We start from the raw sequence: 144,179 nt of genomic DNA, 5'->3' as shown, positions 1-144,179 counted from the left end.
CCCACACCTCCATCATGTTGTTATCTTGCAGCTTCTGTTCCATCTTCCTTCTGTAGTCCTCCTTAGCCTCTTTCAGCTTATTCTTGAGTTCCCCCTGTACTCGCCTCAGCTCTGCCATGTCCCCCTCCTTAAACGCCATCTTTTTCCATACATGAGCTCTATTGTCCTGTTTTTCCTAGTTGGGCAGTCAACAAACTGGTAAAAGTTTGTGAGGGTGGAATCCAGTGTAAAGTGGTTCAAGTCACCAGAGATCGCAAAGAAGGCATCACTGTGCTAAGTTTGGAGCCTAGCGACTGTAGAGTGAATGACGTCACACGCTGGATCCGGGAGGGCTTGAGGCGGAACGTAGACACAGACAACAATGGCGTGCGAGAACTCCCTCGGCATGTAGTATGGTCGTAGACTGACCACTAGTAACTCCACATCCTTACAGCATAGTCTGTCACATGTCCGGGATTGCACCATCTATTGTTTATGTATAGCACCAGTCCGCCTCCCTTCTTTTTGCCAGAAAGTTTATTGTCTCTGTCCAAACGAGCTACACTGAAGCCGGGCAGCTCAACGTTAGCTGGGGGGATATGGCTTGTTAGCCACATCTCCATAAAGCATAGCAAACTACAATCCTTGTACAGCTTCTGATTTCTTACCAGGGCAGCCAGTTCGTCAGTCTTGTTGGCCAGTGAGTTAACGTTTCCCATAACCATCGAACCACTTCTCCCGACGCCTAGTCCTCACTTTAACTCCCGCTCTGCACCCCCGAAAGCACCACAGCTCCTCCGGGATGTTTACGTGAACCCTACCAGCATTCCGTCGTATTGCAAGCAGCTTATTCCTTGTGTACACAAGTTTGTTGCCGCTGGAGCATTGTAATAGATCCATATCCATAGGATAGAATAAAAACACTCCTCACAGTGCGTAATCCAAAAAAGTTGCGAAGTAAAAAGTAAACAAAAGACGGTAAGAAAAACACAAAGACACGGAGCTACCTCAACAGGCTGCCTCTCTTGTCGGCGCCGGAACCGGAAAAAGCGATATACTGTATATATAGCATTATACTGTCATCAGATTCCTAGAACCACACGCATGTCAAGTTTAAATCACTTAATTTTCAGAAATTCTTTGGAGCTAGTGAATGTGTAAAAATTCATGCTTGGTGACACTTTCAGAAAAAAACATTTCTACTTCTATTTTTAGTCAATAGAATAGCAATGCAGACCTATGTAATCATTTGTATTTCAAATCTCTGCTGGGAGGTAGGAAGGTATAAATACATTGATTAATGAGGTAGTGGGCATTTCAATTAGTGCTGCAACACATTGTGTCTCTGAAAACGTAGATTTGCTCGTTATTACACATAAATCTTGAATTTTATCAACCAAAATGAAGGGCAAAATCACATAATGATTCAAAATATGTATGTCAACAAACACCACATATGCATCAGTAATAATGAGGTTTGGATGATTTTCTGGGCTCTTATGAGTGGTTTAACAAAAAAAAGCCACTAGGCGGAATTTACTTTTTTCAAATCAGAGGTCAACTTTGAAGGCCTGTACAGCCACAAAGCTACAAGATCCAACTTGCTATTATACCATTTTATACTCCAGAGACATGTAGCATTCAGAAAAATATAGGGAGAATTTGCCCCCCAAGTGGTAGTGACACGCCCCTTTTTGGGCCTGTGGCTCATGGACTATTATTAGCTTTTTCCATTACTAGGCCTTGCTTGAGTGGTTGTAGTTAGCCCTACCAGGTTTTTTTCCTTCTCTTTCCTGATTGGTCTTGGCAATTCAGGATTAACCCTTTCTGGAAAGAGATCGTATGCATCCATGTCCATTGTCCTCTGCTCGCCTTCATTCCTTTTGCTTGCAGTAATGTGAATAATGAACATTTAGTATGTTTAGGCCTACTTTGTAGAAAACAAAAATGGGTAGTCTTAGCTTATGAAGGAAAGACCGCTAGGCCTATATAATCCTGTGCGTTATGGTACAGTAGGCTACTGTATGTTTCCAATATGACCCAGGGTAATATGCTGATTTAGCCTACATAACAGAGGACTAAATTATAAGCGTGATATGTCATGTAGGCTTAACTTTCGCCGGTCATTATTCATTCATTCTGCATATCTTTGCTATCATGTTTTCAGCCTTAATTGGTTAAATGACAATTTTTATTCCGAAAATATTTCTAAAACTTCAAAAACTCAGTGTCTAAAACTCAGTGTCGTTCAGACTCAGCCCTCCTGTTGCTTGCAGTTTGTTAAATAAAGCGCTGCAGATTACATTATTTATTTCTGATTAGTTGCGTCTTTCGAAGTCTTTTGCAACATGCTTGTTAGGCTGGGCTACTGTCAATGTCCTTGTAGAGGTAAATGTTCAACAATTGCTGGTGTACAGGCTATAATCAATTAGCTAAATCATTTGACCAGCTGTTTAAAAAAAATTTCATGCTACATTTTTTGCTACAGCAAAAAGTGCTTGGGCAGTAGCCTGGGCAGGGGCGGACCTGCCATTAGGCATGGTCAGGCAATTGCCTGGGGCCTCGGCCACCAGGGGGCCTAGTCATCCCCATATCGTTTTTTTTTTTTTTTAAATAAATGATCACCGCATCCAAACAATATATTCTAATCCATAATAAAAATTGAAAAATATATTTGTCATAGCAGCAACTAGCTAGTCTGAACGAGGTCTTGGTAAGGTGTGGAATAGAGCGATTGACAGCAGCCATGAAACGTTTCCAGAGTGGAAGTGATAAACGAAAAATAAAAAGGGAGGAGGAAGAATTTAGAAAGAAATTGCCTAAATTAACCAACTTCTTCCAGTCGAAGAATTCTTCAACGGAAGAAAGTAATTTGGACAGTGATGCAACAACATCTGCAACATCGGCTGAGCTGGGTGGTGTAACTAATGCTAGCTGCAGCAGCTGTGGCACCGATGCACCACCACCGGCAACTTGCACTACATATTCTTCTACTGATGATGATTATGATGTTGATCTAAGTGAAACAGTCGTGAGGAACAAGATCACCATCACTGCACACTCACACGCACATTCACTCACTCTCTCCCTCTCTTCTACACATAGCCTACATGGACAGACTCTCATACAGTGGCCTACATAGCTACATAGAGTATATTCACACACAGAGACCCCCTAGCACTCCCTCACACACACATACATATATATATATATATATATATATATATATATATATATATATATATATATATATATAAATAAAATTGTAATACTTTCAAAGGTTTTTACAACTGTTTCTGTTAGGCGGTGGTTTTGAGCACAGACGCAGAGGCAGAGAGTCATCATTAATAGTCTCTTTAATTCCACAGAGGTGCAAGACAAAAGGCTAAATCACACCAAAATAAATCACCAGAGCACACAGTTCCCAAGAGGCAAGTCCAAGCTTCAGGATACAGTTCAGTTCACAGGTAAGTATCCAAAACAAAGCAAAGTCCACTTACAAAAGTAATCCAAATGTCCACAGAGAAGTTCAGAGAAGAAAGTCACAAGAAAACTGTCCAAATCCAGAGAATAATCCAATGTAATATCCAGTAAGAAGTTCAGCTACGCAGAGTCCACCTTGTGAGCTTGCTCAGGCACAAGATCATGTCGCAGCACTGCAGTCATTTTCAGCTCAGCTTATATACTCTGTCAATTAGTCATGTGACCACCAGGTGAATCCACTCATTAATTCACAGGTAGCTGAGAAGGCCAGGTAACATGTTCTTGCAAATAATGTCTCCACCTGGTGGTGGCTATGAGGAACTGTGTGCGGTCTGACAGTACCCCCCCTCTGACGGCCAGCTCCTGCCGGCTCAGGTCGATCAGGGTGAGCGGTGTGGAAGTCCCGTATGAGACCAGGGTCCATGATGTGTCTGGAGAGGGAACCCAGGAGCGCCCCTCTGGTCCATAGCCCTTCCAATCCACCAGATATTGCCAACCACGTCCAGCCCGGCGGGAGTCCAGCAGCCTTTGCACTGTGTATACAAGTCCACCTGCAAGCATACGAGGGGGAGGGGGACGAGACACCGGAGGAGACAAAGGTGAAGTATGCACTTTCTTCAACAAAGAGACATGAAAAACCGGACTCACCCGAAGAGCCCTGGGAATGGCCAGTTGATATGCAACTGCATTGATCCTCCGCATAATGCGAAATGGACCAACATACCGTGGAGTGAATTTCTTGGATTTCTGCCCGACTTTGAAAGATGGTCCCCGCTGCCGCCTTCTATTGGCCTGCTTCTGATGACGAGCAGACATCTTTAACAGAGTCTGACGAGCCCTCCTCAAAGTACGTCTGCATTGTGCAACTGCTGCTTCTGCCGATGGCACTGCCACTGCTCTCTGTTGGTCAGGAAAGAGGGGAGGCTGAAACCCATTCTGGACCTTGAATGGAGACATCCCTGTAGAAGAGGACACCAGTTGATTATGTGCCATCTCTGCCCACATCAAGTTCTGGCTCCACGTAGAAGGATTCTCAGCCGTGATGCATCTCAGGTACTTCTCCAATTCTTGATTGATCCTCTCGGTCTGGCCATTGGATTCTGGGTGATAGCCTGAGGAGAGACTCACAGAAGTGTTAACCCTTTAGAGGTTTTTTTCCGAAACGATCAATTTTGACATCTTCATTTCAAAAGGCTATATCTTAAAAGTGATAAGAGATAGAGACTTTCTGTAAATTAAAGAAATATTAAGGATGACCCAAAGTTTATGTAGAGATTAAATGTTTATATCTAATTTGCATATTATGACGTCATATGGTGGCGGCCATCTTGGATTATGGAATTTTCATGAAAAGTCACATGTTTGAATGATAAAATGCACCACTTCTTTCCCCCCAAAATGTCCCTCACCTTCTGTATGCTATATTGCACAATACTGAATGCTCAGGTAAATAGTAAGTAGTGAACAAACTGTGTAAATCATTACTAATAAATGGCAGAAACAAACCAAATGCATGTAGCGGTAGACTGGCCTTTTGCTGTAGAGATTTTCCATTTACTACATACAGTAGGCACTCTGATTCCATGTATGGGGCACATATATATTATTCAGATGACACACAAACGTAGACAAAACCTGTTTAGTTCAAAAGCTCATTTGCCACGGCAAGGCACAGATCAGGAGTGAGATGACGAGACAAGACAAGAGACAATGTTAGTATTTTTTTTCTTTTTGTTGATGTTTTTTTGTTTTTTTTTCTTAGCTGACAAAGACACACACATCACAAGGACATGAACACACAAAAAGGAACACATAGTGTATGTCCTAAATGATCAGGGAAATAGATAGCAAATCAACAGTGTAAATCATTACTAATAAATGGCTGACATTTTTTTTTTTTTTATGTAGCAGGCCTTTTGCTATAGAGATAATGACTCCCTATCCCTATCCATAGAGGGCCGGCATTCCCATCATCTTGTGATAGACTATGCATGACCTAATGTGTGTGTGTATGTGTGTGTGTGAGGGAGAGGGCGTGTCACCACCTCCACCATGCGAGCAGCATGGCCAGATCTGCCTCACGCGCGCCGAGTGGAGACAATTTGCGCAGCTCGGACTAGGCCTACTGTCATTCTCATTGCGACTCCCCACACTGCCACTACGTTCCCCCCTAACTGTCCTATGAGCACTTCGACCTCGTCTAACATACCCAGTGGCATTAGACAAAGGCTCCACCACGTCACTGTCGCCGCGATTGTGGAGAGGCACAAGACAGAAGCTAGCGCTATGGACATTAGGCTACCTCCAGCCTCGTTCGCTACACCACTAACACCCTGCTAACTTCCCTATGAACACTCCGAACCCGTGAAACATTATTCCCACCAGTGACATTGGGCAAACGATTCAACGTTTGTGATTGGTGTAAACTAAACTATGGAGTAAACTCTCACTTTGTCCAGCTGCATCATTGCAAGGCAGGGACGCATCTGAAGCCTCACTAAACGAATCACCGTCATCTTCTGAAGGCAGATATTCCCCTTCAGAATCAGGGTCTGCGAATAGAAGACCCAACATTTAATTTCAGGTAAACTTTTTTGATGGCATTAGACGATAATCTAATGCAAATACTCGCTGACGTTGACAATATCGCTCTGACAAAGTGGCTCACACGCACACTAGCTCTGGTATTGCACGCACTGATTCAATGCGCTGTAGCTCAAAAGTTTTGTTTAAACCATGACCTTTTTCGGACTCGGGGATGACGTATGACATGTCTGCCATCTAGTGGAGTGGAGGTTGAACGAAATATGACACCCTATTTGACTAAATCGGCCGTTTTATTCAGTACCGCATCTTGTCGAGTAAACTCGACAGTGGCGCCTAGAGGGTTAAACAAAGTCCAGAATGCCTTCCAAAAAGGTCCCCGATCCGACACAACATCTGCGGGCACGCAGTGATAACGTACCACTTCTTGTACCACAATATCAGCAGTCTCCTTGGCCGACGGGAGTTTCTGTAGAGGAACGAAGTGAGCAGCCTTTGAAAAACGATCCACAATGACAAAGATGACTGTATTACCTCTGGATTAGGGAAGTCCTGTGATGAAATCCATCGAAATGTGAGACCAGGGACGGTGAGGGATGGGGAGTGGATGCAGTAGTCCAGCTGGACGTTGTGTGGAGGATTTCTGACTGGAACAGGTCTGACAGGCTGCCACAAACACCTTGACGTCAGTAGTGACACTGGGCCACCAGAAACGTCTCCTGACAAACTCTAGGGTTCGTCCTGCTCCTGGATGACCTGCCAATTGGGAGCTGTGACCCCACTGTAAAACATCAGACCGCACAGACTGGGGAACGAACAGGCAACCTGTGGGAGTATCCTCTGGCGGAGGTGCTGGACCTTGGGCTTGCCGAACCTTCTCTTCTATGGCGATTCTCACTGGAGCCACAATGCAAAGGGAGGGAAGGATAGGTTCAGGATTACGGTCCTCCTCAGAGGGGTCAAACTGCCGAGAGAGTGCATCCGCCTTTGTATTCTTGGAATCTGGACGATATGACAAAGTAAAATTAAATCTTCTAGTGACCATCTAGCTTGGCGGGGATTCAAGCGCTTAGCCTCCTTGATGTACTCTAAGTTCTTATGATCCGTCCAGACCATGAACGGATGTGTGGCCCCTTCTAACCACCGTCTCCATTCCTCCAGTGCCAGTTTTACCGCTAGTAATTCCCGATTGCCCACATCATAATTCTGCTCCGCTCTAGAGAAGCGGCGAGAGAAAAAGGCACAAGGGTGTACTTTGCAGTCACTCTCTAACCTCTGGGAGAGAATAGCTCCTGCTCCAATATCAGAGGCATCCACCTCCACAATGAACGGTAAGTCAGGGTTGGGATGAGTCAAAATGGGGGCAGTGGTGAACCTGTGCTTCAGTTCCTCAAAGGCTTTCTGTGCTTCAGGGGTCCAGGTAATTCTGGACTGCGCCCCTTTCATAAGTGCAATGATAGGGGCCGCCACAGTGCTAAAGTTGCGAATGAACCTTCTATAGAAGTTAGCGAACCCTATAAACCGTTGCACCCGCTTCAGATTGTTTGGGACAGGGCACTCAGTGATAGCGATCACCTTCTTGGAATCCATAGAAACACCATCATGACCAATACAGTACCCCAGGAAGGTAGTCTGGGTAGTGTGAAACTCACATTTCTCCAACTTCACATACAGGTTACTCTGAAGAAGTCGCAGTAGCACCTCTCTGACATGTAGAATGTGGTCCTGGAAGGATTCAGAAAAGATTAAGATGATTAAGTGTTAAAGATTAAAGATTAAGTGTTATTGATCTTATATTAAGATTAAAAAATCTATTTGGTATTGTTTTTAGTATGAAAAGACTTACCTAGCGCCCTCTCAAAAGATCATTTTGACTTAATTTAAGAAGACTTTAACTTATTTTAAGGAGTCTTATCAAGACAAATTTGCTCAACGCACTGGCAGACAAATTTGCTTGTTTTTAGGACAAATTTGCTTAACGCACTGGCAGACAAATTTGCTTGTTTTCAAGATGAGATGTCTTAAAATAAGTCAAATTTCTTTTAAATTAAGTCAAATGATTTCACAAAAAGCGCTAGGTAAGTCTCTTTATACTGAAAACAATACCAACTAGTTTTTTTTATCTTGATATAAGATTAATAACACTTGGTTAGATTTTGTTAGATAAGCAGTTTTTGCAGTGCACTAGGAGTATTGAATGCTGTCTTCCATTCGTCTCCCTCCCGAATACGAACCAAGTTGTAAGCATTTCTCAAATCCAACTTAGACTCAGAGGAGCCAAGATATTCTCTATCAAAAGCTGTGGACATCAAGGGCAGTGGATACTTGTTCTTCCTTGTGATCTTGTTGAGACCTCTGTAGTCAATACAAGGCCTCAACCCCCCGTCTTTCTTACCAACAAAGAAGAACCCAGCTCCTGCAGGGGACGTGCTAGGTCGGATGAATCTATTGCTCAGGGCCTCTTGGATATATTCCTCCATAGCTTTGGTTTCAGGTAATGATAGGGAGTACAACCTCCCTCTTGGGGGGCATAGTGCCAGGCAGAAGCTCAATTGTCATATGAGCGATGAGGAGGCAAGGTAGAGGCCTTAGTCTTGCTGAATACCTCTGCCAGGTCATGATACCTTAATGGGAGCTTGGAAAGATCAGGAAGAATGCATCAAGTGATAGAAGGTGAGGACACAGGAGGAGTAATCTTAGGTCCTTAACCTTCGTGAACAGCTTTAATGGTAACCGGGTCCAGGAAGCAGGAAGTCTCACAAGCAGGACCCCAGCTGAGCAGTTCACCACTTCCCCATGAGAACTGTGGTTCATGGACTTGCAGCCAAGGATATCCTAAAATGACAGGATCATTAGGGGTCTCGATCAGAAAAAATTGTATCATCTCCGTATGGGAATCTGCCATAATCATCTTTAAAGGATTAGTACGATACTTCAACCTCCCTGACCCAATGGGGCGGCCGTCTATGGCTCGAACTTCGAGAGCAGGTTCACACTCTTCGTATGGAATATCAAGCTGTTGGGCTAAAGTAACATAAAGGAAGTTTTCTGCTGCTCCTGAATCAACAAAGGCAAGCAGTCTTACCTTAAGCTCCTGAGTCCGTTGCCAGCTCAGGGAAAGGGGCAGCACCAATCGGGATGAGTGAGTAGGGGAAGTAACTGCTCCACTCACCAGAGCTCCCCCCTGCTCTAGAGAGTGTTGGCTTTTCCCAGAAGCTCAGGACACTGAGCACGGAGATGTCCAGTAGCTCCACAGTAAAGACACCTCCCCTCACGGATTCTCCGCTGTCTCTCATCACGGGACAGGCGGGAGGGTCCCAGCTGCATGGGTTCCTCCTCGTCCGTTGTTGTATGGCTAACTGGTCGGCCAGAAGGATGCTCAAAGCCAGCAGACGTTGAAGAGAAGGGTCCCCCTCGACTCCGCTCCCTACGGCGCTCTTGCATGCGTCGATTCAGACAGATGGCTGTGGAAATTGATTCCTCCAATGAATTTCCCCAGTCACGGCTGGCCAACTCATCCTTGACTTCATCTGCTAAGCCGTGGTAGAAAGTGGTGAGAAGAGCTTCACCTTGCCATTGACTCTGTTGCCAAGGTCCGAAACTCGATCGCATAATCCGCCACCGATCGCCTTCCTTGCTTGAGAGTGATGAGACGTCGCGCAGCCTCTCTCCCGCTTACTGGATGGTCAAACACACTCTCCAGCCTTTATATGAAAAACCTGCTGTCTGAGCAGATTGCGGTTTGTTGACGCCAAATGGGAGTAGCCCATTCCAGGGCTCTTCCCACCAGAAGAGAGATAATGTATGCCACCTTAGCCCGCTCTGAAGGAAACCGATTAGCCTGGATTTCAAAGACCAGGGTACACTGAGTCACAAAACCCTGGCATGCCTCTGGCGTTCCATCAAACTTAGGCGGAGCAGGTAGACAGATCTCCCTTCCCAACGGCTGAACGGGACCTGGCTGGTTTACCCCCCCTGATGGGGAAGGGGCTGCTGGGGTTGGATGAGTCTGAGCCTGAGCACGTAGCTCCTGAAGGGCCTCCCCCATGCGGGTCATATTCTCGCTTAAGTGTTGGAGGAAAGACTGTTGTTCGCCAAGTAAAGTTCCATGATTAACTAAAATCTGATTGAGTCTCTCGCCATCTACTGTGCTCGCTTATGGCTGCGACATGCTGTCAGGCGGTGGTTTTGAGCACAGACGCAGAGGCAGAGAGTTATCAGAAATAGTCCCTTTAATTCCACAGAGGTGCAAGACAAAAGGCTAAATCACACCAAAGTAATCACCAGAGCACACAGTTCCCAAGAGGCAAGTCCAAGCTTCAGGATACAGTTCAGTTCACAGGTAAGTATCCACAACAAAGCAAAGTCCACTTACAAAAGTAATCCAAATGTCCACAGAGAAGTTCAGAGAAGAAAGTCACAAGAAAACTGTCCATGAGAGTTACATCCACAAGCCGAGAAAGAAGTCCAAATCCAGAGAATAATCCAACGTAATATCCAGTAAGAAGTTCAGCTACGCCGAGTCCACCATATACACTCAAGCAGACATACATGCAGTAATTTACATGAAGGCAGTGATACACTGCCTCCACGTCACAACAACATAGAACATTATTGTGTGGCGGCTAGTGTGGATCTTATGGCGGCCCACCACAGATTAGTCAATGTATGTGAAACACTGTAGGTGGTGGTAGCATCATGCTATGGGAATAATTTTCGACAGCAGGCCCTGGAAAGATTGAAAAGGTAAAAGTAAAATGAATTCAGCAAAATATATGGAAATCCTGGAGGAGAATCTGATTCAGTCTGCAAGAGAACTACGACTTGAGAGAAGATTTACTTTCCAGCAAGAAAATGAGCCAATACAATGCATACCACGAAAACTACACAGAAATGCTTTAGAGGTGAATGTTTTGGAGAGGCCGAGTCAAAACCCAGACCTCAATCCTCATTTAACATTTTTTATTGATTTTCTTGAGGAATCAATACAATTATACATTACAGGTAGATAGATAGATAGATAAATAGATTTATTGATCCCGGGGGAAATTCAAGTATAATAATCACCTCACCCACCCATAAATCCATCCCTCATACCCACCCTCATTCGCCGACCTATCCCATAAATTTACCAGAAAATAATAAGTCATAATACAAGTATAAAACAACAACCAATAACAAACAAAACAAAAAGCAAATACATATACAAAGACACATACGCCATCTAATCTTTTTGTTGTAGTGGGCTTTGTATGCACTCATAGTAAGTCAAAAAAGTGGACCAGGTTCTCTCAAAACTTTGTATGTAGCCTTTCAGAGTGTATCTGATTTTCTCCTCTTTTAGAAATGACATGGTGTCTCTAATCCATCTGCTAAATGTGGGTGGTGTTTGTTCCTTCCACATGAGAAGTATCTGCCGTCTAGCCAGCAGAGAGGTGAAAGCTATGACAACATAAAATTTGCCTTTTAGAGAGCGAGTTTCATAAGTAAAGACAAAAAATGCACAAATTGAATTGGGGGGAATGCTCACACCACACATTGAAAAATGTCTGTCCAATATGTTCTAAGATGCGGACAGGACCAGAACATCTGTATGTGATCATCTGATTGACTTTTACAACGGGGACAAGAGGGGTCAACATCAGGAAAAGTCTTGGCCAATTTGGCCTTAGTCCGAGTCATGCCACATGCAGAAGTTTTCTGATGATACTGCAATTGTGGGATGTATCAGGGACGAGCAAGAGGAGGAGTACAGGAGCCTGGTGGAGGACTGTGTGCAGTGGTGCAAACTCAATCACCTTCAACTAAACACTTCAAAGACCAAGGAGATGGTGGTGGATTTCCGGAGGTCTAAGCCCGCTCTGCTACCAGTCTCCATTGATGGGGTCAATGTGGAGGTGGTAAGCACCTACAAGTATCTGGGTCTCCACCTGGACAATAAACTGGACTGGTCAGCCAACACTGATGCACTCTACAAGAAAGGACAGAGCAGGCTGTACTTCCTGAGGAGGCTGCGGTCCTTCAATGTGTGCAGCAAGCTCCTCAGGATGTTCTATCAGTCTGTTGTGGCCAGCGTCCTCTTCTATGCAGTGGTATGCTGGGGAGGAAGCACAAAGAAGAAGGATGCTGGGCGACTTGACAGGCTGGTAAGGAAGGCTGGCTCTGTAGTGGGAGCTGAACTGGAGTGCATCACTTTAATATCTGACAAAAGGACCCTAAACAAACTGATTAACATCTTGGACAATGATTGTCATCCGCTCTACAGCACTATCAAAAACCAAAAGAGCTTGATCAGCTGGAGACTTCGCTCACTGCCATGCACAACTGAAAGGCTGAGGAAGTAATTTGTTTCTAGGGCCATTGAACTGTTCAATGCCTCACTAAAGGGAAGAGGAGAGATAGACTTCTCTGCTTAGTCTGTCTGCCTCTCCACCCTCTCCATGTCCATGTTTTGAATACTGACTACCCACTACTGTTTACTACTGTTTTACTACTGTTTTACTAATGTACACAACCTTATGTTTTCACTACTGTTTCACTGCTACACTGTTTTTTCATGCTATATTAGCACACATGATCAATGGCTGCGGTCAGGCTTCTGATACAATACTGAATGAATTAATGGCTATAACCCCATTACCTCAACCTGTTCTTGCACTGAAATAGTTTTTTTATTCTACCTTGTCTACATTATACTTTTCTCTACTATTTGTCTATATTATTTATGCTGGTCTCTAGACCTTACTCTTGCACTGTTGCACTGTTGGACTAATGTTGGACTACTTTTTGCACCTTCACCATGACACTCACTCTCTTGAGCACCTTGCCTGGCACACAGTCACTACAAGCGTCTTATGCTTGATTACCCTCAAGCATATTGGACTTTTCTTAATTTAACTTATATAGTGTATTTAGTATTTAGTTTTGTTAGTTTTCTTATCTTGTCTTATCTTATTGTACAGTGGAGTTTAGTTATATGTTTACACTTATACTTATGTTTACCATTTCTGCTGTAAGTGCATGTTGTGTGTTATGTCTGTATGCTACTGAGACCCTTGAATTTCCCCTGGAGGATCAATAAAGTATCTATCTATCTATCTATCTATCTATCTATGTCTAGCACAGGGGAAAGAGGTGTGTACTAAGTCCAGCGCAGCCTCCCACTGATCCTCTCTCATTACTTCTCCAAAGTCATCCTCCCAAAGCTTTCTAAAGATTTTCCTTGTAGTGATTGGGGGGAGATGTTGCAAATATAATTATAAAGGAAAGAAATCAAGCCTCTTCGATGTGGAGACAAAGAGAGAAGATTGTCAATATCATTATCTAAAAGCAGATTTGGAAAGGAGGCAAAGTTTTTCTGCACAAAATGTCTTATTTGGAGATATCTATACAAGTGGGATTTAGGCAGGTCAAACATCTCAGAGAGTTGTGAAAAATGATCCAAATTTGCCTTGAAGAAAGAGATTTGAGACAGAAGTAATGCCTTTTGTCATCCAAGTTTTAAAGGCCGAGTCCAAAGTAGAGGGTAGAAAATTGTAGTTATTGACAATAGGCCTTTATCACGGCAGCCGAAGTAGGAAGTGAACAGCCCTGTTCCTGTGTGAGCACAGGTGTTTCTAATTAAGTGTCAGATTCGGCCACAGTTACTTCAACCAGAGGCCTCGTTAATGTTTTTAGGAACACCTGTGGTTTGCCTGCCAACAGGAAATTGAACAGCCCTGCTTCAGCTGCCCGTGGGCTGCCGTGATAAAGGCCTATTGGGGAATGAATTGACATTATTGACAGAACCAAGGTGGACTGGACAGCCTGCACACTCAAGGTGTACACAGGCCTCACTCCTGTCAGGGTGATAGTCCTCTGCCCAGAATAGCATTTTCTGGATATTACAGGCCCAATAATAGTAAATAAAATTGGGCAAGGCCAGACCATCTAGTCTCTTAGGTCTTTCAAGAGATTGCCTTTTAATCCTGTGCGATTTACCATTCCAAATGAAGGAAGCTATGCAATGGTCCAAAGTTTATAAAAAACTTTTTCCTAATCAGGATGGGTATGTTTTAGAAAAGGTAAATAAATTTTGGTAACACAATCATTTTAATTTGACGCGACCAACCAGGGAGAGAGGTAAGCTTGACCATCTTGCCATATCTTGAGCACACAAAAGTTCTTAATAAATAGCAAAGAAAATGTGGGAGGGATTTCTACTCCTAGATATTTAAACGCTTTCTTAACAACAATGAATGGAAAGTGTGATGGGGCCATTTTTGAGGCAGCTTGGCTGAGAGGAAATATTTCACTCTTTTGGAGATTAATTTTGTAGCCAGATATTTTACCAAAATGATTTAGAGTGTGGACAATTGAAGATACTGAAGTAATTGGGTTAGAAGTATACAAGTCATCAGCATAGAGGGATAATTTGTGAGTTTGTCTACCTCGCACTATCCCAGTGTCAGACACCAAACAGGACGAGGACCACAAAAGCGTCACGTTCAAAAGTTTATTTAAGGGTTGGGGGTTAAGGGGGTTTCAGGGGTTCCGGGGGTACAGGAGTTCAAGGTCTGCGTGTGTGTGTTCCCCAGTAGCCGAACAGCGATGGCAGGAGCTGGATGATCCGGGGGAAGTCCTGGGGAAACACACACACACAACAACAATTGAAACGAAGCAGCAGTACAGTCAAGGACTAGGCGGTATTCGTAGAAGAAGGGACGGAAGGCAGGCCAAGATTACCGGGCTGGAGAACACAGAAGTAGTCGAGCGGTCCGGGATCACAGGCAAAGAGTCAGAGGCGTTTTCCAAAACAGGCAGGTAACTGGTGCTGGTTGCAGACGATCTGATAAGTGTGGACTGAGAAGCAAGGCTTTATATACAGGGCATGATGAGTGGTGAATGCAGTGCAGCTGGTAGGTAACGAGGGTGAGGCAGAGCAGAGCAGAGCAGGAACAGGTGGAGGTCAGACTTCAATCAGTGTGTGTTACCAGGCAGAGAGAGAGCTCATGACACCCAGAGAAATCATCAGATTGCCTAAGTGCAATGGCTAGGGGCTCTATCGCAATGGCAAAGAGGAGGGACAACAGCGGGCAGCCTTGATGGGTGCCTCTACCTAAGGAGAAATATTCAGACTGCTGGCCATTGGTAATTACACCAGCCAAGGGTTGATCATATAGGAGCTTTATCCAGGATATAAAGGCTAAGATTAACCCTTAGAACCCTAAGCTGTTTTCAGGGCATTTTCACTGCCTTTATTCACAAGTATTCATTCTGGTCATTGTAAGTGCCATACACTCAAATTATGTATTGTTTTTTTTCCAGCAGAGTCTAGGCTATCCAGATCATTGCATGTATTAGTACTTGCATTGATTTTATTTTTAAAGAATTAAAATATAATTAAATAAAATATATTGCGTGTTAGCCTGTCTGTGCCTATGGTGTATGCACTCAAATGATTCTCAACTTTTTACTGCATTGCCATGAACAAAGTAAAGGCAAAAAAGGTGTTTCTTTGTTGAACGGGATGCAATGTGAGCCTTGAATTGGATGCCATGCAGGAATTTGCTAGGATCTCAAAACCGGATTATGAACATGCTTTGCCATAGAGAAACACACAATAGCGTTGGATTATAAACATGCTTTGCCACAAAAACAGACAAAAACGTGGGGTAAGTCCAGCTATATGAAGTAGAGACCGACCGATTTGGGTTTTTCTAAAGCCGATGCCGATACCGATTTTTAGCGGTCGGAGTGAGCCGATGGCCGATGTGACCTGCCGATTTTTAGAATTAGATATGCTATCAGATTATCCTTAATTGGCATGCTAAAAATCATACTAGTAAGAGGAGGCACTTGTAAACTTCACACAATTTATTGAAAATTGAACATTAAAAAATCAACATATGAATTTATATATTATATATATGATAAATGATTGTGTTACCAAAATTATAATATATAAATTCATATGTTGATTTTTAATGTTCAATTTTCAATAAATCGTGGTGAAGTTTACAAATATTGTGCCTCCTCTTACTAGTATGATTTTAAGCATGCCAATTAGAATAATAATGATAGCATATCGATTCTAAAAATCGACCAAAAAATCGGCAGGTCACATCGCCATCGGCTGACTATCGACCCTAAAAATCGGCCGCTAAAAATCGGTATCGGCATCGGCTTTAGAAAAACCCAAATCGGTCGGTTTCTACTATATATATATATATATATATATATATATATATATATATAGTAGAAATATTATGTAGGCTATAAAAATGATTGTAGGGTCCTACTCATCGATTCATAACAACAAGAATTAACAAATGTATGACTTCTTGCAGTCTGTTAGTCTATTAATTATTCATTTTAATATGTTTAACAGAGTGTAAGAAGACTTCCATGATGTGACAACTTCAGATAGTTACTTCAAAACGGCAAAATACATGTTCAGAGGGGTATTTCACAAAACCTAGATAAGGGATTAAGTTGGGATTTTTAGGTTATCCTGGATGAATTTAGCCTTGACTTGGTTTCACAAAAGAGGTGGGACATAAGTTACCATGGGGATTTATTATCTGCACCTAGCCTGGTCCCGACCAGGCTAACGGCCAAGCTAAGTTAATTCTAATGGTAATTATGTTGTTTTATTGGTTCAGCTAGCTGTCATTCACATCAGACCTCCGTGCTCATTTTTAAGGAGCTTTATTCTATTTATAAACTATTTGCTAAATGTATTTGCTCGCAAAACAAAACAGATTGTCTGCCTACTACCATATAGTTATTATTTTAATTGTGATAACCTTATAATTATTAACATAGGCCTAGGTACTTATTGTTTGCTTATTTTGATAGACGTTTGATGAATAGCCTTGGAAGTGGAGGGGCAAGTTCTCGAAGGTATTTTCAACTATAATATTAGGTAGCCTATATCATACTATGTGCATCTTTGCAGTGGCAAGCGCTTTCTTAATGACGTTGCGTGCCGAGACAAGGAAGCACTCGTGGGTGTATACGTAAATTTGCATTCAGTCGGTCTACCACGCCTACTCTTGCTGTTTTACAGAAGTAGCCATGATTCCCCATTCCAAAAAGGACAACTTTACTTCATTGTTAGTCTATATCAAAAGCGGTGGTTCACTTTGTGTGAATGACGCTATTTTCCGCGTCTTTTTTATTCCAACCGTGGGCACTTTGGAGCAGAAACGAGAACGCGCACACATCCTGAATTACTTACACCTGGCTTGACATAGTTGCTCCTACTCATCCTGGATTGGCATTAGTGAAACGAGTTGAGCTAGGATGACCAGATAACGCTATGTCAAACCTCGCTTTATCACTTATCTTGGATGTCTTAATTCTGCCTTTGTGAAATACCCCTCAGGTTATACAGTTTCACTGTGGAACTTTCATGCCTTACCACAGACCTAGGTTTCAACAATATAAAACTCCGTCTCCCAGCATGCTGTGCAGGAAACCGGAAATAGGAACTAGAGAACATCCGTTTGATACTTCTCAAATAGACCTCTCCAGAATAAGTCCCGCCTCCTAACTTCCGTATCCATCCAACCTTCGGTCGTCAAATGTCTATGGGAAATAACATGGCGTTTTGAAAGATCGTACCTGTCAAACTCTGGGCAGATTGGCCTACACCAGTGGTTCTCAAACTTTTTCTTTCATTCCCCACTTTGATCAAGGGGGCATTCTCGAGCCCCACCTGTCCCTCATCGCTCTAAGAACGTGGTAGGTCAAGCTTAAAATTGTCAAATTTATTGAAACAATGACAAGTTCTAAATATATCCTCTTCAACAGAGTTAAAATCAGCTGGTGCTGCAGATATAATAATAAATGAATACATAACACACATATTTCTGTTTTCCAGCAACATATTAGGAAGCATAGGCCATTTTACAGCATTGTACAATATATTCAATGAAATACCAACATGCTGCATTAAATGGATCCATAATCCAGTCATACTGAGCACTGCTGGTTGGGAAATATTTTTGAAATAAACTTTGCAGGGATGTGATGTAGGCCTACTGTTTAATACATGGGATCACAAGAGTGCCTCCCAATCAGACGTTTCAGCGATTTCGCTCAGAAATCTCAAAGGCATAATAGGCTACTGTCGCGATCGAGGCACCTGTCCCATACTCAAGTTTTTTTGGTGAATGCAGTAATCTTATTTGCTAGGTGAGGTAGGTGCTTGTCTTTGCCTTGTAACTGGACCTTTAACTCAAATGTATCGCTAAGATATATCAAATATATCGCTAAGATAGGCCAGCTTAGTCAAGAAATGTTCATTAGTGAGCGTGCTTGCAGATTCAAACATGCGCTCTTCCTCCAAGAAGAGGCTGACTTCGAGCTCAAACATCGCGACAGCACTTTACCTCGGGAAAGCCACCTTGCCTCGGCTGTGAAACAGTACAGCCTTTTGGTCAGCTACCATCTCTTAAAAAGTCGCGGAGAATAGGCGCTTTTAAGTGCGGAGTTTGATGAAATTCACCACTCTCACAACAACGTTCAAAATCTCATGTAGGTCGGGACTAACTAAGCTGCCTTGACACGGCTTCCTTGTGAATAACACAGTCGTCCATTAGCGCGACGGCGGGTGCTACCTGGGCCCAGGCTACAGATAAAAATAAATAAAAAAACTCACTTCTGCCATCTAGTTTCCACTGGATTTTTTGATTTTTCGGTGCCGTTTAAGTAGTATAGTCTATAGTATACTACTTAAAAGGCACGATAATCAAAATCCAGTGGAAACTCAATGGCAAAGTGTGTAATAATCTGCCCACCAGCTTTTTCTACTTAAGCTACCTACAGATGTTTTACCGTTATGATATTTCGAAACGGCATGTTATTTCCCATAGACAATCGACGCCCGGAAGTTGGATGGATACGGAAGTTACGGAGGCGGTCTTATTCTAGAGAGGTCTATTCGCAATCAAATCAAACATGTATACATCGCGAAAACAAATTGACACGGGATGACAATGTTTTAAAATCGTTCACTTGTTATTTGTGCGTCCTCTTTTTGTTAACATTTCACTTAGATTGTCCGTTACTTAAGTTTAGATCGTAACATAGCAGTCACCAGCGTTGAGGGCGGGCTTGCATAGTCGGCGCGATTCCCAACGCCTTTCGTAGCCCTAACGCTAAGCAACTTTCATTTCTTCTTCAACTCCGATGCAGTTGAAAACGAACGGACTTGGGATGAAAGGGTTATAAAGCGTTCACATGTGAGATTTGCGTCCTCTTTTTGTTAAATTTTCACTTAGATTGTCCGTTACTATAGTTTAGATCGAAACATCACGCTGGTCACCAGGGGTGTGTTTCTCGACAGTGTCGTTGCTAACTAAGTTAGCAACTTACTTGGTTGCAATGCAATTTCCCATAGGCAACCTACTAAGTTGCTAAGTGGTTAGCAACAATGCTTTCTAAAACGGGGTCCAGCATTGAGGGGCTTGCGGTAGCATTCCCAACGACTTTTCGTAAATGAAGCAACATCACAGATTACAACCATAAGAGAAATCATAAGAGAAAATATACGACTTTGGGACACTGGAATGTAAAAATTGATGCCTTACCTGTAGACAGTCTTGCTCCTTCTTGAAACCAAAGATTTTCTTAGTTCTAAATAGACCGCCTCTTTTAAAACCTTGCGCTGTGTTCCAAGTAGCTGCCCGCAGATGTGCCTGACTTAACCCTTTAGGCGCCAGAGGTTTTTTTCCGAAACGATCAATTTTGACATCTTCATTTCAAAAGGCTATATCTTAAAAGTGATAAGAGATAGAGACTTTTTGTAAATTAGAGAAATATTAAGGATGACCCAAAGTTTATGTAGAGATTAAATGTTTATATCTAATTTGCATATTATGACGTCATATGGTGGCGGCCATCTTGGATTATAGAATTTTCATGAAAAGTCGCATGTTTGAATGATAAAATGCACCACTTCTTCCCCCCCCAAAATGTCCCTCACCTTCTGTATGCTATATTGCACAATACTGAATGCTCAGGTAAATAGTAAGTAGTGAACAAACTGTGTAAATCATTACTAATAAATGGCAGAAACAAACCAAATGCATGTAGCGGTAGACTGGCCTTTTGCTGTAGAGATTTTCCATTTACTACATACAGTAGGCACTCTGATTCCATGTATGGGGCACATATATATTATTCAGATGACACACATACACAAGTAGACAAGACCTGTTTAGTTCAAAGCTCATTTGCCACGGCAAGGCACAGATCAGGAGTGAGATGACAGAGACAAGACAAGAGACAATGTTAGTATTTTTTTTTCTTTTTGTTGTTTTTGTTGATGTTTTTTGTTTTTCTCTTAGCTGACAAAGACACACACATCACAAGGACATGAACACACAAAAGGAACACATAGTGTATGTCCTAAATGATCAGGGAAATAGATAGCAAATCAACAGTGTAAATCATTACTAATAAATGGCTGACATTTTTTTTTTTTATGCAGCAGGCCTTTTGCTGTAGAGATAATGACTCCCCATCCCTATCCATACAGGGCCCGGCATTCCCATCATCTTGTGATAGACTATGCATGACCTAATGTGTGTGTGGGGGAGAGGGAGAGGGAGAGACCACACTCCACCATGCGAGCAGCAGCATGGCCAGATCTGCCTCAGCAGCGCCAGTGGAAGAATTTGCGCCCAGCCCTGACTAGGCCTACTGTCATTCTCATTCTGACTCCCCACACTGCCACTAACGTTCCCCCTAACTGTCCTATGAGCGCCGACCTCGTCCTAACATACCCAGTGGCATTAGACAAAGGCTCCACCACGTTACCGTCGCCCCGCGATTGTGGAGAGGAACACGCTCAGAAGACAGAAGCTAGCGCTATGGATATTAGGCTACCTCCAGCCTCGTTAAGCCACACCACTAACACCCTGCTAACTTCCCTATGAACACTCAACCCGCGAAACATTATTCCCACCAGTGACATTGGGCAAACGATTCAACGTTTGTGCTTGGTGTAAGCTAAACTATGGAGTAAACTCTCACTTTGTCCAGCTGCATCATTGCAAGGCAGGGACGCATCTGAAGCCTCACTAAACGAATCACCGTTATTTTCTGAAGGCAGATATTCCCTTCAGAATCAGGGTCCGCTGAATAGAAGACCCAACACTTCATTTCAGGTAAACTTTTTTGATGCCATTAAACGATAATCTAATGCAAATACTACGCTGACGCTTGACAATATCGCCTGATAAAGTAGCTCACCGCACACTAGCTCCGGTATTGCACGACTGATTCACTGCAGCTGTAGCGTGAAAGTTTTGTTTAAAGCATGACTTTTTCGACTCAGGGATGACGTTATGACATGTCTGCCATCTAGTGGAGTGGAAGTCGAACGAAATATGACACCCTATTTGACTAAATCGGCCGTTTTATTCAGTACCGCATCTTGTCGACTAAAGTCGACTGTGGCGCCTAGAGGGTTAAAATCGGCGCGGCCAAAGAAGAAAATCGGCCGATGCCGATTTATTTAAAAAATAGCAAAAATCGGCCGATTAAATCGGCTGGCCGATCGATCGGTCTGTCTCTAATATGAAGTTATTATTTTGCTGTCTCTTCGTTTGTTTTATAACCCAGAAGGATGTACTTAGTATCAAATGATAGCTCTGTGTCTCCTCTTTCATCTGACATGCGTGGCATATCTATCTGATCACGGGTCCGCGAGTAATTCAGACGAGAGTAATGTGTGTGCAGCGTTGGTTTGTGTACATGACGTTATTATTTTGCAGTCACATCGTCTGTTTTCATAAGCCAGAAGGATCGATATACATACTACCAATGGATAGCCCTGTGTCTCCTCTTTCATCTGATAATCTATGCGATCACAGGTTTGCGAGTAATTCAAACAAGAGTAATGGGTGCGCAGGTGAACGCAGAGAAGTAGATAGACTGTAAATATGATGCAATTTGATTTAATTTCATGATTTATTTTAATTTTCATACTTGATCGTACAGACGAGTGCGTAGTCTCTTTGGATTGCTCCACTTCTGCTCTGTCATGCAATAAAGGTTTCATCTCGCCGAGATGAACAGTTCCGGAGCAATGTAACAGAGAAGAAAGCACTTTGCGTCAATCGGGTTCTAAGGGTTAAACAAAATAATGTTCTTTACCATTTAAAATACACTAACAACAAAGTACACTTTTTAAAAGTACATTACAAAAACACTTTGAATATTGCAGAATTAGTATATTTAATTTTAGTACACTGAAGTTGAACTTAATAACATCTACTTTGAAGTATACTTTCTAAAAGTACACATTAAACATACTTTACATAAAGTACAAAAAGTGTAAGCATACTTGTTTTATACTTCATATACTTCATAATCATATTTCTAACACACTAAAGTATATTACTTTTTTACCTGGGTGTGCATCCCAAAATCCTCTCGTGAATGATCCACAGTTTAACCTTAGCAGAGCGGAGCTCAGCCCTATCTAGAGCCGTCTTGTGCTGGTGTGTTTGCACTTTACCGCGCCAGTCGGGGAAACAAATAACCAAACTCTTCGGTGAGACGAGTACATAAGTAGGCCTAGTTCTAAGTTGCATTTTAGTAATATATTTGCATTTCGTTAGCTTGGGTTTTGTAATATTACCAAGAAAATATGCTAGCCATTCCTGCTTCAGTTCCAGACAGGTCATCTATCTATAAAGCAAGAAGCGTCTGTGTGTCCTAATGTCTGTGACACGCATATCTCGCTGACCATTTGTCAGACTGACCTAAGCTTTCGTGTGTGGCTCGTGGCACAAAGGTGTGCAATCTCAATTTTGAAGATTTTTTAATGTATATTTTTAAAATATGCTTATTTACGTAGGACGTTTATCGCTGCACTGCACTGTTTCCAAGGGGACCAGTTTCAGGGGAGCTCCACCCCATGTCTATTGTATGGCTTGGTCTCACTTTGATGATAGTCAGTCACCGAGAAAAACACGCTTTGGATTTCAGCAGCTGAGTAATCTCACCTCATCTGCGAATTTCCGAATATATTTTTGAGGAACACGTCCTACGTAAATAAGCATATTTCGAAATATGCATTCAAAAGTCTTCAAAATCGAGATTGCATACCTTTGTGCCATGCACGAGCACGTACGAAATCTTAGGTCAGTCCGACAAACGGTTAGCGAGATACAGTATGCGTGCTACAGACATTAGGACACACAGACACACAGAGATAGATAGATAGATAGATAGATCAGAGGGCTTTGGAGCTAGACCGTAGTCTGCATTAGCAACAAAATGGCTTATATGCAGCAGCGGGCACTGAGACATGTCAAAATAAATCACTATTTTTAAACCACTGCCTAGGCTCAAAATATCCTTACACTTTGAATGCTTAGCTGGAATGATGATTTTTCCTATCATCATTTTTTTAAAGCAGGCATACCTGAATAGCATATTTGAACGGGCACTGCACTAGTCATTAAAACCATCGGGACTAATCCCTTTCATTTCACCTGCAGCAGGTTGTGCGCCACAGAGCAGACGGACATAAGAGACAGTCTGAGGAGTTGCAGCTTTACATAGGTTTCCCTCACAAACTCTGATTTGGTCGCTATAGCTTTTTCCCAGCTTAGCAGTTTATGAGTGTTTACTCCTAAATGAAAACGATTCGAATACACTAGCCACACACTCGCAATTCACTGACGTCAGGTTCACTTATCGGTGCATCTCTATATAGAACGGCATTTATTATCGGGAAAATACGTCCCGACAGGACAAACTGGATCCAGACACGCCAACAGAATAAAAAAAATATCAATAATAATAATAATAAATAATAATAATAGTAATAATTAAAAATAATTAACAATTCAATTACTTAAATAGCCTTAAAAGCCTATTTAAAAGCTTGCGAGAGTAAATATGTTTTTAGTCTGATTTTGAAAGAATATAGGAGCATTCTAGTTCAGGGGGCAGGGGATTCCAGAGAGTGGGGGCATAGGCTGCTATCTTAGGGATCTGACTGGTGTATGCAATGAGCATATCAGAAATGTAGGAGGGAAATGTCCATCAATGATTTGAAAATAGTCAGAAGTATTTTAAAATTAATTATTTGCTTTACTGGGAGCCAATTTAGTGATTCAAAAACTGGAGTGATGTGTTGAGATCGTTGTGTTCTGGTACTCTGGCTGCGCATTTTGGACAAGCTGGAGTTTGTTTAGGTGTCTGTTTTGTCAGTCCATCAAAAAGTGTGTTACAATAATCGACTAGAGCAAAGCATGAACCAACTTTTCAGAGTCTGCTACTGACACATTTCACTTTGAGATGTTCTGTTAAAACACATGGCCATACTGACAAGCAGTGATTTGCCTTTGCTTCTGCTGATATCATGGATCGAAGACTGTGTGGTTGAACATAGCCAGGCCTACTGAGAGAGAATGGCTTATTGCAACAGGTAGTCCACGTAAACAGATCTACTTTGATAACTTCACAGTGCAAAGAGGTAACAGTTGCTCAAGTCTTGAGATTAGGCTATTTTTACAAACGTAAGCAAATCATTGTGGTTAAGGTACAGAAAATGTGTATGTATAGATATTTTAGCGGTTAGGTTTAACCATTTCCCCCGTAGGTTCAGGAGGGCGTCATGACGCAGTAGGACTGCCCGATAAACGCACTATGCGCAACAATCGACCTGACCTGCTCAGTGGAAGATTCACGCCGGCCAGGGGTGCACGAAAAACTTATTAAGGTAACATTAACGTTAATGGTAACTTGTATTAACTTATAATGATTGACACGTTTAACAGGTAACTTTAACATAAGCAGAATTTAAACAGATTGGCCATGCGATGCTAACATGATAGTGTTTTGGTGTCAATGAAGTAGCCTAAAGTTAACGTCATTTGATGGTTAACGTTAACGTTAGCCTTTAGCGTTTGCGTTTATTTCAAAATGATTACCGTTACAGCTGCATGGTACAAGTGTAGCTTTGTGTTGCTTTAGTCAGAAATCTAGCGGTGACTTTAATCACAATGTTACTTTAACTTGACATCGCTCATGTTAGCATGTTAGCTAAAAGGGACATGCGGACCTACGTTAGCTGACCAAAGATCCTTGATTACTAGCTCCGCTTGAACCCTCTCTGAGCTGACGTTGTGTTAGGATAACACGCACAGTAACGTTAGTTACCAAGTATAAAATGATTCACCACTGAAACGAAATGGCACTAGTTCCGGACTCATAGGCGTAGCTTTATCAACCGTCTCCGGTGCAACGGTAAATGCATGTAACCAGCCATTCAACAAGTCACGTTAGTTAGCTAGCTGCTAGCTAGTCCCAGTAGAGACAGATAGGGAACACCATAGCTCTAGACGGTAAAAGAGCCTCGACGCTGCTGTTCTGTCAAACTAGGCTACCTGTCGAGTTATGCTATCACGAAAGCTCAATGGAAAAAGAAAACTCACAATCCACTGTTAGAAGTACATTTACTGTAATTTTGTGTTACCTCGTTGTACAATATTTAATAGTTAACGTCTGTTAATCGAAATCGCTAATGTCAGAACACCAAAAAAAGACCGTTTTGAAATATGCGTTCCGTAGTGCTGTCATGTAGCACCTAGACTTTTTCTATCAAACATTTAACTGTGTGATGATTGTAGCATTTTAAAAAATCCTACCTATGTGCACAACCCAGGGACAACCTCTAACCACAAGCCATCAGGATTAGCACATCCACATACATCACAATACAGTTAAGCACAAATATTCCAAGTGATTGGAACACAGACAACTCATCATACACACCTGTTATTGTTTTACATTAGTTCGTTTTTTGCATGTTTAATTAATATTTGATCATTACTATTGGATTTATTTGGTTCAATTTGACATCTTTATTGAGTAAATAAAAACACACATTCAATTCAATATAAGCTTAGCCTTCCAAAAAGAACTGCAGGTGTTCATATACCATTCTTTGTACTGGATTCTCATGTGGATTATCAAATGTAGTTAGGCATATTATTTTCCACTGTTGTGTTCCACTGTAGTGGCCTGACTTTGACTGTATTCCTTTATACAACTAGATGGAAAGAGTATATAGCCACTCTGAACTTGTCTTAAACTGTGAAGTTGTCTTAATATAGCTTTTAGATGTCCCAAGGGGGGCGTGTAAGGGTGGGACTCTGTTTGGCCTATTGCAATCCAGTGTCAGTTTGAACAGCTGAGAGAACGCGTTATGTGCCATGTTAATGTTTGCCTATGTTGTCAGAATTTTCATTAATATGTAGAAATGGGTAGAAATTGCTTGGTGTGAAATTGCAGTCCTGACAGAGGCGTATCAAGCTTTTTAAAAGTGTGGGGGTTGTGGGATAGGGAAGTGAAACAATCCGGCCAAATTATAAATAACTCCCTACAGAGACGTTGCAAGTATTTTCTGAGACTATATTGCCAGGAGTCCGAGAGTTTTCCCCCAAATCTTTTTCGAAATTCTGATTGCTAAATACACCATTTTAATGCAGTTTGGGAGGGACGGAACAAGCAGCGCTTCTCATCTGTGTGGCTCATGTGACACGTAGGCCTACATTATCTACCTGCTATCTCTTCACTATTTGACACTACCCTACATGGAGACACATTTCATGTTATAAATGAAGAAATCATTTCAGAAATTATGTTTTGTGCATATGGGTTAGCAGGCTACAATAAAATTGCCTAACAGACAACAGCCTAATTTCGAGGTATCAACTATTAATATGCCTAACTATAATACCTATTAAATAAATGTAAAGGACACAGAATAATGAAAGAACTGTAAGCTCAAATTCAAAAACGTTTGAAGTCTACCCAAACATAAGGTAATATAAATAAATTGTGTTGCATATAGCCAGCTTAATTAATGTCCATTTAAAGATTATGATTAGCAGTTTCTATGCTGTTTCCAATGCTAGTTACAGGAAGCCACATTATTGTTTAAACTATTGTTGCTTCTATCCCACGTTACCTTTCACTTGCTGCAGGGATGCACACATTGCATGAGCGCTCATAAGCGTTCTATTTGAGTTCTACATGGTGGAAATCTTAGTTCTCAGATGTAGAACTCAAATGTGCCGCCGTTTGTAAGATCAAATAAGAAGTTCTAAATGAATCGCGATGTAATGAAGCTGTTTTTTTCCAAGCGTCTTTGAGACGTATGTGTGCTGACTGGGCTATGTCTATATAGTTGATGACACCAAATTAATAGGTAGGCTATTTCTGAATGGGGAAACTTTTAGCCTGTAGTTTATTTTTCTTTCAGTCCGCGGTTCCATATCATTCAAACTTGCTGCAAATGACGTGTGAAGCACCGGGCATAACTTAATTTCGCGGCTACGTGCAGTAGGCCTAGGCTAATTGTTGAGGAGGCCCATAGTTTGAGAAAAGCTGCAGATCATAGGCAGAGAAAGCATAATGCTCTATGAACAGTAGCCAAGGGCCTTTCTGGAGAAACAAGAAGTGCCTTAGTGGGCGCACCCCCGCTTTCACTTTGACTCCCTGCATTTCTACATTGTGACAAAAACTGTAAGTCAGACAGTGAATTTTCGTTTAGCATAATGTGGTAACAATTATTATTTCAGTTCTACCTCAAATCTGATCACTGCAGACGTTATAATGCAGACCCAAGCAGCAGCATAGCCTTGAAAGACGCACTTAGAATTTGATCAAGGCGGCTCTGGTTCTTCACTGGCGCGATTGGCTGGATGACCGCTCAATCAAATCAACGGACCTATTTGTGTCTCTCTGTGTGTGCGCGTTATCAGAGCCCGCCCTTTTTAGACATCAGGTTCCAACTCTTTACGTGAGCGTATATTTCCATATATTTTACTTTCGTTTTAATCTGACAAAAAGTGTGGGGGATAGAATCGTGTTTCAGCAAAAGTGTACGTTATAACACCCACATCCCCCACGCTTGCTACGGCCCTGAGTCCTGATAAGCCTTGTAGTTCATTTAATTATTTTGTCGTGTGTGTTTGAAACATGCTGGTTGCTAAGTTGACATTTTGGAAGCGGTTGCAAGGTTTTTGCTAGGGTGCTTGAGGTAGTTGCTGAGGTGTTGCTAGGGTTATTATAGTGGTAACTACACTATAATCATATTGGTTGCTAGGTGGTTGCTAGGGTAATTATAGTGGTTACTATGCTATCAAAAGTGGTTGCTAGGCTGGTTGCAAGGGTAAGGATGTTGGTTGCTAAGGTGGTTGCTAGGTTGACATTTTAGAAGTTGTTGCTAGGTTGTTACTAGGGTACTTGAGATGGTTGCTAGGGTAATTATAGTGGTTACTATGCTATAATAAGTGTTTGCTAGGTTGGTTGATGGGGTAATCATTGAAATTTGGAAGCTGTTGCTAGGGTATTTAAAATGATTGCTAAGGTGTTGGTAGGGTAAACATAGTAGTTACTATGCTATAAAAAGTGGTTGCTAGGTTGGTTGTTAGAGTAATCATGTTGGTTGTTAACTCATTGAATGCCAATCTGTTTTTGGGAGCTTTGTCCTAGAGTGCCAGCAATCTAGACCATTGTTGATGATTTTTGTACAGCCACAGCATATTCTGTGTTATAGCTATGAGCACATACAATAGCTCGATTAAAAGGTGAGACTTTAAGCTCTCGGTGGGTGCAAACCGTGTATTTCTACACGCCTCTGTTCCTGAGAAATCCCAAGCTAAACAGTGGCTAATTTTCATCAAAATCGCTGTTTTTTTCTAGAAATGGAGAAATAACGTCTTTCATGAAATATGAAGTGTTGCCTGTTACTTACTTGTGTAAACTTTCCGGGAAGTGATCAGCGAGACTTGGCGAGACTGCCACCTAGTGTTAGACCCACAAAAATGGCCTGGTTTTGACCTGACGTGCATGCATCACTGATTCGACCCAAAGCGGCAACCGAGTTATGATAAAATGTCCAGATTGTGCGTTTTCATGGGTTTCACGATCGTCATATATTTCATTTCCATTCATCACAGTGTTCCCAAAATCACATAAGGTGTGTTGGAGTGTCTAGTTTCGTAATTTTAAAAAAAGCTAAAAATGTAATATTACGTTTTTGGCACTCAATGAGTTAAGTTGTTTGATAGGTTGACATTTTGGAAGTGGTTGCTAAGTTGTTGCTAGGGTACTTGAGGTGGTTGCTAAGGGGTTGCTAGGGTAATTATAGTGGTTACTATGTTATAAAAAGTAGTTGCTAGGGTAATTAGGGCTGAAACTAATCATCGAGTTACTCGAATAACTCGATTACAAAAATTACTTGAGGCAAAAACCCTGCCTTGAAGCCTCGTTAAATTCCTATGACGCGCACTATACGCGCAGGGATCTGATTGTTCCACACGGACCGTTGTTCAGGAAGCACACCACTAGTGCGTGAATCGTGAAACATTCTGAATTTAGCTGGCGCGATGGCAGAGTCAAGATATCCATAAATGGCAGAGAATGTCTAAAGTTTTCAAGTAAAGTTTTGGGATCATTACATACTCAAAAAGGAAAAGAACAAGCATCTGAACCTAAGTATCCACTCCATGCTGTTTCACCAAGCGTCAATAAAGTAGGCTAGGCTATTTATCAATCTTATCTATTCTAGCCTATCTATCATCTATCTACGTAGCCTATAGCCTACATTGATGTTGGCTGATTTTAATCACATACTGTATTTGTAGCGATGTCGTGATGGCTTGTTTAGCTTTGATGTTTGTAAACTTATTCACGTTCAATTGCAAGACAGTATGCCTAAAAAAGAACCCCTCACACACATTAGGGCTTTGACTTTTGCCCAAAAATCATATTCGAAGTTCGTTTGTTTATTAATATTAAAATTCGAATATATTTGAATATGTGTTAATAATATTTTAATTAAATGTCTTCAGTAAGACCGATATGGTATCAAACTTAAGTTCTATATGTTCTGTCCACCAGACGGCAGTGTATCAGTCAATGTCAATAGACTATGTGCACTAAAGGCTGAGTATTTATGCGTGTGTTAAAATTGTTATTATTGAGCACAGGGCTGGGCGATAAAACGATAGCGAAATGTATCGCAATAGACATGTAATCGATATCAATAAAAAATATGTTCGCTAGAACATTCATAATTAAAAGCAACACACACCTCCTGCCTTACTTTGTCCATAAATAAATAGACTATATATATTGCATTGTAGTATGTCAAACTCTACCAGAGTAGGCGATAGAAGTAGGCCTACCTCAACACAGACTCTCCTTGCCCCGTGCACTCTCTCTCTCTCTCTCTCCCTCTCAACAGGTGCATCCCTCCTCAGCATGCACATGTGATCCAAACATTAATCGTGCAAGATGACTGGCTAAATTGCTATTAAATCCGGTTAGCATCATTAGCACGCTGCACGAATTTGTTCAAAACTGTTGCATTCAAATTGACTGCTAAGTTCTAATCATCTCAATCCCGATGCAAATGGAAAGTATTTTCCAAGACTCAAACGGGCCTGTCCCAAGGAGAAAAAGTATTCATTTGAAACTTAAACACACGTGGGGAAACTGAACAGTCTAACCAGTAGACTATGATAAAATAGAAAATTAAGCTAACGTTAGGCTACTTTGTTTACAATATGTCCAGGCTTCAACCAGTGCTGCTTTTCATTCAGACTTATCTGCACATTTATTTATTTGAGTGTTTTTCATGATTGTGTTGACATTTCTTTTCCCTGTTTGCTTTGATTGATAACTGAGGTGATTAAAATCAGAGGAAGGTTAAGTTTAAAATAAAGTAATAAAGTGTCTATTATGTCTGTGGGAGCTCACTAAGCGTGAACCAGCAAGGATGCTAACGTCACCTACAGGAGCCCAGATGACCAATAATAGCCTTGCTAATGAGCTCGGGATTTTACTTCACCAGGCGTGAAAAAAACCTTGGAATCTGAATTGAAAACAACGTTTACAACCAAATACATTTACAAAAAATTATTTCCATAGGCTACAGGTTCGAATATTAAGAGATCCCTAAAATTCGTTCGAATATCTTTAATTTTTAAAACTATCGAATTATATTCGAATAACGAAGTTCAGAGTCAAAGCCCTAACACACATGCATGCACCCTCATCCTTCCTCACGCACCGCACGCGTGCACACACACACACACAGGTTGCTAGGTTACCATAGCAAATAGGCTCACCCCAGAAATTATTTTTTAGTAGCCTAATTGTAAAATTATTTGTTAGTAGCCTAATGGTAAAATTATTTGTTAGTAGCCTAATGGTAAATGCTGCAGGTGTAGAAATCTACATAAAACAGATATTTATGTTGATATCAGGTCTAGATTACAGCATGAAACTTGTAGGCTACATATTAATACATTTAAATTGCTTTCCCTCTTCTCCCTCCCAGCACTTCACAACATAGTATGGACAGCTTGTTCACCCAGCTAAGTCATGCACAAGAGGCTGCAATTTTACAGAGAGCATTTTGAACATTATTTAATTGATGGCACTGGCACTTAAAAAACACTAAATGGGTAAATTGCAATAAATGGGCTTAATAATGTTGGAGTTAGAATAAATACCTCTGTGCCAATTGCTTGATCATTTTACAGCCATGTCATTTTCGTTATGCATTATGTGTTTTGGTTGTTTAAAAATGCAAAAAAAAATTTTCCGATTAATCGATCGATAAAGTGCTAGATTAATCGATTACAAAAAGAATCGATAGCTGCAGCCCTAAGGGTAATCATGCTGGTTGCTAAGTTGGATTCTAGGTTGACCTTTTGAAAGCAGTTGCTAGGTTGTTGCTAGGGTATTGAGGTGGTTGCTAAGGTGTTGCTAGGGGTAATTATAGTGGTTACTATGCTATAAAAGTAGTTGCTAGGTTGGTTGCTAGGATAATCATGTTGGTTGCTAAGGTGGTTGTTAGGGTGTCATTATGGAAGTGGTTAATAAAATACCCCCCCTACTGTAATGTGGAGTGCAGCCTCCTTTCCCCCAGTGAGCTCATCATTTCTCTGTGGACGTTTGGTAAAACATACGGTTTGACCATTAACCCTCTATACCCCAGTGGAATTCTACAACAATGCCCCAGATTCCTGGGAAGAGAAAAGGGCAATTTGAGAAACATTTCAAATAGCTAAAAATCTAATGAAAAGTGTCAATTGTAAGTTTCTTTCAGTTTAAAGATTAGAAATGGCTCTTTCAAATGATATATGATCCATTAAGAATTGTATATTCATGTTTCCCATAGACAGCCATAGGCCTACTCACTTACAGTCTCAAAGTTTTTCACTAACAAAAAGTTATAAATATGGTTCACATATTTCTGTATTAGAAGCTGGGAAACAAGATACTATATGAGTACTGATTTCATTGAAATAGACTGGCATATCTTGCACTTATTTGGGATTTAGCTGGACAGTGAGCCTTACAGCTAAAAAATGATGAGAATATATGAACTAATGTAGGCCAGAAGCATAGCGCATGAAATCGTGACTCATTTGATAAGCATGTCACCAAGAACAGGGACTGTTAAACCTGATTATAACAGTCAGATATATAATTTATCTAAACTTGATCAGTTGATGATAATGAACCTGATTGCACTCGTTCACTAACCTTTAACCTATCCTGTGCTAACATTACGAGTCTCAGACTAACGTTACATCAGTGAAGGTAGTAAATTAGCAGGCTTTTTTGTAATCACAAAGATGACTAGACATTGGCCTACTTGTATACAAATACATTTTCCTGACATCCATAAGCAGAAAACACAACGGTTCCTGCTTTGGTTATTAGTAAACAAAAACTCATTTAGAGAGACATACATAAGTAGTAGTTTGCAATAACTATCTGTAAGTGGGATAACGATAATGTTAGCTTTACTGTACATGTTAGAAAGGGGTAATGTTAATGTTATGTGTTAAGATATAACTGCAAATAAACCTGGCATGGGTTTATCATAAACTTTATTGTTAATTAGGCCATGACCCATCACTGAATTATGCCTATATTTTGCTGGTGCTAGCTAAACTCAAACTGACTTTCACAGTGACAGCCATACGATTTTTTTTTATGCCAGAGAGGCAGCTAAGTCAGTCATGACAAACGGGAGGATGCTAACGTTAAATATATTATACTTTCACGTTTTTATTTTGTCACTTTCTTACATCAATATGATCGTCTCTTATATCAAAACATGGTGGATGCACATCAATACTATCTCATCTAATGAGAAAAGACACTGACGCTTGTTAGAAGCCATAACTCCAGAGGCACCGTAAGTCCTCAGCCGGTCAGTCAACAGGCTAAACTCAAAAATACCGGAGAAATGTCCTATAGCGACCTAGCCATTTAAGTGTGTCAAAATAAAAGTCTGGTGTCCACTAACACTGTATTATTTGGTGTCCACTAACACTGTATTATTTCATGTATGAAGGTTATACTGTAGCAGATGTCTCTTTAAGAATTGCGGCCGTTACAGGAGAATATAGAACGGCCGCTACGGGGTATAGAGGGTTAATGGCACCTGTACCGAGGAAGTGCAAGATGAAAACAAAACAAGAAAATAAAATAAAGCATGGACATAGACACTTTTACAGGGCTCCCTAATGCTAAGTATCAAAATAATGTTCAATTGAGCTATTAGGCCTATTACGCTGTCGTGTGTAGCCTATACTTTTTGGGTTTTAATATGGAGGGTGAGAATTTTGTTTGAGTTCTGTTGCGATTATTGTGTAGTAGGATGATGCGGAACCATTGTTTTTTATTTTGATTCATCGCCCACCCGCCGGACCGGGCCCCCGAAAGGAGGGTAGGCAGGACACCGTTCTGTGAATATCTCTAGAACAGTAGGGCCTAGGATAACCAACTTTAGATCGGCACATAACTTGGGCGTCGTAATTGAGGACCAACTTAAAGGAACCGTATGTAAGATTGTGGCCAAAACTGGTACTGCAATCACTTTCAAATTACTGAAGAGCGGTGTATCCCCTCCCCCCTGACTGGCAGAGCTGGCAACCGGATCTGGATGCCGAAACACTACTGACTTTGTGATTAGTACATAGGTGGAGGGTGGCGCATCCGGCCAAAACACAACATGACAACATCAACATCAGTTGAGGGCTGCAGCTTCACATTTTAAATGACAATATCCTGGCCGGACTACTGTTGTCAGTGATATAAGTATTTGAAATGAACATGATTTCTTAATGTCTAGTGACATATCAGGGCCATTTTATGATTAATTGAAATACATTTCTTACATATGGGTCCTTTAACTTTTCTGAGCATGTAGCCTCAATTGCAAAATCATGTCGGTTTATCCTTTACAGCAGGGGTCTCAAACTCAAATGAGCTAGGGGCCAATTCTGCCAACGTCATCTGATTGGAGGGCCGGCTATTTCTGAAAATGCAATGTTCTTTTTTTCAAATACCACACAAAACTGCAAACAGAAAGTGCAAGTGTTTTTTTATCTAGTTTTAGACACCTGTGCTAGCAACCTTAGCTTATACATAAAATAATGATAAAATAAGTATTAATACAAATTATAAAATAAATGAAAAACATAAAAACAGGTATGTGTGTGTGTTTCACACCAAATAAAAATATTTCCTCTCATAACTTTTTTAAACCTGGCAAACTAGGCATCAGGGTTAAGAAAGCAACACCATTGGATTTTTATATCAACATTTCAAAAGGCCATGGCTTGAAAGTGGTCAGAGATAAAGACCTACTGTAAAGTTTATGAATGGGGTAAATTTACCCATCTAATTTGTCACTGGATGGCAAGCAGGGGAGACCGGGGACAGTTGCAACACTTTTTGCATTTGGCTCTGTTACTTAGAGACGGTTTGGATTACACAAAAAGTACATTTTTTTATACAATACACTTACATATGTCTGTTAATAGTCTAAACCATTTAAAGATAATTACAGAATCTACATTTTTCACAATTTGCATTTGAATGTAAGGAGTCATGTAAGGGCCCGGGGACAGTTGCAACATTGTTTGGGGATGGTTGCAACATGTTAAAAATACAATATATTACAATATATGTCAGTGCAGCAAAATGATTATTTTTGTATACTGATACAAGTTATGTAAGTTATAATAATATTACAGTGTTATTTATTCACTAGCTTTGATTAGATGACGATTATAGATTTGTCTAGATGAGTAGGCCTTATGTGCAGATGTCAAATATTGAAATTGATATAAAATACAGTAGGACTTAGGAAGAATGGAACAATTTGGGAGGCAATTCACTTTTATTTAGACTATTGTCATGTAAAACATGTTTTTAAAAATATAAATTTTATATTTTATATTTATGCATTGTACGGGACTGTTGTTGCAACTGTCCCCTTTCCTGTCAGCCATGATAAAACCTGATGTGCTAGCTAAACAAGGGGACCTTGATACATGCTAACCATAGTAGCTTAAAGTTAACATATCACTCATTTAAATCATATAAGTTTGAGCTGAATCACAAAAACAGTGACCGCAGTTTAACAGAAACAAAGCTCAAGAAAATAAATACTTTCATACCTAAAAAAACAGTTTTTTTACAATAAATCCTGGAGCAGTTCAGGAATCTCCTTGCTTTTTCTCTGCTAGGGGGGGCATCCAACTGAGCATAATGTGAGTGTCATCACTCTACCTTGTTTCTGATTGGAGAAAATTGACATGTTGCAACCATCCCCTGTTGCAACTGTCCCCGGTCTCCCCCACCTCAAATTATGCACCTTTCAGTAAATACTGGATGAACATAGTTAAGCAGGTTTACTTTCCTTTTTTCACATTACCCACATAACAAATTAACAGGAAAACACCTAAGATGTATACCAACACCTAAGATGTTGTGGTTTAGTAATAGATTACTACAATATAGGCCTACAATAAAGTATTCTGGTCAAACAGTTCCTATCGCCGGTAATCTGCAGTACCCAGAAGTTCGCATCATATTGCGGTTGACTTTGTAGTTCTTTAGAGCCCTATTTCTACTAGCCCTGCTGTCTGTACCACATCCGGACACCATCACGATTACCACTGCAACCTCCAAGCTATGTTGGGCAGAGGGTCGAAACAAGCATGGTATGCTTTCAGTGGACACCGCCATGTCTTATCTCCAAAAGGATATTCTCCATTCAATAGGTGAATAACATAGCTTACCATAAGACTTCATCACACGTGAACGCGTTTTCAACATTTGGTGTATCACCTTAATTTCATAACACTATGGCCTGCATCGATGCACGCCTTTTTGCGTTTGTCGCGTGTAATCTCCAAAACTTTGGATATTTTGGGTTTGAATCAAGCTCCTTCAGAATTAGAATGAGGCCATCCTTAAAAAATATTTTTGTTTGTGCCAAAAAATAAAAAAATGGGTCATAGCAAAGTTACCATGGTGAAGACTTCATCACCTGACTGGGTCTTCAACCCGCGCCTTCAGGCTAACATTGCAAACCCTCATTCTGATGCGTTTTAGACCAGCCTTTCTCAAACATTTGGTTTGGTAGGCCATCTATTTCAATAGCTCTAATTTCTATACAATACTCAATGCTATACTTCAATTTCAGTGCAACAAGGAAGTTCCAAAACAACGCCGTTCTATTAAGGCTTCCAACAGATTGCATACCAACGCTATCGATTAGTTTCAGTCGCTCTCTCGCAAGACGCGCATTGAATCATTACATATGACATCGATCTTTTTTTTTTTTTTAATGCCGATGTTTTCTTGATCAACTGGCGCAGCAAATTATCAGATGACAAGTACCAGCAGTTCCTGAAAACGATTTTTGAGAAATGCTGAATAGACCACAACCAATTTTGGGTCACCGTTTGAATCAAGCTTCTGGATGTCTTGCACATAGTGGAGCAAGAGATGAGGCCTTTGCATGTAGGCAATTTACAAATGGGCCTACTAAAATAAATATTATTTTATTGCATTTGTATTGGTTGTTTAGAGTAAAAAAAAACAATCGGTCGGTACCTGGATCTATCGGACTAAAAGGGGAAAAAATAAATCTTTTTTCTAAATCAGGGTCGGGTCGGCCACGACAAACGAAAAATGTTTTTAAGGATGGCCTGAATTTGTCAATAGCCTCAATCAGGGCCAGATTACATTATTATTTTTTTTCATAACGTCGCGGGCCGGAATTGGGCAGGACGCGGGCCGGGTGTTTGAGACCCCTGCTTTACAGCATTAGGAAGATCAGGGGCCTCATTACAGAAAGAATCCTAACTGCTCATCCTAATTTAAGTTAGGAAACCAAAGATAGGAAAAATCCTAACTTCCTATTACAGAAGCAGTGCCTAACCTAATGTCCGTTTCCTATCTTATCTGTGGCTTCCTATCTTATCTTTATTTAGGAAAATCCTAAATGTTCTATCAATCTGATTTTTCGACGGCTATCAACAGTTTATGTCTTTTTCTGCACTTAGAATGTGCACGAGACTGATAGAATGCATAACTGTAACGACAAATGAGCTTAAAAGTTAACGTTAAAGCCTAACGAAAAGCCTAAAACGAAACAGCAAGCTACGGTCATGGCAGGTCCAGCTGATAAGAAGAGGAGGGCTTTTAATTTCAGCCAAGACGAGTTGGAGGCATTAGTTCAGGCGGTGGAAGACAGGAAACATTTATTGTTCGAAATTTTCAATGACCGTAACGTCAGCAGTCTAAAGATAGACACTGGAAAGAGGTGGCGGACTCTGTCTCAGCAGTTTGTGGGATGCTGAGGACGGTGGAGAGTACAAAGAAAAAAGTGGTCCTCTCTAGCAAGTGATGCTAAGATCAGGGGGTCTTACAAAGGAGGGACCAAGCAAAGACAGGGGGCTGGTTTGCCCGGTGAAGCCCCTAACCTCACTGGAGGAGAAGATCCTGGCCGTCATGGGTCAAGTTTACACCCGAAGGTAAAGTTGATTTCAGCACTAGCTTCCATCGCAAATTAGCCAGCTACTAGCTTGGCAATCGCAACTAATGTTATTAAAGTTTGTCTTCAGTAAGACACCATGTCTAAACGACAAGAACGCTAGCGCTAAGTTTAGGTTGGGCATATACCTAAAGAGTGGACCTCATAATTGGTATGAACTAATGTCAACTAGTGTCAGTGTGTCTACATTTTGGGGGCGGTGTAGCAGGCTACAGACGTCAGCTAGCTAGTGCTACGATGTAACGTTAACGATGATAATCTAAAATGTAGCAGCGTAACGGCTACCTGGAGGAGTGGCTACATAGTAACCCTAGAATAGGGCCACCAGAAGCTACATGTTACTTGTGTCAACCAGACAAAATACAGTCTATGTAGGCCTAGAGCTATGTAGACAGCAAAAGAAAAGCCAACGCTGACAACTCCCTAACGTGAAATAATTTGTGTATCATAGGCATTGCAACCGGCACGGAGGTGGGACTGGATGAGCTGTGTGAGCAGAGAAGTGGGGAGGTGTGTCAGTCGACATTGTCTGACCCTGAATCGAGAAGGGTCATATTAACGCTGATGGATTCAGAGTGTGACACTATGAATCTGCCACCAGCAATTGTCATCCCATCACCTGGTAAGTCGAATTCAACGTTGATGGTAATTTAAAATAAATAGGCTATGAGGTGCATTTTTACAATGATGCTGTCTCAACTGTATGCTACTCCATATGAACAGTTAAGGTATGTACTGTAATGTCCCGTTTAGTCTATGCTGTTCAAGGAAAGGTGCCTAGATTCTGAATCTAAGATTCACAGTTTTTAATTCTTCCCTACAGCTAAAAAGAAGAAGCACATAGGCCTACAAGAGGAGCTTCTGGAGTTGGAGAAGGAGAAGCTGCTGGTAATGAGAGAAAAAGTAAATATTGATAAGGAGAGACTGCAATTGGAAAAAGAAAAATTCGAATTTATGAAGGAGTATTTAAAAAATCAAGGGAACAACATTGTCGATCTCTCTGAACTATAAAAAAAAAATATTTACAAGTTTAAATGTATTTATTTAATATTGTCAAAAATAAATATTTTAAATCAAACTGCAATGTTTTGTCTTTAAATATCTTGTAAAATAATGTGCAATTAAGTTGTTTCTGGCAGTTCTGCCAGTCTGTGCACCATCATGTAGGCCTATGCCATCATGGCCTTCCTCCACATCTTCAACCGGGATGTTTTCAGGGTCCGGGAGATTAGCCATCCTGCATATGTTGTGCAGCACAGCAGTGGCCTTCACAAACATCACCACTCTCTCAGGGGAATACTGAAGATATCCCCCACTCTTATCATGGCATCTCCATCTACAACAACATAAATTAACCAGCACTGCACCAATTAACCAGTTAGTTTGTATTGCCATCATGGTAACAGGCTTTAATTTTTGGTATGATGTTATAGTCCATATTAATATTAAATCATATTAAACTTATACATTTGCTACATTGCTTTTGAAGTGTATAGTTTAACACTAGCTTCTTCTTCAGGGTTACTACACACTCCTTATCTACACTATTGAATGCATCAAAGCAGTATGTCTCACCTTCCTTTCCATATACCATAAAGCCTCTCTGGCTTGCTCACGGCACCTTTTGTGTGCCACATTATACTTCCTCTCTGCCTCTGTCTGCTCATTCATGACCGGTGTCATTAGGTAGGGTTTCAAGGGGTATCCCGAGTCTCCCAAAAGCCATCCACTTGCCCTGCCCTCACCCAGGTAAGCATTGATATCACTGTAAATGGGCACATTTCATATTTTAAATAGTATTTGAGTGAAGCCTATAATGAAGTCTGTAAAACAATAATTTATGTTAGTGTCAAGGACCTACCTGGTGTTGAATATGAATGAATGGCGTGGATGGATCCAGGCCACTTTGCCAACAAATGCCATTATAACCATATTTTGGTCCCCTATGGCCTGAGCGTTTATGGCATGGTATCCTTTTACGGCACACGATGCGGCTCACTTGGGCCACTTGGAGCTTTGATTGGAAAAAGTGACCCATCAATAAGCCCAACTACCCCTGGCATTCCACTCAGTTGTAAAAACTCCTCCTTTATCTGCAGAAGCTCTTCTCCACACGGAAACTGAATATAATTTGGTGCCAGATTGCAGATGGATTTGGTGACTTCCATGAGGTTAAGTGAAATACACGGCTGTGACACCGAAGACAGGCTTGCAACCTCAGTCTGGAAGTCACCCTTGGCAAAAAAACGCAGAGCATTTGTTACCTGCACAAGCACTGGCAAGGCTCCATGTCTCCTTGTAGGCCTCTCCAGAACTGGGCGTAGTTCTTCCACCAAATTCAAAATTAAATGTCTTGGCAGGCGATAAAATGAAATTAAAACACGGTCTGGAAAATTTAACACATCATTATCGCGGTCTAAGTAGCCTTTCTGCCATTACATTTCTGTTAATGTGTTCATCTTCATTGTCAAAGATACCTACAAGCAGTGCTGCTGCCATATTTTTTTCAGTTAGTGACAGTTATTTTGATTTAGGACAGGGTGAATGGCAACCTAATTTAGGCATCCTAAGTTAGGAATTTCCTAACTTAGGATGATTCTGTAATGGCTAAATTCCTAAGTTAAGTTAGGAAACCTGCTTCTGTAATACCAAAACCCCTAAATGCCTTCCTAACTTAAGTTAGGATAGGATTTCAGAGTTAGGAAGTTTCTGTAATGAGGCCCCAGACCTTATCTGACACAAGATTCCACACAACTTCTTGTACAGGCAATGATTATCTCCTAGCTGGACTATTGTAGTTCATTGTAACTGGCCTACCTGCTTGTGTAGTAAGATTGCTGATTCAGAATGCTGCAGCACGCCTGGTCTTCAATCAGCCAAAGAGGACACATGTAACTCCTCTCCTGGTTACTCTCCACTGGCTCCCTATAGTGGCCAGAATTAAGTTTAAATCTCTCACTTTGGCCTATAGGACACTGACTGGATCTGCTCCCTGCTATCTTAATTCAATGATCAAGATGTACATCCCCAACCGCCACTGCGGTCTTCTGATGAGCGTCTGTTGTGTTGATCAGCCATAAGCGCTAGTTCAAATTCAAGACTTTTCCTCAGTGGTTCCATGTTGGTGGAATGAGTTGCCCAGTGGTCTCCGATCCTGTGATAGTTTTGGGTCTTTCAAGAGGGGTCCAAAGGCTGTTCTGTTCAACACGCACTTGATTGAATTGACATTGTTGTTTATTATTCCCCCCCCCCCCAAGAAAAGAGACAGGTTGAGTTACAAATTATGACATAACCATCAACACAAACAAGCATTTAGAAAGCATGATTATTGCAGAACTTGAACAGGATTATTCATGTTTTTCTCTCACCTTTTTCATTTACATTATTAGTATTAGCCACTGTACAACTGTACACTGTAGGCCACTGTACAAACTATTACTATTTAGAATATACAGTGCTGTGCATAAGGTAAGAGCATAAGTTGCATAAGTTAACTTTAATGCCGTGACGGCCTGTGACGCTTGCTTGACTCTCACGGTTTTAAGCTAACTTAGTAGCGTTGTTGTGCATGGTGCATAAGAATATGTGGATGAAATGAATTATGTTTCCCATGTCATTTGGTAAAATAAATGGTCAAAAACTCGAAGAAAATCTATTTTGGATTATAGCAGATAAGTGTCTTGTATCATATCTATAATTTTGGTGAGCTCTACAGGAATTAGAAACTCTCAGATGTAAATGGTTGCGTATCCTATTACTCAAATTCAATTAAACCCACCAATAGGCTAGCTTGACCTTAGTTTCACAGCCTAGGTACAGTGGGCATCGCTTTCAAATGGCCACTTCAGTCGCGCATTACGAGGCGTGAAGCTTTAGTACCACTTTCAGCCACTGTGCGTCGCTCTGCCTGCCGCCCCTTCTGAAAAAGCTCGATTTACCTCGACTTAGGCTACTTGGGTATGGCTTAAGGCAAGTCCGTTACACGGTGGTAACGGACATCGAAATTTGCTGTCTACATTATTGTCAGTGTTGGGTTAACGCAACTACGCAAATCAAAACAGTGTTGTGATAATTGAGCCAGTAGAGAAATAACTGTTCAGAATTACTCTGTAGCCTTGGGTAGGCTTCTGCGAAGTTTTTAACAGGCTACGCTATAGAGGCTTAGACAACTATGACCCACGTTTTGGTTTCGTAAATTAATTTGCCCTACTTCTTGACTGCAATGTAGTCAATTGACTGCTTGACATGTCATTTTTATTTTTCTGTACAATAAACAACTACATCTGCTTTATGCTGCAGAATTACATTCATATTTGGAACTTACATAGTCCAATGCATCGTTACACTACGTTAGTGTTTCCCAAAACCATAGTAGCAATGAACGTTCACAACCACTATCGTAAAGTTGTGTAGTTGCAACTACACCTCTCGACCTGTGGTAGAATGCTAGTAGAAGCATAGTTCCAGGGATCTTCATGTCAAAGACGTCACTGACGCCAGTTATTTGTTTGCAAATTAATAATTATAAATATATTTAGGTTTCTAATTGATATTTACACTTCTAACCACCATACATCCATATTTTAAAATGCCCAGGGCAGAAAATACATACATTAAAAGTCAATTTGTAGCCACGTGAACGTAAGTAAAAGTCACACACCTGCAGATAATAATAAGGTGGTGCGCACTTTTTGACGAGTCAGCTGAGAATATGTAGCCTTTGATTTTCATGGAGGGGCGGGGGGGTCCTTGTTAGTTTACGCAAACCAAGCCAAGAAGGCTGATTCTGATTTTGATAATATGATCTGCACAAAAGATAAACTTAGGTAAACAACGATGTCAATATTGTTGTCAAAACCTTAACCCAGATTCGAACTCTTGGACAGGGGACTGGTAACTGCTGTGCAGCGGCAGCTGTCATCTACCCGGCCTTAACATAATCGCCACAGAAGTATGTGCAGGTGCCCGTTCACGTGCTACTAAACGTCATTAACCACCTTAGTCCAGACTACTGAAGTTTGGAAACTATCATGGTCCAAACTTACAGTACTATGTAAATCACGACAGTTTTGGGAAACAGTCGTAACTTTTACATGTTGGTTAGTTGAACGATGCATCCTGTTAGTAAAAGCTAACCTCCGTGGTTGTAATGGGAAACGCACCCCAGATCAGCTTGTAGGCCATTAGCAATCTGTTTATTTTATTTTATGAAGCCTACACAGATCACATGCCACATTCTCAATAGACAGATGCAATAGCCATTGGTCAAATATTGAGTATAAAGCAATTAAGATAGTACCCTATACAAAAAGTGCTTCATACCATCATAAAAATCGTTAAAACAAATATCATTTTTGCAACTTGACAAAACACTGGATTAAATATCGTAGGCACAGGAGAAAACTTGTACATCCATTGGCCCATGGGGAGATCACATGCCAGTTGCCTTTCCCTTCAGTGCTATGACTTCGTTAGGGCTGTGAGCTTGTTAGCGTAAAAAAAAAAACTATTGCAGATATCAATCGTCTTTGTTCATGGGTTTGGCCTCACAGCAGAGGCTTAGACAACTATGACCCACGTTTTGGTTTAAATAATTTTCCCTACTTATTGACTGCAATGTAGTCAATTGACTGCTTGACAGGTTATTTTTATTTTTCTGTACAATAAACAAATACATCTGCTTTATGCTGCAGAATTACGTACTTGGCCAGCCTATAGAACGGGCAAATTTTGGAGAGAATAGAGAATGTACGCACGCAAGAATCATCTGTAGGCTATTTGTGGCTGGTTACCAGCAAACAACGTTTAATGCATTAACTCAAGACGTCAAACATTTTCTAAACAATACAAACAGAAAGGATGCAGCAGGCAGCAAATGTAGAAGTCATATCCAGTGGAAGAACAAAATGCTGAATGAAGCCCAAAGATATGAAGGCATATCTGGCAAGTTGTTATTTTTTTTGAAGGCGTAAATGGTTGGGCTATAGGCCTAGTTTGCAAGAAGGAGACATAAAGCGTGAGCATGCCACACTATCCACAGCTGTGGTAGCGGGGGGGGTAGGGAGGATTACTGTTAGCATGAATTTTTATATAAAATTCTTCAACAGAAGGCCTGCCGCGAATGCAGGCTTGCCCAAAAAAAGGCCTGTGGTTTGTGCAGCCTACAGTAAGTAGGTCTTAGTGAGTTAGGAGTCCTCTAGACTTCTTTTCAGCTGTCTCACTGTGAGGCCAAGCCTCACCAAGTAGCCCGTTTGTTTACAACTAACATTACATTTAATTAAACTGCTTATAGGCTATGCCGAAATAGTTTCAACATTTTGAATATCAATGTCTGGTGAATTAGGAAATGCCTTATGGCTGAAAGCTGCTTGGGATCCCCCCCTGTCAAGCAATAACCATACAAAAAGTTAAAAACAGATGACATGATGCGCGTCACTGACATAATGCGCAAATAATATAGCCTAGATATTCCAATATATTTGAATGCATGTGTTTATTTTAGAGGGGATATTCGAACGTCATTTTGAGCAATTTTGACAGCCCTAGTCCACTGTAGGCTACGCCAATCGTCTATTAACACCTTCCACCGGTGAGTGGGGGTCGCTATAATGCGTGTGAAATGGCACCATTGAGTAGCCTATGCGAAATAGCCTTAAAATCGTCTCGGTGTTGTGTGCCTTCTGGTTTCTCCACCTACTGGTTTCCTTGCGCGTGCATGCGCTGCAGCAGTTGTCAGACATTCACAAACAAGTTGTTTTAGGCGGTTTGAAGTTGCTTTTCATACGCCATGAGCGCTCGGCTACATTACAGCCACTCGGACAAAAGACATGTAAAAAATATGTTTTGAAAACTAGCATTAAAATGGATTTGATCCCGCAAAAGCAACACACGCGTGACTCTCCATCCTGGTTCCTACTCTTTGAGCCAACTAATATGTTACGCGAATCGATTAACTATTGTAGGCTACCATTAATTAATAACGTAGACAACACCCAGGTAACATGTTGTCCAGGCTATTTGAAACAAGGGGTTGCCTCTCATCTACAACAACCGGTTACCTTGGGCTGCTACAGTCGTCAGTGCACTGTGCACAGTAGGCCTATGCTACTCTTTGTGGTTGATCAACTAAAAATAAAAGATGTATTTGGTGATGACGTTATTGTAGGCCTAGTAGACCTAAATTCTGAGAATTAAATGGTTACGAAACTTGATCTACATAGCGCACCAGACCGCAATGTCTTCAAGGGTTGAATGAAGGGAGTTTGCAAAAATTAGTGTATTTTTGAAGTCAGTAAACATTCTTAAGTTTCGAATGTCTTTGTCAGGGAACATCTGTCTTTTAAAAACCATAGGCCTGGTAGTCGCTCAGACAAGGAGTTATAAGATAAAGGCAACATTTGTGTCACCTAATGCAGTTCAGTGAATTAGCAAGATACCATCAGAAGGCAACAATCATAAAGCACAGAGCGCGCGCTCTCTCCCCTGCGCATAAAGCTGTCTGCATGTTGTAGGCTAGATTTGCGTGAGTTGTTTCTATCTGCTATATACATTTTAAACATTCAGGGCTGAAGACCCGACAAAGCCTTGCGTTAATTCTTCAGGTGGGAAGTGTCAGGAATTTTCATACGAGAGACGCTCTCATTGGTGGTTAGTATATGAAGTAGGGAATTGACAGCAACAGATCCAATCATGTTATGAGATGCTGAATTTAACATAAATTGCAATGTTTGAAATTAATTAAATTTACGTTTTAAGGGACTGTAAGCTGGCACACGTGGGTGCTCGATGTTTTCAGTGGGTGCCCGAGAGACGGAGCACCCACGGTATCGGCGCCTATGACAAGCGTATCTCGCGGTTGCATCCATTACAAACAAACATGCAATGTGAACGTCTGGGATTGGGGAGAGCACTAAATGCTCTTCTGAATAAGCACGAAGTCGAGCCTTTAAATGAAAAACACTCTCTAATAATCAAAGGATATAAACGCTAATGAAGTAAACTTGTGACCATCAAAAATAGTTTATCGCCTGTAACTCCGTGATAACAGGACGTAACAGGAAGGCATTTGGCTGAGATTGGAGGATTTGGAGGTTAATATGCTCTATATTTTGTCCAAATGATGTCTTTCTATCATCGTTGCACTCGGAGAAAACCAGAATGTTTGTTTAATTTGTCCTGCGTTTCTTCTACGGCTGCAAACGGGATTCACTCGCCGCTAACCAAATATTTCTTTATTAGGGCAGGCATATTTCTGGCTATTAAATTATTTCTAAACCAGTCTGCTAAAGTCTGTGTAGGGTTTTCCAGCTCCATTTCTTTTTAAAATACACCCTGCTCACTTGAGACCTCTGCCAGTTGTTGCAGCGTCGTTGCAGCGTCACTGGAAAAATACAAATTAAAGTCGCGTGATCCCGCGCGCGGACCGCGAGGGAAGCTGGCCAAGTCGAAGCACTGCCCACTGTACATCAGCAGTTGATTGTGGAGGTGAGTGAGGGTGAGGGGGCATGCGGTGAACAGATTGGAGTAGGTGGAGGTTGAGGTGTTTGGGGTGGGCAGGCCATTGAAGCAGAAGCAGGGCAATCAAACCTATTGTGTAAGTGATTGAGCTGGTTTGCCCTCACCACATCCCCACTATGCTACCCTCCTCCTTCATGCTATTCTCCTGCAGCTCCTGCTCTACCTTCCTTCTGTTTCTAATGTTTTACCGTATGACATAGTACAATTTCATTCATTCATTTTTAATGTAATAAATTGATGTAGGCCGATTCAGAATAGTTTCAAAGAAACACAAGGCATCTCAAGTGAACCTTTTATTAACAGTACAATATATTTCCCAACACTTAAACATTTATTTTAGGCAACTCAGCTAGGAGACGGCTGTTCTCATCTCTAGTGAGGAACTCCACCACACTCTGTCTTCTTGCTGGCCCCATCAGTGCAGCACTCCACCAATCAGGTCTTTATGGTAGAGTGGCCAGATGGAAGCCATTTTTTTCGGGATTTTTCCAAAAAACACCTGAACCACTCTCAGACCATGAGAAGTAAAATCTTCTGTTCTGATGAAACGAAGATTGAACTATTTGGTCACAATTCCCAACGGCGGGTGTGGAAGAAACCAGGCACTGAGTCCTCCTTAATGCTTCTCTCATTTTCTCAAAGAAACTCTGGATCTCATTTATAGAGTCCATTGGGTCCTTGGTTACCTGTCTGACCAAGGCCCTTCATCCCGGATTACTCAATTAGGCTGAGCGGCCAGATTTAGGAAGATTGTTGGTTGTTATAATGGCAAATCACTGAAGCCACTTTCCAGAAACATTGTGATGTTGTGCTGCTGACTTCAACTTAGGTCGATAGATAAGATACTGCCTATTCTGACAAAACTGGCACATACTGACATTACACACTCTCACAGTTGTACCTTTCCCTCCTCTTGGCTAGGTTCTCCTCTGTACTGCAGGATCTGCCCTTAGCTTTGCACGGAAACGTGCACCCCTCTCCTTACTAGAAAGAGCCATCTGTAAAAATGTGATTTGTTTTTTTTTTTTTTTTTTTTAAATAGGCAGAAATATGTTTATATTAATTCATAGTAGTTGTACAAACTATATATGTGGTAAAACAATTAAGAAATAACTAAATGATTCAGTTAATTGCTCTGTACCAGGAGAAAGTGGGCGTGGACGATGCCATTGCTTATCTCCTACACAGGACACATTCTCACCTAGACAAGGGGAAAAGTGCTGTGAGAATGATGTTCTGGTGGCAGTATGAGTGTGATACTGCCATCAATGGGCTCCACCATGAAGTTGCGTGCCTATTTGCCTGCAGCCTCTATTGTGCCAGCCCACGTTTTCAGAAAGTATGGTGAGGGGTGTCTTGAAATGTTGAATAGACTAAAAAACTGACCGTGCAAGAGATCTATTACTCTATTACTCTGGTCATCTAATATGCCATACACACGGAGAGCAAAGTCAGGGCGGTCAGCTGGGTACACCCTCACAAGCCATATTTTGGAACAGGAGCGTCCTGATATGTCTTTTCCACACACCTTAGTGCATGTGGTTGAGACAGCCGGAGTTTTTTGTACCTTAAAATAATGTTTCCAAAATCGTTTCAGTGGTTCATCAACTCGAAACAGGGTGAACGGCAATTCTGCATTCGCTTCGCGGCCCTCTATCGGCTATAACCGCACTATGTAAGTTTGCCAGATCGGGTAGCGGATTTGTAGTTCGATGGAATGAGACACAAGAAACTACAAATTTGACTTGCATCTGATGTCGCAATACATCATACTTTTATAAGTCATGCAAAATATTCTACCTTTTCTGTGGACATTGTTATTTGCAAAGTCGGTGCTGGATAAACAAATGGCGTGCGTGTGACGCTAAATAAATAAACTCTTTTATTATTATTTTAATAATGGCCATAATAATCTATGATATGACCTAATATGCTGAGGAAATAAATTCAAAAGTTCTTCGGGAAGAAGTTTTTTCAGGCCACAGATATAACGTAGGGGACACAATGAAAATAAAGTATCACTCCCCTCAATGACAACACTACAGTATTTCTTTGCAATGATGTGCGACTTTAGAGTTGATGAACTCGGTGATATACAAATTCTTTGCTTTGCTTCGATTTTTATCAACACCATCAAGCCGTTTCGAAAAGTAAATGTTCCAAACAATGATCTAGGCAGCACATTTTCTTCTCTCTCCTTCATTTTACAGTCTAATGGTTACTGACTACAACGGCTCGGGGTCAAAGGTAATACGGAATCGATTAATCTGCCTTATTTTTTTTAATCAGTTATTTTTTTCTCAAATTAATTAATCAGTTATTTTGACAGCCCTAGTATATATACTCTTTTGATCCCGTGAGGGAAATTTGGCCTCTGCATTTATCCCAATCCGTGAATTAGTGAAACACACACAGCACACAGTGTACACACTGTGAGGTGAAGCACACACTAATTCCGGCGCAGTGAGCTGCCTGCATCAACAGCGGCGCTCGGGGAGCAGTGAGGGGTTAGGTGTCTTGCTCAAGAGCACTTCAGCCGTGCCTACTGGTCGGGGTTCGAACCGGCAACCCTCCGGTTACAGTCCGAAGTGCTAACCAGTAGGCCACGGCTGCCCCGTCATGGGAAAAGTCATGGAATTTTACATTTGACATAGAGTGGCATCTTGAATTTCCCCTTGGGGATCAATAAAGTATTTATCTATCTATCTAGAGTGGGAACCCTGGAACACCTATTAATATTGGCTTCTTTTTTAACTGTACTTTTCAGAGCCAGCAGTCTCCATGATTAGAGGGATGATGCTCAGACTGAGCAGTGGGATGCAGCGCATTGTGCCAATCATCACACGCATTCATGTTCATTCCAGTCATCGCACAGCCTCCTGCACAGCTTCTGTCATAAAGCAGGCAGAACGTCAACTCACCCCTCAGGAGCTGTATGCCCGTGAGGACAAGTATGGTGCCCACAATTACCATCCTCTACCTGTGGCTCTGGAAAGAGGAGAAGGTGAGAAGTAAATTACTTATATTACTTATGTTTCATAATTAATCATGGTGTTTTGGGCACGAAAGTCATTATCATTCAGTAGCATAAAATCAAATATGTTGACGATGAGTGAGTGCATCTCTGCAGAAGGAATCTATTATCTTCTTTACATTGCGTTGACTGTGTGACTCAGGAATCTGCTTAGAATAGAGGACAGTTGACCGAAGGAAGTAATTTAATTTAACGTCATTTACAGAGATCACAAGACTGAAAGCAAATATTCCATGTATCAGTGCTGCATTAATTCCATGTAGGCTTAGTGTTTCCCCTAGAATTTTTTTCCAGCTGCGGTGCTGTTACATTCTGGCAGTAGGTAACTAAGCCATCCTAGGGGAGTCCGGGGGCATGGTTCCCGGGAAAAAAAATGAAACCCTTAAACAATAACAGATTGAGACACAATATGACAACCAGTGTTTCCCCTACAATGTATTCAGCAGCGCCACTTCTGGAATTCAAGCGCCGCTGTAAAAAAGTTGCCTAATTTAAAAAAAAAAAAAAAAACATGCATGTGAACTTCAGGAACAGCTGCCGTTCGATGTCAACAAATAATAGTAGGCTAACGTTGAAGGCGCAGTCAGGGATTCCACCGGAGATCACTTTGGTTTCTGTTTATGTTAAGTTTATTAGCAGAAAACGTAGCCTACATTATGTTAACCAAGGAACCAAATTAAACACGCCAGCGAGGTAGCTCGCCCCTACCTTCAGTAGCCTATTCCCAGATAAATTCCACACATTGTTTCTTTTCTGTTTGTTATACAGTCAATGCTTTCAAGCCCTGTGTTGCTAACATACCTAGGCTGTGAAACTAAGGTCCTATTGGTGGGTTTAATTGAATTTGAGTAATAGGATATGCAAGCATTTGCATCTGGAGATGGTTTGTAATTCCTGTAGAGCTCACCAAAATTATAAAAATGATACAAGACACTTATCTTCTATACTCCAAGATAGACTTTTCTTCTATTCTTTGAGCATTTATTTTACCAAATGACATGGAAAACATCATTCATTTCATCCACATATTCTTATGCACCATGCAAAACAACACTACTAAGTTAGCTTAAAACTGTGAGAATCAATCAAGCCTCACAGGCAGTCACGGCCTTAAAGTGACAGGCACTCAATTCGACTGCACAGCACCAATACAGTGTAATGACATGAAAGAGAATTCTATATAGTTTATACAGTGCTGTGCAAAAGTTAAGACACCCATGCTGAAATTGACTAAAGGGAGGAATAAAAAACATCTTTTGTCTTAATGCCTTAATGCAGCCGTGGCCTACTGGTTAGCGCTTCAGACTTGGAGGGTTGCTGGTTTGAACTCCGACCAGTAGGAAGCGGCTGAAGTGCCCTTGAGCAAGGCAACTAACCCCTCACTGCTCCCCAAGCACCGCTGTTGTTGCAGGCAGCTCACTGCACCGGGATTAGTGTGTGCTTCACCTCACTGTGTGTACACTGTGTGCTGAGTGTGTTTCACTAATTCACGGATTGGGATAAATGCGGAGACCAAATTTCCCTTACGGGATCAAAAGAATATATATACTTATACTTTATATAATGCTTATATAAACCTTAATTTTATAATTTTAGACATCATTCATGTTCGTGTTCATTTCGTCAGACAAGACGAGAGGAAATATGTTAGTCAACAACCTTTTTTTTCATGACCAAGACGAGACGAAAACAAGACTACACTTATCTCCTGAAACACTGACTAAGACTATCTTAAGAAGCATTATTGTTGATGAAAAAAGACTAAAGACTAAAATGTTTTGCAGTAAGTAAAAACTAAGATAAAATCTCTTCATTTTCGTCTACAAAATGAGAAGACAGAAGACGGCTATCTATAGCTGTTACATTTTCAAAATATTCTGAATCCGAGTTCATGCACAGCAGCTTTCCTGTAGGCTAGTCTACGTGCTGTTGCTGCAACCCTGTGGCTGCAACACGAAACTACATGGAACAAGAACACTGCAAGCTAACTAAGCTTTATGCCACAATGCTACATACCCAGAAGTTGAAGCTTCTCTCATACATATACAAATTAACATCCCCCAGAATGTCCATACAAAAATGTTCAGTGGGTAATGTCAACTATTTAACTAGTTATACTGATGATGCAAAGTTTGCTAGCAAGTAAGCTAATATGGAAAGTTCGCTAGCAAGTTAGCTTAGATGGAGAGTTAGGGGAAAGTGTTGCGTTTGGGCGCATATCGCTATCTAGCGTGGTGGAGTAAAACATTAATACTTAATACTTACTTAATACTAAAACACACGGACCACCTAGCTAAAAAAGTAGGCTAATCTTTAGATTAGGCCTACTCACTGAACCACCTTGCTTATTATCTTTGCACTTTGCTTATTGTGTCAGGGGATCCATATGATTTAAACTGGCATATCTTACATAGACAGTGTTGCAGAACTGTTTGGATTTACATACATTTTGGATTTGGTTCAATATTGCAAACAACTCCTCTATATTATATTTTACCACGTCTGCTCGCAGACCACTTGGGATAGCTTGCCAGTGGTCCCCGGACCACACTTTGAAAAACTGGTCTACGAAGATCATGACAGTGGTCCAGTCAAATCTTTTACTGTCTATGGTCAAATCCCAGCCGAGCTATAACTGTAGCTCGACTTACCTGTGGATGTAAACATACTGACTGACAAAAAAATCAGAATGAGTAATTATAACAGAGTAGCCCTGTGAACACACAATATTGTTGGAAAAATTAGATTTGTGAAACACTATTTGACTGAAATGGTAATCAGGTGGTGGTGGGGGGGGGGTCATCTGACGGGGACAGCGGGGGTGTGGGCCGTTGCGCCATACACTAAAGACTCTACCATAACATATAACAATTGTTTATTAAAATAACAGTTGCAATTTTAACAAATACCATATAATAGGCTATACAACACTATACGAATATTTACAAATATTTGTGTTAAAAAATGCTAAACAACATAACAACTGAACTGTCCCACTCCTGGCTATTTTGGTGCCCATACGTAGCATAACGTTCAAGTTAGATCTTAATAGAGATTGAGAGAGAACCCGAAAAGTATAATTGTTATATAGCATGCTAGGGCTGTAACAATATGCGATTCAAAATCGAATCGTATCTCGGTACGAAAAGGCCCTTTCTAGTGTTTCACGCAGTGCTTTAGAGCTTATGCACCGCACATAAGCAACACACATCTCCTGCTTTACTTACCGGTAGCCTACGTTGTCCAAAATGAATGAATTTCATGGGCCTACCTCTCGTTGCTTTCATTGTAGACTATGTGTTCAACTTTACCAAACAGTAGAAGTCTCTCCCCTCTCCTTGCCCCGCTCTCTCCCGCTCTCCCTCCCTCTCCTGCTCAATGAACACTCGCGGCTCGGCCAACACAATCCAAATAAAACATTCACAATCGTGAAAGCAAGGACGCATAGAAGACGACTAGCTAAATTACTATTAACTCCGCTTAGCATCATTAGCATGCAGCACATATTTGTTTAAAACTCTTGCATTCAAGTTGACTGATCATCTCAATAGGCTACCAACGTTTCCCAAAAGGGCCTGTACCAAGGAGAACAAGTATTACCTTGAAACTTAAATTTCCATGGGGAAACTGAACAGTCCAATCAGACTATGAAGCTAGCCAACTATGCTACTTTGATTACAATATTTCCAGGCTTCAACCAGACAGCTGAATTAAAGAGGTAGAGTTGTAATAAAAATAGTAAAAATAAGAAGTGTGCTGTCAAACCCCCCCCCCCCCCAAAAAAAAAAAACAATTGAGGTTCGTATCGAACCGTGGGTCAAAAATCGTGATACAATTATTGGCTACATTTTGGTGCCCCCTCTGTCCCTTGGTGCTCTATGCACAGTGTGTGATGTGCGTGGTGGTAGCAGCGGCACTGCAACTGAAACAAGAACATAATAATAATATAATAATAAAGCTTTATTTGTATAGCACCTTTCATACACAGAATGCAGCTCAAAGTGCTTTACATTTGAAGCATGTAACACAATAATAGTCAGTCAGTCATTATCAATCACTTTTCTTTGCTGTTTATGTTATACTCAGCAACATATCAAAATATAGAAAATGGCGTCATAAGACTGGCAGCCTTAACCCTCTTACCCCCACAAGCACGCCATATGGCAACTGTGGGAAGGAAAAACTCCCATATTCCAGGAAGAAACCTTGAGCAGAACCTGACTTAATAGGGGAGCCCATCTGCTTCTGGCTGGCTAAGCCCTCAATAGTAGCAGATGTAGAATAATCTGAAAATGTAGTCTACAGGATAAGATGAGTTAACTAAAAGCTTTCCTGTACAGGTATGTTTTCAGATCTTTTTAAAATATTTACTGAACTTCGCCTGCTTGATGTACAGAGGCAGGGTGTTCCATAGTTTGGGGGCATAATGGATAAACGAAGCTTCTCCACTTTGTTTGTGGAGCACTTTGGGTACGATTAAAAGATTAGAATTGGATGATCTAAGTTTCCTTTGTGGTTGATAAGATATTAAAAGCTCAGAGATATATGAAGGTGCTATGCCATTCAGAGCTTTGTAAGTAATTAACATAACCTTAAAATCAATTCTATAGGAAATAGGGAGCCAGTGCAGTTCAGCCAACACAGGGGTGATGTGTTCTCTCTTCTTAGTCTTAGTTAAAAAAGTCTAGCCCAGAGAGTTCTGTATGAGTGCCAATTTCTTTAGATGTTTTTTGGAAGACCAGTGAAAAGTGCATTGCAGTAGTCTAACCTGCTAGTGATAAAGGCGTGAATTAGTTTTTCTGCATCTTGTTGAGTTAAAAAGGGCCGCACTTTTGGCAATGTTTCTCAAGTGGAAATAGGCTGTCTGAGTAACTTTACTGATATGGGGCTTAAAACTTAACTCTGCATCTAAGATGACACCGAGGCTTGTTACTTTTGGTTTGACCTGGTGTGCCAAGTTCCCCAGATTACTAAGAATAATATCTCGCTTTAGTTTTGGTCCAACCAGAAGTACCTCTGTTTTGTCATCATTTAGTTTCAAAAAGTTTTTGCTCATCCACTGATTAATGGAGGTTAGGCATGCAGTGAGGGAGCAAAGGCCATCTGGGTTAGTTGGCTCCACAGAAAGATACAATTGGGTATCATCTGCGTAGCTGTGGAAGTTTACATTATGCTGACTTATGACGTAGAACAGTGACTTAAGTGTGTGCAATTTTAACAAACACTAGGCTATACAGACTATACAACACTGAGGTGCAAAAGAAAGTGCAAAACAAGCCCCCTTTGGTGATTGCACTCTTTTACAAGTGCGAACCATTGCTTATTTCCCTGCAGGCTCTGACTGTTGCCCTGCAGCCAGTTCCACAAGTCTGTCTTGATCTATACATGGAGAGTGAATGAAGTTTTGAGCTTTTGTGTAAGATTTACAATTTTGATTAGAATGTTTGGCGAACGATGATGGCGCAATGACATTCAACCAGCAGATGCGGACTAGGGCTTTGACTTTTGCCCAAAAATCATATTCGAAGTTCGTTTGTTTATTAATATTAAAATTCAAATATATTCGAATATGTATTAATAATATTTTAACCATTAAATGACTTCCGTAAGACCGATATTGGTATCAAACTTAAGTTCTATTGTCTGTGGAGTTGTGGAGTGTCTGTGGAGTTCTTCTGTTCTGTCCACCAGAGGGCAGTGTATCAGTCAATGTCAATAGACTACGTGCACGAAAGACTGAGTAAATGCGTGTGTCAAAATTGTTATTATTGAGCATAGGGCTGGACCATACAACGATAGCGATATGTATAGCACATGTAATCGATATCAATAAAAAATACGTTCGATAGAACATTCATAATTAAAAGCAACAAACACCTCCTGCCTTATGTTGTCCATAACTAAATTCTAATTCTGCTAAATTCTAATCATCTCAATCCCAATGCAAATGGAAAAGTATTTTCCAAGACTCAAACGGGCCTGTCCCAAGGAGAAAAAGTATTCAATTGAAACTTAAACACACGTGGGGAAACTGAACAGTCTAACCATAGACTATGATAAACTAGCAAATTAAGCTAACGTTACTTTGTTTACAATATTTCCAGGCTTCAACCAGTGCTGCTTTTCATTCAGACTTATCTGCACATTTATTTATTTGAGTGTTTTTAATGATTGTGTTGCCATTTTTTTCCCCTGTTTGCTTTGATTGATAACTAAGGTGATTAAAATCAGAGGAAGGTTAAGTTTAAAATAAAAATGTCTATGTGGGAGCTGCTCACTAAGCGCGAACCAGCCAGGATGCTAACCTACAGGAGCCCAGATGGCCAAAAAAAATGCCTTGCTAATGAGCTTCATGATTTCACTTCAGAAGGCGAAAAAAACTCGAATCTGAATTGAAAACAACGTTTAGGCTACAACCAAATACATTTACAAAAAATATTTCCATAGGCTACAGGTTCGAATATTAAGAGATCCCTAAAATTCGTTCGAATATCTTTAATTTTTAAAATAATCGAATTATATTCAAATAACGAAGTTCGGAGTCAAAGCCCTAATGCGGACGCATCACATGATTCAGAGGCATATCCTACCCGTAAATCCTCAAATATTGGCCGGAATGATAATTACCAGTAGGCTATGACCATCAGTCCACGAGCACTAAAAGGCATTGTTTTTACTCAATGAAATTAAAGAGCTCTTCTTAATATTTTATATTGTTGGTTGGTTTAATACTATTGCCAATGAAAAGTCGTCCTAATGGGTCTCAACACGTCGCTCTCAAGCTACCAGTCGTTTTGCCAGAGGCTGAAGCCACTACATTTTAACACAATTGTTGCCGCGAGGCATTCCAGCCTACAAATTTAATAAAATAAAAAAGTAGGCTAAATCATGCATAATTAAAAAAATAACTCAATTTAGGCTACCGTAGGCCTACTTGGCTATATGCAATAAGGTTTCCAGTACAGCATGCAGCGCACATTCAATGAATGAATTAAAGCGACTGTCTGTCTCGCAATAAACACAGCGGGTGGAATTCCCGACTCATCCCACAGACATAACATGATTCACACGAAAGAGCTTTTTCCCAGCTTTTAAATGATGTTAGTTGAGAAACGGTTCGCGAGAAAAGTAACTTTAATTTAATCATATTACATTCTGCACCCGTCTCCCTACCCATTCATCTCGGTGGAATACTTTGCGAACCTTCCCTCAACACATGACAAACCATATATCAGAATAAACAGCAGACCTTACCGAACACAAAGGTGTCAAGCATTCCCCTGTACAGTTAGCCATTCCAGAGTATGTCTATATGCATGTCTCCAATTTCGGGGTTCACAATGTGAAAATTGTTCAATACATGATTTTATAACAGGCCAAATACAAAATAAATGTTACAAATATCGCCTAGGTATCTGTAAACATAAAAATCAGAGGATATACATATGGCAGACAGACGCTCATGAGTTCATGCTTTTGTTTTATCGCTGGATTTTAGGATAGCCCATCATGGCAACCGATGTCATTCCGAGCTACAGTCAACTCTAGCAGCCGTTAAATGACTGGAGACTTTGTGAATTTAAAGATTGTCATAAAGTGATGTCTCTGCTATTGCTGCTTTTGATCAGTTAGATTTATTTGCAATCTTCTGTGGTGGACTGGACATAGCAAAAGCCCGCCCAGATTTCCATTTCCGCCTTAACGCATTCACACTGGTGCCGGTGTTATATGTCAACTGGCTCCCATGTTAACTGGCTGCGTTGATGACGTTTCATGATTGATGACGAGTCTTTCACAGATGTGGCCGCTTGCAGATTTGTCACTATCTAATATAACAATGCCACAAATGGCTTTTTCATGCAGTCGGCATGGGTTAGTATTGTATAGCCTTAGTCAAGTAAATTTCACTATGACTTATCAGCTGGTTCGTGGCGCAAGTAGGCTACGTAGATGAATGGTTATCATGTAAGAGGTTTCATTTAGGAAGCAGGTTCGATACCGACGTGGAGTTAGTATTAGGCTATTTAGGTATGTATTTTTTTGGTGGCATATGGTCCAGTGCATGTAGTGTACTACAGACAATTTTGACATTTAAATAGGTCATGCATATTTGTATTTGTTCATCTCCAGATTCTATCAGAAAGTGACAAATCTGCAAGCGGCCACATCTGTCAAAGAAATGTTATCACTCGTGAAATGTCACCAACGCAGCCAGTTAACATGGGTGCTAGTTGCCATGTAACACCAGAACAAATTTTCTCGGCAAAATGTCTAGGGTGCTTGGTAGTAAATTTGGCACTTCGTCCCGCTGTTCCGCCTCTGTCTATGTGAAAGGGACAGGCGTTCCGCGATTCTGGTACATAAAATGGCGGGGATTTTGGCAGTGTGAAAGGGCTCACTCTTTCAACTTGAAAGAGTGTCGAACTGGAACTTAATAGTGAGCCATAAAATACCCCCCAGATTTCAATTTTTATCAGTCCCAACATTTAGCAATATAATCAAACAGTCCAAAAAAGTAAAGTAAATCCCAAACCAAACTGAAAATCATATGCTTTTGATAGCCTACCGCTGTATGCCGCGCCAAACGAAAAGCATGCCTCACAATAAAACGTAGAAATAAAGACCTGCCTTGATTGCCTGCCCCAAATGGAACGATGGTGTTGTAGAAAAGTAGTAGAGTAAAAGTACAGATAATTGCTGCAAAAAGTAACGAAGTAAAAAAGTCAAACGTATGCACTATAGATTCTACTTAAGTAAAGTACAAATACGTGGAACATTTACTTAAGTAAGCTTAACGTTACACAGTAACGAAGTATACTTTGTTATTTTCCACCACTGCCTAACAGGATGTGCTACCTATGGTTTAAGCATAGTATGGGGTACTGGTAGGTCATCATGAGGAGGTAGGCCAACATTTCAGAACATCGGCAAACACTGACATACCTGGTTTAGGAGCAGAGGCGTAATCATGTTCTGTCATCACCACTGAAGCTGCAACCTCCTCCATAGCCTCTTCCTCACATGGCAGGGGCTACTCCAGAGGAAGGGCTGGGCAAACGTCATGGCCTAAGCGAGTTGATGCTCTTTTATAAGCGGACTCCCTTCTTGGCAGTCCCCAGTTGTTCCACTGAAAACGGGAGGGCACAGACCCGATTTTCAGGCGCTTTGATCACGACCCGATTGGTAAAGTTAGCCTCGTTAGCCGCCGGATAGCACCTGTAGCGTTAGTGTAGTCTGATTCACTAAAGTGCCGACTACAAACAAACGTGCTATAGCACTCCCCTGTTGAAGTTACTTATTAACTCTTCCCCTAGTAAGGGGCTGTACAGAGCCTGTGAATGGAGCTGAGCATATTGACTGTTAAACAGAAATGAAAAGCTTAAATCAGCTGAGAAATGCCAGCAGTTCTTTCCATCAAGTGCTATAAATAGATTGTCTGTTGCTTAGCTACATAATTGCTTTCATAGTTCTTATGGTGTAATTAATCTCAATATCGAAACAAGTATGCATCCAACTGAGATTACAAATGTTGTTACAATACCTTGTTTTATTTTAAAGTTGGGCCATTCATCCCAGCGAACCGGTTTAATCCACTTCTTCCTTAGACTCAATTCATTCGGGAATCCATGGGTTGGCGTTGTTTGTTCTATGTACAAAGTGGAACAGAGCAGTGACATCTAGCCTTCGTTTCAGCCATTGCTGAACTGCGCCGGAAGTGTACGTGCACAAAATTAAAAAATCCCGCCCGTGAAACCCGGAAGCGTGATAATCCCCTGTTGCCTGGCTTGCCTCAGCTTCAGTCACATCCTTTTAAAACCTTTTTCTCTATCGTGAGAGTTTAATCTGCTGCCAGCTTGTTACTCCACATCGCCCAAAATGCTTGATTGCATTGCATTCTCCACATTTTTAGCTAAATTTTCATGTATCATATCAGCATTTTTGTTAATCTTTTGTAAATTGCTTTACAATTACCGTTGGGCCTAGGCCTATTGACTGGCTTGCTTCGGTCACGTCTAAAACTGCATCTTTTTCTCTCTTGTGAGCATTTAATCTGCTGCCAGCTTGTGTCTCCACATTGCCCAAAATGCTTGATTGCATTGTATTCTCCACATTTTAGATACATTTAGGTGCACCACATGGCATTTTCTTTCAGTGAATCTTTTACCTGCCCTCCTCTTGGCTGCCTTTACTCCTTTGTCTTCATTAACATTAATCTTTTTGGCCTCAATAATCTAGTTACATAGTCTCTGTTTTTGGTTTTGGATTTTGTTAAATACATTTCTAAATAAATGCGACTTATAGTCCGGTGCGACTTATATATGTTTTTTGTTGTTCATGACGCATTTTTTGACTGATGCGACTTATACTCAGGAGCGACTTATAGTCCGGAAAATACGGTACACATGCAAAACTGCTTGAGTGGCCTGTGCACAGAGGGGAGGGGCATGTAGAGTGTGGGGCTTAAAGAAGCAGCATGAATCAGCGTGCTGTTTGAGTTGAAATTGTATATGTCCAAAAATCCTATTTCTTACTGGAATGTGGCAAAATAATTGATTTTTCTCGATTATACTGTTTTTGTGATTGTTTGGAGCCAAAATTGAGATTGAAATTCGATTAATTGCACAGCCCTACCTTGCGGGTCAGTTCGCTAGTATATTCTGTTTACAAGACTGATTTTTAGTGGCAAGCTCCGCCAGATCTTTCCCCAGCCCGCCCCGTTGAAAAACAAAATTGACGTCTATAGATGTCATTGGCAGTCAACGGTTTTATTTAAATTGACGTCTATAGACATTATTGGCAGCCAATGAGTTAATAAAATCACTTAATATTTTGTTTCATTCAGGTTTTAGTTTTGTGGTTTACAAATGAAATGTTTTTTCTGGATTTGTAAAGCGTATATAAAAAAGTCAAATGAGATGATGAATGAAGATGGAGACAGAATAATCAGCTGTCTTAATAATGTACACTGTGTTTTCCAGGTATTTACGTCTGGGATGTTGAAGGCCGCAGGTACTATGATTTTCTGAGTGCATACAGTGCCGTGAACCAGGGCCACTGCCATCCTAAAATCATTGCTGCACTCAATGCCCAGGCTTCCAAATTAACCCTGACATCCCGTGCTTTCTACAACAACATACTGGGTGCCTATGAGGAATTCATTACCACCTTGTTTGGCTATGACAAGGTCCTGCCCATGAACACTGGTAAGGAGCACAGCAATTTTCACTATTTCATTGCAAATTGTACATTAAAGGACAATTCTGGTCCAAAATGAACCTAGGGGGAACCATGTGTACCGAGTTTGACCTTATAACGCTAGTCTTAGGGGCACAGAGTAAAGTAATCGCTATTTCTATACCACTAAAAAGGCTCAAAATAGCACCACACTTCGATGATAGTTTAGAAAGACTCACGTTGCACAGCATTCAACCAGTCCAACGTCTTGCAATGTGATCTGAACTGTCACAAGACTTTTTCCCAAGATGGCGCCCGCCTGTATTGCCTGTATACGTGAACGGTACAGTCTTTCTAAACTATATCTTTTTTAATAAACTGTCTATACACTTATGAAGTTCTCAATGCTTATGTTTACATGTAGTGACTCTCATTATGTTACGTCTTGTTAGTGGTATAGAAATTTCTTTTTACTTTACCATGTGTCCCTAAGACTAGCGTTATAAGCTAATTAGCAGTTTGCAATAAAACTGGTCACATTCAATTAGCATGAAAACATATTAGAACGGTCGAACTCGGTACACATGTGCTATTAACCCCTAGGTTCATTTTGCGCCAGAATTGTCCTTTAACTCAATTATCTATATCTATAAATTATGTATTGTGTCATGTCTGACCCACAGCAGCTGGAAAGATCCCCTTGGCTTTTCATTTTATTGGGTGGGCATTGGTTGTATAAAAGTGCCTCTATGGTTATTGTATAAAGCCTGCTCCAAATTGGTTAAGTGGTTGTGATCAGAGATCACCCCTGTTAGAGCGCATCAGAGATTTCGTAGAAGGCGACTAACTGTAGAATAACGGAGTCGTTTTATTTGTTTGTAATGTGTGATTTATTGCTTCATTCCAGGATTCAAGGATCTTTAATATTTTTGTCTTTATTCCCCAGGTGTTGAGGGTGGAGAGACAGCATGCAAGCTTGCTCGCAAATGGGCTTACAATGTAAAGGGTATTCCAAAATACAAAGCCAAAATCATTTTTGCAAGTATGCTTTATTTTACCTTTTTGTAATTGAAAGCCATATTAATACACACCGGCCCAGTCAGATAGCACCCCAAGTTGCATTCCTTGGTGTACTTTCCTCCCCATGTTTCCTCCTAGGTGGAAACTTCTGGGGCCGGACTATGGCAGCAATATCAAGTTCATCTGACCCGAGCAGTTATGATGGCTTTGGTCCATTCATGCCTGGGTTTGAGCTCATCCCATACAATGATATCCCGGCTTTAGAGGTAGGTTATATTTCTGACAAAGTAAACATCAAGGGATTTGGTTATAAAATGGCAGGTAGTCTGTGAAACCACAGACAGTTCGAAGAGGGGGGACATAGATTTTACCTTTAATTTGGTCGGTCACTTGCACATAAGAATGATCTGTAATGTGTGAACAATTATTCATAATGTTGTAAATTAAGATAGAGTTGTGTAAAACTGTCTCTGCGCCAGGCGCATCGTTCAAGTCAAACGTCAAAAGGGTTATTCTTATGTTTCTTAATTAGTCATGGGTGTATTTTGGGTGTAACATCCATGAAACCAATGAGTGACCCCTGCCATTCCCTTTTAAGAGCAAGTAGCACAAAATCAAACAGCATGTTGAGAAACTTTGAGAAACAGTGCACTAAAGCTTGCTTTGCTAAAACGTGTGCGTAAGCCAAGCAGACTATAACGCACTGCTTCACCTGTAGTCTATAAGTCACCAATAAAAAAGTAAAGGGTCCAGAGAGGGATATCCATCCAGAATGTCCAATTCCTCTTTAATGTCTCTCCAGTATGTCTGTCACAGAGCAGTCCCAGAATATGTGTACTCATGTGTATGCGATGAAAAACATGGGCGGAATCACAGAATCTACACACGAAAACGGAATTCTCTTATAAAAACGGAAATGCGCGGAATTTGCAGATAATCTGTTGACACATTAAATAAACAGGCATTTTTTTACTTGCTTCTTGACTAGGCAAAACTGAATTACAGATATCTGCAATGACTTAATTGAAAACGACATTCAAATTGTCACACATCTAAAATGACATTTGCAGATATCTGTAATTCAGTTTTGACCAGGCAGAATTAAAGATATCTCGAACGTCATTATGACGTTGCTTTTAGATATCCATACATAATTGTTCCCCCTCCCCGCTGTAATCAAAGAAGTGGGTTTATTTCCTTATTTCTATGAATGGAAGAAGTTCAAGAACCCAAGACGTTTGACGTCTTGAGTTAATGCATTAAACATTGTTTGCTGGTAACCCGCCACAAATAGCCTACAGATTCTTGCGTGTGTACATTCTCTATTCTCTCCAAAATGTGCCCGTTCTATAGGCTGGCCAAGTGCGTAATTCTGCGGCATAAAGCAGATGTATTTGTTTATTGTACAGAAAAATAAAAATAACCTGTCAAGCAGTCAATTGACTACATTGCAGTCAACAAGTAGGGCAAATTAATATACAAAACCAAAACGTGGGTCATAGTTGTCTAAGCCTCTGCTGTGAGGCCAAACCCATGAACAAAGACGCATTGTTCTTACACTCACAGCCGAACGTTGCATAAATACATAGACCATCTGGACAAAGTCATCAACAGAGTCATAGCACTGAAGGGAGAGGCAACTGGCATGTGATCTCCCCACGGGCCAATGGATGTACAAGTTTTCTCCTGTGCCTACGATATTTAATCCATTTTTTAATCCTTTTGGGCAGCCGTGGCCCACTGGTTAGCACTCTGGACTTGTAACCGGAGGGTTGCCGGTTCGAGCCCCGACCAGTTGGCCGTGGCTGAAGTGCCCTTGAGCAAGGCACCTAACCCCTCACTGCGCCGGGATTAGTGTGTGCTTCACCTCACTGTGTGTTCACTGTGTGCTGAGTGTGTTTCACTAATTCACCGATTGGGTTAAATGCAGAGACCAAATTTCCCTCACGGGATCAAAAAAGTAAAAAATAAAAATAAAAAAAATAATCCAGTGTTTTGTCAAGTTGCAAAATGCTATTCGTTTTAACAAATTGTTATGATGGTATGAAGTACTTTTTGTATAGGCTACTATCTTAATTGCTTTATACTCAATACTTGACCAATGGCTATTGCATCTGTCTATTGAAAGTGAGAATGTGGCAAGTGATCTACTGTATAGGCTTCATAAAATAAAATAAACAGATTGCTAATGGCCTACAAGCTGATCTGGGGTGCGTTTCCCGTACAACTACGGAGGTTAGCTTTTTACTAACACGATGCATCATCGTTCAACTAACCAATGTAAGTTACGACTGTTTCCCAAAACTGCCGTACTTACATAGTACTTTGTAAGTTTGGACCATGATGGTTTCCAAGGTTCAGTAGTCTGGACTAAGGTGGTTAATGACGTTAACGTGACGGGCACACCTGCACATAATTCTGTGGCGCATTGCGTTAAGGCCGGCTGATGACAGCCGCCATTGCGCAGCAGTTATCAGTCCCCTGTCCAAGAGTTCGAATCTGGGTTAAGATTTTGACAACAATATTCACATCGTTGTTTACCTAAGTTTATCTTTTGTGCTGATCATATTATCAGAATCAGCCTTCTTGGCCTGGTTTGCGTAAACTAACAATGAATCCCCTTCTCCATGAAAATCAAAGGCTACATATTCTCAACTGACTCATCAAAAATTGTGCACCTTATTATTATCTGCAGGTGTGTGACTTTGACTTACGTGCACATGGCTGCAAATTGACTGTTAATTTATGTATTTTCTGCCTTGGGCATTTTAAAATATGGATGTATGGTGGTTAGAAGTGTAAATATCAATTAGAAACCTAAATATATTTGTAATTATTCAGTCAGTGACGTCTTTGACATGAAGATCCCCGGAACTATGCTTCTACTAGCATTCTACCACAGGTCGAGAGGTGTAGTTGTAACTACACAACTTTACAATAGTGGTTGCGAACGTTCGTTGCTACTGAGGTTTTGGGAAACACTAACGTAGTGTAACGATGCATTGGACTATGTAAGTTCCACCACCATAGTTCAAACTATCGCTTGGGAAACAGTTTTGTCGTACTTACATAGTTTCAACCATGTTCGTTGCTAACGTAGTTAGCTTTTGGGAAACGCACCCCTGATGTCTGATGTGTGATCAGTGGAATATGGGGAGGGAAGTGGCAGTGTTTTTTTTGCGCGTCTGCAGAAGTCAGCCAAATATGAATGTAATTCTGCTGCATTGTTGGGCAGCCGTGGCCCACTGGTTAGCACTCTGGACTTGTAACCGGAGGGTTGCCGGTTCGAGCCCCGACCAGTGGGCCGCGGCTGAAGTTCCCTTGAGCAAGGCACCTAACCTCACTGCTCCCCGAGCGCCGCCGTTGTAGCAGGCAGCTCATTGCACCGGGATTAGTGTGTGCTTCACCTCACTGTGTGTTCACTGTGTGCTGTTTGTGTTTTACTAATTCACCGATTGGGTTAATTATTGCATTTGCGATAATATCGCGATATGATGAAACACGATTTTCAAACCGCAAAGGCGGCGATTTCTAATATGTGACGTCACCGAAACGCATTTATACTTGCGCTTGCCGTCGCGCCACCGACTCTTCTCACCGACCACTGAAGAAGCAAAAAACGTAAACAAGAGGACCAGCTAACAGTGTCAAGAAAGGTCTGATCAGTAGAACTACTTTGGTTAAAAATAAACCTCTTCATTACCTTTTGCTCGAACCTGCCATGTCCCTGGTTCTAGTTCTAGTTCATAATTCCCCTGTGCTGCTACTCTGGCTGGTAACTTCATTCACTTGTCCAGCTGACGATTAAAACTCCACGACTGTTTAGGCTGCACAGCAGCCATTCACCTGTGCACTGGGGACTTTGTTTGCTGGAGTACAGTGACAGTGGCGGCATTTGCGATATCCAAGGGGTTTGGCGGCACAAACATTTCATCTCACAGGAATTGATGCATAATGTTATCCGCAAGTAGTTGACACAGCTAACCACCAAAAACCCAGCTGTTCTAACATTAGCTTACCAGCTAAGGCTCTAGGCTACATACATGCTGCTAACTGCTGATAACTTTGCCTGTTTAAAGAGTTTTGTCTCCGCGATTGGCTTTGTTGTGATATGAACAAACTAGTTAATTTGCATGCATGCGTATTATTGCGCTCGCGGTGTTGATGATGCTAACCTTTAGTTAACACCGAGCGAGCGGTCATTCGGCCGCATATTTCTTTACAACAATCTACAGTAGTTTGTTCCGATTCACGTGCAAGTAGCCTACAGAGGAGAGGTGTGTGTGTGTGTGTGTGTGTGTGTGTGTGTGTGTGTGTGTGTGTGCGCGTGCATGCGTGGAGAGCACAGGACAAGGAGAAGCCGTGTCAGTGCCACTACATGTAGACCTATTTGTTAATAGAAACTAATCAGAATCATTAAATGTTTACAAGGCTGGAAGTTCAACAAATATAGGTCTACTAATGTGATTACAATAGTTAAATAAAAAATATTTCATCAATCTTATTCAATGACCTAATGCCATCATAACATAGGCCTGGGCTCCAGGAAAGAACAGTTTATGTTTAACTTATCTAATTTGTGTTGGTCATACTATAGAATAATATATTGCTTGTCTTTGTTGAATAAGACAGAAGATAAAGAGCTTAAAAATAATCGCATATCGCATCGCAATCGCAATATTGGTAAGAAAAATCGCAAATAGATTTTTTTTCCAAAATCGTTCACCCCTACCTCACGGGATCAAAAAAGTATATATACTTATACTATACTTATTCATACACGTGACGTCACAACCACTGGCTGGCGGGCAAGAACGTCGTTCTCCAGCAACGAAATCCAGTAAATTAGTCTAGGATCTGGCCAGGAGGTCGCCAGTTTTACTATACAAAAGTTGGTGTTTTGAGGTGTAAATAACATGCCAGATAGTTGTTGTGCGATTGGATGCACTAACCGCCGAGGAGATAAGCCGGGGTTATGTTTTTACCGGATCTGATAAGGAGAATTCAGAGAGAAGACAACTATGGATACAGGCTATCAGACGTGAAATCGTTTCAGGAAATGGGACCTGGCAACCTTCACAGTATAGGCCCTACACGTCTGTGCAGTGATCATTTCATCAAAGGTAATTTCAACATTTGTTTCAATACAATGGGTGTATGATCATGTAATTAATCGTGTCTTAAGTTACCCTGTAGTTTCGTCAATCAACACCACCAGCTGGTTCCGCGAGTCAGCTGTTTGTGTTATGAGTCTAAGCTAGGCTAACAGCTGTCGTCTTTTGCTAACAACAACAAGTTGTGTGATAGGTTGTTTTGAGGTTTGTGATATCTATGGTTTTCAATGAGAACGAGATGACCTAACAGTAGAGCTAGATTGGAATTATTACTGCTCGATTATAAAAAAAATTGTGTTTCACACAATTTAGCTAGTTAATCCTAGTCCCTTATGCAGGTAGCTTGCTAACAGACTTAGTTACTAGAAAGACCTGGAACTAACGTTACAGGACTCAATGTTGAAAATACCCAAAACCTTGTGTGGCAATAACGTGTTTTATCTATTATATTATCTTATTTTATTATTTCAGGTGCCAAATCTGATGACCCGCTGTCCCCTGATTGGGTTCCGTCTGTCTTCTCTCACACCCCTGCCACCAAAAGGAAGAAAAGGGAGAAAGACATGGAAAGCTTGTCCCACCATTTTTATTTTGGCCACAGAGAGAAGAGCTTCGGCTGTCAATGCCCATGATATTTAGACAAACTTACCCTAGATGTGCCTGCATAATTGATTGTTTCGAAATTTGTATAGAAAAACCCAAAGACTTAGAAGCAAGAGCACAAACATATTCAACCTATAAACATCATCACACCATGAAATACCTAATAGGCATATCCCCACAAGGAACAGTAATATTCATATCTAAGGGATGGGGAGGCAGAACAACAGTTTTAGACAAAGTAGTCCATGTGTGTTGTGCCCTTACAAATGTGGCACCCTCAATCATTCCTTCTGGTTAAATACTACAATAATACAATGTAAATATGCAATGATTTATTTATACAAACACACACTGTAAATAATAATAATGAATATATGCAGGGCTGTAGTACTTGAGTCCGGACTCGAGACCGTTTTTCTATGGTCTCGGACTTGTCTCGGACTCGCTAGTATTTGGACTTGGTCTTGTCTCTGTCTCGGCCACTGGTCTTGCCAAATATGGCTTTTGGTCTCGACCGAGTCCAGGAGTCTTTAGGGCCATCAAAATTAACGTGTTAATCGCCGCGATTCATTTTGAAATACATAATGCGTTACAAAATATTAACGCAATAGTGTTTACCTTTGTGGGGGGCTGATGTCACGTAACGGAAGCCGCAAAACCTAAAACCGCAAGCCTGAGAGTTTATTTTACTCTCTGTGGAGTTAGCTGAAGATGAAGAGGAACCAAAATTTAGCCAATAAATAGTAGCTTTACTGCAAACTGCTTTTCACTTGGTCTAAGACTCGGTCTTGACTCGGACTCGAACCTTTTTGGACTCGGTCTTGTCTTGGACTCAAACCTCTTGGGACTCGGTCTTGACTTGGTCTCGACTAGTCCTGGTCTTGGACTTGTCTTGGACTCGACAAAGGTGGTCTTGACTACAGCCCTGAATATATGACATTTTATATATTACAATAATACATGTATTACATTTTCACTTCAAATACCTTTGTGCATTGTATTTATTTGTATTCATCTGTTTTATTTATCTATGTATGTGTATTTTATTTATTTATTGAATAAATCTGTAATTGTCTGTCACTACAGAACACTAAGATCAGTAGTCTGCAAACAACTTCTGTGCATGTACAGTCTCTTACAGATTCCTGATGTACACTACATGTGAGCACACTTCACCTAACCCGGCCATACAGGTGCAGTGGCCAAATCGAGTCCCTCCTTTTCTACAGCAACCCAAGTTGTCAAGAGGCGATTCATTCAAGCTGTAGGAATGATGTACCTAACATAGAAAAAGGTTTTAGTTGGATAAAGTATATCATTCACAAGCACAGTAACGTTAGCCTACAACAGATATTTTTTAAAGCTACACATTTCTTTCCTTTTTTTAATTAGGTTACCATATATGTTTACATGTGGCATCATGTGGGTAGACAAATCAGACGAACTGCAAGCTGTGCGTCCAGCTGGGTTTCACTTCTAAGTGACGGTCATAAAGTCTCCTGTCATAGAGACAGTTGACATAATGGATAATTTCAGATTTATGATTCGCTGAAGTTATGTTTCATGTCAATCGTGTAATCTTAACTAAACGTGCTTACACGTTCGCCAGTAGGTGGCGAGAACGCGTTATCATCTGTACGTGATTTGATATGATATGAGAAGAGTACATGGTGAATGAATGACTCGTTACTGTTGTACTGCGTCTATTTATTACTTATAGTTACTTTGCATGCATACTATCGTACACTTAATTACTACTACATTACAACCTAACAGATTGCTAACAGGATTATACGCATTTCGCTGCCCCAACTGCTCTTGTCTGTTGTCTGATGCTATGTGGAGTGGATAAGCAGGTTGGCTACAATGTTGACATCCTGCTAGCCATATATGATACAGTTGGCATACGTTTTCTTTTTAAACTACTTATCAAGCTGTCATTCGCCGGCAGGCAGGGTGTACATATTCAGATGAAGACTTCATCACATGATGGAACAGATGTCACTTTGTGTAACTCATAGCTACAAACATGCAAACATTAGCAAACGGGTAACGTTAGCTAGCTAACTAGTAACACTCACCTTTTATGAAGATATTCCTGTTTTTCACCTCCCATACGACAGCGTTGTTAACCCATCCACTCTTGATAAAAAGATAGCTATCTGCACTTTTGTAGGCTTTCATTTTTTGTGCGGTGTAAGGTGACGGATTCTCTATAACATATGATACTCCAAGTCTGGTAGAGACTTTGCCAGCGATCACACGTTCCGAGTATGATAATCTTTTCTTGATATCTATTGAACATTTGGTGACATATGGTCTAAATAATTAATTGATTGTAGTATTGGAAATCTGCAATTCCCCTGGCTGGCCACTGTTCGTCGCCATTTTGTTAGCTTTTCTTGCCCGCCAGGTATTCATAGTAATCACGTGACTGCAAAGTATGAATAAAGCAGATGTATTTGTTTATTGTACAGAAAAATAAAAATGACATGTCAAGCAGTCAATTGACTACATTGCAGTCAAGAAGTAGGGCAAATTAATTTACGAAACCAAAACGTCGGTCATAGTTGTCTAAGCCTATATAGCGTAGCCTGTTAAAAAAACGTCGCTAGATAGTATTAAATCGCCAACAACATTGTTTTCTGCAGAAGCCTACCCAAGGCTACAGATTAATTCTGAACAGTTATTTCTCTACTGGCTCAATTATCACACCACTGTTTTGATTTGCGTAGTTGCGTTAACCCCAACACTGACAATAATGTAGACAGCAAATTTCGATTTCGTGTAGTCAAGCCTTAAGCCATACCCAAGTAGCCTAAATCGAGGTAACGTTTAATTATGCATGATTTATTTTGTTGTTGAATTCGTAGGCTGGGATTCCTCTCGGCAACAATTATGTTTTTACAGAAGGGGCGGCAGGCTACTGACAGAGCGATGTACAGTGGCAGAGCGACGCACAGTGGCTGAAAGTGGTACTAAAGTTTCACGCAGCTTCACGTAGCGTAATGCGCGACTGAAGTGGCCATTTGAAAGCAACGCCCACTGTAGGCCTGGGGTGGTAACCGCATTACCGTCATACCCAGTGTTGGGCAAGTTACTTTTAAAAAGTAATTAGTTACAGTTACTAGTTACTACTTCCAAAAAGTAACTAAAATACTTACTCAGTTACAAATTATAAAAGTAACTAGTTACTTCAGAAAGTAAGTAAAGCGTTACTTTCAAGTACATTTTTAAATGCTCAAATGTGACCCCACCTCCACCCCTCTTTAATTTCAGTTAGCCTATTAGCTGGTTTGATGCTCATTGAGCTCAATGCAAATCAAACCAGCTAATAAGCTAACTGAAATAAAACCATGCCGATATCTAGGTATGATGAAGGGTATGTGATGATGTGGGGCTATTTTAATTCCAAAGGCCAAGGGAACTTTATCAGGATGCACAGTATCCTGGATCCATGAAATAACTGGCCTTTAAAATAAACATCTGCCTGCCTCTATTAGAATTTAACATCAGGGTGCCAATACTTATGACCCTAGTGTAAGTATATATACTCTTTTGATCCTGTGAGGGGAATTTGGTCTCTGCATTTATCACAGTGTACACACAATGAGGTGAAGCACACACTAACACAGCAGTGAGCTGCCTGCATCAACAGTGGCGCTCGGGGAGCAGTGAGGGGTTAGGTGCCCTTGCTCAAGGGCACTTCAGCCGTGCCTACTGGTCGGGGTTTGAACCGGCAACCCCTCCGGTTACAGGTCCGAAGTGCTAACCAGTAGGCCACGGCTGCCCCATAAAACCCTGTATTTTAAGGAAGAACATTTATTTATTTATTTATGATCCATTATTCATTCACAAAGAAAATTGGTGTCCTTAAAGGTTGGATATTTCCTCATTTTTTTTTTAATTAAGGCATTAAGATACATTTCCATAAGATGATTCCTCTTTTTAGTCAACTTTAGTAGAGGTGCCAGTAATTCTGGAGAGTAGGCCTACTGTAGGCTAGATATTATGTTTATATTAGCCTGGTCCTTACCGCCTGTGACTATGTTTCTCTTCGTCATACAGTCTGGAACAAGGTAATAATAGTCTGTCTCCGTAATGGGCGGATGATTATTTTGAGGTTTAAAATCATTGGAGTTCCCTTAACCAATCAGCAACGTTTGGTAATGACGTATGCTGTGCGCCGGAGTTCAGGCTATTACGCTTCCCACTTCTGCTCTCAGTAGTAAACAGACCGCTGGCTAGTATGCAGGCTACCTGACCGCCAGGGCAGTCTCTTCGTAGTGGATATCTCTAACTTGTGCCAGCCACAGACCGAAAGTTGAAAACCAAAAGCGTCACGTCGCCGAGATTATATCAGCTCTTGTCACACACCAGTTTTCCCTCTTATCTCTTCTCGCCGCTTATCAGACAATTGTTGTGTTATGCAGCCCGGTGACTTCGTCGGAGCTTACTTCGTTCTCCACTGGCTGTTCAGACTACACTCTCGGATAAGTTGGATTGTACTGACGACCTACGTGTTATTTAACCTGGAGCTTGCTCAGTTAAACTAACAGTTGTTCGGCATAAAACAACGCACCTTGAGCCATGCTCGGTGACTGGCTAACGTTACTGTCCACAAGCACAGTAGCCTCGCCTGGAGCCCAGCTCGGCCACAGGCTAGCCTCTGTCAAACACAAACACGGAGCGGTTTACCTTGAGCCCAGCTCGGTAACCGCTAGTCCCAGTCAAGCACAATCAGAGCAGCCTTGCCTTGAGCTCCGCTCGGTAACCGGCTAGCTCCGTCCAAGACACACCGCCTGCCTTGGCCCCGGGCCGTTAGGGGGTAGCTAGTAGCTAACATTCCATTCCTTAACTACCAGTAGGCCTATTCAACATTTTCAAAACGAAACTTCAAACTTATATGATTAGAAGATGGAGCAAACCCGACCTTTGCAATTTTCCATGATGTATAATAACATTCCATTTGTGTTTATATAGCCTTATCCTACGTTCAAGAGTAGCCTACGATCTGTTTAATGTTTTGTACTGTTGAATTAAATATGCACACATGAAAGCATAACATACAGGTTGTTAGAACTAGAGGAAATTCTTGTTAATCGTCACATATAACTGACTACAGCACTGAAGTGCAAAATGCACCATGTTAAGAAACCATTTCTTTCATTAGATTTATAGGATCAGAAGAACTCCATCTTTCATATGGCTTGTATTTCGTGCTTTTGGCAGAAGCCCCAGACAGCAGCGGAGTGGAAATCGGGATTCTTATTTGTAAAAGTTATTTGCTGCGCCGGTGCGCGCCCTGCCTCCAGTAACCAGTGGACTGTGCGATCGCAGCCCCTTACTTTTACAATCCGCTGCCCCTGCTCATCGTCGGCATGGCCGGTAATAACGTGGTATGAGATGCGTTGCGTCTGAGGTACAGGCAACTGAAGTTTTAGTTGGATCTTGCGGCTCTCTTTGAATAAGAGCGACGTCAACGCCGAGACTTTTCTGGATATGCCTAACGTTAGGATTACTATTTTTTCCAATGGACGGAATTCAGCTGAACTGTGAGTGAATACGCACAATGGGCAGCAACCGCTCCACAAACTGGACAACAGCAGCCAAGACACTTTGTGTGAATCCCACGGAGGGACAGTCACCATCCTCTGCCCAGGCTACACCAGAAAATGGTTTGCTTAGCTTAGAGGCCTATGTTTTTTTAATTTGTCTGTAGGCCTATAGCAAACCATTTGGGTATGTGGAAGTGTTCTAGCCTGACGTCATACACAATTGTAGTCAGAATTTGAGTCCGATATTGGTCCATTGGGACGTGATTATGGGGCGCAGTGGGGAAAAGTTTCATAGTTGCTCCACAACGGAACGAGTCCAGACCGAACTTCCTGACCTCAAATGTTGTGGGCGGAGCTATGTTCGGCTGGCACCCAGGCACTGCAAAAACTGCTTATCTGATATTTATCCTAGTGTCATTAATCTCATATCAAGATCAAAACCTCTAGTTGGTATTGTTTTCAGTTTAAAGAGACTTACCTAGCGTGGTCTCATAAAATTATTTTATTATTATTAAAATTATTAAACACTTGGTTAGATTTGATTATTTGCAGTGTACTATTATTTATACACTGTGAAAAGTGATATCTTACTAAGTGTTATAATCTTAGATATAACATGTAGTTAGTATTGTTTTTAGTATTTAGTAGAAGGATACTTACTTTAAGCTTATTTGACTTAAAATAAGTGAATCTTTTTAAATTCTTTTCTGTCTTAATTTATCTGCCAATAGATTAAGAAAGTGTATCTTAAGTTTGAGATATAAGTCATGGTGTCTGCAACATTCATCTTCTGATTCCTGCATTCTCAACCCTGGCACATAATACTAAATGCACCCACAAGTATTAGTATATCGTCTCCCTCAAGCCAGGTAGTCGACTTAATGAGGCATGCAAGTCTGTTATGTATTTTTTATTTGCATATCTCTTGATTTAAAAGCTGGGAGGTATTGGTAAAAATATCTTTGTTTTTGTTTGTGTTTATAGAGAGCCCTTCAGGACCAGAATGTGGCAGCCTTTATGGTGGAGCCCATCCAAGGAGAGGCTGGTGTGGTGGTCCCAGACCTTGGCTATTTGACCAAAGTCCGCGAGTTATGCACACAATACAATGTGAGTATTTACACTGCGTTCCAAATTATTGTGCAAATTACATTTTTCTCAGATTTTCCTAAATAGTTGATGCAAATGACAGTCAGTATAATTTTCAATCATCAACCGTTAAGTATCAACTAGTATAATTTTAATTTTATTGAATAAATAACGTGGAACATCCTTCTTAAGTAGTTTTCCTTTGATTGGGCTCACCTGGCAAACCAATTATCAGGTGTCTGAGATTGATTTCAATCATCCAAAGAGCCCTGAGACACAATACCATCCATGAGTTTAATTGAAAAACAAACAAAAAAATTTTTGACACTTAAATATAATTTGCATAATAATTTGGAACACGGTGTAATGTTTCTCATAACAGTTGTGAGAGGCATTTCTTCATAATTGGGATGCAGTTCTATTTTTGTTTTTGTTTTCCCAAAAAATATTGATAAATGATATTGTCATGTTGGACTATTTTATGCTAACCACATAATATACAAGGCCTCTCTCCACCTGCAATTGCAGTTTTTGTCTTGGGAAGCTGGATGCAATGGTTATGTTTCAGGCGAATTTAGGTTTGTTTTCAGGGATTAAAGTTCTCTGTCGCTACGGCAGAAATCTGTCAATTGGTTTCCGTAGATCCTAAAAATATTAGCCTTTTCCGGCACATTTTATAGTAGAAAGTAAATGAACTTTGGCTTTTATTTTGAAACTTGTTTTCACACCTATCATGTCATTCACGCTCTTGGAGACTGAAAGTAGCCTATTTGTTTCGAACATGTGCGCCATCATCTCTGGTGAAACCAGTTCTATAACTGTTGCCACGAACGCAACGCTCACATGGTATACAGTATAGCTTCTCTGTGTAAGCACAGATACACTGCAAAATCTGCTTATCTAACAAAATCTAACCAAGTGTTATTAATCTTATATCAAGATAAAAAAAAAAACTAGTTGGTATTGTTTTCAGTATAAAGAGACTTACCTAGCGCTTTCTTGTGAAATCATTTGATCTCATCTTAATAACAAGCAAATTTGTCTGCCAGTGCGTTAAGCAAATTTGTCCTAAAAACAACCAAATTTGTCTGCCAGTGCATTGAGCAAATTTGTCTTGATAAGACTTTTCATACTAAAAACAATACCAAATAGATTTTTTAATCTTAAAATAAGATCAATAACACTTGGTTACAATTCATTTTTTGCAGTGTAGATGCATCTGGAATGTGATGTGAGTCTGGCGAGGAGAGATGTCACAGGTGGGCTAGTTCAGACTTTCCCATTCTGTTAGAAAAAGACACTGAGATTAGTGTAGCAATGTAGCATGCTGTGTTCTTCTAATGTTGTTAAAATCTAGGCTATTTGATGAATAGGCTACGTGCAGTTTGAACCATTTCGATCAGCAAAAGGTGAAGCAAATAGGCAGACTTTATCAGTAGCAAAGGCAACTGTGCCAAGGCTACTCTGATTAGCAAAACAGTTGAATGAATTGCTCTTAAACTGGGCTGGCTCGATTAGTCACATTTGTGACCAAAGCAGTGATAATTGACATGATGCTTTTAGGAAAAGTTCTGTGACCTGATCTGATAGTCTATGCTAGAGGTTTTGCTCGGGACTGGAAAATCTCGCCCGCCTGCTCCCGCAATATTCTGTCCCGCTCCCGCAACAATGTAATTTTTAGTCCCGCTCCCGCCCGCATCTGTAACATACACTGCAAAAAATCTAACAAAGTGTATTATTGTAATCTCTTAAAAGATCATTTTGACTTAATTTAAGAAGACTTTAAAAGTGCCATGTGTAAGAATTGAGGTAAAAATATCCAAAAAATGAGCTACACGCATCAAAAGAATGAGAAGAAATAAGGGTGATGTCAATAAAAAAATGGCAAGGTATAGTGCTGCAGAGATATCAACCAGAATTAGCATGCTAAATTACTAGCCACAGCCCGACAGGTGTCATAATACCAGCTTCGGCCATGTGAGGCGGTATGCGGGCAACATAACCGCCAGCCAAACTGCAATACACGTTTCTTGGTTGTTACTCTAGGGTAGACCAACTCACTTTCTGGAGGTATACTGCCTCCATCTTTTATGTAATGTGGAGTATGAATTGATTTTTTGGCGGATTTTACACATGGCACCTTTAACTTATTTTAGGGGTCTTATCAAGACAAATCTCCTCATCACACTGGCAGACAAATTTGCTTGTTTTCAGGATGAGACATCTTAAAAAAAGTCAAGCTCTTCTTAAATTAAGTCAAATGATTTTATGAGAAAGTGCTAGGTAAGTCTCTTCATACTAGGGGTGGGCGATATGGACAAAAAATAATATCTCTATTTTTTGTGATTTTGACGATAACGATAATTAGTCGATATCCTTTAAAAAAATGTTTTTGTTAAAGTCTGAGTTACTTTACAGCTCATTATTTATGAATAGCATCATTACAATAATAACCAATAACCTAACCTGTGACTTTTTAACCAAATCAACCAATGCATTGTCACTCTATGACACATTTCCAATTCTGCCCCCACTTGGGTGTGTGGCAATGACATGGTCTAGCCAGCTACATTAGAGAAGATGAATAGGCCTAACAGCCCATCTCTTTCCCAAGAGAAAGTCTGAAGCTGAAGTTCCTTTCAAACCGTTACATAGGATTCACTGTAAAACTACAGTGGGCATCGCTTTCAAATGGCCACTTCAGTCGCGCATTACGAGGCGTGAAGCTGCGTGAAGCTTTAGTACCACTTTCAGCCATTGTGCGTCGCTCTGCCACTGTACATCGCTCTGCCTGCCGCCCCTTCTGAAAAAGCTCGATTTACCTTGATTTAGGCTACTTGGGTATGGCTTAAGGCTTGACTACACGGTGGTAACGAAAATCAAAATCGAAATTTGCTGTCTACATTATTGTCAGTGTTGGGTTAACGCTAAATATATTTAGGTTTCTAATTGATATTTACACTTCTAACCACCATACATCCATATTTTAAAATGCCCAAGGCAGAAAATACATAAATTAAAAGTAAATTTTCAGCCATGTGCACGTAAGTCACACATCTGCAGATAATAAGGTGGTGCGCACTTTTTGATGAGTCAGCTGAGAATATGTAGGCTAGCCTTTGATTTTCATGGGGGTCCTTGTTAGTTTACGCAATCAAGCCAAGAATGCTGATTCTGATTTTGATAATATGATCTGCACAAAAGATAAACTTAGGTAAACAACGATGTCAATATTGTTGTCAAAATCTTAACCCGTTCGAACTCTTGGACAGGGGACTGGTAACTGCTGTGCAACGGGCGGCTGCCATCTGCGGCCTTCACGTCAGGATCGCCACAGAAGTATGTGCAGGTGCCCGTTATTTTTTGAAGGCGTAAAATGGTTGGGCTTCCGCCTCCAAGAAGTAAAGGTTATCCACAGCTGCGCTACTAAACGTCATTAACCACCTTAGTCCATGATGACTATTGAAGTTTGGAAACCATCATGGTCCAAACTTACAGTACTATCAAATCAATTAACTGTTGTAATGTAACATGACAGTTTTGGGAAACAGTCGTAACTTACATGTTGGTTAGTTGTTAGTAGATGCATCCTGTTAGTAAAATGCTAACCTCCGTGGTTGTCGGGAAAGATACCATCAGATCAGCTTGTAGGCCATTAGCAATCTGTTTATTTTATTTTATGAAGCCTACACAGTAGATCACATATCCAATCACATTATGCCACATTCTCACTTTCAATAGACAGATGTAATAGCCATTGGCATATTTCTGGCTATTAAATTATTTCTGAACCAGTCTGCTAAAGTCTGTAGTGAGGTCTGTGTAGGGTTTTCCAGCTCCATTTCTTTTCTGACCAGTTGAGACACCCTGCTCACTTGAGACCTCTGCCGGTTGTTGCAGCGTCGTTGCAGCGTCACTGGAAAAATACAAATTAAAGTCGCGTGATGCCTCGCGGTCCGCGCACGGGAAGCTGGCCAAGTCGAAGCACTGCCCACTGTAAGCAGACCAACAGAGTACATATCAGTTATTTACTTCTATGTTTTGTTTAAGAGCACTCATGTAGGCTAGCATTCCAAGTTACAGTAGAAACTAATGAGTTAGCTTATGGCTAATGTATATGAGAAATCCCATAGAGATGCTAACGGTTAGCATAATCGGTAAACGTAGATATTTAGAGCGAACTTCAGTCCATTTACAGTGGGTCCCCGTTAAGTTTGGACGGGTTCCTTCAGGAATCACGATCCCCATTTTCTCAGCAGAAATGGCACACACTGCAGTTGACACAAACAACCACAAGGTGTCACTTTGGAGTTCTGCCACTACTATTTTTGATGCGACTTGACTTACTGCTTCCATGATGCAGTTTCCAAGTCAGTAGAACAATCAGAGAAAGCGGAGCAATTACCAAACATATATGATAATACAATAGTGCGAGTTTATATATCTTATACCCTATTTGTCACGGTTACTTATAGATTTGATAGTGTAACGATAAGCGCATAAGAGCTTAAGAGACTTTCAGCGGGGGCACGGAAACTTAATTTGATCACGGTAGTTTAAAGCACACTTGACAAAACATTCTAATATGAAAATGTAGATGCAATTGTTGTAAGATGGTGCAGCTCCTTTAAGAAAGCACCGTGCAAAAAAGTAGACTTGCTGGAGCGAGTCATATTCAAAATGCAAAAACTAACACCGCAGATAAAACCAATTATCCTCATTCATTGTAACCGCAGCATGCCTGCTTGCCGACGTTTAAACAAAAAAGATATCAAAGCACCTTTTGGCGCTTGAATGTAACACCTAAAAAATGTTTAAACAGCTGGACAAATGATTTAGCTAATTGATTATAGCCTGTACACCAGCAATTGTTGAACATTTGGAAAAAAGATCGGCTCAGCTGTTGCCACAGTCACAGGCAATGTAGAAACAACATGAGAGCAGTACACACTTCCCCGAATGTGGATGTTACACTGTCATAATCTACCACCAGCCTTTTGGCAAGTTGAAAAATAGATGACTTCTGTGAAATCTCTGCTTTAAAGCAAGACCTAAATGAGAGGAGTTGTGTTGGGGAATGTCGGTGCAATGTCCATGCTATAATGGTCTGACAAGCTTTATTGCCTTTTCAAGCAGTTCATCATCACCTGCGAATTGAAGGATCATAGGACGTAAATACTCAAACACATAACAAGTTTCCCGCATGCTTGCACATCTTTGGGAGAGCTGACTGATTATGATGTCCAGAGTTGCATTAAATACCTGCACTTTGAAGTATCTCTCTGCATTGGTTAAGCGTTCATCTTCCGATAGTTCGTCAAAGTGACGCTTCACTCTCCGTGCTCTAACATTTTCAAATGTACTCTGAACCCCCATTTATTTATGCGAGTGTCTGCGCTGTAGCCTTGGCCTGGTCAAAGGCCGCAGGTAGTCAGAAAGGACCGGTATAGAATTTTCCAGCAATTGCATTGCGGGGTAGCGACGGAGGTCACAGGCCCTGGTGCGACTGCACTTGCTGCACCTACTAGGCCTAGTTACGTACACTGCGTGGAGCGCTAATGTGTCTACTGTAAATCATTCATGTGTGAAAGTCATTAGGCTGGAAGCGCTAATGTGTCTAAGCTCATTAGTCTACTTTCAATAGGCCTACTGTACAGCCTGAGAGGGGGAACATAACCTATAGCCTAGGCTACTGTAGAGTAGGCCTACAGTAGGCTACTGTAGGCTAAACAATCAATTGTGAAAGTCTGCAACGAAAGTTTCCTAATGGAAGCACTAACGTGTCTATTGAGCGCATTAGCCTACTTTCAATAGCCTACTGTAGAGTAAACAATCAGTTTACTTAGTTACATTTGTTTAGTTAAATCCAGTTTTCTACTCTATCTCCATGATATGCTTAGCCTATAGAAAGACGAAGTCGGGAAAGTGCTTCAGAGAAAACGTATTTATTGAAATAATGAACAGTCTACATTCTACATTCTACAGTCTAAATTTAAAGCACGTTGAATCCCTGGGAAGATCTGCGTGTTGTGCGGAGGAATTCGTTGATCTTATTGATGCAGTCCTTCAGTTCACTCCTCCCCATAGCAGGGAACTTTCGTTGTAGTGTTGAGACCACAAAGTTTTTCACATTCTGCGGCAGTGCTCGCTTGCCCTTCGCTCCATCCCAGTTGGTGGTTTTGCTCCAGGCTTTATAGTGTTCCTCTGTGACGATGGACCTGAAGAGCAGGCATCCGTATCTGCTAGGGTGACCAGACGTCCCGAAAAATTCGGGACAGTCCCGATATCCAAGCAGTTGTCCCGAATCCCGAATCCTGCCCTAATTGTCCCGAAAATTAAACTTAATCAGAATACGCAGTAGTTATTTTCTGATAAACATTAAAAACTGTCCGTAGAGAGGTTGAGTCGACTGCATGCAGCCCCCGACGGCAGCTAATTGTCTGGATGCAGCCCCGGCTACTTTGTTTCTTTTTTGACGTTCTATAATTAGGCGCGAATATGCACTGATTTTAGCTCATTTTCATTCATTCCTTGAATGAACCCCAACACGCCGCTAAAAAGCAAAAGCGTCTATGCAGGTACCGGGAGGAGTGGGTGGAGGTACCCGTGGATTGACAAAGCCTTAAGCGACGAGATGAAAGCATTCTGCAAAGTGTGTAGAAGAGAGTTTGGTGTTTCTCACGGAGGGGAGGCGTCGTGTGCAAAAAAATATGTTCGGCCTAATGTCCGATGTCGTTTTAACATAGCCTAATCTACTTAATCTATACTTAATCTAACAATTATTTTGTATTCTTACTTAATGACCCATAGTTTTGGCAAGGCTTGTTATTAGCGTTAGGGTAGGCCTATTATCCTTATTCTGAAAGGTCTGATTTGCACTGTTACGCAGTCATTGTTTTTTTGTTTTTTTTTCACAATGACTGTGAGGCAGACTTGATGTTTGAATAAAAATGTGTTTTGGTACAGGTTTGAAAATTCAATATCTTTTATAATAGTCTATGTAGGCCTACAACCCCCCCCCCCCGCGAAAAAAAAAGTGTCCCGAATTTCAGCCAATCTCATCTGGTCACCCTAGTATCTGCCCACTTGGCCGTAGCTCTGTTGGTGAATCTTAACGTGGTTTTCGGGACCAACATCACGCAAGGTCACGTCTGCGTGTTGACTACACTGCAAAAAATGAATTCTAACCAAGTGTTATTGATCTTATATTAAGATTTAAAAAATCTTTTTGGTATTGTTTTTAGTATGAAAAGACTTACCTAGCGCCCTCTCAAAAGATCATTTTGACTTAATTTAAGAAGATTTTAACTTATTTTAAGGAGTCTTATCAAGACAAATTTGCTCAACGCACTGGCAGACAAATTTGCTTGTTTTTAGGACAAATTTGCTTAACGCACTGGCAGACAAATTTGCTTGTTTTCAAGATGAGATGTCTTATAATAAGTCTTTTTTTTTTTTAAATTAAGTCAAACGATTTCACAAGAAAGTGCTAGGTAAGTCTCTTTATACTGAAAACAATACCAACTAGTTTTTTTTTATCTTGATATAAGATAATAACACTTGGTTAGATTTTGTTAGATAAGCAGTTTTTGCAGTGTAGGAACTTGGATGCTGTCGTTGAGTGTGACGGAGAGGGCCAATGGAGACATCTGCAAGGAGGACGTTTCTGGAGCTGGTGTCGAGGTGCACCTGGGGATTGGTCTCTCAGGCATCCAATAACTTCTCTGCTCACGTAGCGTCGCCTGAAGTTCTCCGATTCCAGCTCTCATCTCCTGTAAAATGTCTCTGTGGCTCTCCAAGTGGCTGGTCTCTCGGAGTTGTTGAAGCTCTCGTTTGAGGTTGTTGACCTCCGCTTTCAACCGATCATTCTCGGCGTCTCTCTCGGCTACTCGAGCTTTCTCTGCTGCAAGCTGCGCTGTTCTGTGTTGTAGGCTATGCATTTTTCCGACACTTGGCTGCAAGCTCCCCTCCCCCACCCCCTTCTTTCACAAGCAGTGCAGCTTTCTGAAGCGGTGCCTTTTGAAGCTAATGTAACAAATACCACCAATATTGTTGTGTGGCAATAAAAGTATCCAGGGTTTGCGCAAGTAGCCTAAATATATAAATAAATTAAGGACATACAATCCTTCACGTGAAAAAAGCTTAACGTGAGCTTAATGTCCCAAACAACAAGTCGCTTTATGCGCCATTATAAAGAAAGTTTAACGTGTCCCAAAACAGCTGTCAATTAATCACCAAACGTCAAGAGGGTTGAGTCTGAATGACACCGAGTTTTAGACACTGAGTTCTTGAAGTTAAGAAATATTTTCGTAATAAAAATGGTCATTTAACCAATAAAGGCTGAAAAAATGTACAGTAAAACTGTAGGCTATACAGTACATGCAACCCAGCAGAAGACTATTATAGGCTATTGGCAAATCATTGAGCATCATTCACACATTGTATTCTGCACAGTCTCTACACGTGGAGCGCTAATGTGTCTAGGCATACTGTAAATCATTCAAAATGTGTGAAAGTCATTAGCTAGAAGCATGTCTACTGTCAGTGACTAATGCGAGAAGCGGGTTCTGTGTTGTAGGCTATGCATTTTTCCGACACTTGGCTGCAAGCTCCCCTCCCCCACCCCCTTCTTTCACAAGCAGTGCAGCTTTCTGAAGCAGTGCCTTTTGAAGCTAATGTAACAAATACCACCAATATTGTTGTGTGGCAATAAAAGTATCCAGGGTTTGCGCAAGTAACCTAAATAGGCCTATATAAATAAATTAAGGACATACAATCCTTAAAGCTTAACGTAGCCTACATGTAGATTAATGTCCCAAAACGTCAACAAGTCGTTTTATGCGCTCATTATATATGGATTTCTATGAAACGTCACGAAAACATCCAAGAGGCAGAAAGCACCATAGAACAGCATAGAGCAATGCAAGAGCAAAAGAATAAAATGAGTTTTTGTGCTGACAACTGCACCAATTCGAAATCACGATGGTTAGAGAATGTTAAATATGTTCAATATCCCTAACGGAATGCATGTCTTAGCCAAAAATGACAAAATAATGATGTTATGTTAATAATGCAAATGAACGGCACACTTTGAAATATAGTCGGAAATGAGATGTTATCATCATTGAGACAACAGGGGTATACAATAAAATCCGATTGTAGCTTACAGCAGCCGACTATTTAGGTTAAGTTTATAACGTGGACGGCCACCAAGCGTCTTCTGCCCCACGGCTGCGGCACAGTCTTGAGTGACCGGATTCGTTTTCCTTTGTCATATGAATGCTGTCATTTTGTTAACATTACTGTTAAGGAGATGCTGTAGGCAAAGGCTATATTTCAACCTGTGTTTCTGTTGTCCCCATAGGGTTAATTAAGGTAATCTTTTTTCAGGTGCTGTTCATTGCTGATGAAGTGCAGACTGGGTTGGCCCGCACTGGCAGGCGATTGGCAGTTGATCACGAGTCTGTTCGTCCTGACTTGGTGGTTCTTGGAAAGGCCCTGTCAGGTGGAGTTTATCCTGTGAGTACTACACTGATATTATTGTGAAGTTGGAACCCAATATGATGAAAATATGAATAAAAAAAATGTGCAATCTTTTTACAATCGATTAGAATGCATTAAATAGGCTACTGTTCAATGAGAGACAGCCACGATTTTGGGTAATTGACAGCCAATACATTGATATACAATATTTATAACACAGTGTAATTATTGTGTAAACTGTGTAGTTATCCTACCATTACAACAATATTAAATTAAACTCGAAGAGCTGTAAACAGTGTTTTTGAAACGGTGTGTAGCCTACAAAAGCGCATGGAGCTCCAGTGAAATTTTAATTTTGCAACGAGAAACTGTAACACAGTTAGTCTAAGTCCAACACTTGTTTGAGTTTTCTCCCCAGCGTTTTCTCTGGTAGTTCTTCACTGATCTGAGGTAATGAGCAAATTACCTTAAGTAGCCTAGCCTAGGGTCTCGGGAGAATAAAAAAACTAGATGTACCGCAGAGCGGTACAAAATATGACCGCCGCCCAGTCCAGCACATTTTTTCCACAAAAATAAATCACGCTGAAAGGCCTATATGATTCTAACTGTCTTGCAATATCCACACTCAATTCTCACTGGTATCTGCTAGACAACAAGTACCAAAACATGATTAGTTCATAGATTTCACACGTAAAATTCCTTTTATACAACCCCACCCCCATCTTGCCTGTTCATAATTCTGAGAAATTCTTGAATTGTGTGCATGTGTGCGTGTACACGTTTATGTTTATGTGTGTGGGTGTGTATGTGTGTGTGTGCTTGCGTACATATGTCTACTGTGTGAGTATGTGTCATACGAATGATTACTGTGAATGTATGTGTGTGCGTGTGTATCAGTTTATGCACCTGTGTGCACATGGAATGGGTTAACATGACCCCTGGAGGCAAACATACGGAAAAAAATTGGTCATCCTAGGCCCTACGGTTCTCAAGATATTCACAGAAAACTGTGTCTGCCCTACCCTCCTTTCGGGGGGTCCAGTACAGCGGGGGGGGCTACAGATCAAAACAAAAAACAATGGTTCCATGCTATCCATGTGGGGTTATATGCCCACCAAGTTTCGTATACCCCGGTCTTTCAGTGTCCCGGGAATCCTTGTTGGTGTATGGTCACTAAATGTACACATAAATTATTTTATTGTAAGGCCCCCATGAACGAAAAGTCCACAAAACTTGGCATGCATTCGAGGGTGTCATAATGATCCTACACTTTCAATTCCGTGCAGTTTTGACCATGTCAGCCAGAGATATTGTGATGAAAACACCTAATTTTTTGCTTTTAATTTTTAACTAGGTGGGCTTATACATGAAATAAGTGGTAATGGAATGGGTTGACATGTCTCCTTAAGACCAACATACAAAAAAAGGTGGACCTCCTAGGCCCCACGGTTCTCGAGATATTCACAGAAAACTGTCTCCGCCACCTACAGGCCAGTTGGTGTATAGTAACATAAATTAATTTATTGTGTGGCCCCCATTAACGGAATTCCACGAAAACTTGGCGTGCATTCAGAGGGTGTCATAATGATCCTACACTTCCAATTTCGTGCAGTTTTGACTATGTTAGGTCACAGATACCCGCGATTACAACACCTCATTTTTACTTTTTGTGTTTAACTAGGTGGCTTATACATGAAATGAGTGGTTATGGAATGGGTTGACATGACCCCTTGAGATCAACATACAAAAAAAATGGTCCTCCTAAACCTTACGGTTCTCGAGATATTCACAGAAAACGGTGTCTGCCCTACCCTCCTTTCGGGGGGTGCAGTCCAGCGGGGGGGCTACAGATCAAAACGAAAAACGATGGTTCCATGCTATCCATATAGGGTTACATCAGGGCTTGAAATTAACGATGTCCTGACGTCCCGGGGACCATAAAAAATGCTTCCGGGACACAATAGAATGATGTCTGGGACAACTCTGGGACAGTAGAAAAAATGGCAAAGCAAATTTCAAAATAGGTACTTTTTTCCTAAACTGTTTACATGGGAATCTAAACGTATCTTTCTCGTCTTAATAAAATGATACAAAATTTGACCTGGCGTGGCGGGCAGCTGGCAAAAGCAGCTGCTTAGCCAGCTGATCTGTAAAGAAGCTTTTTGTACACGCAGCCTTACAACACTGTTTAGGCTACTGCTCTTCAAATCACTGTTGGCTACAATGTTATTTTTGGTACAAATATAGTAAGATACTCAAATAGGCTGGGTGCTTGCGTTTCCTTAGGAATCCGCCGTATTGGTTAAATGAATATTAAGTGACTCAGGCCGACACAAAAATAGGGCACAGGCGGTAGGCCTAATGGGTCACTTTCCGATATAGAGGTTAACTTACCTAACTAGCAGGCAGGTAAATGGCATTTGTTTTCATGACATTGTGAACATTTTTACTGATAGTGCAGGCCTAAGGTTACACTGGTGTTCTAAAAAAACGAGATGACGGCCCTCTCTGACTACGTGTTTTCTGTCAGTGACAGACAAACGTCACCAATATCATGCTGAGCTAAATAGCCTAGGCCTACCGCAACTGCGATTTGACAAAAAGATAGTGTTGCAAGGTAGCCTATAACAATGAAAACAGTTATTTAAGTTAGCATTTGACATTTCGCTGTGGCAGTTCTAAGGCTAGGGGTGTCCAAACTACGGCCCGCCACGCACTTTAAACCAGGCCGCTCGCTATTTTTTCCAGCAATAGACGACGTTGTGGGCTACTGCAAACTGCTTTACACCCTTCTTATAGAACGTTTACAATGTCAAAACAGCTTGTTACATCGAGATACATAGTTGCAGCAGATCTAACTACGCTTTGCTACTTAATTTAATTGGGAACGCATTTGAGTGTGCACAAGAGGGCGAGAGCGTGGCAGGAGAGTAGCCTATCTGACAGCTTTGTGGTAATTTCCCACGCTACTTATTGTTTTTACTGAGATCTGTGGCCATGACCTCACACCAAACTGACATTGAAATTAAAGACATGTGAAAATAGATTATTGACGGAATGTTTTACAACCCTGTCTGTCAAAACGATGGACAATGAATGTCTAGTGCAACCTCAAAAAAGAGCCAAAAGCGCAATCTCTGAAAATAAGTGTTGCGTGAAACAGCAGATGATTAATGTTAATAAAAATGGTCTTTAATAAACTGTTCAGAACTGACATGGTGGACCAGAACGAGTTAATTAAGTGATGCAAGTTACTGATCATTATGCTGTTTATTATGTAGAATGGGAAAAAACAAGAACTTGAATTTGGGACACTGGTGTTTGAGTCCGGGACAGTGGCAAGTAGAATTCAGGACAGCTGCGGGACCCTGAGAAAAAAAAAGTTAATTTCGAGCCCTGGGTTACATGCCCACCAAGTTTCGTCTACCCCAGTCTTTCAGTGTCCCGGGAATCCTTGACGGAAATTTGGACATGCGAAAAAAAAAAAAAAAATCTGACTAAACCTATATGACCGCCGCTTCGCTGCGCGGCGGTCATAATAAGTTGAAAAGTTTTCTTACATCTCTTATGGTGGGCATGTTAAGTTAACCGTAGCACTACCTACACAGTAACCCCATGGTAATGCGAGAGTTAGTGTTAACTTTTGTCACCTATTTTTAATTTTGTCTTAGTCTTTTGACGAAATGTCCTTTTTAGTCTCCGTCATATTTAGTCATTCAAATATCATTTTTGTTAATCAAGTTTTAGTCGACTAAAGGTCTCGTCATTTTAGTCTAGTTTTAGTCAAAAGTAAACTAAAAGTATCTTCGTCTTAGTCAGTTTTAGTCAACACATTTTAGTGTTTTTTTTTTTTTTAACAAATTATTTCTGATTACCATTTGAGTCAAATAGTGTTTCACACATCTCAATTTTCCAACAATATTGTGTGTCCACAGGGCTACTCGTCTGTTATAATTACTCATTCTGATTTTTTGTCAGTCAGTATGTTTACATGCACAGGTAAGTCGAGCTACAGTTATAGCTCGGCTGGGATTTGACCATAGACAGTAAAAGATTTGACTGGACCACTGTCATATTCGTAGACCAGTGTTTCTCAAAGTGTGGTCCGGGGATCACTGGTGGTCCGCAAGCTATCCCAAGTGGTCCGTGAGCAGACGTGGTAAAATATAATGTAGATGAATGAGTTGTTTGCAATATTGAACCAACTTGTATGTAAAAACAGTTCTGCAACACTGTCTATGTAAGATATGCCAGTTTAAATCATACAGTGTGAATCCACACAATAAGCAAAGTGCAAAGACAATAAGCAAGGTGGTTCAGTGAGTAGGCCTATTGTGTAGACTAATTATAGGCTAGGCCTACTGTTGAAGTAGGTCTAATCTTTTTTTTTTTAGCTAGGGTTAGTTAAGTGGTCCTGAAACTGAAAAAAAGTTTGAGAAACACTGTCGTGGGCCAAAGTATTAATGTTTTTACTCCGCCGCAAGCTAGATGGCTTATATGCTTCAAACACAACACATTCCCCAAACAGACTCTCCATCTTAGCCATAGCTAACTTACTAGCGAACTTTCCATATTAGCTTACTTGCTAGCAAACTTTGCATCATCAGCCTAACTAGTTAAATAGTTGACATTACATGATGAACATTTTCGTATGGACATTCTGGAGGATGTTAATTTGTATGAGAGAAGCTTCAACTTCTGGCTATGTAGCATTGTGGAATAAAGCTTAGGTAGTTATCTTGCTAACTCTGGCAGAAATCTCCAGTGTTCTTGTTCCATGTAGTTTCGTGTTGCAGCCACAGGGTTGCAGCAACAGCATGTAGACTAGCCTACAGGAAAGCTGTTGCGTATGAACTCGATGAATATTTTGAAAACGTAACAGCTAGATATTCTGTCTTCTCATTTTGTAGATGAAAATGAAGAGAGATTTTTATCTTATTTTTTATTTCATGCAAAACATTTTAGTCTCGTCTTTTTTCGTCAACAATAATGCATCTTAAGATGGCCTTAGTCAGTGTTTCAGGACATTACTGCCGTCTCGTCTTAGTCATGAAAAAAAAGGTCGTTGACGAACATATTTCCTCTCGTCTCGTCTGACGAAATTAACACTACGAGTGATCATAATAAAATATAAAACGTGACGTAGTCCTTCGATAAATGACCAGGCTATGAACTCGTACATGAACAGCATTTTGTCATCGTTTGTCATTCACAGTGCTGTGAATTAAGATGCTAGGCTAAAGAGCTTGAGATTCAGACAGATGAACCTGGAAATGGTTGTGCTCATCATAAAAAATAGCAATTTGATCAGTGATCATGCATAATATCATCGCAAGCTTGAAGCTTTCTGGGGATGGGGATTTTACACAATCCTTCACTGTGTGCCCTGCTGTGTTAATATGACCGTGCTGATGCTAACAGCTGCAGCTTCCTCAAATCTATAGTTGTCATGCATATTAGGCTAGCTTTTGCCAATGAAAATGAATGCAAAATAAAAACCAAAACAGTCCTGCTCCTAACTGAAGAAACGTTTACGTTACCAACAATGTTAACAAACTTAGCTTCACTGCTGCAAACAAAGTTGGCTGTAAATATGCTTCGCCATATTTAACGAACCAGCTAGCTTTGTGATGACAAAATCTTTACCTTTTATTTGTTTAGTCCACTGAAAGTTATCCACATATCAAACGATTAAATCCACAGTTATGGAGGAATTGTTTTGGGGAAGCAGTTGCACTATATCCCACTTTTGCTGCCCTCAAACCACTTAAATCCATAGCCTAGATGAGCATTATGCATAACGTTACAACTTGACATGATGGTAAAGCTAAATGCCCAAGAAACATCACGTCATAAAAGTTGTACAAAAGCAAAAACTTGTTAATGATTCGTGGTGTAGCCTAGTGCTGCCTAATTGAAATTCGATAGGCAAGGGTTATTTTATATTAGACTATTACGTGTGGCACATTTATTGGGCTTTTAGCCTCTTTTATTTGATAAGGAACTGATAAAAACTGAGCAACAGAAAAGCTGTCATAGTCGATAGGCCTACATAAATAGTTTATTATTATAATTAGGCTATTAATACTTACTTTACTACTATTACTGTTATTATATTATTCGGATTAGCCAATAATGTAATTCTGAGTCTGAAATGTTGGCTACAAACAGTCTATACTGTTGTAACTGCACTGCTGCTATTATTTATTGTTAACTTCCGGGAACTATTTGAGGCTTCCATGAGCTGCCATTGTTGGAAAAAAATGGAACATTAGTGTCAATGAGGAGGAGGCTGCGGTCCTTCAATGTGTGCAGTAAGCTCCTCAGGATGTTCTACCAGTCTGTTGTTGCCAGCGTCCTCTTCTATGCAGTAGTATGCTGGGGAGGAAGCACAAGGAAGAAGGATGTGGGGCTTAATTGACAGGCTGGTAAGGAAAGCTGGCTCTGTAGTGGGAGCTGAACTGGAGTGCATCACTTCACTATCTGACAAAAGGACCCTGAACAAACTGATCAACATCTTGGACAATGAGTGTCACCCACTCCACAGCACTATTGTTAAGCAGAAGAGCCTGATCAGCTGGAGACTTCAAGCCACTGCCTTGCACAACTGACAGACTGAGAAAGTCATTTGTCCCCAGGGCCATTGAACTGTTCAATGCCTCACTTAAGGGAAGAGGAGAGAGGGACTTCTCTGCATAGTCTGTCTGCCTCTTCACCCCCTCCATGTTTGGTACTGTCTGTCCACTAGCCACTTGTACCACTGTCTTTATGCCTCACTGTTTGCGTGCTAAATTAGCACATATGCATAACCCCCTCCATGCCACAGCCGAACTGTGGCCACACTTATACATTTTCTTAAATAGTTAAATATATAGATATATAGACTTTACTTTACTTTATTTCTGCATTGTTGCACTGTTGACTTACTCATTTGCACTATCACCATGACCACTATCACCATTGCGCTACCACCATGACACTCATTCACACAGAGCACCTTAGAGCACCTTACTATGCACAGAGAATCACAGGCTCAGTCCCTGCCTCAGTCATTGCAAACGCCTCTGATTTATTAATCACCACTCTGTGGATACTGTTTTTTAGAATTGATTTAGATTAAGTGTTAGTATAATTAGTATTTTTGTAATTTGTATTTTAGTATATTTTTATATATTGTATTAAGTGTTAGTATAATTTGTATTTTAGTATATTTAGCATATTCTTGTCAGTCAGAGCATTCTGCATGTTTACCAATGTTAAAGCTAAACTGAATCACCTTCATGGCATATGCAAACAGTGTTTCCCACAGAATTGAATTCTATTTGTGGTGGTAGGTTTGCAGAATTAACTTGAATGCAACCGTTTTTAACACATTAGCGCAGCGTGGTTATGATGCTAACTAGATTTAAGCACAATTTAGTAGAACCTGTAAAAATCATTGTGTGGTGGTCAATGTTGATATTGTGGTGGGCTGCATACTTCAGGGTTTCCCACAGGAAATGTGTTAGTCAAGGTGGTAGGTCGTAGGTCCCGGGGTCTGGTATCGGTTGCTGTCGGTGGGGGGTGTGGGTGTTGGCGTCTTGTTTGTGCGATACACTACAGTTGTTACATTATAAATAAATAACCAGCTTCTCAAAATAACAGTTAACAAAGTAACAGTATACAAATATTTCAAAATATTTGTGTAATTTGTGCAATTTTAACAAAGACTATTACAAACTATAGAACAAGTGCAAAAGAAAGTGCAAAACAACAAAATGTGCAAATGTGATCAGTCACTACTTATGGCAGAGCTGATAGCATTGTTACAAGCCATCCTCCTTGGCTTTAAAAAGATCATTTCAAGGGCCCTTTGGTAATTGCACTGTTTTACTATTGGACCATTAATGCTTATCTTCATGCAGGCTGTCAGACTGTTGACCTGCAGCCTGTTCTGCAAGTCTGTCCTGATCTATACACCAAGAGTGAATGAAGTTTAGATCATTTTATAGTTTTGTGTAATATGGATGGAATTTGAGCACGGAGCGCTTTTTAATTTAGAGGCCGGAGTGGCCGCTCTGTTCCGCTCCCATACCGCTCACACCACGAGTCTGAGGCATGCCCACTAATAAAACCAAGAGCGTTAAATTTCAAAGATATTGGCCATATAGCCTAAGTTAGTTGATGGGGATGGAGTTAGCTAAATAATTTAGAAAGCATACGCGTAGGCACGGATGGGCCTGGACGGGCCTAGGCCCGTCTATTGTCAGTCTTTCGCGTCCGATTAGACGTGCAAGTCAACACTGTGCTGAGAGCAGATGGCTGTTTACTTGGCCGCTTCTCCAGTCAAATTCGCGTCAGGTCAATTTAGCTCTCCGGTACCAAAGAAGTAAGAGCAATGGCAATATATTTCACTCAGAACATTTATTTTAAAAGACTGCAACACTGATGGTGCAACAACAAACAAGCTTGGCAACGTTAACTAAAGGGATCAGTCGGGATTAATTGCCAAAAGAACGAAAATGACAAATCACACAGTCGGGTTAAATATTTTAAACTTAAGCCAAACGGATGAACCCAGCATTGGTGCGTCGCATAAATTAAAACACAAATTGAAGCAACAACTTGATCATTGGACAACCCTACCACTAAACCTTTCCATAGGCCTGCAACGTTTATGACATAAAAAATGGAATATGAACGCATTTCATCACACCTGACAATTAAACGGAGCTGTGGCTGTTCGTGATTTGACTGATTCTTGATAACGAGGAGCGAGATATTTGCACCGCTCAGCTCTGCTCACTAGCTCTGATTCGGAGGCATATCACAGATGTAAAGATTATAAAATCTGATTATTTTTCGATGTATGACACGTTTCTTCTTTTTTTAATGTGTTCTGCGGAGAAGGGAGATTGGCACTTGGTCATGGTTTGGAATGAAAGGGAGAAAACAGGACAAAGTAACATGTTGTTTTTTTTTTTTTTAACTGAACATTTTTGAAGTCATCCATAGTTTATCACTTAATGTTATCCCATCCCATGTTGAACTCATGTTGAAATGCATATCAGACTAGCTTGCCAGTTCACATTAGCTAAATCGCTAACTAGCTAACAGATAGCTACCTAGACTTAAATTAATGCTGCTGATACTCCTTCAACTAAGCTAGATTTGTCCATTAAGCATGTGGGCCACTTCAATCGCTTTCTTGTGAACTACAATGGGTAAAAAACAGATAAATGCTTATCAAATACACATCACACATGTTGCTCTTAGGAGGTACAACCGTTACCAAAAATGGGGAGCATACCCATGTTCCCAGGGCCCTGTGTTCCATAATCCCCCAGTTCAATTTTCTAACACACAGTGGCTGAATCTAAATGTACCCCCTCACAGATTTTGATTCCGGCAAACTTGAGGGCTTAGAAATTGTGAAGTGCACGAGTGCTCTCTCACACCCTTTGCCCTTTCCATAAGTCTACATTTATGCAGACTTTACCCAAAGGTAACCAACAATTCATAATTCATAAAACACAGGGTTACCCAAAGGGATGCTACACATTTTTGGTGTTGTCAATTTAACAATATGTCACAGGTGATGTGCCATTCCTGTTATTAGCAATTTGAACCCTTACAGCCTCTCAAACTCCATCACTTATCAATGGATGTTAAGCTTTTAGGGTTCAGTACTTAGGCCCATTGACATACTGTAAATAATTAATATGGATTTAATGTATATTAATTAATAACACAAAGAAGATAGGACCCCGGGTACATTGGACCATCTAACTGGGCAACATAGGACCCTTTTTCATGTTCCTATTACCTACCATGTTAATCTGGGAAACAAAGGACCCTGGGAACATGGGGTCACACAACACACTTGTCACATGATGTCTGAAGCAGAGTCCTACACGGGTCCATTTTTGGAGACCCACCTGTCCCCGCAAAGTTCAGCACCAGATCAGACCCGTGATGATATCAAAATTAATTCTGCACCCGCCCAGAGCCATTAATATTTGGCCCGTTACCCGACCCGTGCCCGTGATAATCACGCACAAGCTAAAATCATTCCGATTAAAGTGCTTTATTTTTATCTCGCACCTCTCAACATCACAATATAGGCTCTCTATAGGCTAATGAAATAGCCTAATGCAGTGTTTCCTCTAGGATTGTTTTAAGCAGTGGGGGCAGGCCTGTCCGAATATCCAGATTTACAGTAAATCCAGAGATAGATCCAAACCATTCTATTAATGACAAGAGAGATGGAATTGATGTCTGTGTCTTAGAGATATACAAAAGCATATCATCTGCATACAGGGAGAGATGGTGAGTTGTTCCATTGACAACTATAGGGGCTATACTAGCACTTTGTCTTATGTTAATTGCTAGCGGCTCTATCAGAATTGCAAAGAGGAACGGTGACAGGGGCAGCCCTGTCGGGTTCCACTATGAATTTGGAAGGGTGGAGAAACGGTTTGGTTGGTTATGACTGAGGCTGTGGGTTGAGCATATATTGTCTCTACCCATTTCCTGAACTACCTGCATGTAAGGCCACTCAACCTGGTCAAATGGATCTAAGGAAATAATGACAGCTTCAGTGGAGTGTTTACTATATAAGACATTGAAAAGACTACATAAATTAAAATGTAGTTGTCTCCCTGGCATAAATCCAGTCTGGTCTGCGTGCACAATGCTACATATATATTTCTTCAACCTGTCTGCTAGAATCTTCCCTATGATCTTAGTTTCAACAGGCAGCAGAGAAATTGGGCGGTACGAAGATACTAATAGGGGGTCACGACCAGGCTTCGGAATAGGGTTGCAAAGGGGCGGAAAATTTCCGGTAAATTTCCGGACACTTACTGGAAACTTTCCATGGGAAGTTAAGCTGGGGAATTTTGGAAATATTCCAAATTGGAAACTTTAATGGAATTAAAGGAAATTATGGGAATTAATGGGAATTTACAGGAATTAACTTTGAATTCCTACTTTTTCATATACAAACATTAACATTTTGTTTCATAATAACCGATATGATTTGTTTGTTCATATTTTTGCTTAGCTTAGCATACAAAGCTAGCTACCATGCTAGCGGGAATCCCATTCTCTGCCTATGGTTTACTAGCGTGCTAAGCTAGCAACACTAAAACCACTGAACTGCCCAAGATACACCACGCCACTCAAAAATCTGATTAGTTGGAACATTAACTATCTTGACAATTAGTTTGTTCAGTTAGAATCCCAGAAAATGGTAAAACAAGTAAAAAAAAAAACCATAACATACCACCCCAACCAAGTTGTCAAGCTTAATCAGACAGATTAATCATCCCATTACAGTTTAATTACAGTGCAAAATGACGTTCACCAATTTGAATGAGGACAAAAGTGACGACAAGCCCATAACTGGGCAACTCTGTTCGCAAACTTATCCCAGTTTCACACCAGTTATTCCCACAAGATGACGTTTTCACTGGGAATTTATTTTCCCCATGCACATGAATGCACCATAGGTTTCCTTTACGTCTAGTAGCCTATGCTGATTGCTGTGTGCATGGGATTGACGTACTGTATGTGCAGGGAAATTTGACTGAAATTGCATTAAATCAGGTTGTTTTAACTAGTATTATGCTGCAAGATGGGGTTTTGTCCACTACATTTAAGTTCCCTGTTATAGACTAACTTGCCATATTAAAAATTCCAAGTTTATTCCCGTTAATTCCCGTATATTCCCGTTAATTCCCATGGAAGGTTTCCAACTTTTAAAAATTCCCGGAATTTTGCAACCCTACTTCGGAATAACAGCGATGTTGGCATTATACAATGTAGGTGGGAGTATTGTAGCTTCCTTAGCGTGGTTAAACATACGCAACAATAGTGGTGATGGATCTTCCCTAATTTTTTTAAAGAAATCCATGCTAAAGCCATCAGGTCCTGGGGCTTTGTTAGCTGGAAACGCTGAAATGGCGGCATTGAGTTCTTTTAAGTTCAGGTCAGCTTCTAGTGCACTGATGGCCTTATCAGAGAGCCTAGGCAACTGCAGACCAGCAACAAAAACTTTTCTATACTGTCTCTGTCTACATTGCCTTGAGACTTATATACTTGTGAGTAGAATTCCCTAAATCTGGCATTTATCATTTTGGGGTTATTTAGTATATGGCTAGAGCTATTTTTGAATTGAAATATGGCTCTGGAAGACTGCATTTGCCTTAGTTGTCTAGCAAGCAAGTTGTGTGGCTTCTCCCCTAGTTCAAAGTGTTTTTGTCTCAGGTGTGTTAGTAATTTAATAACATCTTTTGAAAGTAAGCCATTGTATTCAAACCTTAGGGCCACGATCTTGTTTAGCAGTTTAGTGTCGGGGGACATTTTGTAATTGTTTTCTAGATTAGTAAGATTGTGTACTATTCCCAATAATATATACCTAATAACCGCTTTCAGGGCTTCCCATAAGGTGAAGTCCTTAACATCGCCCTTGTCATTTGTATTTATAAACATTAAAATGTTCTCTGTAATATATTTACAGAAACCCTGATCCTTTAATAGTGAGTTATTTAGCCGCCAGGTGTAATTCCCCTAAGTTGTGTTAAGTTTAAGATCTACCAAAACAGGGGAATGATCAGATATAACAATATTGTGGTAACAAGAGCCAGAAACTGGAATCTAGAAGAAAATAATCTATTCTGGAATAAGATTTGTGTACAGATGAAAATAATGAAAAATCTTTTTTAGAGGGATGGAGCAATCGCCAAACATCTACCAGATTGTAGCCCTTCATTACACTATTGAGGGTCAAACTACTTTTGGACTTATTTATTTGTGGTTGTTGCCTGTCTGTCAGAGGATCCATTATACAATTAAAATTGCCCCCCATAATCACCTTAGATCCAGAGAGATTGGGTATAGCCCTAAAAAGAGCCTGGAAGAATCCTGGATCATCAAAATTAGGGCCATACACATTAATCAATGTCACTGGTATTTCGTTCAGCAAACCTGTAACAATTAAATATCTACCATTTTGGTCAGTAATCATTTGCTGGTGTTGAAAAGTAACTTTGTTATGTATAAGGATAGCAACCCCTCTTGCTTTGACTGAAAAATTAGACTGAAGGATCTGTGATGCCCATGATGGCCTCAAAACCTTTGCTGCACTGTTTTTAATATGCGTTTCCTGAAGGAAGCATATATCAGCTTTAAGCGATTTCAAGTGTGCAAAAACCTTTCCCCTTTTCACTTGGCTGTTCAAAGCCCCTCACGTTCCAACTGACAAGTCTGACTGCTCCTGTATTTTGCCTATGTAGGTCACCCATCATTACTAAATGAGATCCAAAATGAACATTCAAAGACCGTGATGGTAACTAATAGGGGTGTGAATCTCTCATGTAAAAGACGATACGATTCGCATCTAGATACATGGGCACGATTCGATACAAGAAAAGATACATGTTTATAAAAAAACGATTCAGTACGATTCGATGCGATGCGATTCGATGCAGTTCAAGAATGGAAAGCATTCTGAAAGATTTTTTATAATTTGCTCAAGGTGCACATTCATTTTATATTATCAATTATCATGGTCATGGTTGTCAATTAGGCAACAAAATGTGTGAATATGATTATATAAACTGAGGTTTGTTTCATATACTGTATTGAAATGAAAAAAGAATAGTCTACATTTCAGTCAAACACAGCAGCCAAAAACAACATAAAATACATTTTTATAGACTTTACAGATTTTATAGTTATCTGATTGTTTTCATGGAGCTGTAGCCTTGTTGAGGTAAGACAATACCAAAATAAAATAAAACAGTGCTTAAGACACTCTTGGCCTTTTCTCATATAGGCCTAGCCTACCCTACAAGAATAAAATAGGCCTACAAATGTTTTGAGTTTAATAAATAAACATTAAGTGCCAAAAAAGAGGTTTTAGATGGAAGTTTCTGGAGCTCTCGCCAAACACGTCTACTCCTTCACACCCACCGCCCCCCTTGTTATCACTATTTTAGTATGTAAACAAATAACAGGCCATCAATGATGGCAACCATTTGGTTGGCTTTGGCAACCAAATCTCATGCCTGGTTGCCAAGCTGGCAACCACTTTTAAAAGTTAATGTTGAGCCCTGATCGCATCGGTGCACCCAAAGCCACAAAATGCACAAGTTATGGTCTATAGCAGGGGTAAAACTGTAGACCATCGTAAGTCATTCAAATGTAAATGCTCTGATTATTGGTAAACTCCATGCAATGACACAATCAGTGTTGCATTGTTGATTTCCTTGTTTGCCTGTTCTTTGATGAAAATGATTTTCTGTTTCTGTTCTTAGTGTTGAATATGTGTGTGTTTGTGTGTTAGGTATCAGCTGTGCTTTGCGATGATGAGGTGATGTTGTCCATCAAACCTGGAGAGCATGGCTCCACTTATGGAGGAAACCCTTTGGCCTGCAGAGTTGCCATTGCTGCTTTAGAAGTGAGTTTTCTTCCACATCACCTGTCAGTCAACATTTAATTTTACAGATATGATCATCACCAATAAATTGGCTCACAAATGTACAGTCACAAACTCGTAATCGGGAATTTAGAGGGCCAGTGTTTGTTCCCAAATGGATATTATTCTATACATTGCAGCCTGTCTAACGAAGTGTTATTAGAGGTCCAAGAAGCGCATCGCACATGCACAATAAACCCCCCCCACACACACACACACACACACACACACATACACACCATACTCCCCCAACACACACAGACTCAACACCATGGATGCAAACAGCTTGCTTTTTAACTTGGGTGACTTGTGTAAATCGTGGGGCGGGGGTTAGGCTAGAGAAGATCAAATGTCCGGTGCTTCTGTCACTGGTCTGATTTGCAGCATAATTAATCATGGAACCGCAGGCCACTAGAAAAAGTTTCCCCAATCAGGAAATATTTGCTAATTTGGCATCATCAAACATTGAGGCATAAAATTAAGTGGTAGGTTAATGGCATGAGCGTTTATTCAATGAACCGGAACCACCCAAGTTGCACAGATTTCCTTAGTAGGCTGAGCCTACATCGTAATAAACATAGGCAAAAACAACATAGTAAGAGTTAACCTTCCACTGCAAAAAGTGTTATAATCTTATATTAAGATAAAAAGGATACTTACTTTAAGCTTTTTTTGTAAGATTATTATGACCGCCGCTAGTGTAGCTATGTCATGGTCTATGGTGTCAAAGGCAGCACTGAGGTCCAGGAGGACCAATACTGATCTATATCCATTATCGGCAGCAATGAAGAGGCAGCATTGAAAACTTTAACTAAGGCTGATTCAGTACTGTGGTGAGCTCTGAAGCCAGACTGATATAATTCTTGTTTATACAGTGGGCATCGCTTTCAAATGACCACTTCAGTCGCGCATTACGAGGCGTGAAGCTGCGTGAAGCTTTAGTACCACTTTCAGCCACTGTGCGTCGCTCTGCCACTGTACATCGCTCTGCCTGCCGCCCCTACTGAAAAAGAAGGAGACTTGCGAGAGTAATCCCAGCCTACGAATTCAATAACAAAATAAATCATGCATAATTAAACATTACCTCGATTTAGGCTACTTGGGTATGTCCTTAAGGCTTGACTACACGGTGGTAAAGAAAATCGAAATCGAAATTTGCTGTCTACATTATTGTCAGTGTTGGGGGTAACGCAGCTACACAAATCAAAACAGTGGTGTGATAATTGAGCCAGTAGAGAATTAACTGTTCAGAATTAATCTGTAGCCTTGGGTAGGCTTCTGCAGAAAACAATGTTGTTGCTGATTTAATACTATCGGGCTTACATTTTTTTAACAGGCTACGCAATAGAGGCTTAGACAACTATGACCCACGCTTTGGTTTAAATAATTAATTTGCCCTACTTTTTGACTGCAATGTAGTCAATTGACTGCTTGACATGTCATTTTTATTTTTCTGTACAATAAACAAATACATCTGCTTTATGCAGCAGAATTACATTCATATTTGGCTGACTTCTGCAGACGCGCAAAAATATTTTCGTTTGCCGTAACCCGACCGACCCTGTCAATTTAGAACCGACCCAAATAATGATTTTGCAGGGTTCCATTGATGTCACAATAGAACGACGAGCAGAAAAAAAGCTGATAGATTGGGTGATCCTACTGCTCACGATGACTAGTCTTGGATCATCGTCATACAAGCTGATCAATTTTTACCACTTGTTGCAGCAGTGCGGTTTTATCCCATGCTCATTTCTACAGGCTGTCTCTGTGCCTCCGCTCCTTAGCAGATACATTTTGATGTAGTCTGCGTGTGAAATGGTTTCGTGAGATGTGGGCCTACATGATATAGGCTAGGCTATGGCCGTTTTATAGCGTGTTGGCGTATAGCATTTTGGCATGTAACATTTTAAATGAGGCCTTGCCTACCCTACAACTTGTTAGGCTACACCAGTCCGCCCAAATGGCATACCTCGAGTCCAATATGCGGGCACCCCTGGCTGCAGCTTGCAGATCGGGGCTGGGCTCAATGTGGGGCAGAGCGCAACGTTGAGCTCAGGCCAAAATCAGCTCGTCATTCCCTGCTGACCTCTGTGTCCGTCAATTTACCCGGACTCAGAGTTTTTCTCAAGGAAGAATGCTTAACTCTATAAAAGCGTATCCTCCTTAAACTACTGCAAACGTTAATCATGTCCCTTCCCGCCTAGCGTTAGAATCTGGTTGCGTGTGTGCTGTGTAGTGGGGTGGGTGCACTAATGAGCCCAACCAACTTATGTGTTCCGTCAGTGGTTCGACTGCACAATTATCACAATAGCACAAGTAGAATAGACAAGGGATGGGAAGGATGGCCTTAAGCTTTAATTTCCCCAGCACCTCTCAAGCCAATAGGCCTACACTGTTCCATGAATGATCAAGGCTATAATCTGTTTCAAATCTTAATGATTTTATGAGTTCTCCCTGCTTACTGAAAGTCGCTGTGTGAACCCGCGTGACGTGAGTGCGAAATAGAATGCGAAATATTAAAATAATCGCATCGGACTTGGTGTGTACACTTTGAGTGCATTTTCGCACTGTTATTTCGTATTGTATCTGGTGTGTAGGCCTACGGGCCTTAAGAGTGAGTGCTATGGATGACGTTATTACTCATGCACGAGCTTGACTGAAGTGACCACCTTGATTGGCTGATGATTGTAACGCGGGAATGATTCCAAACACCTCCCTTACGATGAGTGGCAGGTGACAGGTCTGAGAATGCTGCGCTATAAGGACAGAAGATGATGAATATGAATAAAAAGGCCTAGCCTAAATGAATCAAGAGTAAGGCAAAACAAATAGCTTGTAGCCTAATGAAACATACGGATTGATGTAGTATGTTTCATTAGGCTTACATGTTGACAATGAGTAGCCTAGTTTTGGTTGTTGTTGGTGGCGTTATTGCATGTTAGTTATGCCTACAATTCAAAATTGCGTCCTCACGATTGGAAGCTAGCCGCATAGGATTTCAAAACAGGAGAAATGCCACAAAACCGGTTTGTGAATAGGTCTGTGAGTTAGGAGTCCTCTTGACTTCTTTTAAGCTGTCATAGCTGGTGGGAAGGTGTGATTTGTTGGGGGCAGGACTGATGGCCCCCCTGCCCCCCAGTCAACGTGAATCGGGTGGTCAGTTAATATGCTATGCCGAATAGTTTTCAACATTTTAATTATTAGTGTCGGGTGAATTAGGAAATGTTCTCAAAGTAGCCTTATGGCTGAAAGCTGCTTGGGATCCCCCTGTCAAGCAATATAACCATACAAACGCGCGCACTCATTGTTTCAAAAGGAGTAAATTCGGCTTTGTCAGAACTGAGATGTGGACGACACGGCACGGTATGCCCAATTGAAAATAAATTAACGCAACGCAACACAGACCCCGCTTCTCTCGCGTCAGTCACTGACATGAACGAAACACAGAACCCGAATTCTCTCACGGCAGTCACTGACAGTAGCCTAGAATAAATGCATGGGGGAAAAAATTTCCCATGACAAAGACATCAAACAAATATTTTGTCACTATAACATCTGTCCTTTGTCAAATGTGTTATGTTCCAAGTAGCCTAGTGCGTAATTCTGCTTCATAAAGTTGAACAAATACATTTGCTTATTTCACAGAAAAATATAAATAGCCAGTCTACAGTGCAGAGTTGGTAAGTTATGGTAGGCCAACTTGCAGTGAACATACAAACAGGGGAAATTATTTCTCTTGCAGCTGAGTAGCCTCAGGTGCGCGTGAGACATAAGGCCAACATGCAAGCCAATGAATCGTGCCCTCACGACAATCACGCCGTTAAACTTAAATAGGTTAACATCACTCTAAGTTCGCCTTCAAGCAAGGAAAACGATGATTTGAAGACATCTGTTTCGTTGGAAGGGCAAGGGGTAGCAACAGGGCAACACAGAGACAGGTCTGATAGCAGGGCTGTTAAAACATTAAAACGGCAAGACAGCGGGGGGGAAGTTAAAATACGTGAGAAACACAGAAAAAGTTGGCATGCATTGTTTCGGTCCCCGTGCACAGGGATTATTTGTCATATTATTAATCACATATGATTATTTGTGAAATTGTGCAAACAGGCGCAACACATTTGAAAAGGAAGGACTGGTAGCATGCAAGCTCACGGGAAAGATTGATTTAAGAACGTTATCACAGTGTGTGGCTGTGGCGCAAAGCAGCGCGGGCAGAAGACAGCGACAATTGGCAGGGGAGGGTTATGTCTTTTTTTAACAATTCTGTCGGAGGGTCATTGAACAATTTCTAGCAGGCAAGAGAGGGTCATGCAACTTTTGACTGAAGCACTCAAAATTCCTCCGGTGGCCCCTTCAATAAATAAATAACAGTCCCTAGATTGCTGCTGGGCTATATGTCTTGGTTCATGTCTGTTAACAACTCATTGCCGTCAAACGCGTAGCCTATCTCACGGTTGCATCCATTACAAACAAACATGCAATGTGAACGTCTGGGATTGGGAAGAGCACTAAATGCTCTACTGAATAAGCACTAAGTCAAACCTTTAAATGAAAAACACTCTTTAATAATCAAAAAAATAAACCGCTAATGAAGTAAACTTGTGACCATCAAAAAATCGTTTATCGCCTGTAACTCCGTGATAAACGGACGTAACAGGAAGGCATTTGGCTAAGCAACGGAGGTTAATATGCTCTATACTTTGTCCAAATGATGTCTGTCTATCATCGTTACACTCTGAAAACCAGAATGTTTAATTTGTCCTCTGCGCTTTCTTCTACGGCTGCAAACTGGATTCACTCGCAGTTAACCAAATATTTCTTTATTAGGCAGGGCAGGCATATTTCTGGCTATTAAATTATTTCTAAACCAGTCTGCTAAAGTCTGTAGTGAAGTCTGTGTAGGGTTTTCCAGGCTCCATTTCTTTTATGAGACACCCTGCTCACTTGAGCCATCTACCGGTTGTTTGGGTTGTTGCAGCTGCCTCACTGGGAAAATACAAATTAAAGTCGTGATGTCGCAGCGTGATCCCACGCCAAGGATCAGCGAAAGTGAAGCTTGCCAAGTCGAAGCACTGCCCACTGTATGCAAGAAGGCACCAATTTGTTTGGACGCTATTTTGTCTTTGTATCAGCTGGTTTTGGCAAACAGTGCCCCGTTTGCCTACCAGAGGGAAGGAGGTTTAATTAAGTTTGTGACCAGGATGTGAGGGGTCTGCAGAGATTTTTGCTGCCTTTTTCCTGACCTTGGACCGGTACAGGTCCTGGATGGAGGAAGGTCCGCTCCAATGATCCTCTCTGCAGCCCTAATTGTCCATTGCAGTCTGGCCCTGTCCCGTTTGGTAGCTGACCCAAACCAGACAGTGATGGAGGTACAGATGACAGACTGAATGATGGCTGAGTAGATACAGTCAATATGGGGAGACCATTTTAGGTCCTATGAAATGGTTGATCCCAGATGATATTGACTCGCTCACAGTCCTTGGTGGCCCTGTCACACGAAGTCTACACGAAATAAATGTGAGCATCTGAGCTAAAGTTCATTCCCAAATACCTGCTACTACACCCTAGTTTCAGTCTTCAATTTCTTGCATTTCAACAAAAGTGCCTCAAGTAAGGAAGAGCATGGTTTAGGCTTCAAAGGCTTAAAGTAAAGTAACTGATCATATTTGTAAAATGTTTTGCTTGCATAAATGGGGAGTCATTAAGCATAAACTGCTCACAATGTAATTTGTGTCAATATACAGAACAAAGACCTCTTTTGTTCTTACATTCCCCAGGGGGCGCGCACCCCAGTTTGAGAACCACTATTCTAGTAGGCTACTAGGCTATGCTAATAGGTGTCCATAAAGCCTACGACCTCTTCAAAAATGCCTGATAACTTCAGGCACAGAAATTGTCTTTGTTTTAAGTCCTGAACCATGTTCAAATCAAAAGTCAATGTGGATTGCACACACCCAAATGATATTATATGTGCAAAGCATCCGTGTGATATTCTTTACCTTTTAAGCATCCCACCCTCCACATTCACACACACACACACTGCACCCCCGAAGTAGGCTACCCTGGTTGTGGCCTGTTTACTTTGGCTTGTAGAAACTCCTAGGGGTACCCTGAACACACATTTTTGCAGTCTGCATACATGAATTATGATATACTCTCACACTCAAACCTTGACTCTAAGCTGATCCATAGGTCAATGGTAAGTCATCCACCTGCATCCAGGTTCAAAACTCACCTGACACATTGCAAAAATAAAATCTAACCAAGTGTTGTTAATCTTATATTAAAGGTGTTATATAAAGGTATACCAGTTTCAGTTATTTTTGGCGACTGTAGAGCCCCCCCTAGAGTCGCAATATATTTATATTTTACTCTGCTGTTTTAAATAGCCTACTATGCATTTGTCTGTACGATCAGGTATGAAAAGGGAAAAAATCATGAAATTAAATCAAATTGCATCATATTTACAGTCTATACTCTGCGTTCACCTGCGCACCCATTACTCTCGTTTGAATTACTCACGAACCCGTGATCGCGTAGATATGGCAAGCATATCATGATGAAAGAGGAGACATAGGGCTATCCATTGGTACTAAGTACATCCTTCTGGGTTATAAAACAGACGAAGTGATAGCAAAATAATAACTTCACATAGCTCGACTTATCCCCCGTTTTGTGTGTTTTTGTGGCAAAGCATGTATAATCCAAAGCTATCATGTGTTTCTCTATGGCAAAGCATGTTCATAATCCGGTTTTGAGATCCTAGCAAATTCCTGCATGGCATCCAATTCAAAGCTCGCATTGCATCCCAATTTGATCGACAACGAAACACCTTTTTTGCCTTTACTTTGTTCATGGCAATGCAGTAAAAAGTTGTTGTAGAGAATCATCATGAGTGTACACACAGGCTAACATGCAAACTCGGGTCAAGTCAGGTCAGATCAGTTCGTGTCACAGATATGGAGCTCAGAAAGGTCATTTTTCATCACTAAATAAAAAAAATTAAATTTATTTCTGAAAGGCGCACACCACTTATGTCTGTAAATTGCTCAGCCCCAAAGTCCATGGTTCTTATATTGCCAGATTCAGGACAGTCAGATAGGCAGATCTGGGTAGCCTAGACTGTGATGGAAAAAAATATAGCATGTGTAAATGACACTTACAATGACCAGGATAAATGCTCATAACTAAAGGTAGTGGAAATGCCCTTAAAACAGTCTAGGGTTCTAAGGGTTAACAGGTCACCTTATCGGCCAGTCACATCGGCAGAAATGTCCATATCGGCCGATGCCGATAATTAAGTTATGAAGCTTTTATCTGCACTGCAAAAACTGCTTATCTAACCAAGTGTTATTAATCTTATATCAAAATAAAAAAAACTAGTTGGTATTGTTTTCAGTATAAAGAGACTTACCTAGCGCTTTCTTGTGAAATCATTTGACTTAATTTAAAAAAAAAAAGACTTATTATAAGACATCTCATCTTGAAAACAAGCAAATTTGTCCTAAAAACAAGCAAATTTGTCTGCCAGTGCGTTGAGCAAATTTGTCTTGATAAGACTCCTTAAAATAAGTTAAAGTCTTCTTAAATTAAGTCAAAATTATCTTTTGAGAGGGCGCTAGGTAAGTCCTTTCATACTAAAAATAATACCAAATAGATTTTTTAATCTTAATATAAGATCAATAACACTTGGTTAGAATTCATATTTTGCAGTGTGCAGATACCGATGTCAGGCTGATATCATCTTGCATACTTTTTTTGAGGATAAATTTGCTGAACGCACTGGCAGACAGATTTGCTTGTTTTCAGGATGAGATGTCTTTAAAGAAGTTAAACCCTTAAATTACACTACCGGTCAAAAGTTTGGGGTCACTTAAAAATTTCCATTCCACTCCACTTCAACTGCATTGTTTTTTTTAATCAGGGCAGCAATTTTCAGATTGCATTGTGTGCTTGGGAAAGGCCTTTAAAGGTGCTTTGTGTAGAAATCGAGTTGAACATGGTGTGTTGTCTTCCATTGACTTACACATGTATTCAATACTGCGTCTTTTCTAATTGCAGGTCCTGGAGGAGGAAAAACTGGCTGAAAATTCTGAAAAGATGGGCCAGCTGCTTAGGACTGAACTGATGAAGCTACCTAATGATGTTGTGACCACTGTCAGAGGGAAAGGATTGCTGAACGCCATTGTTATAAAGGAAACTAAAGGTACCAACCATGTAAATCAGACACTACTAGATCAATGTACATACTGCATAGCAGTAAAAAACATCTTTGTCACCTGTCAAATTGAATGAATGCATTTTATCTGATGTACAGTTTATCTGTCAACAACAAAAGTAATAGTGGGGCAAATAACCTGAGTGCACTTTGTAATAAAAGAATGAAATTTGGTACACTTATAGCCAAAAACAGCTCTGGTAGTCTGAGCGAATTATGGTTAAAGGTATTTCAGGTATTGCCTATAATGCCAATCCTTACCAGGGTGGAAGTAGCTTTCTTTTGTACCACAATACAATGGATATTGGGCCAAAATGGTCTGTTAGAACATCATGATGTTAGGCAGTATCTCCCAAGCTGGTTAGAGGATCTTTATCAAACTTGGCATACTCGTTATAAGGGCTTGATGAACTGATATTCAAGGTCACATGGTCATACTCAAAAAGTGTTGGCGTGATCTCTCCCAACCAGATTGAAGGATCTTCATGAAATTAGTTAATAAAGTTAATGACTTAATAAAGCCTACATGCAATGATTAGGTACTAAAGGTCATGGGGTCAAAGGTAAAGGTCAAATTCTTTCAAAGTTATATGAGGCTGTAGCAGGCCGTCAAACAAATGACAATTGACATTATGTTGTTTGCGTCATTAGTGATTACACAACGTTTGCATTCCAAAGTTTTCTCAAAACAAGAAAACTATTAAAGCAAACTTTCTGTATAACAAGATTTTGATAGGTTTAGTCTTTTACTCCAATGCCCTCTTTTAAACCAGGGGAAATTAAAACATGAGTCAGAGCCCCATTTTGGGCCGATCGGTGCCAACTGAGGACACCAAACTTTATTGTTATTTTCTGATAGCTATATGGAGGGTTGGAATTTCATGGCGGCCACGACGGCCATGGCATTGCGTTGGCCCTGAAAATCGTAGGTTCACAGGCCACTGTGGCCTTGGTGCCCCCTTCTTTTAATATTTTGCTTTGCATCCCACTAATAGCGATTTGTATTTAGCCTATGGCCTATCAAAATAATCTTAGCATTCACAGCGCAAATTTATTTAGTCTTTTACGCAGTGGAGAAAGTGACCACGCACGATAAGAAGAAATTCACCCATTCTTCTCTGTTGAACTACTGGCGAAGTAGCCTACTCATCACACAGATATCACATGTATCACATCACATGAAAGTTTAAAAGCTGAGAAAAAGCTCTATGTTAGCCGCTGTGGTAAACGGTTCAGGAGAAAAGTAACTTTAATTTAATCATATTTAATCTATCTATCTAATCTAAAAACGATATATCAGAATGAACAGCAGACCTTACCAAACGCAAAGTTAAATATAGCCTAGATATCTGTGAATATTAAAATCAGATGATTTGCAGTTCTGTGTATGTCATGTTTCATGTTTTTATAATGTTTCATACAGTGATGCAAGTCTACTGCTGTGAATAGGCTACAGTGGGTCCCAGTTAAAAATTGACACTTCATTCACGATCATGGTGAATGGTGAAATGTAAGTACAACTGCAGCCGCTTGGGGGCAGCATAGTCCGTTGTGGAGTTCCACGGTCGAACCAGACGGGCGATTCGAAAGCAAGGGCTGTGATTGGCCGAAGTTTTCGGTCGCGTTTTCTGTGTTTTTAGCAGCCCCTGCAACATGCTAGTCCACTGTAGCCTAAGCCTTGTACATAATGTTAAACATAGTTTTGGATTCAGTGGCAAGATTTCTTGATTGTACAGTGTCTGTCTCTCAGTAATGTTTTAAAATGAGAGCTTCAATCAGCTGGCAGTAGGCTACTTTGTCGGTAGTCATGAGAAGTTCGCTTGCTAACAGAACATAAATATGCTGCCCCAAAACTTTGTGAATAGTTCTGACTTTTTTTTTTTACTACTAAATATAGACTTTGCCTACAGCATCTCCTTAACAGTAATGTTAACAAAATGACAGCATTCATATGACAAAGAAAAACGATTTCGGTCACTCAAGACTGTGCCACAGCAACCAGTGTAGGCTACAGTCCTACCCAATAGGCCTACTCAAGCAGATAGCGTTGTCTGACGGTCGAAAGTGGGTTAATGCACGATTTCCAGAACAGGTCTGCAACTTTCAGGCAGTTCTGAGTTCAATCTAGGCAGGAGCAGAGCCATATAAAGGCCTATTTGTTATCATTTTTTGCAAGGTGTTGCTCCTGGCAATACTTGTTTATAAGACGCTTGGTGATTAATTGATAGCTGTTTTTTGGGACACGTTAAACGTTCTTTATAATGAGCGATCCGGGAGTAAAACGACTGTTACGCTGTTACAACTGTAGGCTACAATGATTGCAATACAAAAATATGCGCCGTTTAGTTTAGTTAGTTTTGTGATGTTTTGCACTTTTGCCTCATGTGTTTTCAGGTTTGAGGGCTTTTTTGGCAAGATTGACCTTGGTTAGACTCTGCATATGTTATTTCTCCGCATGGAAAATAAAGTCAATTTTCGACACGCCTGTTATTAGTTCAATAACAAGTGTTGCTTGTTAAAACATGTGACTAGTGAAACTCAAATGATTTTAGAAATATTTAGCCAAAGCCAAAAGTGTTAGAGAGAGGAGGAGCCGGTGCAGCTCAGATGTCTTCTTAATTTTCTTTATCCTTTAGTAAAGGTGCAGAACATTATTAAACTTTGACTAACGCTTCGATGTTCGTTAGTCAAAAAAACATCGACACATCGAAATGTTAGTCAAAGTTTAATAATGTTCTGCACCTTTACTGAAGAATAAAGAAAATTAAGAAGACATCTGAGCTGCACCCGGGCGCTCTCCTCTCTAAAATATCTGTCCTGGCCTGGTTGCAACGGATTGTGGCCAAACGACAGAAGTGCGGAGAACCCTCCTTTGTCTACCAAAAGTGTTACTTTTGTGCCCCGCCCCCCCCACTGCTTGTGAAAGAAGGGGATGGGGATGGGGGCTTAACGTGAAAAGCTTAATGTCACAAAACGGCAACGAGTCGCTTTAGGCTACAGGCCTTCATAATGGTAGGCTACAGGAAGTGGGGGAGGGTATGGGATGACCAGAGCCATCATCTATCGCCTTTCCAGGCACACAGCTCGTTATATAGCCTATCGACTGCCTTAACAGATAGGCTTTGCTCTTGGTTTGGCCTTACAGCTTAACTCAATGCTCTTGTTGCTTGCAGTTTGTTAAATAAAGCGATGCAGATTACATTATTTATTTCTGATTAATTGCGCGCTTTTGATGTATTTTGCAACATCTGCTTGTTAGGCTGGGCTACTGTCAATGTCCTGTACAGGTCAATGTTCAACAATTGCTGGTGTAGGCCTAGGCTATTAATCAATTAGGGACTGTTCGTTATTTATTTAATTAATGGGCTACCGAGGAGTTTTGGGAGCGCTAGTCAAAAAAAGCGTGACCCTCCCTCGCCAGCAAGAATTTTTCTATGACCCTCCAAAGTGATTGAGAAAAAACGCATGACCCTCCCCAGTCCCAACAATTTATTGATGCCTTAGGCTACTGGGTCAATTTGGGAGCTTGCATGCTACGACTCCTTCCTTGAAATGCCTTGAAAAGGCTGTCGTTTGCACAATTTCACAAATAATCACCGGGACCGAAACAAACCTGTCAACTTTTCCCGGCTTTATCGCAGATTTTAACTTTTTTTTCCTCGCTGTCTTAGGAGGAGCTGCAGGGCCGTCGCAAGGGGATGCGAGGCCCTGTGCGAACTTGACAGATGCAAGGCCCTTTTCACTTACGTGCATGAAATCATGCGATAGCTTACTTTACACATAGCCAAGGCTACCGTCGGTGTATTTTAATAGTAGCCTAGTCTAATAAGCTACACCAGCTTGCCTTTAAGAGGGGAAATTCAATTGTATAGCCTATAACATTAGCTGAGTCACATATTTGGCCATATGGTGTTTATCATAGGCTACATCACGAAACCAAATAGTGTAACAAAGGTGAACACTTTAACCCTATATGCCCCCTTTGGAATTATATCTCGAGCCTATTATAAGGTCCAGTGTGTTATGTCCTGGGATTCGGATGTGCTCAAAAAGAAAAGAAAAAACACTTTTTATAGATGGTTATGAGGAGCAATATGAGAGAGAAATTTGATGATCATTGATCGTTGTTTTGGGACGTTAAGCCTTTTCCATAGGCGTCAGTGAAGGAGATTGAAGAATGACCATTTTTTTATACTCTAAAATATTTCTTAACTACAAAAAAACTAGTGTCTAAAAACTCAACCCAGTGTCATTCAGACTCAACCCTCTTGTTGTTTTATTATCTTTTTTCTGTTGTCGCTTGAACGCTGGCAAGCAGGCATGTTGCGGTTGCAATTTAAGGGAAATTTCTACAGTAGGCCTACAACATGCTGTTAGGCTGGGCTACTGTCAATGTACTTGTACAGGTAAATGTTCAACAATTGCTGGTGTACAGGTTATATAATTAGCTAAATCATTTGTCCAGCTGTTTAAAAAATTTTTCGTGCTACATTCAAACGCAAAAGGTGCTTTGATATATTTTTATAACGTCGGCAAGCAGGCATGCTTTGGTTGCAATGAATGAGGATAATTGCTTTTTTTTTGCATTATTTTGAATATGACTCGCTCCAGTCTCAACAGCACGTACTTTTTCCACACGCCAAGTTCTAACACACATAGGCCTATCCCCTCTCGCTTTCTCTCTCTCCATCCCTGCACACGGTGCTTTCTTAAAGGAGCTGCACCATTTTACAACAATTGCATCTACATTTTCATATTAGAATGTTTTGTCAAGTGTAAGCTTAAACTACCGTGATCAATTTAAGTTCCCGTGCCCCCGCTGCGTCATGGAAGCAGTAAGTCAGTCGCATCAAAAATAGTATTGGCACCCAAGTGACACCTTGTGGTTGTTTACTGTAAATATATGAATAACCGAATAAAAAGGCCTAGCCTAAATGAATCAAGAGTAAGGCAAAACAAATAGCTTGTAGCCTAATGAAACATACGGATTGATGTAGTATCTTTGTAACATTATTAAATGAATCTGTTACTATGCCTATGCCTACGTTTGCAAAAGAGAACATTTTAATTTGATTCACAATAATGTTACATTTAATTTACATGTTGACAATGAGTAGCCTAGTTTTGGTTGTTGTTGGTGGCGTTATTGCATGTTAGTTATGCCTACAATGCAAAATTGCTTCCTCACGATTGGAAGCTCCTGTAGCCGCATAGGATTTCAAAACAGGCGAAATGCCACAAAACCGGTTTGTGAATAGGTCTGTGAGTTAGGAGTCCTCTTGACTTCTTTTAAGCTGTCACAGCTGGTGGGAAGGTGTGATTTGTTGGCAGGGCCAGATTAACTGGGCACAAATGTCTGATGGCCCCACCTGCCCCCCAGTCAACGTGAATCGGGTGGTCAGTTAATAGGCTGTGCCGAAATAGTTTTCAACATTTTGAATATTAGTGTCGGGTGAATTAGGAAATGTTCTCAAAGTAGCCTTATGGCTGAAAGCTGCTTGGGATCCCCCCTGTCAAGCAATATAACCATACAAACGCACTCATTGTTTCAAAAGGAGTTAATTCGGCTTTGTCAGAACTGAGCTGTGGACGGCACGGCATGCCCAATTGAAAATAAATTAACGCAACGCAACACAGACCCCACTTCTCTCGCGTCAGTCACTGACATGAACGAAACACAGAACCCGCTTCTCACACGGCAGTCACTGACAGTAGCCTAGAATAAATGCATGGGGGAAAAAAAATCCCTGTAATTTCCCCTCTTGAAGACAAGTTGGTGTAGCTTATTAGACTAGGCTACTAAAATGCACCGACGGTAGCCTTGGCTATGTTTAAAGTAAGCCATCACATGATTTCATGCATCTGTCAAGTTCGCACAGGGCCTCGCACCATCTGTCAAGTTCGCACAGGGCCTTGCACCCCCTTGCGACAGCCCTGCAGCTCCTCCTAAGACAGCGAGGAAAAAGTTAAAATACGCCATAAACCCCGGAAAAGTTGACAGGTTTGTTTCGGTCCCGGTGATTATTTGTGAAATTGTGCAAACGACAGCCTTTTCAAGGCATTTCAAGGAAGGTGTCGTAGCATGCAAGCTCCCAAATTGACCCAGTAGCCTACAGAAGGCATCAATAAATTGTTGGGACTGGGGAGGGTCATGCGTTTTTTCTCAATCACCTTGGAGGGTCATAGAATAATTTCTTGCTTGCGAGGGAGGGTCACTTCTTTTTTGACTAACGCTCCCAAAACTCCTCCAGTAGCCCCTTAAATAAATAACGAACAGTCCCTAATTGATTATAGCCTGTAGGCCTACACCAGCAATTGTTGAACATTTACCTGTACAGGACATTCACAGTAGCCCAGCCTAACAAGCAGATGTTGCAAAAGACATCAAAAGACGCAATTAATCAGAAATAAATAATGTAATCTGCATCGCTTTATTTAACAAACTGCAAGCAACAAGAGGGTTGAGTTCGCTGTGAGGCCAAACCCAAAGCAGAGCCTATCTGTTAAGGCAGTCGATAGGCTATATAGTAACGAGCTGTGTGCGCCTGGAAAGACAATAGAAGATGCTTTCTGAATAGTACAGCGAAGACGGCTCTGGTCATCCCATACCCTCCCCCAACTTCCTGTAGCCTACCATCATGACTTGTTGCCATTTTGGGACATTAAGCTTTTTCACGTTAAGCCCCCCTCCCCCACCCCCACCCCCTTCTTTCACATATGTCGTTTTACTCCCCGTATGCGCTCATTATAAAGTATATAACGTTTAACGTGTCCCAAAAACAGCTATCAACTAGTTACCAAACGTCTTATTAACAAGTATTGCCAGGAGCAACACCTTGCCAAAAATGATAACAATAGGCCTAGGCCTTTATATGGCTCTGCTCCTGCCTAGATTTGAACTCAGAACTGCCTGAAAGTTGCAGACCTGTTCTGGAAATACGCGCATTAACCCACTCGACCGTCAGACAACGCTATCTGCTTCGAGTAGGCCTATTGGGCAGGACTGTAGCCTACACTCGTTGCTGTGGCACAGTCTTGAGTGACCGAATTCGTTTTCCTTTTTCATATGAATGCTGTCATTTTGTTAACATTACTGTAAGGAGATGCTGTAGGCAAAGGCTATATTTAACCTCGTTAGTGTAGTAAATGTGCGCGTGCGCAAGGCTTCACGACACCAATCTTGCTCCAGCGGCAAGATCACAACACATGATTGGCACCATAGACATAATATGATTGGCACGATGTCTTCACAACACACTATATGATTGGCTCAATGTATTCACATGTCGACGTTTTGCCTGGAGGAAGGGGTGGGATATGTGTAGACAACGGCCATATTGGCGTGACAAACTAGCCCCATGCATTTCTATGGAGTATTTTTTGAGTGCTGTGTCTCCACATTAGAAAGTCTCTGGTTGTACATTTCACCCAGCTGCGTGAATCACCTTGATGATGAATGAAGTGTCAATTCTTAACTGGGACCCACTGTAGTTTGAGTAGTGCTACCAAAATCATAGAAATTAATAACATTGCAAGACATTTACCTCTTCTATGATCCAAGAATGATTTCATTAGAGTTGTTTTTTTTAACATTTATTTTAACTAATGACATAGAAGACATTCCCAATTGCATCCACATATCGTAATGCACTATGCAAAAGTGATTTACACTCATGAATTTAACACAGTGAGATGCAAGCCTTCCAATCCACTCAGAAATGTAATTAGGCTACTCTCACGTCCTTAAAGGGGCACGCAGTCAATTAGACGCACACCACCAATGTAATGACATTAAACAGAAGTGTAGTCAAATAGTTTTAATCAATATGAAATTACTCAGGGCTGTACAGTGCGACATATATGTCGCACATGCTACAAAAAAATTAGTTTGTGCGATGGATGATTTACCAACGTAGCACTGGTGCTACAGTATACAGTTTTGCTTATGGCAATACAATGCATGCGTGTGAGACAAACAGGGAGGCTACAGCAATTACCTTCTACTGTGATCAGTGCAACTGGCTACACCAGATGTGATAGCGCGCCAGAGGCTAAAAAAAAAATAGACCCGTTTGTGTTTTTCGCCACGCGAACGGAGCTCTTCGCTTCACCGTGTAGGCTCTCGGTGAAACGTTTGTTTGAAGTGCGTATGTATAGACTACTTCTGTGAGAGGGGAATCGATGTAGGCTACTTTGATTTCAACTTAGTTGCAGTCTACGCGATTAAAAAGCATGTCTACTTGTTTGTAGGCCTAGTATCCAAACAATCCAACTCCAAATCAAACAACACTTTGCAAATTATCCTCGCGAATCGAACAAGTGACCGCTATGTTTAGCCTAAAGCGAAAGTATCTTCCGACCCCGACCGGGCTGGGCTGAGGTGATTTAGATTAGTCAAGCAGAGGTAGAAGTTTGTGGCAATCGCCTTGTTGCTTTGCATTTTTAGTTCAGTTTAAAACGAGCAACTTAGTATCCAAACAACACCATTCAGATCTAAAACTTAGAAGAAAAACCGGGACGTTCACTTCTATCTGTCAAATATGAGCCCATTTCACTGCAACAGTCTCGCTTAGTAGTGCTTAATAACCTATACAAGATCGGTTCCGAAAAAAACCTTCACGACACTTTAATTACGACTGCGTTAGCCACAGACCTTCAGCTATAGTACTTAGTAGGCTACCTACTCTAGCCTATGTGTATGGAACAGTCTAGGGATGCATTTCATGGGTGCACTGTTTGACATGTCAGTTAGCCTACTCATTTGCACCACAGGTTAGATGTAATTACGGTAGTTCACTCGTGCAATGACAATAAGGTTGAATGTAGGGTTACTCTAATCTAAAAACTTAGAAATATGAACTAAACGTGAATTAAATCTTAGTGGAAAACAATCTTCAGCATATCTTCTACTTATTCAAAAATAAATGAACTGACTTCCAATGCATGAATAAAAAAAAATAACAAAAAATCAATGGCATGACCTGTCTTCCTGATAGCCATTGAAAAGTCTAACTGCATGGAACTGTCAGGGATTGTTTTTTTGTTCTTACAAAAACACAACCAAATAACATATCATGCTGATAACTTTTGTTCATCTCAAACACAATGTAGCCAGGTGAGATGTTTGCAACAACATGACCTTTTATCAATCCAGTTGCAGTAGGCCTTTATCCCAACCACAATTGATGAACTGTGATGAACTGCCCTACTTGTGATTTTTTTTTAGAGATTTTAGAGGTTTTATATCGATGCTACAGAATTTGTGGCAAAACTACAAAACTTTTAATCTCTGTAGCACCAGTGCTACTTGCAAAAAAAGTTAACGTACAGCCCTGAATTACTAGATACTTACTTGGCTATTAGTAATTATGCAGGCCACAGACTATGAATTATTAAAAAGATATGAACTTAATATGAATTACAAAATATATGAATGTATTGAAACATATGACATGATGCCATCTCTTTAGGTGACTGTCTTTTTTGGACAGTTCTACTAAAGGTTATACTGCTTTGTGAATTACCTCAGTCAAAGCATTTTCACAAATAAAGTAGGCCTACTTTGATTTTCTGTAATCCTTACTGTTTACCTTTGATTATCCTTTTTTAATAAGCATCAAGATTATCAGTGTGATTTTGGTCTTACTAACCTTAATTGCCCTAAATTAAATAAATAATAATAAAAAAAAAAAACGCAACTATTTTTGCAATTTTCACGGAGCCCCTAAGGGGTCATGAGCAAAAAAAAATCATGTGCTCACCTGAAATTTTCATGTGCTCACATGAAACTTTCACGTGAGCACATGAAAGTTTTGTGTGCGCACACAAAACCTTTTCACATGAAACTTTCATGTGCGCACATGAAACTTTCACATGAGCACATGAAAGTTTCACGTGAGCACATGAAACTAAACTTTAGATTTTTTTTTTGCTCATGTCCCCTTAGGGGCTCTGTAATTTTCACTTCCTCCCGCAATTTCTCCACAAGAAACAGCTAAAAACACTGCAACTTCCATCCAGGCATTTTAGGTCGCAACAGTCTCAAAAAACCTCGTGAAATCCTGGAGGGACTGATTTTCTACCTATCCCTTACTGCCACTGGGGGCAAAAAAAAAAAAAATCCCTACCGACCCATGGCCTCAACTGACAACCAACAGGAACCAACCCTTTTTTTTATGCCTAGAGTAATTCAGTTACTAACTCAGTTACTTTTTGGAACAAGTAGTAAGTAACTATAACTAATTACTTTTTTAAAGTAACGTTCCCAACACTGGGTGGGACGGTACGGTAACCGCATTACTACCGCAGTCACATGATGCCTACCGCGGGTCTGAGCTCGTCACAGTAATCACCGCAAAAAAAAATAAAAAATCTGTGAAACATTTGTTGCCGCCTGCAAATATTGCCACCTGCAGAGGTCTTAAGACGGGTGGGCAAACTGCGGCTCCGCGGGCCGGATCCGGCCCACCAAGCACTTTCATCCGGCCCGTTGAGCATTTCATTTGGTTATCAGGTTCCTTGCTATTTTTTTCCTGCGATAGAAACAACGTTGGTTAGCTTTACTGCAAATTGCTTTTCACTCTCCTTAGAGAACGTTTACAATGTCAATGTCAAAACATAATGTTAAATAAAGATGATGGGCCTAATCTTAGTTATCTCCTTTGCAGCAGATCTAACCTGAACGTTGTGCTACTCCATTTAATTGGGACCGCGTCTGCGATCACGAGAGGGAGAGAGAGCGGCAGGTTCCAGCTGGCTTGTCATTGTTGATAATTGATATCTCCTTCTTATAAGAAACTTTTAAAAGGAAATCATGAAGGCAACAGTAGTTCCCACTACTGACGATGTATAAACTGTGAGAGGGCACAGCCATAGGTACACTAGCTCATTGAGAACTAAACATGAATTATTCTTTAAGGTGCCATGTGTAAGAATTAGGGTAAAAATATCCAAAAAAATTAGCTACACGCATCAAAAGAATGAGAAGAAATAAGGGCGATGATGTCATTAAAAAATGACAGTGCTGTAGAGATAGCAACCTGAATTAGCATGCTAAATTACTAGCCACAGCCCGACAGGTGTATACTCATTGATTCAAGTACGCCCACAAGCCATGCGAGTTATTCGTGCATTGCAGTTTGGCTGGCGGTTATGTTGCCCGCATACCGCCTCCCATGGCCGAAACTGGTATTATGGCACCCGCCGGCCCATTTTCAAAACTTAATGTGGCCCTTCAGCCAAAAAGTTTGCCCACCCCTGTCTTAAGATGACATGCACAATTCCGGGTTGAAGTCGAATCCCCCTATTTAGTCCATGGACCAAATGAGATGTTGGTACCACTCAAGGTGGCAAAGGTTGCTTATACTTTTAGAAAAGATACATGTCTGTTAACATTTTTTTATGATAACCCTTCTGGAGTCACAGTTACAGTGGGTCCCGGTTAAGTTTGGACGGGTTCCTTCATGAATCACGCACCCCATTTTCTCAGCAGAAATGGCACAAACTGCAGTTGACACAAACAACCACAAGGTGTCACTTGGGAGTTCGGCCACTACTATTTTTGATGCGACTTGACTTACTGCTTCCATGACGCAGCGGGGGCACGGGAACTTAAATTGATCACGGTAGTTTAAGCTTACACTTGACAAAACATTATATGAAAATGTAGATGCAATTGTTGTAAAATGGTGCAGCTCCTTTAAGAAAGCACCGTGCGCAGGGATGGAGAGAGAGAAAGCGAGAGGGGATATGTGTGTTAGAACTTAGATGCGTGTGGGAAAAGTAGCCTACGTGCTGTTGAGACTGGAGCGAGTCATATTCAAAATAATGCAAAAAAATAACCAAGAGATAAAACCAATTATCCTTATTCATTGCAACCTCAGCATGCCTGCTTGTCGACGCTCAAACTAAAAAAAGATATCAAAGCACCTTTTGCGTTTGAATGCACAAAAAAATGTTTAAACAGCTGGAGAAATGATTTAGCTAATTGATTATAGCCTGTACACCAGCAATTGTTGAACATTTACCTGTAGCCTACAAGTACATTGACAGTAGCCCAGCCTAACAGCATGTTGTAGGCCTAGGCCTACTGTAAAAAAATCACTTAAATTGCAACCATATATATGCCTGCTTGCCGACGTTCAAACGACAACGAAAAAGATATCAAAGCAACAAGAGGGTTGAGTCTGAATGACACTGAGTTTTAGACACTGAGTTTTTGAAGTTAAAGCAACCGTATGTAAGAAATGTATTTCAATGAATCATAAAATGGCCCTGATATGTCATAGACATTAAGAAATCATGTTCATTTCAAATACTTATATCACTGACAACAGTAGTCCGGCCAGGATATTGTCATTTAAAAAGTGAAGTTGCAGCCCTCAACTGATGTTTATGTTGTCATGTTGTGTTTTGCCTGATGCTGCCACCGTCCCACCTATCTACTTATCACAAAGTCAGTAGTGTTTCGGCATCCGGGTTGCCAGCTCTGCCAGTCGGAGGGGAAGGGGATACAGCGCTCTACAGTAATTTGAAAGTGATTGTAGTACCAGCTTTGGCCACAATCTTACATACGGTTCCTTTAAGAAATATTTTTGCATAAAAAAATGGTCATTCTTCAATCATCTTCACTGACGCCTATGGAAAAGGCTTAACGTCCCAAAACAACAATCATCAAATTTCTCTCTCATATTGCTCCTCGTAACCATCTATAAAAAAGTGTTTTTTCTTTTCTTTTTTGAGCACATCCGAATCCCAGGACATGACACACTGGACCTTATAATAGGCTCGAGATATAATTCCAAAGGGGGCAGATAGGGGCCACTGCACTTAAAACTTAAAAAGATGAGCTTCCTAAACTTTGAAATTATGATCAGTGACTGGCATCGGGTGAACGGCTTTTCGGGTTGAACAGGCTATTAAAAACTATTTGCGCACCTCCATGTCACAAGAGAGACTGGCTCTCCCTTCTATGAAAAAGACGTTAGGCTACCTGCAAACTGGCCTATTATTTCATTGCTGAGTTTGCGGCAAAGCAAGACAATGTTTTTTTTCCTGAGTCAGGATATGGCGAGTCAGTGTCATTTATTTGTCCAATGTTAGCCTATAGATACAGACGAGTACATATTATCAATAGTTTGAATGTCATGTGTGTTTCTGCTCATTGACATACCGTTCAGCACAATGATTCATGCCCAATTAATTCCCCCTGTTAAAGTGTTCGCCTTTGTTACACTATTTGGTTTCATGATGTAGCCTATGATAAACACCATATGGCCAAATATGTGACTCAGCTAATGTTATAGGCTATACAATTGAATTTCCCCTCTTAAAGACAAGCTGGTGTAGCTTATTAGACTAGGCTACTATTAAAATACACTTGGCTATGTGTAAAGTAAGCTATCGCATGATTTCATAAAGGGCCTTGCATCTGTCAAGTTCGCTCAGGGCCTCGCACCACCTTGCGACGGCCCTGCAGCTCCTAAGACAGCGAGGAAAAAGTTAAAATACGCGATAAACCCGGGAAAAGTTGACAGGTTTGTTTCGGTCCCGGTGATTATTTGTGAAATTGTGCAAACGACAGCCTTTTCAAGGCATTTCAATGAAGGAGTCGTAGCATGCAAGCTCCCAAATTGACCCAGTAGCCTAAGGCATCAATAAATTGTTGGGACTGGGGAGGGTCATGCGTTTTTCTCAATCACTTTGGAGGGTCATAGAAAAAATGTCTTGCTGGCGAGGGAGGGTCACGCTTTTTTGACTACGCGCCCCAAAACTCCTCCGTAGCCCCTTAAATAAATAAATCGAACAGTCCCTAATTGATTAATAGCCTGTAGGCCTACACCAGCAATTGTTGAACATTGACCTGTACAGGACATTGACAGTAGCCCAGCCTAACAAGCAAATGTAGATAGATAGATAGATAGATACTTTATTGATCCCCAGGAGAAATTCAAGAAATGTTGCAAAAGACGCAATTAATCAGAAATAAATAATGTAATCTGCATCGCTTTTATTTAACAAACTGCAAGCAACAAGAGGATTGAGTTCGCCAGAGGCCAAACCCAAGAGCAGAGCCTATCTGTTAAGGCAGTCGATAGGCTATATGGTAACGAGCTGTGTGTGCCTGGAAAGACGATAGATGACGGCTCTGGTCATCCCATACCCTCCCCCCCTTCCTGTAGCCTACCATTATGAAGGCCTCATGGGAGTAGCCTAAAACGCTGCCGCTTTGGGACATTAAGCTTTTTTCACGTTAAGCCCCCCCCCCACCCCTTCTTTCACAAGCAGTGGGGGAGCCGGGCACAAAGTAACACTTTTGGTAGACAAAGGAGGGTTCTCCGCGACTTCTGTCGCTTGGCCACAATCCGCTGCAACCAGGCCAGGACAGATATTTTTTAGAGGAGAGCTGGTGCAGCTCAGATGTCTTCTTAATTTTCTTTATTCTTCAGTAAAGGTGCAGAACATTATTAAACTTTGACTAACATTTCGATGTGTCAATGTTTTTGACTAACGAACATCAAAAACGCTAGTCAAAGTTTAATAATGTTCTGCACCTTTTACTAAAGGATAAAGAAAATTAAGAAGACATCTGAGCTGCACCAGCTCTCCTTCTCTAACACTTTTGGCTTTGGCTAAATATTTCTAAAATCATTTGAGTTTCACTAGTCACATGTTTTAACAAGCAACACTTGTTATTGAACTAATAACAGACGTGTGTCGAAAATTGACTTTATTTTCCATACGGAGCAATAACATATGCAGAGTCTAACCAAGGTCAATCTTGGCAAAAAAGCCCTCAAACCTGAAAATACATGAGGCAAAAGTGCAAAACATCACAAAACTAACACGTGCATATTTTTGTATTGCAATCATTGCAGCCTACAGTTGTAACAGCGTGTTACAATTAACCCCGCTGGGTCACGTTTCTTTTAAGATAAGATAGCTCCTATGTGTTGACTACATGTTTCAAAACGGTGTTCATTTTTAACCTACAAGACGATTTTAGTCAGTGCGCTGCACCCACAACTCAGTAATCGAAAGACAAGTAGCCTACCACCTATTTACTTTGATGCCTTCAAAAGACGTTTTGCTAGATCTACGTGAAAACACGTCCATACGGACTGAATTTGTGGAACACCGTCTCATAGTAATGTGGTTAACTGACCAAAAAGTCCATGTTACATTTAACCCTGCGTTACTTTGTGCCCCGTGCTCCCCTGCAGCTTTCTGAAGCTGTAGGCATAACAACACATACCACCTTGACGTGAAAACACTTAACGTATTTTATGTCCCAAAACGGCAACAAGTTGTTTTACTCCCCGTATGCGCTCATTTTAAAAGAACGTCTAACGTGTCACAAAAACAGCTATCTTAATCACCAAACGTCTTATAAACAAGTCTTGCCAGGAGCAATACCTTGCAAAAAATGATATCAATAGGCCTAGGCCTTTATATGGCTCTGCTCCTGCCTAGATTCAAACTCAGAACTGCCTGAAAGTTGCAGACTTGTTCTGGAAATACCATCAGACAACGCTATCTGCTTTGAGTAGGCCTATTGGGTAGGACTATAGCCTACACTGGTTGCTGTGGCACAGTCTTGAGTGACTGAATTCGTTTTCCTTTGTCATATGAATGCTGTCATTTTGTTAACATTACTGTTAAGGAGATGCTGTAGGCAAAGGCTTTATTTAAACCTCGTTAGTGTAGTAAAAAAAAAAACAGGACTATTCACGAGGTTTCTGGGCAGCATATTTATGTTCTGTTAGCAAGCGAACTTATCATGACTGCCGACAAAGTAGCCTACTGCCAGCTGACGAAGCTCTCATTTTAAAACATTACTGAGAGACAGGCAGGCACTGTACAATCAAGAAATCTTGCCACTGAATCCAAAACTATGTTTAACATTATGTACAAAGCTTATAGGCTACAGTGGACTAGCATGTTGCAGGGGCTGCTAAAAACACAGATAAACAAACTGAAAACTCGGCCAATCACAGCCCTTGCTGGTCCGGTTCGACCGCAGAACGCCACAGCGGACTATGCTGCCCCCAAGCGGCTGCAGTTGTACTTACATTTCACCCAGCTGTGTGAATCACCTTGATGGTGAATGAAGTGTCAATTCTTAACTGGGACCCACTGTAAATTAGTGTTATCAGTTGTTAAAGTTACCCTCCACCATTGACTTCACAAAAGGACTTGAATGAAAGCTCCTCTGTAAAATGATACCAAACATAATAAAATCAAATATGCAAATATGTCTATGTGACTCCAGAAGGGTTATCATACAAAAATGTTAACTGCAGACATGTATCTTTTCAAGTATAAGCAACCTTTGCCACCTTGAGTGGTACCGACATCTCATCTGGCCCATGGACCAATTGGCCTGCACATGTGTGTGTAATGTTGTGATGTGTAATGTGATGAACCATCTTATGACATTGTTTCAAGGTTTTCTAAACAAAACTTATCATCAAAAGAGGACCTTTCGCGTTTGTGTTGGGGAACGTAATGCTCCAACATTCCATTTGTTTATTATGTGATAATAGGGGAGAACTGGCACAATCATAACAGTCTTACATAATAACAGTCTTCTGTAATAAACACTGCATTCACTAACTAGGTTGTTGGTGTTTCCTTTTATGTGTAGAGACCCTAAGCAAGCTACTGCTAAGGTTTGGTGCTGTTTTGAACAATATTACTAGTTAAAAAAAAATGCTACAGGCCTCTCAAGTGTCACGCATTGAGCATGACAGTCACTCATTTCGGTCTTTTGTCACGCACTCCCGCCACACATTGTATTTCACACGCAGAAAAACTATTTATAATATTTAATATGCCGTAGCGCCCAAAATGTCTCTGGCCGCGCCGCTCTCACTATGGAACCAGCAAGAATCAAGCACGTCTCCCCTGGAGTTCTTAGTCGAGCCTGCCACGTATTAGCCGATCAAAAGTAACGAAAGGGGCTACACAATAGCTAATCAGAAAATAGCACTATTGTATCTGGGTAAGATTTAACGCAACAGCCAATGAAAAAAGCGTATCCTGGAATTGATCACGTGAATCTTCAGAGGAAACCACTGAGCTTAGAGCATCAGTTTGAGCACAGAGTAAGTCATCTTTTAATGTTACAACAAATCCACAACTTGGTTGACACAAACAACAACGTGACTGCTGCTAGAGAATGTTTTCCAGATAATTAGCATCAGTTGTTCATGAGTGTCTAACTTAGCCAACAGTTTTACAGCCTGTTCACTGACAACACTTGGTCAGAACAAGCAGCCTAGTCATATTTTCGTTATCACATGATGACTGACATATTGTCACATTATAAACATCTCTCTCTGTGTTTCCCACAGAATTGGATTCAATTTGTGGTGGTAGCTGACTTAGACAAGGGGATGGTAGTTTATAGGTCTAATTGAGTGTCTGTCATTTTAAAACGTTTGTGAGGGAACCCTTGCAATTTTAACACAGTTAAAAGACTGCTGATGTTCTCCTTGGGACAAGCACTTTTGAGTCTTGGGAAACACTTTTCTATTTGCATCAGGTGTCAAGAGTTCAGTGTCAGTCAACAAAATGAGCCCTGCATGAGTTACCTAATCGAAATTGACAAGCAGCTGTAACTAAGCATGCTAAACTCGACATCCAGTATTCTAACGTTATCTTTGAGATACGGCTTGATTGCATAACTTAACTTAGTGCATTGAGGAGACTAAACTATGTTGTGATAAGACCTTAGTAGAGTTAACTTGAATGCAGCAGTTTTTAACATATTAGCGCAGCATGATCACGATGCTAAGCGGATTTAATAGCAATTTAGCCCGCCTGCTTCTATGTGACAACAGCAATCCTTCAACAGTCGTTAATGTTTTGTTAAATGCACATGCAAAAAAGGGGCAGCGCTGCAGTGGGTTCGTTATGAGAGAGAGCGGGGCGGGGCAATGAAAAGGCTGCGCAGTTAAAAAGCGCAGGTCAATGAAAGGATTTTATCTTATCCTTAATTTAATGGGGCAGCCGTGGCCTACTTTTGGGGCAGCCGTGGCCTACTGGTTAGCGCATCGGACTTGTAACCGGAGGGGACTTGTACCGGGATTAGTGTGTGCTTCACCTCACTGTGTGTTCACTATGTGCTGAGTGTGTTTCACTAATTCACGGATTGGGATAAATGGAGAGACCAAATTTCCCTCACGGGATCAAAAGAGTATATATACTTATACTATACTTATACTAAATAGTATAACATAGAACATTAATGTGTGGCAGCCGGTTTTAAATTTGTGGCACCCCGCCACAGATTACTCGTATGGGAAACACTGCTCTCTCCAAATAGGCTTAATAATTTTATTAGCACTAAATAAACTGTATTACATATTGTCATAAGTCACTTTTTAAATCATGCCATATTGTATAATTATATCCTGGCCATGGATGCATTAATCATTGCATCTGTCTTTCAAAGATGTCGGGTAAAAAAACAATTAAGCATCCCCTCATTCGCCCTGAGAGGAAAGCCCCCTAAAAAGGCCAGGTAAGTGGATGCTAGCTCAGCGGTGGTGAAAAGGGTAGGCCCGTTATTGATTTGTCAATGCCATGTGTCAAATCTTTTCTTCTGCAAGTCTGAGCAATTATAAAGTATACTTACGCCCCCATTTTGAGTTTTTTTTGCACATCATCTACTTAGGAGGGCATTGCTCCTACATACTTTGACCAATAATCAAATGCCTGATCTCTTTGGAAAGCTGAGACATTGTAGTTTTTGGAAAACAATTAGAATAACTGTGTGATGTACTGACACAGAGTTACAGAGGCTAGAATATTGTTTTCTTTTTCTACCGGATAACAAGTATATCTGAACTGACCACATTTCAGCCCTCTTGGTCTTGACTTGATATGACTTAGAAACACAACTGAGCCCTAGCATCAGGTCTTGTGCAAAAGTAGATCAATATAGAATGACAATATGAGTACTTTAGACCATTATTTGCCAAGGTATGCTCATGCGTTTTGTAAAATGCCCTATAGAAACTCCCCATAGGACTTTGGGTTATCTAAAATGCATACTGACAATCAGATGCTTACTGTATGAACCCCTTAGAAGCATAATCTTGGCCTCAAATTAAAGGTAACACTCTGAAGTTTCATGCTTGCATTTGGTGTACTTCAGGGGTTCTGATATGGAATGACTACACTAAATATGAAATAATTACAAAAAAGTAAATCTTTACAATTTCTATTTAAATTCAATTGGTGTTAATAAGATAGACTATACATCTGCACAACTAATATTGGATCAACTGGTAACCGACACATCTGAAGGCAATTTTCGCTGGAATTGCACTTTAACTTAACAGCGACATGTAGGCCTAGGCTACCTTTGTTACAACCTCAGTGAGTTGCATAGTTTTAAAAACAAATGTTAAGGGTTGTTTTAAGGACATGTTTGTGCATGCCCATAGCCAGCCACTCTGAAACAGTCAAAGGCGATTCAAAACTAGTTAGATAGTCGAGACAGTACCCATCGTCCACCACTCTAGTTCATCCAAAACAAACCAGAAAAGGGACTGGAATTATCTTTTAACCAACTAGATTACCAATATCATATTATAGTCAACACATAAGAAAATTCAATTGACATGTTTTCAATGATCGGTGCCTTGGCCAGCATTTTGAAAATTCATGATGGATGTAAATCGTAAAAACGTAAATCCGGTTTCTCGGCCAAATATACTTGCGTATACAAGGAATTTGGTTTCTGCATTTATTCCATCCGTGAGCACACAGTGAACACACAGTGAGGTGAAGCACACACTAACCCAGAGCAGTGAGCTGCCTTCCTATAGCGGCGCTCGGGGAGCAGTAAGGGGGTTAGGTGCCTTACTCAAGAGCATTTCAGCCGTTCCTACTGGTCGGAAATCGAACCGGCAACCCTCCGGTTACAAGTCCGAGCCCTAACCAGTAGGCCACGACTGCCCACTGGATCAATTTCTAATTTTTTGGACTCTCTGGCTATACATTGTGTACCAAATTTTACACTTTTATCACAAAGTGCACAATTCTTGTGAAATTTCAGCAAAGCCACTCCAGTTATTGGAACTACTTTGTGGTTGCTTTAATGAATTACTGAAAATGTCATTGTTCATATATTGTTTCTTTTAGACTATGATGCATGGAGAGTTTGCCTTCGTCTCCGTGACAATGGCCTGCTGGCGAAGCCCACTCATGGTGACATCATCAGACTGGCCCCACCCCTCACCATCAAAGAGGATGAGATCAGGGAGTGTGTTGAGATCATCCAGAGGGCAATCCTGTCCTTCTGAACCAGGGTCTGCATGTTCAGCCCAACACTTAAAGGCTTCTTTTGTAAAAGAGCTGAACTTAGATTGAGAAGATGCAAGTTCTCCCAGGATGGTACTTTAAGCGTTTGCTCTATGAAATATTGAAATTAGCTGTTACCTGCATAGTTGCAAAAATTTTCAGCATTGTTACATGGAGACGAGCTTGTGATTAGCAGAACAGGTCAAATTAACATTTAGTACACCTTGAAATGGTCAGGTAAAAAGGGATGTGCTTTCAAACAATATTCATTAATGTATTTAAATACCAGAGAATAAAGTTGTCGACAATGGTACATTGGCTCAAGAAAAGCAAAGAGAAAAGGGAATGACATCAAAGCAAATTGGTTTTTAATCAAATGTTTTAGATGTTTTACAAATTTTTTTATGAAAAGTGTAAACTCCTTTTTTAACAGTGAAACCACTGTTTCCCCTTTTAAAAGTGGAAAAAGAGGCCACATATGGATATTTGTATTAAAAGGCTATAGGGGACATATACCCACTTTTAAGGATGTCTTTGCAATTCCTTGACCCTTGTTCTTGAATCAACACTTACCTCTCATCTTCATGAAGTTTCACTGAGTAATGAGACTACTATTTGCATTTACAGAAAAAAAAAACAGGTCCTTTATAATGTAATTATTTGTATTACATCTATTAAGTGTTCTCATGTTTTCCTTTGTGGGTCATACACTGTGTTTGAGAGGGAATATAAGAGAAGATAAGTGTGTAAGCTGTTCTAAAAGTATTCATGACTTTTATTTAATTGCAGAATATTTATTTCCTCTGTGCAATTGTACACAGGGATGTATGTGCATGTGTTACATTGGCATAGGTTTCAGTGGTATCAAATTACATGATTTGTTTTTATTTATAATTGGTGAAAATATTTTTGGTTTCGATATGTACACATTTAAAGGAGTTTCTGCATTGTTTGAAATACCATGCCAGTTGCATTTGTTTTCCCATGGGAACTTTATAGCCTTGACACTTATAAATAAATGGAATTGAATTTAGCTAAATTCAAATAAATTTTGTTTGTTAGTTAAATTGGTTAGATTAGTGTGTGCAATGGCAAGAAAAAGAACCCTTTGGAACTGCTCTAGAAGTTATAAACTTGTCTTAGCATATGGCTTGATCTTCGTCTGAATGACAACAATGGAAAAAGCAACATAATCTTTTGTCACTGATGTATCAGAAATTATTGTATTGACTTTGTCCAGACACATTCTCAATGTCGGTTGGAAAAACAAAGTGAAACCCAAGGCTAATGGCTGGAATAAATGCTCATTTGAATCAGAAGTTGGCACCTGCAATTCAAACAATGAAATAGGATTGGACATGTAAATGAGGTAAAGAAAAACCCAGAGCATAGAAAGTGGATAACCCCACATAGTCCATGGGCCCAGAACAACAACAAATAAAAAATCCATGACTTACTATAGTCCCTGACAAAAGTCTTGTCACCCCTTTAGAATTTTTGGTTTTTAAGCAAAATAGACACTTTGAGTTAACAAAGGAAACAAAAAAACAGGACAATTTCAATAGCTCAACACAAATGAAACAACAATTGGTTTCCCCAAATTCAACACAAAATATGACCAAAATGTGTGGAAATGTGGAAGTGTAATACTGTCAAACTGACACGGTCAAAAGTATTGTCACTTCACTAAAAAGTGTCTTTTGCACTAATAAAAGCACATTTTCATTGTTAAAATCCAGTGCAGGTTATGGGTAGTCAGACGTCAGCTGTGAAAGCATTCCTGAGTATTATCAGTCCATTTCTAATGGACAATAAGTTTACTCACTTTACATTTCTATTGGTTTCTATGGACAGTATGATGTTTTCTCCAAGCTGAATGGGCATAAGTCACGACTTGTAACAGAGGTAAATATCGTAGCAAATAACCTATGGTGATAACACAGCTTTTAAAGCAACGCCAAAGAACTTTCCCTGTATCGCACGCACGCTATTTGTTTATCCAGCACCGGCTTTTCAAATAACGATGTCCACAGACAAGGTAGAATATTTTGCATGACTTATAAAAGTGTGATGTATTGCGACATCAGATGCCAGTCAAATTTGTAGTTTCTTATGTCTCATTCCATCGAACTACAGATTCCCGATCTGGCAAACTTAGTGCGGTTATAGCCGATAGAGGGCCGCGAAGCGAATGCAGAATTGCCATTCACCCTGTTACAAGTTGATGAACCACTGAAACGATTTTGGAAACATTATTTTAAGGTACAAAAAACTTGTTGGTGTTGCTTTAAAACATTTATTTCACTCTTGCTGGAGTGAACGCAGAATGGGCTGTTGCACAAACAAATGAATTAGGGTGATCTGCATCGCCGTTCACCAAAACCTATGGTTTTGCTTACCCATTCGCACAATAAATAATTTCTGAAACGTTCTCTCCATTGTTAACATGCGATATTTCTCCATGTGGGGTAGTGTCAAGCAGTGAAGTGATAGCCTATTGCAGGTAGGCAATGTTCAGACAGAAGACGGGCACTGCTTTCTCTGTTGGTATTTTTGTCCCTCCGAAAACTGCGTTAAAATGGTATTTTTAGCAGTCTTTTTTTTTCCCCGGACACCCGCTCACATCATCCGCACCCCTTCTCAGAAAATACTTCCGTCCCTGTCGTGACCTCAAGAACTAAACCATTAATGAAAGCAAAACAAACATAAACAAAACAGCCAGATTCATAAAATCTTCATAAAATAACAAGACACCTTCATAAACAATGACAAGTTTTATCGTGAGACTGTGTGTCGTTTGGAGCAGCTTATCGTAGGCTATATTAAAAGCAGAAGATTTTTAGTTTGCTTCAGGATTTAATTCACATTTTTAAATTTTTTGATTATAGTGCTAAATGTTGGGACTGTCACAGGAGACTTACTGTAGGCCTATCAGCCATCGAAATGAAAGCTCATCAGGGGGTAATATTGTGGGAACAACTGAAAAAAACCGGGTAAATATATAGACTCAAAGCGGCAAAAGCCGATGTTCCTAAACCTGCTCACAAGTGGTGGTTGTTTGGGTCATTGCAGCCTCACTGGGGAAATATAAATAAAAGATGCATGATTCACGCATGAGGTCACGCGTGAAACCGGACAATTCAAAGTAGTACCCACTGTATGTTTAGATGAGATTAGATTCAACTTTATTGTCATTGTGCGGAGTACAACTACAGAGACAACGAAATGCAGTTTGTGTCTAACCAGAAGTGCAAAAAGTAGAAAAAAGTGCAATGTGATCTACAAAGTAGGTGGTGCATAGACAGGACAAAAAATATAGTGCAGTAAAGACGTATGTTTTCAGAAGGTGGTTTAGAGTAGTATAAATTAAATATAAGTATGTGCAGTGTATTAACAGTTACCTTATAAGAGCAAAATAGATATGACTAATATTATCAATGTATGAACAACATGTACAGATATGTGCAATGTGGTGGCAGTACCATTATAGTAGTAGTAAAAACAATATAAATAAATGCAGTGTATCAACAGAATATATTACAGAAAAACTGAATAAATATGGATATTTACAATGAACCATATAAACAGATATGCAGAAGTTGGAAGAGATCATGGCTCGGATGTGAGGCGTCCCTGATGATCTTGGATGCTCGGTTCAAGCTGTGTTCAGCATACAGAGAGTGGACTGATGGAAGGCCACAGCGAATGATGTTGGAGGCTTTGGTGACAACTCTCTCTAATTTCCTCTTGGTGTGACTGTCAGAGCTCCCATACCAGACGTGATTGAAGATGTGATGATGCTTTCAATGATGGCTTTGTAGAAGAGCAGCAAAAGGGTTTTGTTGACATGAAACTTTTTCACTTGTCTTAGGAAATAGAGTCTCTGATTCACCTTTTTGATAAGGTGGGTGGTGTTAATGTCCCATTTCAAATTATGGCTGATATGTGAGCCAAAAAATTTTAAGGAGTCAGTCAAAGTTATAGGCTGTTAATAATAGACGGGGCTTTGGTGTTAGGCCACCTTCTCATGTCCACAACCATTTCTTTGGTTTTTGAGGCATTAAGATGGAGCTTATTTTCAGTACACCAGTCCGTAGCCCATTTCACCTCCTTGTGGTACTGGGACTCGTCATTGTCACTAATGAGGCCGATGATGGTGGTGTCATCTGCATACTTCAATACTTTGACAGAGTGATGGTGAGATCTCATGTCATTAGGGCATGATGTTGTATTGTTAACCTTGACTGATTGAATTATATTCCTCAGGAAGTCCAGTATCCAGTGACAGAGCGGAGTTGATGTTCATGGCTTGTAACCTAGAGAAGAGGATGAGTGGATCAATGGTGTTAAAGGCAGAGCTTAAGTCAATGAACATCATGCGTGCATAGGTGTTGCTTGACTCCAGGTGTTGCAGTATAGAGTGAACTCCTAGGTTGATTGCATCTTCCACAGATCTGTTAGACTGGTAAGCAAACTGGTAGGGATCCATCAGCGGTGATACTGTGATTTGCAGATGGGAGAGTATCACACGTTCAAACACCTTCATAGCCACTGAAGTGAGGGCAACGGGCCTGAAGTCGTTGAGCCCAGCTGTTTTTGTTGTCCTCGGGACCGGAATGATGGTAGAGGCTTTAAAACACTGTGGAACTACACACTGCTGCAGAGAAGTCTTGAAAATGTCAGTGAAGACAGGTGCCAGTTGATCTGCAGTGTCTGAAAACAGCTGGGGAAAGCTGATCTGGTCCTGCTGCTTTCCTGGCCTTCTGTTTTTTTTAAAGTTTGCACACCTCTGCCTCCTGGATGACAAAGGGAGGAGAGGGGAAGACTGCTGGTGACTGATTGTCCTCAAACTGGGCATAAAATGCATTGAGTCTATCAAGCTCAGGGTCCTCATCTGGTGGTGAAGTAGGCCCTTTATTGAAATTGGTCATCTCCTTCAGACTTTTCCAGACTGACCTGGGGTTGTTGGTGGCCAGTTGATGCTCCAGTTTCAATGCATAATCAGCTTTAGCTTTTCTGATAGCAGAACGAAGTTCATACTTGGCAGTCTTATACTCCTCCTTGTCTCTTCTTGAATGCAGAACTTTTTAACTGCAAAGTGCAGCAACCTCTTTGGTGATCCAGGGTTTACCATTGCCATATGTTTTGATGCATTTGGTCCCAATGCAGTCATCAACACAAAACCGGACGTATGACGCCACAGCCTCTGTGTACTCGTCTAGGCTGACACACATGTGTTTAAAGATGTCCCAGTTGGTGCATTCAAAGCAGCCTTTCAGCGTATCGATAGCATCTGTGGACCTATCGATACGCATCTGTGGACCTATCGATACGCTATCGATACGACATCTACTTTCACGATGTTGGACTTCGGCTTCACAGATTTAAGTTTCTGACGATACTCCGAGACGAGGAAGAGTGTTGCATGGTAAGACTTTCCCAGCGGAGCACTCGGGAATGCACGGTAAGCCGAAGTGATAGTGGTGTAGCAGTGATCCAGAATGTTCTCGTCTCTTATCGGACATGTCACCTGTTGAGTGTAGTTTGGGAGCTCGTCAGACAGATTGCAGTGGTTGAAGTCCCCCAGAACTATTACGGTAGAGTCTGGATGTGATGTTTCAGTTGCGGCTATATGTTGTGCTAGTACACAGGTGGCAGTGATGGCATTGGCTTGTGGTGGGATGTAAACACCAATTAGCACGATAGAAGCAAACTCCCGTGGTAGGTAAAAGGGTCTGCATGTGACAATAAGAAATTCCAGATCCGGGGAGCAGAACTGTGTTACAATGGTAGAGTTGGTGATCATTGACTAGGAAGCATACACCACCACCTTTAGACTTGAGTGATAGATTAGCTGACCTGTCTGCCCGGTATATTGAAAAGCCGGGAGGTGTGACCGCCGCATCCAGGATGTACTCATCCAGCCAGGTCGAGGTCAAGCAGATGGCAGAGCATTCCTTGTACTTCCAGTTGCTGTGGGTTTGAAGTAAAAGCTTGTCCGTTTTATTCCTGATAGATCTTACATTGGAGAGCAGTAGAGCTGGCATAGCCGGACGATAGGGCCGCTTTCTGAACCTGGCGATGGTGACGGAGCGTTTCCATCTATAGGTTCAGGTGTTTTCTGACTCTGTACCTTAGCCCCTCGTTCGCCTCTCACTCTCACTCCAGCTCTGGTACCTCGTCTATGCCTTCGTATCTCTGCAGGTATTTTGGGCAGGGTTGCGCTCGCAGCCTGGCAACTTAGGAGCATCTCTCTGGAATAGCAAAAAAAATTCAAAAAAACGCTGCTCGGTAAAAATGTGTAAAAATGCAAAAGGCATCAGCTATGTTTGTGTAGACATGGTCTAAAATATTATCTCCTTGTGAAGAAAATGGAAACTGTGTGAAGCCATGTAAACCAGATGTTGGGTGTCAAGGGAAATCCAACTCAGTTGACTCCAATAGACTCTTGTGATGAAACTTTGATGAGTTCAATGCAGACAGAATGATTTGGAACAACAGTCTGTACCACACAATGTAGAAGAACAACCAATTGTACCACCACTACTGGTTGTGGAACAGAACACTCGTCCAGTGAGAAACAGATGTCCTCCTGACAGATTGATCCTGTAACTGAAAATGCATATGTATGTTGTTACATGCCGGCTCAAGCATAAAACATAGAGGGGAGGCCACACGCAGATAATAAGTAAATAAAGTATATATATTAAAGAATATTGTAGCGAAGATTAAGAAAGTCAGTATAATGAAGTGTAAAATAAGAATGTAGTGCCAGTCAGTGTCTAGGGGTATGTACAGCGAAACGGAAAACAAAAGCCAACGTCGGAGAAGAGAGCCCCCAGCATGGGGAGAGCAGGCTTCTTATCCCCACACCAATCAAGGGTGATCTCACACAACTGGGTACACCTGGGCCCTAGTCACCTGCCACAGAGAGAGGGAGAGACAGAGCACAGGCACAAAAGTGGGCGGGCCAAAAGAGACCCACCAGGGTCGTAACACCCTCCCCCATAAAACAGAAGCCCCACCTAAGTGGGATTCTGTAACTGATCGAAACATGTGAAAATGCAAAGTTAGCACAAACAAAAATACAATGATATGTAAGCATAATATAAAACATTCCCATACCCACCCCCAAACTTGGGCATATCTACAGCCCTTAACCCCAGGACTAGATGTACCAATCCCACCATACAAACCATACATCACCCTCCCCACATCCTTCCATCTCCATGGTCCCCTGAACCCCGGCAATTCCCGGCGCCTGGAAAAGCAATTTAAGAAGGACAGGAACAAAGATGACATGGGACGGGGAAAAGTGACAGGCTGCACAGTCAAGCCACGGGCAGATGAACATGCTGCAAATGTGGAATACTGATCAGGCTGACACACATGACACGATCCAATAAACTCCGCCACCCCCCGCTTTAAACACGGCCAATAAAAATGCTGAAATAGCTGTCTGTAGGTCTCACGCACACCGACATGTTCAGCCATACCCATGTGATCTGTCTGCAACACCAAATCTCGATTTTTCTTTGGTACTACAATCTGCCACATTCTAGTAACCCTCTCAGAACTTGATGTTACACACTTAGGGGCCAACCAGTCGTCAACAATAAAAACACCACCACCCACGACTAATTCACTACGAGTCATTGCTGGAGGTACAGAAGGTAATTGAGGACTTATACTACCATGTTGCGCTGACACAATATCTGTTGGCTTGCATGTTGGTTCAAGCTTGACCCATCCCCAATGACCTCGAAACCTGCCTTTGTGCTCGTTTTTCTGTGTTAAACTCACGGGCCGAAAGTGGAAACTGCAGGTGGCTGCTGCACACTAGGCCACACATGCCCACCAGCTAAATTATTCCCCAGAATAATGTCGACCCCCTCTACAGGTAACGACGGGCGAACTGCAACGATCACTTCGCCCTGCACAAGATCCGAGTCTAGCTCAATCCTGTGCAGGGGAACTAACAGTTTCCATGCCAATGCCACAAATCAGGATGTCATCACCGGTGTAGGATTCCTTAGAAAAAGACAAGACCGATGCAGCAACAAATGAATCAGCGGCTCCTGTGTCACGCAGTATTTTAACAGAAACTTTGAGCGCTACCCACCAATGAAATTTCGCCGCTCCTAATAAATGGACCATAGCTCTCACTAACCCACTCATTAGAGGTCTCAAGACTACGTTGCGCCTCTACTGTTGGATTGGGCACCCTACCACCCGAAACTCCTGCAGAGGCCAAACAACTTGAGGAAATACCACCATTCACCTCAACACCGGTACAGACAGACTGTATGACTCGAAAGCAAAGCGACGAAGTTGGTCTAGGAGAGCTGGGCCGCCCATTGTTCTTACCCCTCAACACCGGGCACTCTCTCTTCCAGTGACCACTCTCTAAACAGTAGCGACATTGACTTTCTGGATCTGCTTTACGAGCAGAGAGATCTCTTCTTGACCCAGAGTAGCCACCCACACCCCCATTAAAACAATTAGGTCAAGACTCCTCCCGACTGTAATAATGGTTTGGCGCATGATTCTTGCTCTTATGGGTCAGGACATACTCATCGGCCAGCACCGCAGCTTCCGCAGCAGTTTTTACCTTGTGCTCATTAATATAAGTGGCCAATCATTCAGGAACAATGTTTTTAAATTGTTCTAGGACTATCAGGTTACAAAGTGCTTCAAAAGTGGTTACCTCGGTAGCTGAACACCAGCGGTTAAAGAAACCAGTGACCTCCCTGGCCACCTCAGTGTGAGTTTGACGGTCGCCCTTTCTCCAGCCCCTAAACCGCTGTCTATAAAACTCTGGAACTTGTTCGAAAGCCCTCAATACAGCATCCGTAACAGACCTGTAGTTTCTACGCTCAGATACCGACAACGCAATGAAGGCCTCCTGAGCCTTCCCCGTGAACACACTCTGCAAGAGCAGAGTGCGCTCAGAGTCGCTCCAGTCCCGCTCATCCGCAATGCCTTCAAAAAGCGAGAAGAAAATAAACTGCAGAAACTTAATCATACTCGATAGGCTCCCATCTGCAATTTTCCTCCCTGACGCCCCCAATAAATCCCCGTTGTCATCCCGTTATTTTACCTTCTGCCAATAATCTAAGCCGCTCTCTCTGGATTTCATTCTCTCTTTCGGTTTCTCTTTCACGCAGTTTCATTCTCTCAAACTCCAATTGTCGTTCTTTTTCGCGTTCAGTCATCTCTAAACGCTTCTGTTCTAGCTCATTTTCTCGTTCCTTTAATCGTTCGTCAGCTTCCATCTGTCTTTGTTTGGCTTCGAACCGCCTCTGCTCCAATTGCATGTTAAATAGTTCTTTTTGTTGCTCAAATGTTAACGCAGAACGTATGGGACCCGGAGGATTGGGTGTGGAAGATGCAGTCGGGCCTAGGCCTACAGGTTCAGGATTTAAAGATATTACTTCCAATTCTGCCAATTTCGTTTTAATTAAATCCTTTAATTCCTGTTTCTTAATGCTTTTAGGAATATCGGCCTCGAATCGATAATATTGCGCTACATTAAACAATTGGTCCTTCTTTAAACACTCTAAAACATCCTCTGATGGAGCTGCAAAAAAATCTGTTAACGAGTCCATAACTTAATATAAAACAAAACCCTAAACAAACAAGCTCCCCTGTTTGACAATGCCAATTCTTTGATCGTGTTAAATACTAAATGGTCCGCCCAATTGTGCGTGTTCCGAACCAACCTGGTGCAGGTAGTACCCAACGTTCAAACGAGCTGCCCCGCATCTACCTCAAGCAAAGCACAGCCCTAAATATTTCTACTGCTAGTCTTCAGTGTGCCCCCATACAATTGAGCTGCTAATCAGCCCCAGCGCGTCCGACACACCAAAAAAAACAACAAAGATACATTTAAAGGCCAAGAAAAAAAACAACGTTAAGCACTCACCTCAGGCGGGGTTCACGTAGCTCCAGTAGGTTGTAACCTCATTACCGATCCCAGCCACTTTTACCGAAAATTGACACCTGCACCCGACAACACAGGTATGCACGACGGGCTTGACCAACAAAATTTAAGCGCCTGCTTGGACCCAATGGATCTTCCTCCTCTCCCGACAAATTAATTAAACAAAGACTTAACAACAACCAAACTAATAAATTCTGCGTGGATATCCCCCAAATTTCAGATAACTCCCGCTGGATCAGGTAATTTACACCTGTCAGCATTGACCTCAAAGCCAATTCACCAATCGACCACTAAATTATCCACAAATTTATTTACTCAAAATTTTGTTACATACCAGATTCCGGATCATATCTCCCGGCGAGACTCCACATGTTACATGCCGGCTCAAGCATGAAACATAGAGGGGAGGCCACACGCAGATAATAAGTAAATAAAGTATATTTATTAAAGAATATTGTAGCGAAGATTAAGAAAGTCAGTATAATGAAGTGGAAAATAAGAATGTAGTGCCAGTCAGTGTCTAGGGGTATGTACAGCGAAACGGAAAACAAAAGCCAACGTCGGAGAAGAGAGCCCCCAGCATGGGGAGAGCAGGCTTCTTATCCCCACACCAATCAAGAGTGATCTCACACAACTGGGTACACCTGGGCCCTAGTCACCTGCCACAGAGAGAGGGAGAGACAGAGCACAGGCACAAAAGTGGGCGGGCCAAAAGAGACCCACCAGGGTCTTAACAATGTATATATTTTTTTTTCCTTATGACTTTGATATTTAATATATGACCTTAATTGTATTCTCAAACTGCTGTATGCAGATTGTTTTTTTATGTACACTGGAACACTGGATGGCGAGTCAGTCCCCTTGGATCGATTGAACTGTTCTGCCCTTTCATACTGGATAATCAACCCCTTGAACTCGACCCCTTGGATCAACCCCAATCTCTGTTACCTGGACACAGATAAGCCTTCAAACATACACTGACATTGTACACTCTCACCACTTTACCCGGGTATTTCTTTTCTTTTGGACATTTGATTTTTTAACTATTGATTTGATACTTTTAATTTTTTTTAGAGCTCTTTTATTATTTTATAGGGTTTTGTATTTATTACTATTTATTTTCTATTTACTAATATTTCCACACCCTTTCTCTTAGAGACGATATATAATTCTATTTAATAAACCTGCATTATTTATTTATAACATTTTACATACTGGTGTCCTTGTCCATTTTACTCCCCCCTTAATGCCGAATCTAGAACGGTGTTTCCCATACATTGACTTATTTGTGGTGGCCCACCACAATATCAACGTTGACCAGCACACAATGATTTTCCAGGTTGTACTAAATTGTGCTTAAATCTGGTTCATCATAACCACGCTACGCTAATTTGTTAAAAACTGTTGAATTCAAGTTAATTCTGCAAACCTACCCCCACAAATAGAATAGAATATTTATAGTGTTTATATATATTTTATATCTTTTTGCATTTAACTTTATATCTTTTTGCATTTACATATTTTCTATTGGACTTCAGATTTTACATTGAAACTGTACATTTGAAATGGATGTGATTAGACAAAAGAATGTTAAAGTGCCTAATTCCGTCTTAGTCAGTGGTATGAGTGATAGTGATGCAGATGGGGAATTTTTTAGAGGAACATGGGCCTTTTTCACGGTTGATGCACGTAAATGCAGTCATTGTTAGGTTTGAGTCAGGGTTTATGGTAGAGAAGCTAGGACAGCTACCACTCTATAGGCCTTCCCCAGATGACTCCAGCACTGTCCACTGCATTAGGCAACTTTCTAGTGTTTATTCAAGGTATGTGGGAAGTAATTTAACACAGACATACCTTGACTCCTTAAGAGACTAAACTGAGCGGTCTGGACTTGCAGTCACTTCTGCATGATGAGCTCTCCTGTCTCCAAGGTTCTCTTGGAACTGAAGCACCCGTTTCCTTACTGTCCATCCCTGTTGAAACCTCAGGTGTCTCAACAATGCACAGCCCAGCAACAACCTCTGACGACCGGCATGCATCTCTTGATCGCCACAGTTCAGCTTCACCATCCATCATGGCAGCCGATGTTCTTAGTGGCACTTCTCCTCCCGTTCAGCTTGACGCTAATGTTCCCTAACTTAGCAGACGACCATCCTACACAATTCCTGTGAGTCAGCTCACAACGCCTGAGGTGCAGAAGGTGGTAGTGGAGCGCATTGTCCGACGCACTGAAAGCATGTCTTCTCACAGCAGCACTAAGCTGCGGTTCTTCTCTGGTAGACTGCCTACTCCTAACCATGAAGTGGACTATGAGACATGGCGCAGTCGCACTGAATTTGTGGAGAGCCTGTTGCCTCCTGCAGCTAACCTGGTGAAACACACACAGCTTTTCGAAGTTTCCGAAGTTTCTTAACACCCACCAGGATGCTGGCGAGAAGCCCTCTGCTTACCTGAGCCGCCTGCAGACAGCACTCAACTGGGTCTGGCAAAGAGGAGGCATTCTATTTAGTGACTTTGACCGCCAGCTGTTAAAACAGTTTTGTAGAGGTTGTTGGAACAATGCTCTCATCTCCAGTTTTCAGCTTGAGCACAAGAAGAATGCACCGCCTCCATTCTCTGATCTGTTGCTGCTTCTCCGGACTGAGGAGGATAAACAGGTTGCAAAATCCAGCAGAATGTCCCAGCGCTTGGGTCTCTCCAGAACCAAAACCCAGTCCAAATATCACCACGTGTGGGACTGCAATGTAGATGAGTTCGGCATTGACATGCAGTTCACGGAGAGTAGACACACTGCAGGTGAGAAGAAAATGAGAGAGGAGATTGCTCAACTTAAAGTTCAGCTTGCCTCCCTGACAGCCTCACAGTCTGAGCAGTCCAAAAAATCTTCAAAGAAGAAAACAGAGCTGGACTGCAGGCCAACTCCAAACACGCACTATCCCATGCGTGACAAGACAGTCTCCAAGAGTCCAAAACCTGGTTACTGTTTCAACTGTGGAGAAGATGGCCACCTCTCCTCAGTGTGCAGTGACCTGGTAAATCCAGCGCTGGTTGATGCTAAGAGAAGGGAGCTCAGAGAGAAGCAGCAGGCAGGTCCATGGTGTTTCAGGTTCCGCTCGTTTAAACCAGCATTAGTAACCCCCCTGCCCCACCACCACCACCCCACTGACTAAAGCAAGGCTCTCTTATGCAGGCTCAAAGCAACATCCCAACATCCCTAGAGGGCTCATCGGTCATAAGTGCACTGCTAACCTCACCATCTCCGGCGTGCACTGCAACGGCTTACTTGACACGGGCTCTCAGGTGACAACTGTATCCCTGTCCTTCTATCAAGACCACCTGTCCCATCAGCCCATCCATCCCATGAGCCATCTCCTTGAAGTTGAGGGAGCTAACAGACAGTCTGTTCCATACCTCGGGTATGCAGAGCTCAAGATAGCTTTCCCCAAGGAATTCATTGACACAGAACCTGAAGTACACAGCCTGGCTTTAGTCATCCCTGACATCCGCTCCAGCAGTGACATTCCTGTTCTGATTGGCACTAACACTGGACATTGCACTGAGCACTGTGATCACCACACCTCCAGCCTGACGTCCCCTTTGCCTGGATACACACAGATCTTGAAGATGCTGAAAGAAACAGTGAACGAGTGGACACCTTGGAACAGTGACGCTTAGAGGGAAAGAGCCCAAAGTAGTCCCCGCTGGAGGGTCACGTGAGCACCAGCAATGTCACCGCTGAGAGATGTGCCCAGTCAAGTCAAGTGTTGACAGTCAAGACAGTCAAGTGTTGTCAGCTGTTCTACCAGCAGCCATGTTCAGCTGAGACACCTCAGACTTCGGTGACTCTTCAGTACCAGAGTCCTGGAAGGACAGAGTCACACACAGACTGAGGCAGTTCTCTGACGTCTTTGCCCACCATGAGTTGGATTATGGCCATGTGACCAGAGTGAAACACCACCTCAAGCTCAGAGATGAAACACCCTTCAAGCAGCGGTCAAGGCCAATCCACCCCCAAGACTATGAGGCAGTCCGTAAACACCTCCGGACCCTTCTTGACGCAGAAATCATCCGGGAGTCTGAATCTCCATTTTCTTCTCCCATTCTGGTTGTCAGGAAGAAGATGGCGACGTCAGACTGTGTGTGGATTACAGAAAGTTGAACAACCAGACCATCAAAGATGCCTATGCACTGCCTAATGTGGAAGAGACCTTTTCCGCTCTCTCTGGGTCCCAGTGGTTCTCAGTTATGGACCTGAAGTCTGGGTACTACCAGATTGAGATGGAAGAGACTGACGAGCCCAAAACTGCCTTTGTCTGTCCATTCCAAGTCTTTGGAAGAACATGAAACCTGGCTGACCCACGTTTTGACACGACTCAGAGACAACAGTCTGAAGTTGTCCCCAGACAAGTGCCGACCTCTGTGCGCTACCTGGAACATGTCGTATCAAGGGATGGAGTTCACACTGATCCAGGGAAATCAGAGCCTGAATCACCTGGCCAGTGCCCAAGACTCTCAAAGAGCTGCAGTCTTTCCTGGAATTCTCTGGATATTTATGGTTATGGTTATGGATTTAGCAGACGCCTTTGTCCAAAGCGAATATTTCCGCTGCTTAGTCAGAGACTACTCTAAAATTGTGAAACCCTTGAATGCACTCACCACCGGTTATCCACCTGCTCAGAAGGGGCATAGGAGCAAGACTGGCAGTGGCGTGAAATACTTCCACCCTAAAGAGCCGTTTGCAGACCACTGGACTCCTGCATGTCAGCAGGCCTTTGAAACCGTCATTGAGACTGACAACCTTCCCAGTACTCGGATTCGTTGATCAAAAGCTGCCCTATGTGCTACACACTGACGCCAGCACCATCGGCATAGGAGCAGCTCTGTATCAGGAGCAAGATGGGCAAAGCCGTGTCACTGCTTACGCCAGCCGGGGTCTGTAATCCAGCGAGTCCAGATATCCAGCTCACAAGCTAGAGTTTTTGGCATTGAAGTGGGCTATTGTCGAAAAGTTTCATGACTACCTGTATGGCAACACCTTTATAGTCATAATAACTCCTTGACTTACATCCTGACCTCAGCAAAGTTGGATGCAGCAAGCTACCGCTGGTTGGCAGCTCTCTCCACCTTCGACTTTAACATCAAGTACAGAGCTGGAAAACAGAACCAGGTTGCAGACGGACTCTCCAGACGTCCTCACTGTGAGGTGATGAGTGACCAGGCTTCGCTGGAAGAGCATCAGAGGATAAAGCAGTTCACCTCCCACCACTTGTCCACAGCTGCTGAGACCAACTTACCTGCTGATGTGGTCACTGCTGCCTGTCACAAACACCTCCTCTGCAATACAGAGCCAGACTCACCCGTGACGCTGGTCAAATCCCTCGCACTCCATCCTGAGGCAGTGCCAGATGCCTTTGAAGAGGACGACTGCCTTGAAGGACATGCCACCATCCCCAGGTTTTCAGAGGAAGAGCTTGGGCGACACCAGTGGGCGGATCCTGCTATAGGCCAAGTCATCACCCTGCTTGAGTTAGCAGACAGCTTGTGCTACCCCAGGAGTTGAGATCATCTGTGCTCAGGGGTCTACCTGGTGAGATCCAGATTCTACTGGCCAAAGATGGCAGCTGATGTCGAGGAAGATAAAGTCCTGGGCAGATGAGTCAGGCGGAAATCTCAGCCAGACAAGACAGCACCCCTCGTCAACATCCAGACCACTAGACCAATGGAGTTGGCCTGTATGGATTTTCTGTCCCTGGAACCTGACGGCAACACCAAGTACACAGTTGCAATTCCAACAAAAGATAAGAAAGCCAGCACTGTGGCACGGTGTCTGTGGGAGCAGGTCTTTGTCCACTATGGATTCCCTGAGAGACTCCACAGTGACCAGGGCCGAGACTTTGAGTCACACACCATTAAGGAGCTCTGTGCCATCACCGGGATCAGGAAGGTTAGAACAAGTCCTTACCACCCACAAGGAAACACAGTTGAGCGGTACAACCGCACCCCCCTGAGTATGCTGGGACCATTAAAAGACGAGGAGAAGAGCAGATGGCGTGATTTTGTGAAACCCCTCACTCACGCCTACAACTGCACTAAGAACGAAGTCACCGGTTTCTCCCCTTATGAGCTCATGTTTGGCGGACGCCCCGCCTTCCGATTGACATCGCCTTCAGACTGCCAGTTAGAGGTGTCCAATTTACCTCCCACTCTCAATACGTGAGAAAGCTCAAGTCTCACCTCAAGAAGAGTTACCAACTGGCCATGAAGAATGCAGAGAAGGTTGCTGTCAGAAACAAGAGACGCTTTGACAAGTCTGTCCGCGCATCTGCACTGGCGGAGGGAGACCGTGTCCTCGTTCGACATCTGCGGCTACGGAACAAGCACAAGCTGGCTGACCGGTGGGAATCAAGTGTCTACAAAGTGATCAAGCAAGTGGATGACTTACCTGTCTATGTTGTCCAACCTGAGGGGACAGATGCAACGCCACTCTCCACAGAGACCTGCTTCTGCCTTGTGGAGTGTTGACTGATGAGGAACCTCAAGAGCAACCTGAGAAGGGAACGACACAATGACCCCGAACAAGGAACAACCCTGTTCAACGGTCAGAAAGTAAAGCTTCCGACCCTGAGAGTGATGACTCATCCTGCTCGGAAAGTCCAGCTGTTTACCAAGCCGGACCTGAGAAGCATGAGGAATACTTACCTGTGGAATACATGGATGAAGGCCCTGTCCATGCTGCTGCTGTTGAAGGTCCTGTCAATGGTGCTGCTGCTGAAAGTCCCATTGATGCTGCTGATGTCAAGTCCTGCGGCGAATACTGACCGTTGGAGAGACATAACAAACTTTGGCAACTTGGAGAAAGAGCCCTCAGAAGCACCTGAACTCCATGAGGTGCCAGATGATGAAGTGCCTTCTGAAGATCCTCCCACCAGGCAGGCTTGTGCAAAATTCCAGAATTGAATTGAAACTGAATTGAGGTAGCAAACAGGAAGCAGAATTGCAATTCGAATTGTGCACAACCCTGCCACCAGGAGGTCTGAGAGATCACGGAAAGCTCCCAGCCGCTTTCAGTATTCCCAGCTAGGGAACCCCCTTATTTCTTTTGCCCACACCATATTACATGGTTTTAATAGGGCCATGGTCTCTCTTAATGAGCTAGACAATCACTCACTCCTGAGGATATAGCTTTCAGAAAGTTAGACCTGTAGACACCCATGAAGGGATTTAAGGGGGGAGGGTGTAATCCACCTTAAAGGGGTCATAGAATGCAAAACCGAGTTTACCTTGTCATAGATGAATAGTGATAGTTCAGTGGGTGAAATGGAGATACAGAGAACTTCAAAACCCCTCCTTCCTATGCAAATCTCACAATTCGAAACTCCCGCCATAAAACAGGCGAATCCCAACGAAGCTCCGAGTTTACGCAAACTAGCAGGTGGTACCTTATTTGGCTCCGGCCTGTACATTTGTCACGCCTCAAAATTTACATACAGACCAGCCCACTGGTGCTCTGAGCCCAGGAACGTGAATGGAGAGCGAAGATAAGACAAACACTAGTTTAGCTGCCTGCTCGTTTACTTCCACAGGAATTATAAAGCAGGCAGTTCTTGAAGGATATCGAGACACGGTCGTAAATGCAGTGTTCCAGGCTGAAACTTAGGCTACAAAGAAAGCGGAGACTTTCCATAGTCTTCCCAAGGATTCAAAAGTTCGAGGGGCATGGATAATGTTTTTCTACCAGAAGATCC

The 144,179-nt window shown here is 41.3% G+C and overlaps 2 protein-coding genes across 3 annotated transcripts; one reads left to right on the top strand and one right to left on the bottom strand.

Moving 5' to 3' along the window:
* Positions 1-3,340: 3,340 nt before the first annotated feature.
* Positions 3,341-4,638, bottom strand: LOC125287782. The gene is made up of 2 exons (XM_048233804.1): positions 4,187-4,638; positions 3,341-4,013 (listed from the first exon to the last, which is right to left on the bottom strand). Exons 1-2 carry the CDS (start codon positions 4,465-4,467, stop codon positions 3,674-3,676), a joined length of 621 nt encoding a protein of 206 aa, XP_048089761.1. The 5' UTR covers positions 4,468-4,638; the 3' UTR covers positions 3,341-3,673.
* A 19,978-nt stretch (positions 4,639-24,616) lies between these two features.
* oat (ornithine aminotransferase) lies at positions 24,617-127,810 on the top strand. Of its 2 annotated transcripts, none has more exons than XM_048232802.1 (10): positions 24,617-24,736; positions 49,191-49,427; positions 60,437-60,661; positions 61,579-61,674; positions 61,791-61,918; positions 73,912-74,034; positions 83,404-83,532; positions 97,826-97,939; positions 106,022-106,166; positions 126,333-127,810. In XM_048232802.1, exons 2-10 carry the CDS (start codon positions 49,205-49,207, stop codon positions 126,491-126,493), a joined length of 1,344 nt encoding a protein of 447 aa, XP_048088759.1. In that variant the 5' UTR covers positions 24,617-24,736; positions 49,191-49,204; the 3' UTR covers positions 126,494-127,810. The 2 variants fall into 2 exon arrangements, with proteins under 2 accessions (XP_048088759.1, XP_048088760.1); XM_048232803.1 differs by lacking the exon at positions 24,617-24,736 and adding an exon at positions 48,650-48,670.
* Positions 127,811-144,179: the final 16,369 nt, after the last annotated feature.

Source organism: Alosa alosa, chromosome 22, assembly GCF_017589495.1.
Source record: "Alosa alosa isolate M-15738 ecotype Scorff River chromosome 22, AALO_Geno_1.1, whole genome shotgun sequence".
Lineage (NCBI taxonomy): Eukaryota > Metazoa > Chordata > Actinopteri > Clupeiformes > Clupeidae > Alosa > Alosa alosa.
This window is presented reverse-complemented; position numbering and strand designations above follow the sequence as displayed.

Coding starts and splice junctions, on each gene's coding strand:
- LOC125287782 (XM_048233804.1), bottom strand. CDS start 4,467: ATGTGGGCAGAGATGGCACATAATCAACTGGTGTCCTCTTCTACAGGG. Junction 4,014..4,186: donor TCCAAGAAATTCACTCCACG/GTATGTTGGTCC, acceptor GTATGCTTGCAG/GTGGACTTGTATACACAGTG.
- oat (XM_048232802.1), top strand. CDS start 49,205: ATGATTAGAGGGATGATGCTCAGACTGAGCAGTGGGATGCAGCGCATT. Junction 83,533..97,825: donor TGTCAGGTGGAGTTTATCCT/GTGAGTACTACA, acceptor TTTGTGTGTTAG/GTATCAGCTGTGCTTTGCGA. Junction 106,167..126,332: donor TGTTATAAAGGAAACTAAAG/GTACCAACCATG, acceptor TGTTTCTTTTAG/ACTATGATGCATGGAGAGTT.